General features: G+C 39.5%; 2 protein-coding genes across 7 annotated transcripts in view; one reads left to right on the top strand and one right to left on the bottom strand.

Moving 5' to 3' along the window:
- The first annotated feature begins 31,353 nt into the window (after positions 1-31,353).
- Positions 31,354-111,596, top strand: DCLK2 (doublecortin like kinase 2). Of its 4 annotated transcripts, XR_009277546.1 has the most exons (18): positions 31,354-32,250; positions 44,494-44,828; positions 75,386-75,488; positions 77,789-77,887; positions 79,173-79,220; positions 82,789-82,883; positions 89,509-89,581; positions 90,560-90,668; positions 94,233-94,290; positions 97,397-97,516; positions 99,250-99,396; positions 101,604-101,737; positions 103,027-103,104; positions 104,190-104,286; positions 105,774-105,854; positions 106,628-106,744; positions 107,493-107,575; positions 110,228-110,366. XR_009277546.1 is itself a non-coding variant. In XM_058837634.1 (17 exons), exons 1-17 carry the CDS (start codon positions 31,836-31,838, stop codon positions 110,438-110,440), a joined length of 2,322 nt encoding a protein of 773 aa, XP_058693617.1. In that variant the 5' UTR covers positions 31,354-31,835; the 3' UTR covers positions 110,441-111,596. The 4 variants fall into 4 exon arrangements, 2 of the variants coding, with proteins under 2 accessions (XP_058693617.1, XP_058693618.1); XR_009277547.1 differs by lacking the exon at positions 79,173-79,220; XM_058837634.1 differs by lacking the exon at positions 107,493-107,575 and having other exon boundaries at positions 110,228-111,596.
- Positions 111,597-116,900: 5,304 nt separating this feature from the next.
- Positions 116,901-144,179, bottom strand: part of LRBA (LPS responsive beige-like anchor protein) — a 367,953-nt gene continuing 340,674 nt past the window's right edge. For all 3 annotated transcript variants that reach the window (XM_058837408.1, XM_058837411.1, XM_058837409.1), the window contains exons 54-57: positions 128,635-128,736; positions 127,175-127,389; positions 120,443-120,594; positions 116,901-118,430 (exon numbers count right to left, since the gene is read on the bottom strand). In XM_058837408.1, coding sequence (XP_058693391.1) covers positions 118,340-118,430; positions 120,443-120,594; positions 127,175-127,389; positions 128,635-128,736 — 560 coding nt within the window. In that variant the 3' untranslated portion in view covers positions 116,901-118,339. The remainder of the gene's footprint in view (positions 118,431-120,442; positions 120,595-127,174; positions 127,390-128,634; positions 128,737-144,179) is intronic.

The raw sequence follows: 144,179 nt of genomic DNA, 5'->3' as shown, positions 1-144,179 counted from the left end.
TGTTTTGTGTATCCTTGCGTGCTGTCATTGGGGTGGCAAAAACCAAGTGCCATGTTCATATTAGTGCCACAGAAAATGCTAAGGCTTTGTTCTCTCTCAGCGTCAGCCAAAGCGACCTGGAGAGGCACTGGATGCCACTCCAGCTCAGAAACGGAGCAGGCTGCTGCCCTCCAGAGCTGGCGGAGCTTTGCAACCAGAGCAAAGAGAGCCTGGTAAGAACAGAAACTGCTTCTGGAGGGTTGGAGTTCATTTGAATGTGTGCTTTTGCCACTTCCTAGGCCCCTTCCTGGGGAGGAAGGGAACCTTGGGCTTGAGGAAGCACCTGGTATGGCATCCCTAAACAACCAGCCCACTGACAGCTGTTTGGGTTTGTTACTGGACTCTGTCCATTGGCCTCTAGTGGCAGAGGAGCTGTGTAGCAAAGGCCCCAAGTGCTGCTCAAACACCTGGCTGTGGGCTCTGACGAGCTGGCAGTGACTGCAGCTGCCACAGTGGAGGTGGCAGGCTGAGTTTGGCATCTCCCAAGTTGCACAAAGATGTAGAAAAGTTACTCATTAGCTGGGGCCCATTCTTCAGGGGAGCATGCACAGCATGGGACTGTAAAATTAGCATCCCCTCTAGATTTGGTTGGTTTTTTCTCCTCTGTGCTAAACATTCCCCCATGGGAGAGGAATGATCTGTTGGTGTACACCTCCCATTTTAGCTGTTGTCATCCAACAGAACTTGTGAGGAGCTCAGGTACTTCTTTCCCTTGTTTTGCCCCTTCAGGGCACAGGGCAATGCTCACCAGGACACATGAGGCAATGCACAGAGAACAATGCTCCCTCTGGACTGCTGAGGGCAAAGCTTGAGTGAAATGTTGGACACATTCCTGAATAAAAGACACCTTGGGCACAGGGAATCCAAGCACAGTCTGTTCCACAGTGGCAGCCCATTTCATTCCTCTGCAATCTCTGACCTCACTTCTAACCTTCTCTTTTTCAACTGCTGAAGAAGTCATAGATCTCACAGGAGATTCTCCGCAGCCTGAAGTCATCACCATCAGCGATGACGAATCTCCTGTGGTAAGTAGTGACTGGCACACTCCTCTCCATGTTGCATCCATAGGAATTTTCTTGCCCTCTGCAATCTCACTAAGTCCTCTGCCCTCAAAAGTTGAAAGATGGCTCTGATTTACCACTTTAGACACAGTTCCCAGTCAACCCCAAACACACTCACAAACACATCAGCATGAATCTGAATCTTGAAACATTTTACAGGGTACTTCTAGAAAGGATTTCAACAGTTTGTTGTCACACTATTTTAGGAACGGCGAGGCAGTATGACACAGACTCTCTCATGGGTTGTCCAAGAGAGCAAGTTTTATTATTCCAGTTCTTTTATAGACAGGGCCGAGAGTTAAATCTCTAATTGGTCATTAAAGCAACACATCACCGTCATTGGCCAATTGGAATATCACCACTTGGTTTTTCCTGCAAGTAAACAACAAGGATCCTAAATAGCACCTGCAGAAGGTTGTTGTCCTTCTCCAAGGACTGTCTGGATTCCTCCTTATGCTTTCTCAGGCCAGAGTGAGAACCTTGAGTGACTTAATTTCACACACACACTGTGCTCCCTGCTTGCTTCTTGCATTTAGCATCCACACTTTGAAACAAATGCACAGGAGTAGAAACCTTTGAAAATTTTATGTAACTTGATGTTCTGGAATACTGAAGGTTTTGAATCTCTGTGGCTGTTCACAGCAATAGTTCAGAAATGCTTACAGTGTGAGCAGCAGCCAGCTAGAACTGGGAACTGGTCTCCTCATTTTCAAGCCATTGGGAGAGGCTCTGTCTTGGTGAAGCAGCTTGTTGGAGTTCAGGAGGGTTGTCTTTGCTCTGAGGAGATGCAATTAGGTGGGAATGGCCCATATCACCATATTCCATGCATATTCCAGCCTTTGCAGGAGTATTTTGTGTATCCCTGTGTGCTGTCATCGCGGTGGCAAAAAACCAAGTGCCACGTTCATATTAGTGCCACAGAAAATGCTAAGGCTTTGTTCTCTCTCAGCGTCAGCCAAAGCGACCTGGAGAGGCACTGGATGCCACTCCAGCTCAGAAACGGAGCAGGCTGCTGCCCTCCAGAGCTGCTAGAACCTTGCAGAAAGAGCCAATAGAGCCTGGTAAGAACAGAAACTGCTTCTGGAGGGTTGGAGTTCATTTGAATCTGTGCTTTTGCCACTTCCTAGGCCCTTTCCTGGGGAGGAAGGGAACCTTGGGCTTGAGGAAGCACCTGGTATGGCATCCCTAAACAACCAGCCCACTGGCAGCTGTTTTGGTTTGTTACTGGACTCTGTCCATTGGCCTCTAGTGGGAGGGGAGCTGTGTAGCAAAGGCCCCAAGTGCTGCTCAAACACCTGGCTGTGGGCTCTGACGAGCTGGCAGTGACTGCAGCTGCCACAGTGGAGGTGGCAGGCTGAGTTTGGCATCTCCCAAGCTGCACAAAGATGAAGAAAAGTTACTCATTAGCTGGGGCCCATTCTTCAGGGGAGCATGCACAGCATGGGACTGTAAAATTAGCATCCCCTCTAGATTTGGTTGGTTTTTTCTCCTCTGTGCTAAACATTCCCCCATGGGAGAGGAATGATCTGTTGGTGTACACCTCCCATTTTAGCTGTTGTCATCCAACAGAACTTGTGAGGAGCTCGGGTACCTCTTCCTCTTGTTTTGCCCCATTCAGGGCACGGGGCAATGCTCACCAGGACACTTGAGGCAATGCACAGAGAACAATGCTCCCTCTGAACTGTTGAGGGCAAAGCTTGAGTGAAATGTTGGACACATTCCTGAATAAAAGACACCTTGGGCACAGGGAATCCAAGCACAGTCTGTTCCACAGTGGCAGCCCATTTCATTCCTCTGCAATCTCTGACCTCACTTCCAACCTTCTCTTTTTCAACTGCTGAAGAAGTCATAGATCTCACAGGAGATTCTCCGCAGCCTGAAGTCATCACCATCAGCGATGACGAATCTCCTGTGGTAAGCAGTGACTGGCACACTCCTCTCCATGTTGCATCCATAGGAATTTTCTTGCCCTCTGCAATCTTACTAAGTCCCCTGGCCTCAAAAGTTGAAAGATGGCTCTGATTTACTACTTTAGATACAGTTCACAGTCAACCCCAAACACACTCACAAACACATCAGCATGCCTGAGAATCAGTTGCAGAGAGTGGATGAACAACTTAAAAGAGGTTGTTGCTTCAGTGATTCAAAAGAGAGCACAGGAAGTCTTTGATTTGAAGAAGTGTCTTAGCTGCAGCATTAGTTTAAGTCCCCCTGTCACTGAGATATAAAAAGCAATTGCAGCTGACTGGGGTACACACTAATTCACTTTCTTATTCCTCTAAGTCTTTCAAAGGGGCACATTTGGGATTTTTGCTTTTCCCCTTACTATTTTGAAAGAATATGCTTTCATCCAGCTCTCAGAGCAGTGTGTCTGCTCAAATTTGGCATGCCTCTACTGCTGTGCAAAGCAGACACATGCAGCACACATTGCATGCCTGTTATATCCTGACAGGGCGGTTCCTGAACCTGTGCAAAGAAAAGGCCTCCAATTGCACAACAGACTTTGCATGACCCACCTCCACTTACTCCAAACACAAGAGCATGTTTGGGTAGAGGGTTTTTTTTCTCGTCAGTAGCAGTTCCTATAAAAAGTAGTGCTCAGGCTATCACAGGTGAACTTGCCAGTTTGAGGGAAAAAAAGGCAAAGAAACAGCTCTGGCCCAAATCCAATTAGGGAACTGAAATGGGAGAGCAGGAAGTACCACGTTCCGCTGCTTCCTAAGTGTGTCCATCTCTACCCTGTTCTACCCCTGCAGCAGAGCCAGCAGCAGCCACATCTTTTCAGGGCCTCAGACAATTCAGCTGAGCCACTGGCAAGGAATGATGGAGACGAGCCAGGAGAAGATGATGGGTATGTGAGAGAGAAAGTGTCTATTAAAACTCTGAGTTCATATATGTGGTAGAAAAAGGTTTCTGCCAAGCTGTAGGGTTCTGCAGAACTCTGTGCAAATACTTCAGACCTGGAATATAGTGGTCTGCCTGGAGGAGAATTAAAATAAACCCAGCAAAATCCAGCAGAAACCTTCCTTCCCTGTTTGTGAAGCCACAATTGAATTTAAGAGAACTGCTTGACATGCTGATATGCTTGCAGTACATAAAAATTCTTGCAATGATGGTGTTTCTGGGCGAAAATGTTTCCTATTCAGAACAGGGGATGTTTTGAGTAGCAACATTTTCTTTGTTGGTAACCCTTGGTGGTTGGTGAAAGAAATGGCCGTGCATTTAAATGGCTGTATGTCCTTTTGCTTCTCCTCTCTCTAGTGATTGGCTGCTATTTGAATTTGATCCTCCATATTGGTCAGATGAGGACTCCCAGGTGAGGATCCACATGTTCTTGTCCTGCTTTGTGGGAGGGAAAGGGGCAGAGGGGGAGCTGCACAACTCACTTGTCTTAGGTGGGTGCCATGGGCAGCTGGCTGGAAGCACAGCCCTTGCTGGGAAGCTCCAAGTTGCCCATTCCTGCAAGTCCCTCCTTGCTGCTGTCCATAGAGGGAGCAGCCCTTGCCAGGATAGAACTGGCAGATCCATGTGTTCCTTGGAATTCTATATATTGGCTGATAGAGTTCTTTATTGCCAATGCCTGTTGTGGTTTCCTTTCTTCAGCAGCTCTTTCATCAAGCATGAAGTGTCTAGGGTTAAAATAGAGGAATTTCCCAGTTTTGGGGAGAACAAGAGAAAGAAACAACTCCAGGCCAAATTGAATTAGGGAACAGGAACAGGGGAGGAAGGGAGGATGGTTTTCAGGTGGTTCCTAAGCTGCCTCTGTTTGTACCCTGTTGCATCAATGAGAGCAGAATCAGCAGCAGCCACTTGGTTGTTTTCAGGGCAGCAGCTGTTTGTGCTCCTGCTTTGAATGTTCTGAAGCCAACCTGGAGGGTGATAGCCTAGCCTTCCTCACTCCTCTGCTACAACTGCTTTCTCAGCTGAGGTTTGCATGCAGCACAGGGGGCTCACCCAATCTAATTGTATCTTCTTTTCTTTCCCTTCTCATGTGCATCAATGGAAGCTTCCTGAAGGTGAGTTGATGTTTTACACTTGGTAATGGACTTTCATCTAGAATGTAATCATGACTTTTGTTCTTTTCCAAGAACCTCGAGCAGCAGGGCTTGAAAGTGCTTTTAGTAAAAGGCAGGGGACAGGCTCAAGATGCTAGCCAGTGTCTTAGAGGAATGGATCCAATGTGTGTGTGGTGGCCTCTATCAGTCACAGTGGAAAATCTCTGCCAGAACAGTTGAGGCTGACTACTTATGCAGAAGGAACTGGAATTTGGTGATGCTTCCTACACTTTTAATTGATGAGTGATTGATTCCTGCAGAAGTCATTGATGCCTGCATTTTTGGAGAGTTAAAAAGCAAACAGCATTTCTTCACTCTCTGGCTGTTACAGACCAGGCCATTTCAAATTGATCTCTCTTGAACTTGCTCAAGATGTTGCCCACAAAAACTGGATTGGTTACTGGGTTTGGTGCAACAGGTCAATAGCTCTACTCTTGGGAGAGACATCGATTGTTTCTTTCAGCGTTGCACATTCAGTCTGGGTGCTCAGTGCTATTTCACCTATCAGACACGCTCACTAGCAAAACTTCTACTATTTACAAATTTGAACAAAGAAAGAAATTAGTATTGATTGGTTACAAGTGACACCGTCATCTTCCTAATTAGTCTTCTGTCTTCTTTTGGTTCCCAATTGTCTCACTTCTCCCTAGAATTAGTCCAATCAGTCCATTGCTCAGTCTCTCTCTTCTTTTGGGCTGAGCAGTTTCTTGAGCTGCTGTTCCTTTGGTCAGTGGTCACAGTCTCCCCCTGCAGGAATTACTTTTTACCAGTCAAAGATGATTTCAGGAGAGTTGGGTTTCTTACTTGCTTCCTTATCTTGGGACTTGGGTTGGATGTCCTTTTGGCCCCTCACTTCTGCATTCTTTGTGTCCACTCTCAGTGGGCATCCTTCTCCTGAAGCTTTCTTAACCTTTCCCTGGCTCTGAGCTCCTTGAAGCATGGCAAGGCCTGAAGCTTAACAAGGCAATTCTACCAAAGAAATATTTGTTTTTCTAACCCATGGGCATCACTTAGAGTGTGTTTGTTAGTTGCTGTCTGTTTCATGGATTAAATCTCCCTTCTGGTTGCTTTGGCTTGAAAATATTCAAGGATGAAATATATCAATACAAAGAACATCCTTTCTTAAGAAATCTTTCACATGTTCTACATTTTGCGTCCCATAGAACTCCATTTTCAAATTACCTTAACTCAGGAGGGACATGATGACAATTTTTAAGGGGACACTGCTCCAAGTAATTTTGTAGTTTCCAGGGACTGTCCTTGAGAATCACCTTCTTAGCTGTGTGTAGAGTGAACAAAGCAAAGGTTTTGTGTTGCTCCATAGCAGAGCAGTTGTCATAGTGTATTAGGAACAAACAGAAGTACGATATGACTCTCCTAGTAGCTTTGTCCAAGAGAGCAAAGTTTAGTATTCCACATCTTCTTTTTTAGAGGTGTTCCAGAAGGTCTGAGAGGTAAAACTCTCACTGGGCCTTAAACTTACACATCAATATCATTGCTTAATTGGAACAGCACCCCTCGACTGCTTCTTGCAAGGAAACAACAAGGATTCTAAACAACACCTGCAAAGATTGCTGCCCTTTACCAAGCACTGCTTGGGTTTTTCATTATGCTTTCTCAGGCCAGAGTGAGAAGCTTGTGTCACTTAGTTTCACACAGACTGCGTGTTCCTGCTTGCTTTTTGCATTTAGCATCCACAAGTAGTCCCAATGTCTGGAAAGGTTCAGCCTTCCTCTTTGGGAAAGTAGTTTGTTTAAGAATTTTTTTTAACTCAGATGAACAGAGTCCATTTAAAATAGGAACCATTACTGAATATTTCTAGAACGCATTTGAAGGGTAGCTCCAGGAAGAGAGAGAATAATAGATCTAACTTCTGAAAATTCAATTACAGTGCATGGAGAAGAAAGGAGGAATGTGGCACTGAACAGCCAGGAACAGGTGGATGGCTCTGCAGATGGCACAGGAGCTAATGACACACCTGTGGCTGATGCAGCCCCTGCAGAACACGGGCCAGAGGAGGATACTGCAAGTTCAGCGTACGTATGGCTCATGCCCTACCAAACATGGAACTTTGTGCTTTTGTTTCTTTTCTCTGTAGGAATAAGTTCTACTGCTATGCCTGCTGTATCTTTGAAGCCTTCCCTACTCTACTCATTTCCATACTTCTCCTGTGTTGCATGATGATCAAATTTGCATTTAGGGAGAAAAAGGCAGCCCAAGGCAGACGCCACAGAACCTTAGAGATGAGAGTGGGGCTATGGTATGGAAGGGCATTGGTCACAGCCCATAGCTCAGGATTGCATTTGCTTTTTCTGAAAAGTTCCAGTAGCCATCTTAGATATGGAAATACTTCCATGGCTAGCAACGAGGCTTGGCATCATGGGGCCAGCAGGCAGCAGCTGGGCAAATTCCAGCAGAAATTCCCTGCTGGAATGCTGCCAGCTGCCTCCCTTTCTCCTGCAGCTGGAGCCATTCTTCCCAAGGTACACTTGCACACAGGCAGCTGTGCAGGTCATGCTTTTATGGCCAGTGCTGCATGTCACAAGCCCTGATTTCTTTGCTTCTGGCAGGGAGATCTTGCAGTTCAAGTTGGCTGCCTGCACAGTAAGATCACCGTTCTGCAGAGAAACAGCAAAGTCCTGCTCTAGGAGCGCTCCAGCAGAATAAGAAAGATGCAGTGCATTAGGCTGATTAAATTAAACCAGGTGTCTGTGGCACTAGGGAGGACAAAGCACATGAGAATTATGATGGAAGGTTTTCTAAAGTGGTTTTTTGGGGTGAAAGGGAAAGGCATGGGTTTCAATAAAGCTGGTGTGCTTTGAGCCTTTGGGAAAGGTAAGGCAGGAGAGAAATGGAGTATAGAACTTTTAGGTGTCAGGTCTTTAATATGCCACCTGAAGGGCTTTCACTATTCTTAAGCATAATGCCTCTTGCCAATGAATTTGGACACGTTTAAGTCTTGGTTGTTCCCTCTGTAGGTGAACAAATCCCACCACTTGCTTCATATAGAAAAGGAATACATTGTCCCTTCAGTTCCCTGTTCCAGAATGGAACTGCTCTGAAAGAACTCAGTGCTGCAGCATTCAACATTGACCAAAGGCTCCTTCCTGGGGCTGGATCTTGCCAGAGCCATGTTACTCTGTAGCGTTAGAACTGGCTCCTGGAACGAATATTCCGGGCTGAATGGTTCCCAGAGGACAGCTGGATGCTGTAGTTCCAAAGCTGTTTCTGATCACCCGCTGCAAGTCCAAGTTTCCAAACACCAACTGGCCAGTGCTAAAGACTGCTCTTACTTCAAATCCCAGAGCAGGGTGACTGACTGCACCTTTCTCCTAGTGAAAACCAGGATGCTCTTTCCCTCGAGGCAGGGAGAGCCCAAACCCTCATTAAATGCAGGAAAGAGAGAGTTAAAGATAGCAGGCTTCTTCAAAGGAAATGGGCCAGGGGTAGTGATTTTATGTATCAATAACCACTGAAGTGGGATGATATTAACAGCTGCACGTTCTTTCTGCTTCTGTTCCCTCTAGTGCAGAGCCAGGAGTTGTTATTAGCTGTCCAATTTGCATGGACTATTACTCAGAGGTAAGGATGCACCTCTTGTCATCCTTTGTGCTTTGTGGGAGGAGGAAGAAGCCAAAAGGGGAGTTGCACAAGTCAGCTGGCTGATGTGGGCAGCTGGCTGGAAGCACAGCCCTTGCTGGGAAGCTCCACAAGTCCCTTCTTGCTGGTGAATGTAGAGGGAGAAGCCCTTGCCAGGATGGCACTGGCAGATCTGTGGGTCCCTCCTGGGCTCTAACTCATTGCAGATGCTCTCAAGTCTCATTTGCCTGCTGCCAATAGAGCAGCAAACTCCAATTCTTTCCTCCCAATACATGTGGTTATTGTTTTCTTTCTTCCAGATTATGCAAAGTGGACGACAGCTTTACACAACTGTGTGTGGCCACGTGTTCTGCAGCGTGTGCCTCCCTGCTGCCCTGGAGAATACCGGCACGTGCCCAACCTGCAGAGAGGAGCACGATCCAGAATTGTATTTTCCAGTTTATTTATGAGTGCTTCTGCTTCTCCGGGCACTCTCGGGTGGATCTGGGAGAATAGGTGGTGTAGACGCTTGCTTCTTTATGTATATAGTTCTTTCTATACCTAGTTTCATTTTTTCTGCGTTCACTTGTACATAAAGTTTTGATTGATTTAAATATAGTCCGTCTGCTCTTCTGTGTTGGACTGTGCTGATAGACAGAGATGCTGTTTAACAGGTGGAAATAAGGCTCTTGGTTTGAGCAGTCAGAAGCTCGTTCTCATCACACCGTAGTCACTGATTTGGGGGAAATGTGCTAAAGCCAAGGGCTTTGTAGTTCTTGTGGCCAACAAATAATAATTGAATAATAATTGAATAATAATTGTGGCAAATAAAGTGGGTGTTGTACAGGGAGAAGAAACAGGTGCCGCTTGGGATGCAAGACCTTGTACTTCTCAGGCCACAATCTGGTGGATGTTTAGGTGCAAATGTCATTGATAGGTTTTAAAATCATGGAAAATTTGGGGACAAACCAAGTCAGGTCAGATTTGGGTATGTGTACCCCTGACACCCAGAGCTCTTCAATAAAGCACCTTGTTATAATCATTCTGTGATTATGTGTGATCGTGAACGCTAACATTTTGGCGACCCCAGATGGGACCTCGTGAGTGCTGCTGAGCGAGCTCGCGACCCGATCACGCTCCAGTTGGCACCGAGGGATTCTCGGGGAGCCCATCGGCCGTGACTGTCTCTGCTGCTCACAACGTCCCCAGGAGAGAAAGTTAAGGTGCTTCCATTTGGTTTGCTACCTGCCAGTAAGATGTAGCGAAAGCTGCACTTGGTTGGGCTAAAGGAATTCCTGTTGGTATTGCCCAGGCGCTGTCCATCAGACGACTGCAAAAGCGTCACAGGTTCAGCATTTGTGGTATATTGTAGTTTTAATATGGAGAAGCTTAAAGGGGTTTTGTGCAGCAATGCTCCCTTACTGGATACTTCTCCTTTGGGGTGCTTATTAGCACACTGGAAACAAGGTAACTTTGGGGAAGAATTACATAAAACGAAGTTAATTTCTGTGAGATCTCCCCACAGAAAAAGACCCCAGTGACCCCGTCTCGGCTGTTGGTAGCTATAACCCCCTCTTCTCTCTTTCTTTACTTTGTTTTCCTTATCTCTCTCTCTCTCTCCCTCTCCTCTATCGCGTAACCCTTGTTGTTTGCACTAAAATAAAGGTGCATTTTTGTTGTTATGATTTAAACTGAAATCCGTTTGTATCCATTTTACACTCTGAGATCAAACAAACTTCTCCTGACTCCCACTCACGTTAACCAATTGTGACATTTAAACTGGAGTCACAGACAGGATTTCTGACAGACAGAAGGGGTGAAGGTTTGTTGTGCAGTCTGTATTAGGGGAAAGACGTTTTGCTCCAGCCGCACCTAGCCCAACACTCCCAAAAGAGTGAGCGGGGTCTAGAAAGCAAGGGGGGGGCGACTCGAATTTCCCACAAACTGCACACGCCGAGGTGAAAAGCACCCCACACTCACTTGAGGGCTCTGTCTGCAGAATTTTGCAGAAGATCTCTTAGTGCAAAAAGGAGCGGGGGGGACTGTTGATTTTTGTTGTTGTGTGTTTGAATTTTGACTGCTTGGTGTAGCAAAGAGACAACCAGAATTTTAAACTGAAGGAGTGACTCCCAAGCAGATTTGGTCTTCTCATCCATCCAGGGAAGCGAAAAGCTGTGTGTGTGCGTATCATTTAAGTTTATACCTTCCTGTAATGGTTTTCCCTTTGAAAAAATGACTGAAATCAGCAGTGCAGAAGTTAAAGCTGCATTTTATGCTGTCTTAGCAAAACATAATGCCAGACCTTCTCCAGGAGGGGAAGAATGGGTGCTTAACAATTGGTTTAATTTGGAAAATGTGATTGATGGAGCATGTTCGTTACAACATGAAACAAAATTTAAAGTGGGCAAAACCAAAACTATACTCCGCTCAGTTTTGGGAGCTTGTTTTACAGCAGCTATAGAGACTCGCTTTAAGTGAAGAAATGAGGAAAGAACTATAATAGACTCCCTCCAAAACCTAGTTAAAATTTTGCAAAAACAATTAGATGAAGAAAGAAGTAAGACCAATCTGTTGCAAGCAGCCCTCCATGACAAAAAACCAAAAAATGCTGACTCACTAAAAGAAACAGAAGAGAGGGAAACCCCTCTCATTAATCAAATCTACCCTCAAAAGGAGCTAACTTGGATTAAATTGTGGGGAACACTGGTGCCCTAGTTTGAAACCTCTAATTAAAACAGAATATAATTATATCAGTGATGAAGATCTTGATCCACATATAACCACTAAAAATAAACAACTCCCATACACTGCTACCAAATTGGCTAACTTAAAAAAATTTAAAAAAAGAGTATGCGCGTCTCCCTCATGAGTCAGAGACAGAATACGTATTCCCAGTGTCTCTCACTGGAGATGATCAAATTCGATTGAGAGAATGGGAATCCAGTGGGTATTGGGGACATGAAGTCTTCTTAACCACAGGAGACAGACATAACCCATGGTCCCTAACTCAGCAAGCAGCTTACTGGGCAGAGGGGCTTAACCCCTTCGGAAGGGGGGACTCCATTGCTACATTGACCATCTACTGGGAAACATTCACAATGCTGCCTGCTTGCAAATGATACACAAAAGAAAATTCATTGCTGGTTATGAATCACCAATGTTGTTACCTGTGAAAACTGAAATTATCACCCCTTTAATTCAAGGCCTTCCCAAATCACTTCAACCTACAGCAATTTTCCTCAAAAAAAACCACAGCAGCTATAACCTCTGTGGACAGACTAGATAGATTTCTTGAGAACTCGACCCATCGATCTGGTTCCACTGATCCTGGGTTTACTCCCTTCACCACCCCCTCTCAGCCGACACCTTCACAATTGCGTTCTTCTGCTAGGAACCATAAAATTTGGACATGGAGCAAAGTTGCAAAAGAGCTAATTAATGACAGTAGAAATTATGGACCTGTAAAAATGCCAGAAGAAAAATCAGAGAAAGCAGAGGGTGTTAGATACATTTGTTATAGGAGATCTTTTCATTGAACTTGGGAGGTTAATTAAAGTTGTTATTGTTGGAGAGTTGATATTATGATAAAAGTTAACTATGTTTAATTATGTTGTTAAGTTGTTGTTAAGATGGTTGTTAAGGATTTTGGAGTGTTTGGGGTTGATACTGGATTGGGGTTGGGTGGATGGAATGGGGGATTGTTAAGAAATATAAGGGGGCTTAGGGGGCCTGGAATAGAACATTCAAGAACATGAAGGAATGAAGATACCATCAGCACCACGAGTAATGATTGGAAGAAACATCCACCAATCATTCAACACCTTGGGAAAATGATTGGACCAGGATGAACGTGGCTATGGACTAATCAGAGCCCAAGAAAGCAACTAATCCCAGAAAGGATCCAAAACAGACCAATCCAGGTCTAAGGGAGGGTATAAAACAGGCTGTTAAGTGCTAGCAGTGGCTTTTCTGTTCGGGAGTTTGTTTGGATATGTTGTTGCTGTCCTGGTTTGTAGCGTGGAGCCCACAGGACTAGCCTGCATTCTCCTTTGGCTGCAGCTCAGTATTAATAAACAGGCCAGGCTTTAATTACATCAAAAAGTCTCGAGCCTCATTTATAACAGTTTAATGGGGGTTTGTCTGGGATATAGCCATGACCCTAGAGTGGTCCCACAGTAGGACAGGACCGGAGTTATGTGTCCAGCCTCGTTTTTGGCTTCCCGAACTTGGACTACATCACGATCATTGACGGGCTTGCTGGCTGTACCTGAGGCTGCAGACGAAACTATGACCGGGAGTTTAAGGGTACTCCGAGAGGGAGCGAGGCTTCCAATGTGTGGGTGAGTGTCGGGAGTGGGGTTTAAGGCAAAAGGGGGGTGCGGAGTACCCTAGGGACCCCCGGGAGTAGGGGAGATGGGGAGTACCTCTCCTTCAGCCGCCCTTACTCGCTTAGGCTCCCGCTCCTCCCAGGAAGGGAGGCTCCAAGGGGTGGATTTGGCCTAATCCCTGAGTTAGAAACCCAAGAGACTCATAGGGAGCTTTTCCTGAACTAGGAGTCTAAAGGGGTTTGTAGGGAGGGCTGAATTCCACCTGGAGGGCATTTCCCCAGAAACAGACTTAGGGCAAGTTCGCTGTCTGGGGAGCTAGGACTCCAGAGTAAGGGAGAAAGGCACTTACCTGGGCACCGCCACGAAAGGGAGCCCCCGGATAGGTGAGTGCCCATCCTTTTGACAGGGGGAGGGGAGGGGACCCACTCTGGAAGAAAGCTAGGGGCTCCCCAAGTTAGAAATCCAAGGGGGGCTCATAAGGGGGGGTTAGTCCTTCCCTGAACTAGGAACCCAAGGGATTTGTAGGGGAGGCAGAAACCCTGCAGCAAGGTGACTCCGAAGGCCCGAATTAGAAACCCAAAGTGGGTTTGTAGGGGGAGACTCACTTCCCCGAGCTAGGAACCCAGAGAGGGGTTTATAGGGAGGGGTCACCGGCTGTGGGAGGATCTCCCTAGTCACTAGGATTGGGAAGAACAGGTTAGAACCTGTCAAGTCAGGAAATTTTTTTTTTACAACTGAGTTGTTTGTTATTAATTAAAGGCGTATTTTGATTAATGGACTGCTAATTGTTTAAGGGCAGTTGAATTGTCATTTAGAAATTATCTTTTGGTCTGCAATATATATATATATATATATATATATATTGAGTTTTGCTTATTACCTAAGGATTGAGTTTGCTTTGGTTTAATTAGTTATAAGTTAAGTTTGGTTGCCTTTTAATGGAGGATTTGGTTATTGAGTGTTTCTAAAGGATTGCTTACTGTTATTACTGAAGATCAGTTATTCTTGTTATATTTGGTTGATTTTAGTTTCGGAGTCACGGGTGGCTGGGGAGTAAGGTTCTGGGGTGAGGGCTAGCCAAGAGTCCCCAGACCACTCCTCAGGGGAGGGGCGGAGGAGGAGTCCGCCATTTTAGGAGCTTTTTGTGGCAAGGTAGCGGCCATTTTGTAAGAGGCTGAGACCTCTCAGGGAGGGGGGAAGCCTCTTCTATTGCTAGATTCTGTTAGAACTTGATTTTGTCAGTGCCTTTCTATATCTACAAATAGAATATTTAGAATTTTAGGGACTACAAATCTGTTTCTCAAATATTATTTGTATTTCAAGTTACTGGTTTTGTACATTTTGAGTTTTCATGTTAGGAATTCTTTTGATATTTAATAAGTACCACCATCTTATTTTGCCAGAACTTCTCTTTGGTCATTTCCGTTTTCCCACACTATTCTGCCATTTTATTTATATTTTCCCACATATATTTTCAGTCATCCTTGTTTTTGCCATGCTATTCCTTATTATCAAGCCACTTTTGTTGGCACCATTTCTGCTTTTCCCACGCTTTCTTACCCTTATTTTGCTAATTTATTTACAACATTGTTTTGTTTTTCCCGCATTCCTTTCTAGCTATTTTTCTGATTTTATAAATTTTAACTAGTTTTCTGTTAAAACTAAATTTCCCCTTTGTATTGTGACCTGAATAGTGGAACTATGGGCCAGTGTGTTAGCAAACAGGTAAGAAAGTCAAAGAAGGGGAAAACTCTGCTAAGAGATATTCCTCTGAATAGCCCTCTGGGGGAGATGCTGGATAGGTGGGATAAGGAGACCATGTTAAATGGTCGAGATAAAGTAAAAATTATTGAATATTGTATGGAGATCTGGCCGCAAGAGAGTATCGCAGAGAGCCCAGTATATTTGCCATGGTATGGGTCCAAGGAAGAATGGATGTGTCTGGCATTAAATAAGCACATTAATGTAAAAAGGAATCAAAGTGAAGAGGAGATAAAATATGCAGCATGCTGGTTAGAAAACATAAAAATGGAAAAACAGGTTAAGTTGTTTAAGGTGTCACAAGGACAGGATGATTGTAAAGAAAGATCTAAGGAAAAATGTGATCCTCTAGATCATCTTGCTCCACCACCACCTCCAGCTATTCCTATAGTACCCCCTCCTCTCCCACCACTGGCACCTCAACCCCAACTTGCACCTTTGCCCACCTACCCTGATCCATCTCAAGACATGCCTAAGCCCCAGTACTTACCTGTACCCCACACCTTAGAAACAAACTCTACACCACTACCCATCGGGTCTATCCCTCCTGTCTCCTGTATGGAAGGTATTTCATCCCCAATTCCTTTAAATTCCTTTAAATTCCTCCTCCTCCTCCTCAGAACCTACCCCAGAACTTCAGTTTTCTCTGGTCACCCCCACACCATCTTCAGCCACTCTGGTAGCCGTATCTAGTTCCTCCAAATTACATCCCATCTCTCAACGCATATTACATCCCATCTCGCAACCCAAATATTGCTCAGAGTGGTCCTTCTTATTTTTCACCAACATCCCAAACCCCAAGTGGTACTCTAGAAGCACAGAGTGGAAAAGAGAGTAGATTAAAAGAGCTGGGGTCAAGTTGTGGTTGCAAAACCCCAGAAGCAGGGGGCCAAGAAAAGCAGGATGGGAATTTAGAAGGTCATCACTACAATACAAGACTCCAGGCCAGAAAGAACCAGATGAAAGGGAGAAAGTTGAGAGGTTGTTGCCACTGAGGGAGATACCCATGGGAGGAGCTTGGGGAGGAATAGGTTTTGTGAATGTCCCACTCACAGCTTCCAAAGTGCGCAATTTTAAGAAGAAAATAAAAACGTTATTGGAGGATCCAATTGGCATTTCCAACCAGTTAGATCAATTCCTGGGCCTGAGTATTTACACATGGAAGGAACTAAATTCTATTTTGGGAATATTTTTCTCTCCTGAAGAAAACCAATTGATCCGAGCAGCTGGCATCCGGATCTGGGAGCGGGAGAACCGAGGTGGTCCAAGGAGTGAAGAGAAAATGCCCCATAATCAACCTGATTGGGACCCGAATGAAGAAGGGCAGAGAGAGATGAGGGATTATAGATCACTGATCATTAGGGGAATAAAGGAAGCTGTTCCCAGAGCTACCAATGCAAAACTAGCCTTTGACAGTCAGCAGGAAAAGGACGAAACCCCGACTGCCTGGCTAGAAAGGCTGAAAATAAATTTTCAATTCTATTCTAGTGTGGACCCAGAGAGCCCTAAAGGGCAGGTATTAGTAAAAGTCCAGTTTGTCACCAGAGCTTGGATTGATATAAGGAGAAAACTGGAGACATTAGATGACTGGCAGGAGAGAGGTTTGAATGAGCTATTGAGGGACACGCAGAAAGTATATTTGAGGAGAGAAGAAGAAAAGACAAAAACAAAAGCAAAGATTATGGTGGTGGTCGCAAGAGAGAGTATGAGAATGGGAAAAGAGGAAGGAACTGAGGAGTTGGCAAAGGAGAGGAAAAGAGGACCGATGGGAGGTGACAGGGGAGATCAAAGGAGAGGAACTAAGGAGAAAGAAGAGGTCAGGAAAGAAGAGAGGTCACCATGGATGAATATAACCTGCTATTACTGTAATGAAAAAGGACACACAGTGGTTTCGTAGGAAGCGGAGGATGGATGAGGGGATAGCGAAGGAACAGGATGCTTTGGAGAAAATACTGAGGGGCGACGATTAGGGGTGTCAGGGGTTCTATGCTCTGAGGGAAGAACTGGAACACCAAAAATAGCCCCTGGTAAACTTGGAAATAGGCCCTCAGAGCAAAGAATATATATTTTTAGTGGATACTGGGGCAGATAGATCAAGTGTAACAGAAACTCCTGAAATAAGCAATCGTAAATGTACTGTTAAGGGTGCTGAAAACAATCCTTTCAAAACCTCTATAATAGAAAGAGACCAAGTGAGAGGAAATTTTTGGGAAGGTTGTGTTGATCTTTTATATATGCCAGATTTAGGAATTAATTTGTTAGGTCGGGACTTGCAAGTGCAATTGGGAATAGGGGTAATACCTGAAGGAGGATGCATGGTGGTTAAAATGATGGTATTAAGGGAAGAAGATGAGAAAGGAATAAATCCAGTGGTATGGGCAGAAAAAGGCAACCATGGATTGTTGAATATAGCTCCTCTGAAGGTCAAAATGAAACCTGATACAATGCCAATAAGGGTCAAACAAGAAAGTCGACAGGGATTAACACCAGTGATTAAGGAATTGATAAAAGAGGGGATTTTGGAACCATGCATGTCCCCACACAACACCCTGATATTGGCAGTCAAAAAGCCTGACAGCACATATAGACTGGTTCAGGACTTGAGGGAAGTGCATAAACAGTCACCTGGTACCCTATGGTGGCGGATCCATACACCTTGTTAAATAAGATCCCATCTGAACATGAGTGCTTCAGTGTAATAGACTTAAAAGATGCCTTTTGCTCCTGCCCTTTGGCAGAGAACAGTCGAGAGTGGTTTGCCTTTGAGTGGTGAAATGAGGAGACCAGAAGGAAACAACAGTTACAATGGACAAGGCTGCCCCAGGGATTTACAGAATCACCAAATTTGTTTGAGCAAGCCTTAGAGAAATTGATGGGAGGGTTTACCCCAGAAGGAAACATGCAAGTTTTGCAATATGTAGACGCCCTGTTGATCTCAGGGAAATCGAAAAACAAAGTCCAGGAGACCACCATTAAATTATTGAATTTTCTGGCTGAGGAGGGTTTAAAGGTATCCAAAAAGAAATTGCAGTTTGTAGAATCAGAGGTGAGGTATTTAGGACATATAATTGAGAAGGGATATAAAAAACTTGACTCAAATTGAATACGGGGAATAATATCACTACCAGCTCCCAAAACTAAGATATAAGAAAACTATGAGGATTGATTGGGTACTGTAAATTATGGATAGAAGACCATACCAAGTTGGTAAAATTTTTGTATGACTAATTAGCAGGGGGAGAGCCAGTAACGTGTAATGAGGAGGATGAAAACAGATTAAAGAAGTTAAAAGAAAAATTAGTAACTACCGCAGTACTCAGCTTACCTGACCTGAATTGATTGTTTGAATTATTTGTGAATGTAGAAGAAGGAATTGCACATGGAGTTTTGGTTCAAGAATGGTGTGGAATCAGAAAACCAGTGGCATATGTTTCTAAGTTATTGGATCTAGTGGTAAGAGGTTGGCCTACTTGTTTGCAAGCTGTAGTGGCTACTGTAGCCCTAGTGGATGACAGCTACAAACTGACATTTAGAAACAAAATTAGAGTATGTACCCCGCATGATTTAAAATCAATACTGAGTAAAAAGGCCAGTCACTGGATTTCGGACAACAGACTGTTAAAGTATGAATTAATTTTGAATAACAGTGAAAATTTGGAATTAGCCACCACGAGAGTCCAAAACCCCTCACAGTTTTCATATGGGGAACCTAAGGGTGAACTGGAACACTGGTGCTTAGAAACCATTGAAATTCAAACAAAGGTTAGAGAAGACCTTTATGAATACCCCTTACCAGAAGGGGAAATAGTCTTCATCGATTGTTCATCGAGAGTACTGAAGGGAAAAAGGTTGTCAGGATATTCAGTGATAGATGGACTAAGTATGACAGTAATTGAAAAAGAAAAACTACCCTCTACTTGGTCAGCACAATGCTGTGACCTGTGTGCTTTGCTAAAGCGACTGAAATGACTCAACAAAAAGACTGGAACAATCTATACAGACTCCAGGTATGCCAATGGAGTAGTGTGGATGCTAACTGTGAAACAGAGAGCACGGTGCCTGTGGAAATTGCAGGCCACATAGCTTTCTCAGTCTTGCCTGGGAAATCATGGGGAGGAATTAAAATAATCCTCAGAGACAGAAAACAGCCTTGCAGGTGCTGTTTGTCTGTTCCTTGTTTTCTTGCAAGAGAAGGTCGAGGGGTGGTGTACCCCACTGACCAATGATGGTGATGTGTTAGTTTACTAACCAATAAGAGTTTCTTTTCTGTACTTTTCATGTATCGGTCTATAAAAAAGACCTGAGGTAATAAGAGAGAAATTCTCCTGATCGACTCCCAAGTGAGTCTGTGTCATTCTTCTTGCCATTCCTAATAGAGTGACAGAGTAGTGCATACATTTGGGAAAATTTGGGCCAAGAGAGAATTTATAAACTGAAAAGGGAAGACTTGAATCCATGTGGGACTGATAAAGGCGGTGTTGGGAGCTCTGCAAGGCCCTTCAGAAATTGCAGTCGTGCATATGAGAGGACACCAAAAGGGAAATTCAAGGGAAGCAAGAGGAAAAGAGCTGGCCGACAGGATCGCCAAAGAGGTGGCTGTGGATGATGCTGAAAAAGTATTTCATATAGCAGAAATAAAAAAAGGGAGTAGTGAAGATGGAAACCAGCATGATGGGGAGGGCTTAGGAGTTCCAGTGTTCATGGAAAAAGAGCAGGAAGGACTACAGAAGCATGGTGCTATTAAGAATGAGAGGGGGGAATGGAGGCTGCCTGATGGGAGACAGGTGTTAAATAAGACTCTAGCAAGGAAAGTATTGGAGAATTTACATGCCTCAACCCATTGGGGAACTCAAGCCTTATGTGATCATTTGTTAAGGACATATGTTCGTATTGGTGCCTTTGAAATGGCGAAGATTATAACTCGGGACTGTACAATATGCCAAAGAGTTAATAAGAAAGTAATGAGAAAGTTACCACAAGGACGAAGGAGTTGTGGCCAGGAGACCTTTCCAGAGTATACAAATAGACTTTACTGAGCTACCTCGGATTCAAAGGTTCAAATATCTGCTAGTGACAGTAGATCATTTGACTCATTGGGTGGAGGCATACCCTACCACCAAAGCGACAGCTGAGATTGTAAGATCTTACTGGAACAAATTATACCAAGATATGGAATTGTTAACACCATAGATCCAGATCGGGGTCCCCATTTTACAGCAAAAATATTACATCAAACAATCAATGCATTACAGATAACATGGAAACTCCATACTCCACGGGCCGGGTGGAAAGGGTGAATCAAGCGTTAAAGGTCGCTCTCACAAAATTAACGGAAGAAACAAGAATGAATTGGTTAAAATGCCTCCCAATGGCACTGATGTGGATAAGAACAAAACCTAGAGCAGATTTGGGAATCTCCCCATATGAAATGATGTTTGGATTGCCCTTTTTGACTGCTCCAAATAATATAGGAACCTATGAAGAAGGTGAACATCATGTAAAGAAATACGTACAAACCATAGCTACCATGATGGAAGAGTTAAGACAAAAGGGATATCTTCCTCAGACAACACCAATAGACTTTAAGATTCATAAATTTCTGCCTTGAGATTGGGTATTAATTAGAACATGGAAAGAACAACCATTGACTCCAAAGTGGGAGGGTCCTTTCCAGGTCCTTCTGACAACGAAAACAGCAATTAATACCCAAGAGAAAGGATGGACTCACGTGTCAAGAGTAAAAGGGCCTGTTTCTGCCCCAGTTGAGTTCCTTACCCCAGGTGACTGACCTGAAAGGGACAGGTAAAAAGATGGAATTTACAACGATAGTGTTGGGAAAAAGTTATTTAAAGACTGTGACCTTTAATGGAAGCTAAATATTCAGTTAAAGTTTGTGAGTTGTAATGGATATTGAATACTTAGTTAAATTGTGTATCTTGGTAAAAGCTGAACTTCTAATGTTTCTTTTGCAGATTCTGAGTACAAGAAATAGATCATTCTCCCTGGTGCTTACCAAATTCGACCCCAAAAGAGAAACAGGAGAGGAAACCAATTGACACAGAGGGAATCTCGAAACCCTGCAACCAGGTAGCTGGTAAGAACACCAATCCAGGGCAAGGAGAAAGGGAGGCAAGACCGGGTAGGGAAACACTTTTTGAGTAAGAGACATGAGTTCTCTGAGTAAGAATGACAGAGTGCCCTATACCAGACTCCCATGGATTCTAGCCCTCCTGATGATGAGCACTGTGATGGGAGAGGCTGTCCCTTGTGATAGGTGCTGCTACCCATTATATGCAGGGGATGCTCGATCAGCCGTCCTCAGAGTGCATGCAAACCCGAGCCCCTCCTGTGTCAACACTTCACAGTCAATAAGTTGTACAGAGAACGGGAAAACCTATTGGCAACTTGAAAATATAGGAAATTTTGAACAGAAACTACTGGGAGAATGCCCTACGAAAGAAAAATGGAAATGTACAGAGAAAAACCTGGCAAACCTGGGAGGGAATAAACAAATTTATGAGCCTGATCTAATTAAAGAGGAAGAAATATAAGGGGCGGTTAAGAGGACTCCTGACATCCAATTAGTGGGAGGTAAGAATTTGTTTCTGGATTTGGTTGAGAAAATCAGTTGAGAATATAATGTAACAAATTGTTTGATTTGTGGTGATACAAGGATGGCAGAAATATGGCCGTGGGAACGAATACCTTTAAACCCGCAGGAAATTTTAAAGCTGTTAGACAAAGAAGAGCCAGGACCAGATAATAGACCAGAGGAAGAAACCTGGAGTTTGAGATCCAAGGTGACTGGGGAAGAATGCTTGTGGTGAAGAGGTCCCGGGTATACAGTATATGTGGGAGAGCTTCATTGTAAAAGGTATCTGGTAACAAATTATACCAATCAATGGTGGATTCCAAAAGCACCACACTTACATTGGGCAAGGAAGCACAAAACAGGTTGTGTGCTGGTAAAGAGGGAAAAATTATATGAATGTATTACTAAAGAAGAAAATCCCTTTCTAGATGAGCCACGAATCTCCAAGATTTGGAATAAAAGCGGTATAACTTCAGTAAAAACAGATAAATATTGGAAAGCCCCAAAGAGTCTATTCTGGTTATGTGGAAAGTCAGCTTATGTAATGCTTCCTAAGAATTGGGTGGGAAGTTGCATCCTGGAGATCATTAAACCTTCCTTTTTCTTACTCCCCAGAATTGAAAAGAAACATCTAGGGATCCCACTCTATGATGAGTTAAGGAGGAAAAGGAGAGAGATTTTAACTGGGGTTACTCAAAGGTGGGGAGAAGATGAATGGCCTCTTGGCCACGATTGGTTTGAATTATTTCAAACCAATCGTCCTTAGCCATCAATTTACTCTCAGCCCAGTCTTGGCAAATGAGAACAATGATCTATCAGAACAGGTTAGCACTGGATTATCTGTTAGCCAAAGAGGGTGGTGTGTGGGGCAAATTTAATTCATCTGAGTGCTGCATTGAAATTGATGACCATAGTGAAATAATTACCAACATCACTACTAACATAAGAAAATTAGCCCATGTACCAGCTCAAAAATAGACACCCTTGATAAAAATGAATTGGTGGGACAATTTGTTAAATGGGGAGTGGTGGAAGAAATAGTTGGTAATTGCTGGTGGTGCACTAATAAGTATTGTTTTCCTTCCATATCTAATTCCTTGCATGATCCGGACTGTAACAAATGCCGTCCAAACCTCCCTTGAACTGAGCTTACAAAAGAAGTTGACTGATGAAAGAACTGAAGATCTCCGGGTGATGAAAACTGAGAACCCAGAAGAAGACCAAGGCTCAGAAGAAGTGAAAGAAATATATGAAAACTACCAGAAGCTGCAAAAATTTTACCAGATAATAGATAAGGAGACTATGTAATAGACTATTGATGCGAGCTAACAGCCCAATCAAATTATTAGAGGGGGGAATTGTTACAAGGGATCTTTTCATTGAACTTGGGAGGTTAATTAAAGTTGTTATTGTTGGAGAGTTGATATTATGATAAAAGTTAACTATGTTTAATTATGTTGTTAAGTTGTTGTTAAGATGGTTGTTAAGGATTTTGGAGTGTTTGGGGTTGATACTGGATTGAGGTCGGGTGGATGGAATGGGGGATTGTTAAGAAATATAAGGGGGCTTAGGGGGCCTGGAATAGAACATTCAAGAACATGAAGGAATGAAGATACCATCAGCACCACAAGTGATGATGGGAAGAAACATCCACCAATCATTCAACACCTTGGGAAAATGATTAGACCAGGATGAACGTGGCTATGGACCAATCAGAGCCCAAGAAAGCAACTAATCCCAGAAAGGATCCAAAACAGACCAATCCAGGTCTAAGGGAGGGTATAAAACAGGCTGTTAAGTGCTAGCAGGGGCTTTTCTGTTTGGGAATTTGTCTTGATATGTTGTTGCTGTCCTGGTTTGTAGAGTGGAGCCCACAGGACTGGCCTGCATTCTCCTTTGGCTGCAGCTCAGTATTAATAAACAGGCCAGGCTTTAATTACATCAAAAAGTCTTGAGCCTCATTTATAACACATTGGTTCTCTTAATAAAAATCCAGAAAAGGGAAAACAAACCTCCAACCGCCAGTATGGGTGGTCACTAGAGATAAAGAAGGGGGTCCCCAGAAATGTAATTCTCTGATTTATCACTTTAGACACAGTTCCCAGTCAACCACAAACACATCAGCATGAATCTGAATCTTGAAACATTTTACAGGGTACTTCTAGAAAGGATTTCAACAGTTTGTTGTCACACTATTTGAGGAACGCCGAGGCAGTATGACACAGACTCTCTCATGGGTTGTCCAAGAGAGCAAGTTTTATTATTATACCCAGTTCTTCTTTTATAGACAGGGCCGAGAGTTAAATCTCTAATTGGTCATTAAAGCAACACATCACTGTCATTGGACAATTGGAATATCACCACTTGGTTTTTCTTGCAAGTAAACAACAAGGATCCTAAATAGCACCTGCAGAAGGTTGTTGTCCTTCTCCAAGGACTGTCTGGATTCCTCCTTATGCTTTCTCAGGCCAGAGTGAGAACCTTGTGTGACTTAGTTTCACACACACACTGTGCTCCCTGCTTGCTTCTTGCATTTAGCATCCACACTTTGAAACAAATGCACAGGAGTGGAAACCTTTAAAAATTTTATGTAACTTGATGTTCTGGAATACTGAAGGTTTTGAATCTCTGTGGCTGTTCACAGCAATAGTTCAGAAATGCTTACAGTGTGAGCAGCAGCCTGCTAGAATTGGAACTGGTCTCCTCATTTTCAAGCTATTGGGAGAGGCTCTGTCTTGGTGAAGCAGCTTGTTGGAGTTCAGGGGTGATGTCTTTGCTCTGAGGAGATGCACTTAGGTGGGAATGGCCCATAGCACCATATTCCATGCATATTCCAGCCTCTGCAGGAGTGTTTTGTGTATCCCTGTGTGCTGTCATTGGGGTGGCAAAAACCAAGTGCCATGTTCATATTAGTGCCACGGAAAATGCTAAGGCTTTGTTCTCTCTCAGGGTCAGCGAAAGCGCCCTGGAGAGGCGCTGGATTCCACCCCAGCTCAGAAACGGAGCAGGCTGCTGCCCTCCAGAGCTGCTAGAACCTTGCAGAAAGAGCCAATAGAGCCTGGTAAGAACAGAAACTGCTCCTTGAGGGTTGCAGTTCATTGGAACGTGTGCTTTTGCCACTTCCTAGGCCCTTTCCTGGGGAGGAAGGGAACCTTGGGCTTGAGGAAGCACCTGGTATGGCATCCCTAAACAACCAGCCCACTGACAGCTGCTTGGGTTTGTTACTGGACTCTGTCCATTGGCCTCTAGTGGCAGAGGAGCTGTGTAGCAAAGGCCCCAAGTGCTGCTCAAACACCTGGCTGTGGGCTCTGACGAGCTGGCAGTGACTGCAGCTGCCACAGTGGAGGTGGCAGGCTGAGTTTGGAAACTTTCCTTTTTAATCACACCTGAATCACACCTGGAGAATTTAAGGAGGAAGAAACCTGGAGACCTTTATGTAATCCACAAATATGGGCACATGGAGTTAGGGATTTATTTACTTCATAAAAACTCATATTTGATTTATTTAATGTAGCCATCTCTAATCCAGCTTGAGTGGGTGAGGATCATTACCTCATGTCTCTGAAAAACCAGTAATAAAATAACCAGGAGCTGAATTTTACTGGAGTGCAAAAGGGCTGAGATCTCCGTTGACTTCAGAAAGAACCTTTTGGGAGGGTATCCTAGGGTATCCTAGCTCTTTGAAGATGTTTACTACAGCATAAAAACTAGGTTTGCATGATGTATTTACTTATTTTGAGAATATTTTATCACTTCATTCATGCTGCTCTGGGTGGTGGTATTATCCCACTCCTCTCATTCATTCTTACACCAGGGACAGGAAAATGGGACAGAATGTCTCTGTTGAATATCAGCAAAGTACTAGAGATCTTCCGCAGAAAGATGCTAATCTGGAAGAAAAAAAAAAAATACTGGGTATGAAGGCAAAAACACTCATCTGAGTGTTATATTTGGCTGATATGAAATCCCAGCCATGAGGAGGCTTTAGGGTCCTTTCCCAGGACCTTGCTAGTAAGGGTTTTCATACATTTGAGTCTTCTTTGGTACAGCAAATTGAAATAGAACATAATGTGAGGATCTTTTCTTCCCTACATTTTTGTGTTTTGTGTTTGGTTTTATATGGCTTTTATTAAATTTTTTTTTTACTGCTTTCAAAAATCTTATATAGGTGTTCAGTAATAATCTTTAAGACAAATTTAGAGACAAGGTTATCCTTTGGGAAGTGTACAAAGTCATTTAGAAAGTAACTGAACTTCTGTATGGCATTTTCATCTAATCTATCAAAACTGGTGAATAACCCTGAGGCCTTCTGAATAACACACAGACTCATCACAGATCCTGGACTCAGACATTTCCCTATGATACATTAAGTTGTATAGAGATAATTCAATATTCAACACTCAATATTCAATTGTGAATTCAATATTCACCATTCATCAAGAAGTGTTAATGTAAGAACAGCTTCATAATGAGATTATGAAATCATGGAATTGTTTAGATTGGAAACAAGCCTTAAGATCATTCTGTCCAATTGCTAACCCAGCACTCCCAAGTCCATCATTAAACCATGTCCTCAGGTATGGATGCTAAATCTGAACCAGAGTGCCTGTAGTTATTACAGGCCACAGAGCTCAGTCCTGCCTGAGAGCTAGCCTGAGAAATTCATGGGAGGATTTGAAAACAATCCTCAGAGACAGAAAACAGCCGTGCCAGGTGCTGTTTGTCTGTCTCTTGTTTTCTTGGCAAGATAAAGTCAGAGGGTGTTGTACACCACTGCCCAATGATGGTGATGTAGTGATTTGATGACCAATGAGAGTTTCCTCTCTGTACAAACCACGAACCAGTCTATAAAACAAGGCTGAAGCAATAAACTAAGGAATTCTCCTGTTCTGACTCCATGAGAGTCTGTGTCGTCTCTTCTCAGACGTTCCTTAATAGAGCGACACTCAGATGCCACATTTACACATCTTGTAAGTACCTCCAGGCATGGCGATTCCATCATTTCCCTGGGCAGCCTCTTCCAAAACTTGACTACCCTTTCAGTGAACATTTTTTTCCGAATATCCAGTCTAAATCTTTCCTGGTGCAACTTGAGGTCATTTCCTGCTGTCCTATCCCTGGCTGCTTGGGAGGAGGGACTTGGCTATAACACCCTTTCAGTGGGTAGAGAGGTCTCCCCTGAGCCTCCTTTTCTCCAGGCTGAACACCCCCAGCTCCCTCAGTTGCTCCTCACAGGACCTGTGCTCCAGACCCTTCCTCAGCTCCTCTGCCTTTCTCTGGACATATTCCAGCACCCTAATGTCTTTTTTGTAATGAGGAGCCCAGAACTGAACACAGGATTTGGGGTGCAGCCTTAGCAGTGCTGAGTACAGGGGGATGGTCACTGCCCTGGTTCTGCTGGCCACACTATTGCTGATCCAGGCCAGGAAGCCATTGGCCTTCTTGGCCACCTGGGCACAGCTGGCTCACTAAGGACTGAAGATCTTCCTGCTTCCACCTACACTGAAATATTTCTCTGCTACTTGGTCAAGTTGCTTAAACTTTTGGGTTCCCATTTTATGCATCTACAAAGTAGGGCACAGAATCTCACAGGGATGCTGAGAAATTTTATTGTATGAATATTTTAAAAGCATTTCAAGATTCTTGGGTTGAAAACAAATCATTGCAAATAATCATCTAATTGCTTAAATACTCAAATTTGGTATCCTTGATGTGGCAAGTAAACATTTTTCTATTGAATTATTCAAATATTTTCTGTAAATAAAATCTTCAGTCAACAGACCCCAAGTTTATGATGGTTTTTTTTATTCTTTAGCAACATTATGTATTATTATTTACCAGGTGAAATCAATGGGCTAAAGGTAAAGGCCAGATACATTATTTTTTTTCTAAAGCCACCCACTGTAAACTCTAATTCTGAACTGAATCTCACCTATCAATCCTATTAAATGCTCTAAGTAACTTGAATGTCACTGATTACAGACAGGAAGGTAAAGAGTTCAGGTAACAGAAGGAAAAAACACATTGCATGTGATGGCATATTTTTCTTAGTTTCCTTTTAGAAATTTTTCACAGGGCTTGCTTGTTTTAAAACAACCAACCAAGCAACAAAACCACATAAGAGCTCCTCTAGATGCAGGAAGAGATTTCAACCAAGAATTCATTATGCCTACAATAAAAAAGAAAGTAAAAAACAAAGCAAAGTCAGGTGAGAGAACTGATTAATTAGGTGGACGTGAAAACTGCAAGCTCTGTTCTATTCAAACAAGAAATGTATATTTACAGAATAAGAATATCACAAGAATGAATGATAATCACATTTTGATGGTGTCTGGAGATTTAGGTTAATAAGCAAGGTATCATTTATACAAGTAACCTTGCTTGCTGTAAAGTGAACTGCTAATTTGTCAACTCTATTTTGGAAGAAGACAATGGGAATGCATAGGTCAGTTCCACACAGGACTGCATATTAATCACATTAATTTTCTAAAGTGTAACAACAAATGTTCTTCAGTGGCATATGGGGTTGTTTTGTGGTTATATTCCTCATCTTGGAAAGTCTTTTAAAACATCTGTTTGACTACAGATAACTCTGTAGGGGAAACAAGGTGGCAAGGAAAAGGCAAAGCATACACACCAATAAAAGCACTGCAAACCATTTTGAACAGTGGTTTGCGCAGCTCATTTAAAATACACATAACATCTGAGGAGAACCAAAAAAAAAAGAGAAGAGCACAGGTTGTAGGACGATGCTTGAGGTGTCACCAGGAATTTCCTTGGCAGTTTCACATGCAGATCTAATCCCAACCTCTCTGTAAATAGCCTCTTAATATAGAAATAGTATGATTTTACAGACCAGAAGTCAGTTTCATGCTCATGTACTCTATAAAGTTGGCTCTACAGACTGAAAATTCTCTGTAGCTGGAATTCCATTTGAGGAGGAGAGAGAATTTTCCTGGTCAAAGCTGGAGAATGCCCTTTTAGCTTTACTTTACCAGAGGTTGTATAAAATTCCTTTCCCTCCATCCCATCTCTAGCTAGAGATTTCAGAAGTCAGAGCAAGTCCTGCACATGACATATCCTACAACCCAACAAAACAACTTGAAACTGGCAAAATGACAACCCTGGCATCAGATTCTCCAACCTATATTCAGTCACAGACACAGCCAATACATTAAATTCAAATTTACCTATATATATATTTACATATTAGTCTGCATGAATCCTCTGCACACACTTGAGCACTGTCCTGTGGCAATAGTTAGCAGCTCAGAGAGACAAAAGGTGTGTACGAGGGGGAGATTAAACTTCTCTGGGCCTTTGGGACCTGCTTCTGAGGAAATGGGAAAAGGTTAATCCAAATAACCTCCAGCTGAGGTCTGAACTAAGAAATGTGGCTTGTTCTGCAAAGGCCAGACATGCCCATGCAGTGCGGTACTATTTAGAAAGAATTATAACTTTGCAGCTGAGACCCATCCACTTTGGAGCAAAGTTGCACACTGTTGGGGGTTAGGTGTCCTTTTTTGTTGTTGTTCTGGCTTGCCCGTGGAATTTTACCCATTAGTTGTGGGGACAACCTAACTGTGGGTACTTAGTGGGTGCTTGACAAAGGACAAAGAGTGGCGGGGCCCAGGGCGGGAAGGGGGCAGGAAAGGAGGGTGGGGACAGTTTTTGGCTGGCTTTCTTTGGCTTCGGGGAAAGACATTCTTTTTTTGGGGGCGCGGAGCTGCTGCGGTAGAGAGAAGGGAATTTCGCCATCACCCAGACGGAGCTGCTGCTTCTTCTGCTTCCCTCTTTGTTAGTGGCCTCGCACCCCCTGTCCTGCCGGGATGTGCCAGTGCCAGCCACCGCTGCGGAGCTGCTGATCCACCTCATCCACCAGCCCAGGATCTCTGCTCCTTCGTCTGCTGATCTACCTCATCCACCAGCCCGGGATCTCTGCTCATTCCTCTGCTGATCCACCTCAGCCACCGGCCCAGGATCTCTGCTCATTCCTCTGCTGATCCACCTCATCCACCAGCCCAGGATCTCAGCTCGTCCCTGCTGTCCCAGCTGACTGTTTCCTCGGAGCCCTGCAGGAGCACCGGGACTGACTGCCCGAGAGGTTTGTGAAAACAAAGCCTCTCCTCCATCCCGTCTCAGCCGAGAAAGCTGTCACGGGGTCCCTGGTTCTGTTTTCTTGTTATTGCTGTAGTTATTGTTTGTTTGTTTACCTGGTTATACTAGTAAAGAACTGTTATTCCTATCCCCAGATCTCTGCCTAAAAGCCCCTTGATTTCAAAATTATAATAATCCGGAGGGAGGGGGTCTACATTCTTTCATCCCAAGGGAGGCTCCTGCCCTCCCTAGCAGACACCTGTCTTCTAGAACCGAGACACACACATGAATTTGACTTTTGTCTGTGTAACTTTGACTGTGATCAGGACTAGAAACTACGTATCAAAAGCAGTCTAAAAAGTAGATCCATACTGTTTTGTGGCTTCTAGGTCCTGGTTCCAAGGCAAGACCTGTGTGTCTAATCTAAGCAAGTGTGTTCTTGCCCTGACTGTAACAAAATTCCCTCTTGTTCAGTTCCTTTTGTTGATTTTACCACCAGAGGAGATAATCCAGCTCCATAGTTTATCACTTCTTTTTGCTTGTGGAGGTTTTCAGACATCACATATGCTGTCACTTCAATAAAGAGCGAGTTTCACTGATGGTTTCTAGGTATCATCTTTAGAATGTTGCAGCTAGATGTTTAATCTACTTTGTAAGAAACCTGGTAATAATGGTGAGAAAGTGCTCAAATTTATCGGTATTTCAAAATAAAAAGAGAAAAATGTTAAATCCATCAAAAGTGTGGCAAAGAATATTGGACAGAAGAGCACAAACTGTGGTCACCTGTAATGACACAACACAATTGCAATTTCCCAATGCAAGAGACCTAAAAAAATAAAAACATGTACGTAGTTGTAAAAGCTTTTGCAGTTTTTTACATTCTCATTGTGCCAAAAGAAGAAGATATGTTCTGTAATGGTTGAAAATAAGTTGGAAAAAAGTTGAAATTGCATCCATTTCAGTGCATTTGTTGGCCATTTCTATGAAAAGTGAATTTGACTTGAGCAGCCTCAGGAGCACTGAGAAAATGCCTGGGGAAACCATGAAACGTGGGCCGCAGCACATCTAGGAGGTTTAGGCTGTGTGAATAGGTTCATTTGAGTCACCAGGGAGAGGCGGTGGCAAATGCAATAGGAAAATCGTAGAATCACAGAATGGTTTGGGTTGGAAGGGACCTCGAAGATGATCTAGTTCCAACCCCTCTGCCACGAGAAGGGATGACTTTCACTGGACCAGCTTGTTCAAAGCCCCGTTCAACCAGGTCTAGAACACTTCCAGGGATAGGACAGCCACAGCTTCTCCGGGCAACCTGTGCCTGTGCCTCACCACCCTCACAGGGAAGAATTTCGTCCCTCTACCCAATCTACACCTACTCTCACTTTGAACCCGTTACCCCTTGTCCTATCGCTACATACCCTTTAAAGCAGTTCCTCCGACAAATGACAGGGATGCGTAGCTTTCTGCCCCGAGGGATGTATTTTAGGCTGAGGACCGTAGAGAAGGAGCATCTTTAGCGTTTTAATGCAGTGACTGAACCACGTAAAGCCCCGGCTTTAGAGGGCTGGCGGGCAGCTCCGCGGATGCACCTGAGGGGCGGGGGACCCTTGGACGACCATCAAAAGGGCAGCACTACCGCTACGGGAAAACCGAGCCTGCAAATTCTCCCTTCCTAGAAGAACCTCTCTCCCCCTCCCGCTCCCGCTCCTCCAAGCAGCCCCTCCCACCCTTCCCACGGCCGCTCCGGACGCGATCCCAGCTGGCGCCGCCCCCGCTCGGCCCGGCCCGGCCCGGCCCGGCAGGAGCCCCGCCCGCTCCCGCTCCCGCTCCGCCGCGCTCCACGGCCGGGCCGCCGGCGCCGCTCTCGCCGGATTCGCGGCGGCTGCTTCCCCCGCCGGGAGCCGGGAGGCCGAGCGGTGCTGCCGCCGCCCCTGCTGCAGGACCAGAGCCGGAGCTGCCGGAACAGGCGCTCCGGCCCCACGGCCGCTGCCCGCCGGAGCCAGCAGGGAAGGGGCTGAGCAGGGCACCCGCGCATTGTGCGAGCCCGCATGGGCACGGCGGGGGCGCGGCCGCGGGGCTCCTGCCAGCCTCTCTCTCGGCCCCCGGCATCGCCCGTAGCCGGGGGGCGCCGCGCTCGGCCGTGAGGGATGCTTTTGTGCGCGGCCGCGGGCGCAGCAGCGGGTAGCGGCGGCTCCGGCGGGGCCGGGGCTGCTCTGGCGGGGCAGGTCGGGCGCGATGCTCTGTTAGGCGGCCCGAGCCCTTGCGAGCGCGGCGGGCAGGCGTAGCAGCCCGTAGCGGAGCTGGGAGGGCGGGCAGGCGGCTCCCCATGGCGAGCAGCCGGAGCATCGAGCTGGAGCACTTCGAGGAGCGGGACAAGCGGCAGCAGCGGTCCGGGCCGCGGCGCGGAGGCTCCGGGTCCGGCGGCGGAGCGGGGCCGCGGGGCAATGGGCTGGTGCCCAGCCCGGCCCACAGCGCGCACTGCAGCCTCTACCGCACCCGCACCCTGCAGGCGCTCAGCTCCGAGAAGAAGGCGCGCAAAGCCCGCTTCTACCGCAACGGGGACAGGTACTTCAAGGGCTTGGTGTACGCCATCTCCCCCGACCGCTTCCGATCCTTCGACGCCCTCCTGGTGGAGCTCACCCGCTCCCTGTCGGACAACGTGAACCTGCCCCAGGGGGTCCGCACCATCTACACCATCGATGGCAGCAAGAAGATCACCAGCCTGGACGAGCTGGTGGAAGGTGAGGGGGGTGTCGAAGGGCTGGAGGTGGCCGTGGGACCTGCAGGTGGGTTGCGGGCGCTCCCTGGGCTGAGCTCCGCAGTCGCTGCCCGGATCAAAGCGGAGAGGTGAAAACTGGCGGCCGCAGAGCCCATGAGGGCAAGTGGCCGGGCCTTCCCGCTGCTGTGAGGGGCGGTAGGGCCTCGTTTTCCCAGTGTGGACCATCCACTTCTCCTGTCACTCCGAGCGCTGCCATCTGCATGCGCTGGGCTTGACTCCAATGCTAGTTAAGCAGCAGGTGCTCTTTTCATCTGCAAAGAACTGTAAAGTTCTTGGTTACCTTCCATTTGTAAGAGAGGGAAATGCTGTAATTTGGTTCTCTAAGTGTCATTGTTGACTCGCAGTAGCTTCAGCCTTCAGAGAGGAAGCCCCAGTGCTGTGAAAAAAGGGTATCTATATCCTACCACTTATTAAAACTAAAAGGTGTAAAGTCCTAGTTTCAAATGTGATCAGAGTCCGTATTAACAGAGGGAATTATTTACCTTGCCTAACTTTCAAAAGCATGTTACAGAACCAGATGTATTTCAGAGTTCTTCCTAAGCAGCTTTTCATAATGGAACTTAGCTGCTAAGGTTATGTAGACCTTGCAAATCTGAACAGAGCAGCACTTGATTGTCTCAAAATGGGGCCAGAAGTATTGTTTTGTGAATGACATATATGCCCCTTGTTTGTGGGGAGCGATAATTATTGGAATGAGGAGCAGAATTCCCCAGTCTTTTCACATGATGTCTTAAAATACAGTTTAAGCTCAGCATTGCCTGCTTCCCAAATGCACAGGTTGTGTTGTGCACACTGAGAGGTTCATAATGAATTTGCACTTGATGGTTGTTCTCCGGTATTTAATACAGCAGGCATCACAGTCTTCCATCCTGTGCCTCTGTGTGCCAAGTGTAGCTTGCATTAATGAAGAAGTAGGATTTTTGTGTAGGCATTCCAATGCTTCCTAGGCTTTCAGCTGCCTGTCTTTTGAGTTTTGGTTTGGAAGCTTTCCTTTTCGAAGCAGTGCTGAATCACACCAGGAGAATTGGATGGGAAAGGGAACCTGAAAACTTTTGTCTAATCTACCAGTAAGGGCACTGGGAGTTAGGGACCTGCTGCTTCACAACATGGAAGAGAAAGGGGTGGGGGTGGGGGGGCTACAGAATTTGCTGTGCCAAATGCATGTCCTTCAAAAAAGATGTGCACAGAAGGGCACTTCCTGATAGTACCATCGTGCTGAGGACTTATGTGATCTACTATTAGGCTGTTTTACAGTGACAGCTGAGAAAATATTAAGTGGTTGTAGGGTGAAATGCTGACCCTGTGGTGATAAAAGAAATTAAGGCAGTAAAAAAATATTTCAATGATTTGTTGGTTAGTTTAGAGATACCTTAAAAAAATATCATATGCTGAAGTGGTGACAGAAGGGAAAGGAGATGAAACTAGCAATAACATGGGGAGACTTTTGAAATGTTGACTCAGGAATGATATTAAGCTTTTATGACTTAAAGACAGAGTTACTTGCTGAACAGCAATATATACTCTTACAACTATAAACTAATAACTGAAAACAAAATTTACTCTTTGTCTCTTCAAATACTCATTGAAAGCATAACCTTTGTTGTGGCTCTTCACTGGAAGAATAAAGCAAAATAAATGTCACAGTCAAAATGCCACTTCCATGCTTTTTCAATGACATAAAAAGGGGGGAAAAAGAATCCCAAGTACTTAGTCATCTATCCATGACCAATACAACTTTCAGGAATATTAAGAAAAACATACAGCATCATAATTGGATTAGTATGTTCTCCAGTTAATATGTTGAAAACTTCACCAGTGTAAGAATAATCACCACACAGAGAAAGAAAAGTATATATAGGAAGGAAAGGACAGCAAACAAGTAGAGAATCTATCATTCCTTGAAATTATTTGAGTTTTTTGCCAGCTGTTTTGTTCTTGAGGTGCAGGAAGAGATTTGATTTGGGTTAGTTTTCTTTACTTCTTGTGGTTACAACGTAGCAAGTTTGAATTTCTGCTCTCAAGGAAATTCTCCAGCATTGGTGTTGACCTAAAGCTTGAACTGCAGAAGCACCAGAAGTAGTTTTGCATGGTGTTTTGCCGTATTGCTTTTAATATTTTTCAGAAAGGAAAATAAAATTGAATGATAATAATAAAACTGAAGTGCTGTAGTGTGTGCCAGCCACAGGCTGAGCACCAGACTGCCCATGGCTGTGTGATGCAATACCTAGCTCACTGGTCTCTTGGCACTTTCCCAGTGCTCCTGAACTGGGACATGGAATCACAGCAGTTCAGGTTCAGTAGTGGCAGATCTCTGCAGTGAGCAGAAGGAGAGTGCTCAGCAAACCTTGCCAAGCCAGCAAGATCTGCATTAAACCTCCCTCAGCTCCAGCCTGTGTATGAGGCTCTTGGACAGTGACGTGTCCCAGTGCAGGGCAAGCTCCTTAAGGTTTATTTGCTGTTTATCAGGGTAGTATCTATCTGGCATATAAAAGCTGGCGACATCTAATTCTGTATCATAATGAACTGAGTTGAGTCACTGATAAATGTTTTTTTTGAGTTTGGATGTATTTGACAATCTGTTTTACTGTTTGTCATTTTAAGAGAAAAAGAGCTAGTGCATAGACATACTGGGGGTATGAAATATTGCTGTTATGGGTTGAGCCAGTTAAAAATTGGACCAGATCATGTTTATTAGTAAAAAATAGAAGCTAGATTTTAAGCATATTGCTTTTCTTAACTGGATATGACAGGCAAAAAAGCATGCTCTGCTGGACCAGCCTGAGGCAAATATAATTTATATTCTCAGCTCCTGTAGATTAGAAAACATTATGGCTCATGAGTCTGACAGTTTTCATTGTTTTCTTAGAACAGGAGGAGAGAAGAACGTCATTGTCTGCTCCTCATCTGTTTGAGCAGGCAGATCCAGAGAGGAGGTGGGAGCTGGGACTCTTATGACTTCTGTACAGTTTCCTTTCTTCTAGCTTTACTCTCAGACATAACACTATTTCTTACTTTAGAATACAATATTCCATGTGCAATTTTATACTTGCCCTTCTGTATCAAATATTGAATAGTAGATTAATTTTCATTTTCTACCAGAGTTAGCTATTTAAGTACTTGTCTATTTCCTTCAGTTTCCCTTGAAAAGGTAGGCTTCCTAAAACATGACACCATGGTAATAGAAATGTGCAGCTCTTAGTCCTGAGCTATGTGTTTTATGTGGATGTTGGTCATACTCTGTCTTTTAGCTTTCATTGTCTTGTTACTGAAGGATGTGGAGAACCCTGATTGTAAAGGTCTGCTGCAAAGTTGGGAGTTGTTGCTGGATTTTGAGAGATGAAAGCAAGTGTAGACTTCATTCCTGGAAAGAGAAGTTATGTTGATTTTGCATCTAATGGGAATCCTTCTAGTTCTGTAAAAAATGGCTGAAAGTCTTTGTTCTTTCAACAACAATGCTTAATTAATACAGTCCTTTATAAAATGTCTGTAGTTTTGTCTGCATGGTTGTGCACACAATCAGGGAAGTCTTTGGGAAGGCTGTGGGCAGGGCAGTCCTTATGCATGGCCAGGACACATAACACAAGGCAATATCTGATTTACAGGAATGAGCTTTGCCTCATTAATACTGAGTAAGAGAATGTGTTTTGAAATTAAGTGTCGAACAATCCAAGTTTTTTCTGCCTTAGACTGTTGTTGTTACTGCATATTATATTAAATCCTGCATAAAGTACCTGTGATTTTAGTTGATGTGCACTATTGTATGAGGTCAAGAGTATCTTTTCTCTTGTCAGGGCAAGCAGATGGTAATACCAAGTAAGCAGTTTGTATTTTTGCTTGTTCCAAAAGGTATGATTGCCTGCCTGTGCTAAAACCAGAAGCTGTACTGCTTTAAAAAAAAAAAAAAAAAAAGGCAAATGTAGCAAACTGAACAATAGGTTAAAAAGGAGGATGAAAGAAAAGGATTTAAAAACACTGAAAACATATTCTTCCAAATATGTATTCAAATCACTGTAATGACACAGTCCTGGAGCAATTCATGGGGTGTGGGTGTGAAATGTGGATGTAATTCTTAGTTAACTTCCCATCCAAGTAAAATAAATTAGTTCCACCACCATCCATCTCCTAGTTTCAGGGATGGGGGAATTGTTGTTTACCTGAAAGGGGTTATTTACTTCCTGTAGGGAAGGCTAATGGTGTCAGGTGTGTTTGATACCAGGTGGCTTTGACTGTCTTCTGAGAGCTTTTACCCTGCCTGAGCAGGGGTTGAACTTCCAGAGGTCTCTTCCAACCTCAGCTATTCTGTGAAAGCTTGTAGGAAGCTGTAATCTGCACGTCTTCATGTCTAAATAAAATCACAAGAGAACTAGTAGCAGTTAGTCATCTGCTAAAATCCTGGTTGTCATCCCAGGTTTTAAAAAGTACATGGGGAACTCTGAGTGCTGTAGATGAGGAAAGATCGTGACTTATACAGGGTTATTAAAGGTGATATGAAAGTGAATTGTAAGAAAATGATGAGGAGGGAAGTTAGTCAAAGTAAGGAAGGAAAGAGAAATTGAAATAACCTAATCCTTCATAAAAGGGGTTGTTTTATTTTTAGATCAGTCATATATGCTGTAAACAGGCTGTTCCGGAAATCTGCTTGGCTTTTTGTTACAGAACACAGAAAGGGTACTCTGCTGTTTCCTAAAGTTAGAAAGAAGGTCAGTAGCTATACTGATATATAACTAACCAAATAACTACCTTGCTGTACTAAATGAGCAGCTTTTGGTACCTTTGAAGCTAAAGAGTTGCACCCAAAAGAAGCTGAGGAACATAAGGTGAGTAGATGAAATCTATCTAGATACCTTCCCTGTCCTATGGGATTCACAGGGGAACACATGCCTAAAAAGTATGGAAATTGTTTTCCTTCTCTAGGGATGTTTTTACCTGACACCTGTATCATTCCCTGTTATGCAGAGTGCCATTTAAAAAGTGATCCTTTATGTGACTTTCAGGAGATAGTGCTTATTAACCTTGCAAAAAAACAAGCCAGAAAACCTTATTCAGATACTTTTGTTTCAAATATCCCTAGTGAGAATTTTTGAGTGTCACACGCTTAATTAATTCCTTTTCTTGCTCACTATGTGGCATACCCACAGTTTGTTTCTAACTTAATGCTAGGGGGAAGTAAATATTTGTAGTATTTCTTCAGTAGTTTCTATTTTTTAAGGACAAAAAGTCTGAATATTTCTAGGCTATTTGTTAAATGCTTAGCAGTGAGGTTTGGCTCACAAAATTTGTGCTGTGAAAAACTCCAAATGGTCAGGCAGCTGTGTTCCCTCAAAACTGCACTTGTGATGCAAAAGGGCAGGATGCATTCTACTTTTTTAATAGTACCTAATATTGCATGGTTGAATTTAGAACAGTTCGTATAGAGGAATAAAATAATCAGGGTTGAAAGAGACCTTTGAGATCATCCAGTCCAATCATTCACCCAGCACTGCCGTTGTAACCCCTAAACCACATCATCTAGTGCCAGATCCAAATGCCTCTTAAACACCTGCACAGTGGTGATTCCTTGAAAAATATTTTCTAATGTCTCATCTGAATTTCCACTGTCTCAGCCTAAGGCCATTTCCTCTATTCCTCTTACTGCAGGCACGGCAGAAGAGACTGACCCCACCTTCCTTCTCCAACCTCCTTTCAGGATGTTACAGACAGCCATGAGGTCCCCCCTGAGAGCATAGTCTTGTCCTGACTAAACAAACTCAGCTCTTTCAGCCATTCCTCATAAGACATGTTTTCTAGACACTTCATGAGCTTTGTTTCCCTTCTCTGAACACACTGCAGCTCCTCAATGTCCTTTTTAAAGTGAGGGGCCTGGAACTGGACACTGCACTGGAGGTGTGACCTCACCAGTTCCCAGTACAGAGGAACAACCACTTCCTTGTCCTGCTGGCTGATCCAGGCCAGGATGCCATTGGCCTTCTTGGCCACATCAGCACACTCTGGCTTAGGTTCAGCTGCTGTCAGCCAGCACCCCAGACGTCCCTTTCTGTCCCAAGCCCTTCCTCACCCAGCCTGTATCACTGCATGGCTCAGTGATACACTTCACCCTCTTGAGCCTCCTGCAGTTGTGTCCTCAGCCCACTGATGGAGTCTGTCTAGGTCTCCAGCAGAGCCTTCCATCCCTGGAGCACATCAACACTTCCACTCAAATCATTATTTTCTGCACAATTACTGAGGGTGCACTTGATCCCCGTGTCCAGATCATCCATAAAGACATTAAAAGGACCAGCCCAAAGCACAGCCATGGGGAATGCCACTAGTGACCAGCTGCCAGCTGGATTTATCTCCATTCACCACAGCCCTCTGGGCCCAGCCATCCAGACAGATTTTTACCCACTGAAGAGTCCACCCACCCAAGCTGCCAACAGCCGGTTTTTCTAGGAGGATGCTGTGGCAGATGGTGTCAAACACTTTACAGAAGTCTAGATAGACCCTGGATAGATAAATCCACAACCTTTCCCTCATCTACTAACTGTACGCCCTATTCTCCCTAATACATGCATTTTTATCTGGAAAGGTGAGCTAGGCACATTTCCTGAAGATTGGTGTTGAAGAAATAGATGGCAAATGAAAAACTTTGTGGATGAATTTCTAAGAAAGCAAACCAGTATTTAGGCAGCTGATGACCTATGGCTATTTGTCAGTCAGATTGACCAGTGTAGTCTTGTTTTATCTTTTTCCATTCTCTGTGTTCATCACCTGCATTTTCCTGTTCTGAGGGAATGGCAAGTGCTGTGTTTAGTCTGTTGGCTGTCTGAAACTGGAATCCGTTTACATTGCTCTTAAACCATTTACACAGCAGCTTGTTTTCATGGATACTGCATCTGGTTATTATTTCAGTGCAGCTAAATTATTTAGAGGTAGGTAATGTTTCCTTGTCAATAGGCAATGTTCCATGTCTTCTAGATGATCTTCCACTGTTAATAAGACTTGGAAAATCAGAAATAGACTTAACACCATTTGCTGATTATATTGTGACCCAAAATATCAGCAGATGTTTCTCCTTTTAAGCAAGCATATGCCCAATTTGAGGAGTGTTTTGGTCGTAGCAGGATTTCTTCATGGAAGAGCTGGCACTTTTAGTTTGCTCTGGGTAATGTCATTACTCATGGAATGGATGGTACATAAGCTCTGTTGAAATTATGCTGTGAACTTATAAGGAGGTTTCAGACTTCTGCCAAAACTCCTCTGCAGCTTGGTTGAGCTTTCTGCTGTGGAATAGTGTGGCTGGGCTCAAGAGTCCCAGATGTCACCTACATCTGGAATTGTTGCATTTTTTTTTCTGCACTTAAATGAAAAGAAGAAAGCAATGCTTAATTGATCTTCCTGCTTCATTAGCCTATAGTATGCTTCTTTACCTGCAAATATTAGTGTAATATTACAGACTAAACTCATGCTCTGGTCTGAAACCTGGGGAGCTGACTCATGTTAATGCCAATGCTGTAAGCTGAAGACATGGTATTTACAAGACATTTACATTTACATACATGAAGACATGGTATTTTACATATTTACAGTGTAACTGCTGAGACTCTGTGCTAGTTAAAGCTAGTATGCATTAGCTTTAAAATATTTCAAGATTATAAGTGGAAAGTGGGTCTTCAAACCATAAAATTGACCATATTGAAGTCAGCAGTGTAAATATTTGAATTGTTGTTTATGCCTGTTTTTGGAGATGTGTCAACTTTCTAGGGCTGGTAGATGTAAAAATGCAAAAAGAAAAAGAAAGCTACAGCCTGATCAAAATGCCACTAAACTCTCAGAAAATATTTCCTTTGTATTTGGGATGATATGCATTGAGGTTATTCATTTGAAAAATCTCATTTGAGACAGTGAAATTTATTTATGTTTGTGTTTTTTAACTATAAAGGTATCTGTTAGTTTCAACAACATTTGACATTAATTTGATCAGTTCAACCCTTCTAGATCCCCTCAAAAATCACATATTATGTGTTATATTTTACAAATATTCATTTTCTGGAAGATTGTGGTGATTATCAGAAGTGTGTACTTATACATGAATTAATCCCAAGCAGATTTAAAATCAGGTCATATATGAAAGCTGTGAGCAAATATGGCATATATTTGGTGTATATATATTTTCAGGTTCTTATTTACAAAAAATTAATGTGAAAAAGAGATAATACTTCTACAAATGACATGAGATTTCTTCCAAACCAACATACATAAGTGCATTTTCTACTTTGTAGGATAGCTAAAATAATTTAAACAGTAGAACACCTTTATTAATGCTTCCTTATCGAGGGATGGTGTTTTTGTAGGCATGCTTTTTAAATACACTGTTCTGAAGGAAAGTTTCCTGGACTTAACTTTATAGGTGTGATTTAAGTTACCCCTGCCATTTTTTTCCTTATGTATTTTTATCTGGTAAGTAGTGACTTGTATACCCCTGTCAAACAAATATTTAACTCATTCCCAGAAAACCATTCTTCACCCAGAGAGAAGCAATTGGATTCCTAATTGTCTTTTGTCTTTAAGTCACGAAACAAGCAAAACACTCCGTGAATGTGTTTTCTTACTTACAGCCCTTGCTCTAGTCTTGACATATGTGCCTGTTTTGCAGGTGAAGTAGTAAAATCTGTTTTCCATGTGAAAATTGTATTACTTGACTTTATTTTTATGTCTGGTATATGAAAGCAGGCATGGACTGTAAAACACTTACTAAAAATCTGTAAAATACTACATTCACAAACAATCTGTAATATACTACTTTCTCAAGTAATTAGACTTTCCTGTATGTGCCAACTATAGGAAATTTTCAATTCATTTTGGCAGATTTTATATATTTTTTTGTAAGCTAGAATAGTTTGTGCTTCAACTTAAGGCTTGGCTAAATGCAGCTGAAGCAAATAATTTAAAATTCTTTCTTTTAAATTATTACATTGTATTATCTTGAAAACATTTCCTGATTTTTGTTACTATGGCTTCTGCTTAAAGGAAAAGAAGTAACAAGAAGAAATGTGCATCACAACTTTGAGATAATAAAGAAATTATTTTATTCATGCATCGAGCAAGGGAAGCAGTAAAGTTTTGCACTGCTGTTTTAAAGAAAAATAGATCCTTTTGGATTAATATTGACTGAAAATTTTATAAAAGTACAATTTCTGCTGTCCTATAGGGTGCTGTAGTACAACTGTGGCAGATAACAGGTCACATTCCTAGCACAAAGAAGATGCTCTATTTATGATTATGAGTCTGTAAAAGACAAAGCTAGCATGCCTGTCGAAACTCCTCTAGGATAAATCCTTGAGCAAGGAGACCCTTTGTCCTTCACCTTTACTTTATGTAAAGCAATTAACGTACTTCAAGTTTGAGACTCTCCTTCTGTGTAACTTAGACTGTCAGACTGTCCTAAGAGTTTGGGCTGGTTTTGGTTGGAATAGAGTTCATTTTCTTCATGGTAGCTACTCTGGGCTTTGTTTTATATTTGTTTTTAAAACAGTGTTGATAACAGGGTGATGTTTTTGTTACTGCTGAGCAGGGCTCTCCCTGAGCCAAGACCTTTTTGGCTTCTCACACCATCCCACGAGTGAGTGGGCTGGGGGAAGATGAAACTGGGAGGTGACACAGCTGGGATAGCTGACCCCAACTGGCCCAACTGATGTTCCAGACCATATGACATCATGCTCAGCTTATAAACCTGGGGGAAGAAGAAGGAAGAGGGGGAAAGTTCAGAGTTACAGTGTGTGGCTTCCCAAGCCACCATTACCATGATGAAGCCCAGCTGTCCTGGAGGTGTCTGAACATCTGCCTGTCCTTGGGAAGTGGTGAACAAATTCCTTGTTTGGCTGTACTTGCCCCTGTGGCTTTTGCTTTCGCTATTAAACTGTCTCTATCTCAATCCATGAGTTTTATTTTACCCTTCTGATTTTGCCTCCTCTGTCCCACTAAGTGGAGTGAGCAGGCAGCTCTGTGGTGCTTAGTCTGGAGTTGCACTATGCTGGGGTTCTGTGTCATGCAGGAAGGTAGCTGGAGAGGGGAGAATAACACAATGATCAGCAGGTGGAATTAGTAAGCCTGTTGGTATGAGTTAGAACTACCAGCTTCTTGAGGTGCCTCTCATTTGGCAGCACTGAGTTTGGGGACAGACTTACCGGCAATTGTTCAGAAAACAAGCATAGTCCTTTGAGTCTAGTGTTAGAGGATGTACAGGGGAAGCCTTTGCTTTCTATTGTAGCTGAGCTGCTGCTGCAAAACTTGAATATCTTACGCTGTTTTGCAATAACAGGATAGATGACGAAAACACACGGTGAAAGAGAACTATGCGCATCTTTAAAATCACAGGATACCTTAGTTTGAAAGGGACTTTCTGAAGTCATCTCACCCAATATCTTGTTCAGGTTTGATAAAATCAGATTTCTTTAGTGTGTAATTCTGGGGCAGCATAAGCTTCTAGACACCACAGTCCTTCCAAAGGTGTGTGGAGTCTGGGGTTCTTTTTCTCCTCCCTGTAAATTGGTGCTAGTGTGCAGCATGTAGGTCTTTGTCAAGGAGTCTGTGTGCTGAAAAAACCTCCTTTCTCTTAGCTAATTTTCTGGGGGAGAGAGGGAGTCTAGTTTTGTCTGTATCACTTTGTTTTGTGCACCACTTATCTATGAATAGGAGGAGGAATGATGGGGGTGGGTGAAGAGAAAGAGTACAGGCAAGGGAGTGGCATACACTCACCTCACCCAAGTTTCCTAGTGCCTGAGTGGAATACAGTCCCAGCAATGTTTGTGGGGGCTGAACTGGCTGCCAGAATTTCCCAAACAAAGTCATTGTTAACTTGGCTTAATTATAATCTGTGGTCTTTCAAATACAGCAAGTAGACTTTCAAGAAGGTCTAAATACAAGATAAATTACAAAGCAGTGTAATTGGTATTGGAAAAGAAACAAGAAAGTCTTTCAGCTCACACTAATTCTTCAGGGCTTTGAAAGTAGTTAAGTACCTTGCTTTTAGAATAAGCTCTGCAACTTCTAAGATAAATCAGCTCTCCAAACTAGAGTTCAGAAAGTAAAAGAGTTGTTTAACAAGGTTTTCTAGTATGTATCTAAATGTAGGCATACATTTTGTAACTCTTACAGTTCTGTCCCCTAGATGTATGTTTACTCTTTCTTCATCTTGCTGTGCATGTGAGAAGAGAGTTTGGTTTGATCCACCAGTGGCTTCAATTGAGTCGCTTTAATCTTAGAACAGGTTAAGCTTTTTAAGATGCAGGTGTTTCTTCTGCCTGGTGTGTTCTCTCAGTTTGGAATGCTTGCTTTTCATCCTTCTGGCAATACTCTGCCCTTTCAAGAATGTCTTGGAATGCCTTTTTTTGACAACCCAAGGATGTGCGTTACACAAATAACCCAGAGTTAAAGATGTCCTTTGGCATGGTTTACATCTTGCATATTGCTGTCTGATGTCAAAAGAGTTGTCATAACCTGCAAGCAGTCCTTCTCTTTTTCATCTTTTTTTTTTTTAAAAAAAGCAAAAAACCAAACAAAAAAAAAAAGGCCAAGAAAAACCAAAAAACCCCTGGAAACCAGCTTTGAATTCGAAAAGAAATTAAAAATTGGGAAGTGTAGATGTCCTATTATGTTCCCATATTCTCAAAGACTAATTTGTGGGCTCAACAGGTGTTCATGTCTAAAAAATATCAAAGTGGATGCATTTCAAATGTGTGTCCTTGGTAGAAAGGCAGTAACTTCTGGTAGATTATTGTTCTTTTCAGGGCAAAGGTCTTGAGTTGCTTAAATTTATTATGTTAAAACTTGCTGTTGTAAAATAAACACAGACAGGAATGTACCTATCTTGAAATATGTGTTTGAGGGACATATAGGGGAGGACCTGGATATTTGCTGGAGGAGAATGCTCTTAGTATCATGTGTTGAGCTCAAGTAATTTTAAGCACTTGCAAAATGACTCAATTCAAAAGACATGAAATATATTGAACCTCCTTATTACCCCCTACTATTTTTTATACAAGAGGTCTTTTGAAACATGTTGAAAGCACTCTGTGAGAGTGTTGTTTGGGTAGAAAGCTCTGATAAGTCCTCCCTGTTGAAATACAGGAAAATTCTAAATATTTGTCTTTTTTGTTTTATTCATTTTTTAAATTGACAAAGTAGCTGCCAACCCCCTAAAACTGTGAACATGTCCTCTTCTTTTCAGGTGAAAGCTATGTGTGTGCATCCAATGAACCATACCGCAAAGTTGATTACACCAAGAATGTCAACCCCAACTGGTGTGTGAACATAAGGACTGGGTCCAGCCGGTCCTTGACGTCTTTGACATCCACGAGGAGTGAAGTGAAGGAGAGTAAAGATTTCATTAAACCTAAATTGGTGACTGTTATTAGGAGTGGGGTAAAGCCACGGAAAGCTGTGAGAATTCTGCTGAACAAGAAGACTGCTCACTCCTTCGATCAGGTCTTGAATGACATCACCGAAGCCATTAAGTTAGACTCGGGTGTAGTCAAGAGACTTTGTACACTGGATGGGAAGCAGGTAGGAGAATAAACTGCTGTGGCCATCTAATAACATCTAAGATGTTCAGTTTTTATAAATTCAATTCTCATTACTGTGTATGCTTTAATCTGCTTCTGAATAATGACAGTTTAAAAAAATCAACTTTTAAAAGCTTTATTAAAATATTAATAAATTAAAATATTAATAAGTTTAACAATTAGAATTGTATATAGTGTAAAATAAGTGGATCTTTACATTCAAGTAAGACAAATTATTTTTTATGCCAGCCTTTTTGTATTGCCCAAAAAAGTGACTGTTGATTAAGTAATACAGTTTATTTGAAACACTTGACCTTGTTAAGATATCTGTGTTTTCAGAAGCAGGGTCCTGCTTTCAGACTGCCACATAGTGACTGAGTAGTATAAAAAAAATATTGGTGTCTCCTTCCATTGCACTTGCACGGATTGTTATTTCCAGAGCAAGTAACTGACATGAGCTTGAGGTCAATAATTGTATCTGAAATTAATCGTTCTGGGAGGGTGGTCACATCTTTGCAACTTGCTTTTTTTTGCTTTTAGTTTTACCTCTGTGAAAACATAGCCAGGGTTAATGATGTGGTAGGTGTGTGTTCTTGCACAGAGATACAAAGGAGTGGCCCGCAGGATGTTCTGCTGCACCAGTTTGAAGTCTCAGGAACGCACTCGCTGTTGATCAGTCACAGTACAGCCCTTCATAGAACAGGACTTTGATACCTGATACTTTTATTTGACACTGCTGTGGTTCTCTGACAGGCTTGTGACATTAGTAATAGAGCAACACAGGCTGCGGAGTAGATCACATTGGTATCAGGTACCTGGACTCTTGTACTGTTGGCTAAACAATAATATCCTTGCTCATTCAACAGGTATTTATATACACATGCATACCTATACATCTGCATGAAGTAATCTTAAAAGTTTCAGTTGTGTTCAGAGATGTGGGCGTTTTTATTTTAAAGATTTTTATAATGTCTAATGCTTAAAATTCACTTTTTTGTGGTGCAAGCTTTTAGCAAATATATCACAGAGGAAGTGCACTTAAATTGCCTCAATATGATAAACTCTCTGGTTATGTTCTGTGTGCTTGGATACACTTCTTGTAGGGAAATATGTGAGAAGAGCAACTTCTGTGTTTTGATGAAAATACAGCGAGGCAAAGGCATCACTGAAACTCTTGATTTTCAGTGTTTGGTGGCAGCACGATGATGGGCTCTGTAGCTCTTCTAATGGGTTTGATATTAAATGAGATTTGTTAATGCTACTTCTTAACAGAGAATCCTTCCTAGGAACATCTGAAAAGGGTTTGTCATGTTTAATTTAACTCATAATAAAATAGCTTTGAGGATATTTATTGTGCAGTAATTAGTCTCTTCTGCCCATGAAGTGTTCTGTCACTGTCTCAGATGATTTTAGTCTTCTCAACCAAGTACAGAGTCAGTAAGGGAAATTGCAAAAGCTAGGATTGTTAGTTCAATTCACCTCTTGCATTGTTGAAACAACAGATACCCACTGATCTGCATTGGTATGGAAGATGCAGTAGTGCATCAGGGATCAATAAAAGTAGTTAAATTTAAATATTGCATAAATTTCTTGCATGTTGCCATCACCCACAGTGGCTGATGACTGTCTTCAGCCCATGATGAGAATGACCAATCATTGGTAATGCTCCAAAACACAATTTTTATTTGCTGAAGTACCTCCTTCTCCCCTTCTGTGGTAAAGGCTGTCATCAAACTTGGACTTCAGCTGTAGGAGTGTTCTCAGGCAGGACTGAGAAATCCCTTTGAATGGTCTGCAGAGAGCTGCTCCATGCAGCTGCCTCTCTGTGTAAACTGTTCCAGCAGTAGCAGTGTGTAAATGTGGAGACCTTCCTTCCATGGGGAAGACAGGCCTTGTGCTTTTCCACAGACTTTGGGAAGGAGCCTTTGTTGCACAACCACCGTGTAACTGTGTTTTAAGAGCTTGTGAGATGGAGTGCCCCAAAGAGAACACCTATCACTTCAAACATCCTGACAAAAATAAAAGCCTTCTATTACTTACCTAGGAGGATGCAGAGTACTTGTTTTGTTTTATTTCTTGTTTATTTCTCTTTCCCCAAAGTGAAGGGCTGACCCGTGTTTAAGTAGTGTTTTTTTAAATTTGTTTGTTCACTGCTGGCATATGTAGAGGTTGGTGCTGAAGGGCTTTTTGGGGTTTGGCACATAAAGAGTTGCTTTGCTGCCAACTACCAATTGGTGGAAATTTCTGAGCCTATTTTCTCTAATGTAGTAATTGCTTATTCTTCTAAATCTGCTAGGGAGGCAGATCTTTTATGTTCATTGTAGTGTTGGCACAGCTTGAAAGGCAACCATTTAAAAAAGGCATTTTGTAAATGGCTATGTTCCTATTAAAATGTAGCCCTTGTGTTTCTCATGGTTCTAATTTTTTTCCTTGCCCCTTCATATTTTTATCTCTGTGGAAATATTTACTTTTTTTTTCCTGAGTGAATAGGCTTAGGTTGTATTTTCAGTTTAATATGAAAATGGGACTGAAATTCAGACAATTAAAACATGTTTGTATAAAATTTGTATCCATTGCTTAAGGAATGCATTGTTCTGTCAACTTGTGGTGTGGTTTTTTTATTCCAGTAGAAACATTCAGTGTGTATGAGGTAATGGCGATAAAACCAGTGATCTTTCTGACCAATAGAACAGAAAGGATGTTCTCAAAAGAGTTTTTATTTACTTTCCTGACTTCATTGATCTTGACTGTCACATCTTGATGATAATAGTAATACAGAGAATAACGCCTGAGCTGGATATTTTCCTTGATTAATCTGTGTGAAAACAGACAAGTATCTGATTTTTAGTTGTAAGATTTTATAACGTTTGCGAGGTTTCCTTTTATCTTACGTTTCAATATGAATGTTGTCACTTAACATATTAGTGCTTTGTAGCCTGAAGTACAGATGTATTTTTGAACGATGTTTATGCTGGACTTAATTCTAAATTTTAAGCTATTGAGCAACCAACTTTTTTTTACCTGCCAAGATTGTTGACGTGGTTTTTAAGTGAGAAAAATATTTCTGTGAAAGTTACTAGGCTTTAACTTGCAGTGCAGGCTTCTGCTGTTCCAATCTTTGTGCCTCTGACATTGAGGTTTGCCTAATGTATTTGCTTGACCAAAGGGTTTCCTTACTTGGCTGCATTTTCCTGGAATCTGTCACTATCCTACTGTGAAGCAAGGACAGTCAGACTGGAACTTCTCCAGCTGGGAACTTAACTCTTTGTTATCTCTGAAGAGAATGTTTCTTTCTTGCTAAACAAGCTTCCAGCTTCAGTCATTGTGCAGTGTGGGTTAGCAAGTGTGTGGTAAGTTGTGGGGAGAGATTTCCTGTGAGAAGCCCACAAAAAAACATACAGAACTCTGAAGCTTGTGTTACTTGACACACAAAAGAAAATTAAATCTTCACACTTTTTAAGCCTGCAGTGTGTCGCAGTTTTGTAGATTAATGTCCATAGCAGGACTGAAAAGGTGGATGAGACACCTCATCCATTGCCAAAATAAAGAAAATGCACCAAAAATGAGCCTTATTTTGAAGGTCCTTTTTGATGGGTCACAGGTACATTGGAGGATATCTCTGAAACCAGTTCTCCAATTTTCTGTAAATGAAGTTTTTCATTAAGTGCTCATTAAAAGTAAGTTGATGACTGAAGAAAACAGTTACTACATGTGGATGTATTATCACTCCTGCTCTCCTATCAGTGATTTTTTTTTTTTTTATTCTCTAGAGATAAAATTGAAAACTCTTAGTAGTGAAAGATAGCCTTTGAAAACTGAATTTTATATTTGCTTTGATGGCAACATACCCATCAGAGGCCAGAAACCAAAATAAGGGATGAGCAGGAGAGATTTTATTAGTGTAACAGATATTCCCTATATTCTTGATCAGTTTTTATAATTCATATCTCAAAAGTTTCCATTAATACAGTATTTTTGCTACAATCTTAATCTCAGTAGAGATCTTACTGTTTAGCGCAGAGAGAACTTTTAGAACATAAGAATTTCATTTTTCTCAGTTTTTCTGTTTTGTTGGCAAAGTCCTACTTGATTGAGATGATTTTTTAAAAGAATAATTTTATTTCAATTTATTGGCAAATTTATTGGCAAATATTTCCCCTTAGTTTAATTTTCTCTCCTACTAAAATGAAGGATGTTGCTTAAGGAACCAGGCTCTAGATGTGTACTTTTTGTGTGTGTGTGAGATTTAATTGTGCTGTTACCTCACTGATAACTCATTGCAGGCTAATTGTTCTTCCATAACAACTGTAATAGAAACTTGCTTCAGTGTTAGCAGGCATGATTTCTAGCTGAAAGCTACCAAAGTAAATCAAGTTCTTATCTTGCATCTCAGACTCTAACCTAATACAGGCACTGTACAAATGTATTGGAAATGGCACAGGTTTGAATTTCTGCCACAAGCAATCTTGCAAGAACAGAAATATCCAGGGTTTTTGGGTTTTTTTTTTCAGTTTTAGTTCTGCTGAAATTTAAAATACCATTTTAAGCTGAAATGTTGCATCAATCTGCAAGTAGGAAGGGAAGAAATCCTTAAGCCCTTACATAGCTCACAACTCTTTAAAAGGCTTATATATTGTTATAGAGGAATGTCAGTGGCAGCTGCAGAGAGAGTGATTCTCTGCACTGCAGATCCCACAGAAGGTATTTCTGGGCAAGGAGTCTTTCCTCAGCTAACTTCAAGGTTTTGAATATTATCTTATTTTATATATATATATATGTAACATGTATTATCTTATTCTATTATTATTATTATTTTCATAATGAATATCATTATGATAGTCTCTGAGTTCATCCTAAAGGCTGAGGGTCATAAGAGGTAGAGTCAGCTTTCAGAAAGCGGTTTACCATTTGCCAAGCTGCAGCAGAGTGATTGGGGATTTGATACTGTGGATATGATTGCCAGTAGAACTATGGAGAAGGCAGATATGTTGGATAGAAAGGCTTTTCAGAATTCATGGTTTATATCTACATGAAAAAGCATACGAATCTCCCTATTTTGTGGGAAGTTACACAAGTGGTAGTTACATATATTGTGGGACAGAGGACATACAGTTTTTACATTGGTTTATGAAAGTTCAGTAGGGTGTGTGCAGCATCACTTGAGAGAATGGGAACAGGAGCAGCAGAGTCCTCTTGATTCAGGCGTGGGATAGCACTGCAGTGTAAGAGTAAAATAGCAGCTAGAAAGAGGCATTTATATTGTTTGTTTGTAGTTTTTGTAGCTGACAGGAGTCCGCAAATTATTAGTGTGTGAGAAATAGTAAAACATTTTGTGGAGATGAACCCAGAAGGTATATTTAGATTGTCTTTAAAGAAAGAGAATGGAACTTCCAAAAGCAAGATCTTCCAGGCGAGTAGGAATTAAGTGGCCTGTGAATTTTCGTCAGAAAATATATACACAGTACAGAGGAGGAAAACTCATACTAGCTGTCAAGATCATTCTTCTCATTCACTGGATCAGCCTGAGACAAAACCAATGTGGAAGATCTAAAGATTACTTTCCAGGGATAAGGAAACCCTGAAAAACTGTATAGAGGAGTCCTGCATGAGTCTAATAATCTTACAGCTGATGTTCATTAGATGAGATGGGGGTCCCTAAGGTTGAGCTAAATAAAGTTAACTCTCAGACGGGGCAAAAAATTGATAGAGCAGTACTGTGAATCACTTTCTGGTGGTTGGCTGGATTATTTCCCTTTGAGTAAATACGTAGCACTGGAATACCTGTACCTCCTGGAAGCTGAAAAATTTCACATTTGGTGCAGTCACTTTTGTGTGTGTTACAGACCAGAAGGGCACTGACATAGCACCTGTCTGTTCAGGGAGCATGCTGGTTTGGGTTGAGCTCTGAACACAGGATGCTTCAACTGAGTGCATGAGGTGGGATTTTTTGGGAAGGTTAGCAGGCTTTTTTTGTTGTTGTTTTTGTTTTGTTTTAACAATACATAATTATGAATCAACGACTTGACAGGGGAGAGAGACAAGGGGAAGAAAACAATAGTGGCTACTTCTTTGTATCTGAAGTAAGGTTTTTTTTATGCTGTCATTGCTTATCAGTCAGCTAGGGAAGCATGGCCCAGAAAAAATGCACTACTTCTACTGAAAGCACAGTTGGAATATTGTTGTTCTGAGTGGTTATTGATGACTCACTGCAAAACCGGAATTTCATATTGAGTAGGGGTCAATGAATGTGTGCCTGTACGAGTCTCTGGAAATGACTTGGAAGATGGAATGGAGGATATGCTTAATAAATACAGATGAGCTAAAGGAAACCTGAACAACAGAAGATTGGAATCTTGACAAACTGCAGAAACAGCTTAGGACAAAGCAGGTTGAGTAATCTTGCACTCACTGGTTATTAACAATGCAGATAGAAAATGAGAAGTAGTCCTGGCTGAAGTGGTAAAGGATCACAGCTGAAGATGTGAAGATGGTTGTGCACAGGAGGGGAAAGTCAACATCCATGTGGAAGTTACAGTCAATCATCTTGTTTCTGATGTATGTATCAGGTGTCCACTTTGCTCTGTCTTATTCAATGCAATGATGCCAGCTAGAGAGAGTTTTATTATGGAAACCCAGAAAGGAGTAAAAAGATGTAAGGAAACAGTTCTGTGAAGAAAGATTGAAGGAAATGGGATAGCTGAGACTATAGAAAGATAATCAACACTTTTTTTGGGGAATGAACAAAAAAACCAAAAACCCCAGCAGCAAAAGAAAATTACTTGTGTCTTCCCTATGTATAGAAAAAGAAATAATAGGCTTACAGTCAAGATCAGATCCTGTGGAACTCGATGGTAGATAGTGTAAAAATAAGAATAATGAAGAGGTGATTTTTTAATTACTATTTTCAGCAGATAACTGGAGTCCAGCAGTCTCTAATGTTTCTGAAAACTGATTGGGTTTGAGTGTTTTTGGTAACTAAAGGTGATCTACCACTTTGGAAGAGCTGGAGATAAAATAAAAATTAGAATGCCTGTTAATATTAAAGTGTGCATGTGTACACACCTGCAACTCACAGAATTCAAACAGCAGGGGTTACAGTTAAAGTAAGTTTTAGCCTACTGCTAGCAAAACTCTGCTAATGTTTGATGTGCAGCATGATTTAAGGATAGCTGGGCTTGTCCTGGAGGCTGGAATTGTTTCAGAGAGCGGCTCTGGACAGATGCCTGTGTCTAGTCACTGTAGGATACAAACCTTGCAAGTCTTGCTGAAAACAAAAGAATTAAAGTGGCTTTAATCTTCAGGAAGTCTGTATGGCAGGAAATGAATTCATCCATGGACACTGCTACATGGTATTTTTGGTCAGACTTCCAATTGGTGTGCTCCGAGCTGGGAGCCAGGTTTATTTATTGCTAGAAGGAAGGAGGAAATAGCAGAGGAGATAATTTTGGCCTCTGCTTATGGACACAGAAATATTCCCATCTATTGTTATATATGGAAGGAAGTGTTTGTCTGAAATTAAAAACCTGAAAACCTGCTCTGTCATAGTTGCAGCAATCTGAAAAATACTCTAAATATGAAAATACAGAAATATTTTCTGTACATATTTGTCATGGAACACTTTCCAAAGCACTTTCATTACATGCAGTGGTGCAAAGTACACAGACAGGTAATGTGGGGTTTATGATTTAGCCTGGAAAGTATTTACAATTTTATCACAGTTGCTAGACGATCATATTACCAGTCCAGTTATGAAACAAAAAAAAAAAGGAAAATGGTAAAGATTTTGTTTCAAAGCAGCAAAATTGTGATGCTGAAGGTGCTGCAGAAAAGGGATTAAAAAAGAAACAGAGCCTTGAACATCTAGGGAGTCATCTCAGAAGAATGTGTTATACTTGAAGTGAACAATAATGCTGAGGAAGCTCTTCAGCTTTCTTGCATATGCAAAAAATAAAGGTCATGCCATGTGAAACAGCCTCAGTCTAGCACTGGAAAACCTGGCTCTCTGGAACAAAGGGCTTTAGAATTTGTCACAGTGGGGGGAACCCCTCTGTCCTATTCTTGCTTTCTGGAGATCAATAACTCAGAATACAGTACAGATAGAATAAAGACTATATCTCTTCCCTTCCCACAGGGATGCATAATTCTGGCTGTGGGGCTGTGGTGTAACATTACTGGGAATGTGATGGCTGCTGTCCACTGGAGGTGAATTTAATCTTCTTCAGGGAGGTACAGTTTAGAGAAGTGATCAGTAATACCCATAATAGCAGGTTGGTGATGTGTGATATTAAAATAATTGATTATTTCTAAAAATGAACATAAAATCAGAACCTGGTGTGAAGTCAGCACTTTAAAATTACAGCATGACAACTGAAAAAACCTGCAGATATTTTAGCTAACAGCAAGCATGTGTGTCCTGTTAAAAGTGACATCCAACTTGCTGAAGTCTTTGTGGATCTATACAGAAGATAAAACCTGCTGGGATTTCAGTTTTTGTCTGCACACACCAAGAGCTGACAGCACTCAATAAAAATGACATGCTGCACAGTGTGGGAAACAATCACTGCAGAAGCAGTGGTGTCACCAGTGGTAGCATTGTATCTGTGTTGACGATGTATGATTACAATAATTTTAGTGATGGGTTACAGAAGTGGTGTGTGTAGCTCTTGGAATAAAAGAGTGGTATGCAGTCATTGTCTGCCATCTGCCATGCTGAAGATTGGGTCACATGGCTTGGAAACTAAACCTTGGGAATTTGTTCTGTCCCGCTGAGCCAGCCCATTAACAGATAATTAGTCCGGTAAAAATCTTTTGAATTTATTCTGCAGCTGTCATATGCCAGATTAGGGTTTGTGCCACAGGTTCCTCATTACTTTGAGATCTTTGAAATTTTTTTCCTGTAATTAAATTACCCTGTGTTCCTTCAGTTCTTACGTTATAATACTTTAACGTGCAAATTTTCTTTAAGAATCCTGCAACATCGTACAGTGTAAAGCTATTTACCAACCATGTATGAAAGGGTTTCAAAGTTGAATTTTCTCCATTCCTGTTCATAATGGAGTCTGTAAGCAGACTTTCTAGTTTTAGGATTTGGCCTTCAGGTTGTCAGGTTGATGAATCTTTATTAGCTGCTGCTTGGATGGCTGTAATCAACTATTGTTTCTTAAGTTTACTGAAGCACAACTCAAATCTTAAAAGATGAACTTTTATATTTGTACCAATTGCTAAGAAAAATAATGTTCTGTTCCATACTGAATTAATGGCAGGAAACATGAAAGAGTTTGTCGGAGAAAGGAATATTTGTTTAAAATATTGCTAGCTGATTAATTTGCAGTGCATCTTTAAAGTGAGAAACCTGAAGACTCAGAAGAAAAAGCAATATTGAAGTAAAAGAAACACAAGCCAGCTCTTAAAAGCAAAGAGCTTCCCAGCACTTAAAAGGAACAGTGACCCTGTTTATGGCTTGCAGATTGAAAGCTTTGCATAGGAGGGAGTGATAACTCAGTGTTTACAGTGTAGGCAGTAAAAGTCAGTGTTCCTGTAGCACTTTTTCACTGAGCCAACAATCTTTTTTTTTTTTTTCTGGTGGGCAAATATGCAACCTATGCCTTGTTCTTAAATACTTTTTTTATTTCTATTTATTTGGTATTTTATTTACTGATACATGGCACAGGGTATCTGTATTTATGATAGGCTTCTTGAAGAAACCAAAATATTTTAAAAGAAAGCAAAAAAGGCTAGAATATAACATGTAAGCTAAATCGGAAGTTGGATTTTTGGCTAGTAGATTTGGCTTTTCTTGGCTTTGCCCATCTTAACTTTCAACTCAAGTAGTACTTAGGGAGTTATGGATAAAATAGAAAATAGGCCCATTACCTAAAAAAAAAAAAAAAAAAAATACGGTTATACCACAAAGAATACCAAAAGAGCCAGAATCCTCTTTGTAAGTGACTTCTGAAGGTGCAGTTTCCTTGCATGTAGATACTTGCTGTTCTGCTTTTAATAAAATTGAAAGTCTGGTTGATTTAACCAGGATAAAATTGTGCAAGAGAGAAAAAAGTATGAGAACGAGACATAAGCATTCCTTATTCTCCCTGCATTTTGCGAGGGACCCAGTAATGCAGACATTTAGAGTATGCCCAAGTGGCTGTATGGGCAGACATCTGGAGAAGTCTTGGAAATTGGTTTAATTTGCAAAGAGAACATGCTGGTGTACTGAACATCTCTGCAAACAACTTTTCTGGCCAGTTCTCTTTGTGGCTGATCTTTTTGCCTCAAAGGGAAATGCATTCTTTCCACTTCCCTGGACCTGGGGAGATTAAGCAAGGAAATCTGTCTTCTGCAGATACCTATTCAAGATCTGTTGCATATTTTTTTCACATTAATCTGTTGTATTAGAGAATTTAATACTTGTTTAATATATGTGTACAAATTTTAGAATATATTACTTTATATTTTTACTTAAAGCAAAAATGCAGTAAAATTGATATCCTAAGCTTGTGAAATCTATGAGAACAATGAACAAATCATGAAATCTCGTTTGCAAAGTTCTGTATTTTGTCCTCCTTCACTTTCATATACAAACAATACAATTCCCTGGAGTTTTAGTATCAGAATGGTGTTATTACCTGCAGTCCTTGCAGTCTGTCACCTCCTTAAGAGCACGCTCCTAGTTCAAGCACAAATCTTCCTTTACCTGGCAGGGATTTGCTCCTACTTTTGGACTGATGTAGGTAATTGGATGTGTGAAAACCTCATCATTGTCTTCTGTCACAAATTATCAGGAAGCCCAGGAGAGAAGTTTCAGTCCAAGGTGCAAAGGATTTCTGACACATTTTTTAGGGTCTGAGAGGCCTTTGAATACTATTGGAAGTAGTAATTATTTTACAGATTTTTCTTGGGTTTTGCACATGAATACATTTTTATTTCTTACAGCGCGCTTTACCCTTTACACATTTTTTTTCCCGATCTTCTGCTTCTCAAACATTTAACTTTAAAACAATGTATTTGTGATACTTATCTCAGTAACTTCTTTTTCTTCCTATCTGTATGTCACTGAATATTCAAATTTTAGAACAGTACTAAAGTTAGTGGGGGAATGAAGATGTTTGATATTACTTCTTATGGACAGACATTTGTCTGCAATTTCCGAAGTAATTCTTATGGCTTGCTCACATATTTTGGAAATAATTAGGTATAGATGAAAGTTTCTATTGCTTGAGCTTCTATTCTGAAACTTCACTTTTTCATCTTCATTTAAGGCCTACACAGCAAAGTATGAATGACACCATACCTACCATAATGGAAATGAAAAGGACTTGCCAGATATTTTGTTTCAGTACAAATCAAAACACATAAACAGAAAATTATCAGTAGTGAGAGACTATGTACCTCTAAAAATGACTGGGAGTTTAGCACCTTTTATTAGTTTTATGTGAGGCTTTCTGAAGCCTCTGTCGCAGTCCTTTATAAGACATAAGATTTATAGGGATTTATATTTTGGATATAAACACCTAGCAAAAGTTATTAATTATGGGGGAAGGGTATGCCTGAAAACTCAGCCTGATTGATGTTTAAGCAAAAAGCACATCTAGTTTTAAAGCTATTAAAATATGATTAGTCAAATGGAGTTTATAAGGCCAGATCACAACATTTAACCCTCCTTTCTTCATATCTTGGGAGGCAGATGCAAGACCAGGAGTTTCTAAATACCTATCTGAAATTGAAAACTTCAGTTTATCCATGTTGCTTGAATAAGGATTTTTAACTAAGCAATAAAAGCAGCTTTCATTGCATTAGCCCTGTCTGCAGGGTCTTCACTTAGTGGCTGGCAGTGGGAGGGCATTATTTCTTTACCAAGAGCCTCCCTGAGGAGAGGAAATGGAACAGTTCCTGGTACTGTGTATGGGGAGTGCTGCTGTCATGTAGAAAACAGTTTGTACATACTCTTCTGGTTATACAAGGTAAGTTATAAAAAGTCAAATGGTAAACAAAGGAAAATGAGACGTATACCTGCTGTTATCCAGTGCTTGGACACAAATGCTCCGTGCACACTGAGGTATGTTCTTCTGGACAATGGAAAAGCTGTCAGAATCTGTATTTCTTCAGAATATGAATCCCCAGTGTTTCACCCTTCTCAAGTTTGCAGTCTCTACCTGAAACTACTTCCAAATCTTTTCATATGGTTTTTGGTTTGATTTTTCTTCTTCATCTGAAGAAGATTTCATTGGTGAAATTCTCTTGGAATCACATGTGTGTCAGAGGCAAAATGCTCCCATCTTCTGGTTTGTTTGGCTGATAGTTGCAAATGGAGCTGTATTTTACATGGAATCTTTTCCTTTTTCCAAAGTTTTTCAAAAATTGTAGTGCCTGTGTTTCTTCCTTCTCTTCAAAGCCAATGAAAATTTATAAAGATTCCTGGCAATGTATTGTGAAAACTACTGCTCTGAACAAAAATTCTTTGCTGCTGTAAATGTTGTAGAAGGATTGAGGGAAAAGCTGGGATTTCACATGGAGACCCCACTGTGAATCCATGTTAGTATAGTGAAAGAATTACAACACTTTCTCATTTGTATGATAGAAAAAAAGGATTAAATGAAGTTCAAAACTGTCTGGGGAGCGAACTAAAAAAAAACTTTACAGATGTGACATGAGGAATGAATATTAATGCCTCTTTTGTAAATTGACTTTGTTAGGGACGAGTCTGAAGTTAGAGACTCTTTTTGAACTCATGTATTTCTCAGTGCTTTATATATTCATATATAATTAGTCTCAAAATGTTTTAGATGATTCATGTTCCTTCATACCATGACTCATTTTCAGTCTAACTATCACACTCAAAAAATTTTATTTTTAGCTAGGGGTTAGGTAGTTTGTATAACTTTCTAATTTTATGTAGAATGTTTGTGTAAACTGGCCCCAGATGACAGGGAACAAGTTATAACTTTCTTATTCTAAAGAGTTACTTTTTAAAATTATCATTTGCCATAACAGAAAGTGCAAGCTTCCTGTGAGATGGAATAGTAGCAAAAGAACTCTCATTCTAATAGTGTACCACCAGGTTTTAGTGAGAAAAGTAGCATTCTTTACTGTATATACATATATGTACATATACCTATGTACATGCTTGAGGGTTTGTATCTTGTTAAATACATAAATAAAATTGTTTTCAGAATTTGTATCCCCAAAACAACAAAACTCTTTTAAAATAAAAGATCTATTTTAAACATTGTTCACTCCTAATATTATGCTAGACTGGATTCTTTGGTTAAATCTGGCTGACAGTTCTTAGAATTTGATGTATTAGGTTATACTTCAGATTTGTGAACTTATGAACATTTACAACTATTTTTAAAATTAAATTCTCAGGTCAGAGTTAGAGTTCTGAGAAATTAATTTTCAAAAAATAACTTCGTGTTTTCACTAGTGCATGGATATACTTGTAGCACTTGACAAGCTCTTCATTTGCAAAGCAGTGATAATAAAATTTCTGGTTGCAAATTACTTCCTGTGCACCACCTCTTTTGCAGAAACTTGATATCTGCTTTCCTCTAATTTACAGTGATCCTTCTCCATCACCTCTCTGATGGGATTTGATTTGCATTTGTCTTGCTTGCTTTGCAAGCATTTTTATTCCACTATTATTTTAGATTTACTTTTATAAATATATTTATTATATTTTATTATTATATTTTATTTCACTATTATTCATTCCACTATTAAATACCATTTTTATTCCACTATTGCAGCATTATTATTTCATTGCTATAGTATTATACATATATATGTATATATATATGTATATATAGTATAGCCTTGGAGATCCAAGTGATTTCAGTCTGAGTATGGCAGGCTTTTTTATACCCCCTTCCTCCCTTTTTCTGCTGCTATCTGTACTGCAGATGTGTGCTAGGCAAGGTATTTAAATGGATGGATGTCTGGGCAAGGTGTTAGTTGTGCATATCGGTTGAGGGATAAACTTAACCTGCTTCAACACTCACTCCCTTTGCCATCTTTCCAACTTAAAAGGATTGAGTGTCCACTTTTTTGTATATTTGGTGTAGGTGCCTTTTTGTTTTCCTGCTGATAATGTACAGTTTCTACTGAAAGGTAAGTGTAACATTTCACAAATTCTAATATTGCATCAATGTACCCATAACTGCAAGTTATCTATGGTATAAGTGTGTTGTGACTTTATTCCGAGTATGAGCTCTGAAGATAGCATGAGCTTTTTATAAATAATTTTCACTGAGAATTTTCACTTGCATTTTCTGCTCCTTCTCTTGTAAGCTTTCCTCCAATGTGGAATGAACTGCAGTAAGAACTGGATTTTGTAAGCTAGTGGTATCAATACATTGTTGGGGGTTTCTTTTGTCATTGCAGCAAAGTACAGAGTCATTATAAAATGTTTTAATGGCAAATCTGTTGGAAAGCTACTGGGAACTTTGGGCTGTAGCTGTAATAGAAGTTATTTAAAACATTGTACTGGAAGAATTAGTAATCCTGCAACTTGGTGAGAAATATTTCTTGGGTTTTAGTTGAGGAAATATTGATGTTTCAGACCACTCACATTAGGTAATTATAATCTCACTATGCAGAAAGGTAATTCTGTCAAATGAATGCTTTTTTAATTGAACTCAGTTTTATTGAACTCAGTGGGTTAAAAAAAAAGTTTTATTTTCCTTTGGGTCAATTTGTCCCAAGCTTGCTGGTAAGTAAGGGATGAGCAATTGTACTTCCCAGGAATGGTGGAGATTGGAGGGTCCATCCAGGAGTAAATGAAATGTAGCTTTGCAGTGTTTCTTTAAAAGAATGTCACCAGACAGTTTTAGAAAAAGCTGATGCAGCATCTGCCACTTCATGGTGTTAGACAATAAATCCCCATAGAGGATTTCTGCACTCATTTGGATAAAAAAAGTTTACAATGACACACAAAAAATATGGTTTTTATTTCAGGCTACTTAACTGAAGTAAAAATCTTAGTTTTAAAATATTTTCTTTTTAAAATATCAATAAAATTTGCCAATTTTGACAAAATAAGTCACTATTTACTGGGAAATCTGAGTGGGTGGATGATGGCAATAACTTCTAAAGTGCATGACCAGGAGGGTGGCACAGTTACAGACTGAGGGTAGATACACTTGCATATAGCCTATGAGGCATATCAAAATTAATATGGTTTACTTTTTGAACTTCTATACTTGCTAAAAAGCATAGAATACCATCTCATTATAAAAATGTTTTAAACTTGCGCTCCTGCCATCTTTAATATGAGCTTGGAAGGAGATGAAACCTGTATGTTTGAAATAGGGCTGTTTTGTTAACTTACACTCTTAAATTTTGCTGCTTTTCTATTCTTGTTGAGTCTTACTGCTTTTTGCTTCCTTGTGTAGACTCATCACAGTAGTAACTTGCTGAGGCACAGGGCAATACTTGAAGATTGCTGGGGGCTGTGTGTAAATTTAAATTTGAGTTGACAGCGCTTAATTAAACATGAAGCATATGATGAGTAACTGTGTGTAGGGGGAGATTGCACTTCTGTTGTGGGTTGTTTTGGAAGTGGTTTTCATTTTTAAGCCTGCTGGTTTTAGAGTTAGCCTAAGTATTACAAATAAGTCAACCAAGTCAGAGAAAATAATCTTCCCAGGAGGACTGAGAACTTTGAATGAACTTGATTTTTGTACTACAGGCACTTCATGCTCTATCTTTTACAGCATTCTCCAGATGCTCTCAGGAATATCCATACTGATAAATACTGAGTCGAGAAAATTCAGCACAAGTCCGCACAATCTATTGCCCCCTTACAGCTCTGAGCTGTTGTGTTTGGTGTGATCTAGGTCTTAAATGCAATAAAGGAATTATAAAAATGAGTTTTAGACTTTAATACAGCTCTGTGGAAAGCTGCCTTCAGTCCTTCCATGATGCTTGAGTTCCTCTGTGTTTATTAACAGTCCTTCCTCTTTTTAAAGCACCATTATCTGACTGCCATCTATTGAATGTAAACACTTGTGGGAAAATTAAAAAAGCTTTTGTGGTTTTTTTGGACTAGTAAACTAAGAGTTTTGTAACCAAAAATACTGTTACAGCCTTCTTTCCACAAAAGAAAAGCCTGTTGGGGAAACATCTATGGAACACTTAGATGAAGGATGAACCATAGGTTCCTGGAGCTGCAGTTAACTTTTCCATATGGTATTCTAAGCAGCAGTTTCAACATGGAGTTCACAGAAAACAGATGGTTTCCAAAAACTAATTAGGAATAGAAAAGTAATCGCTGATAATTTAAAATTCCCTTCTTGGGGGATCTGTATCTAGAAATATGTTTTTGGGGAGACTCGGGGAAAGGAGGAAAAATATTCCATTGATGTGCTTTCTGGAAAACCTTTTAGCATTATGCCTGAATTTTGGGAATAAATGAGCCACATTGCTTGTTATGCCTCAGAGTTTCCACTTGCAACTGGATTGAAAAAGACTGTTGTTAATATCAAATAGATGATTTGTAGCAACAGAAATGATTTCTCTAAGCATTTTTCTTTTTTTTTCTTTTTTTAAGGCAGCTACTAAGACAGGTTGTTGTTTGGGGAAGGCTTTGCAAGTCAGGCAGGTGTCTGCCAGCACACCTTAATGCACTGCACAGAGTGCTCTGTAATGCCAGTCCTTTTTAAGAAACCACTGGAGAAAATGTCACAGAAAAATAAAATCAAGTAACTATGGTTGGATGTGCTGAACACAGACCAAAAATCAAGACTCTCTCACAGAGTGTATCTGCTAAAAGTAGCTGGGCTTGGGTTCTGATTTGGAGCAGTGAATCAGTGGATCGCTGACAGGGCCCCAAGGAGGTCTGCTTGGCACACACAGTGAAACTCTACCCAGAGCTAGTAAAAACAACATATGTTCACAGAAGCTGCTTAGGAAGCTCTTTAAGCACTGGGGAATATCTGCAAAAGCCTTAGACCTTGAGGGTAGAAATAAGGACACCAATAACCTCAATAATGAAGGAGTAGTCACCACAACTATTACCCCTGCTTTAGCAATAGTGGCTAAACGGATCACGGCTAATACTGCTGTAAACAAGTGTAGAAGTGGTTAAATTCTAAACAGGCTTCCAGTATGGACAGGAATTCTCCTGATTGGAAACATTTGTAAGAGCAGGCTGTATGAAGGGAATCCTTTCATATAATTGGTTCAAAGATGATACTCTGACACCTTTAACAAGCCGCTTTAGCCTTTTATGGTCCCTATTATCTCAAGGCTGGTGACTGGAAGAGAATTTCAGAAATCACGCCTAAGGCAGCATTTTCTGCTCTTGGGGAATATGATTCTTGTGGTCTAAGGGGAAATAGAGTGACAAGAATTCAGGTGTTTCTGACACAAGGTGCCTACAAAATCCTAGTAAAATGTTTGTATTTTTTTTAATCAGCTTCTATAGGATCAAACAACTAACTTTGGATTAAGCCATATGTGTAATGGAAGTTAGCAGGAAGAAAAAAAAGAGACAAATCCCTATATGTGCTTAAATTATGATGCTTCTCCAGATATTGTGTACTTTATACAGCTAAAATCAATGAATCTTGATCTGACTGCAGAGAACAGGAGTTTCGTTTGGTGCCATGGTGCTCTGTTGTATTTGTGGTCAGAAGTGTGTGACAAGGACAACCTGTGCAGTGTTAGCTTCAAAGCCTGTGCAGCTGTGAGCAGATTCAGTACCTGCTGCTGATGTGCCACTGAACAGTGGCTGCTGCTGCTGGCTGCATGGAGCTGTGTTCTTGAGATATCGAGAGGCTGCCCATATTCCTTTTATTCCTTTTATTCTTTTGTGTCACAAGCAGACTCTGGTGCACAGTGTGCCTTTCTCTGTCATTGGAAACCCAGGTGCAGGCTGTGGAAGGGGCTGTGCTACGGACCTCCCTTCTGCATGGAGTATTCTTATTACAGAATAAATTTAAAAACCATTTAAATACCCCTTTAGGCTCTTTACGTCATGATCTTATGTGTGCTTAGTCTTGGTGAGGACATAGCTTTTTAGGAAAATGAGGAGGGAATCTGGAAAATTTTTTTGTGTTTTACAAATTAATCCTGATGATGGTAATGAAAAAACCCCGTAATCCAAACATACACTTGCATAAGGTATTTCCATCAGCTGCAACCATGGGTGCATTTTGATCCAGATTGAAGATCTTTATACCATTCTCTTGAAAGTGCAGTATGAAGCAAAAGCATCAGTGCTGCAGCTTGGATTTGGCCACACTGAGCTGGACCTTGATTAATTCCACTTGTTGAGAGCTCTGATGGAAACAGAATTAAAGCTACCAGAGAGATATTGCAGCTACAGTAGCTTCTAATTCTGTGCAAAAGAACAATGCTGTTCACTTGCTGAGGCTGCATTTGCTGTTCTTAAGTGCCACAGACCAGCTTAGGATCAGGAACACAAGGAGCATTGAAGATGATCTGTCACTGGCTGTGTAGTAGTACAGCCCTTGTCTGTTCCCAGTTTTGCTGTAAACTGAAACAGTTTGCATTTTTATCTACATTTGTGGTTTAAGTAATGTTTCTGAAAATCCTCTTTCATCAAAATTGAGAATGGATTTGGTAGATATGTAAAGATGCTAAAGAGAAGTAGATAAACAGAAAAAAACACAGAATGGTGAAGTATGGCACAAAACTATTTCATAACTGTTCTTGCTGATACAGCAATATAATTTTTTTTCTTATTAATCACCTGTATAACTTTTGCTTTACTTCATAGCCTGGTCTTAGTTTTTGTCTTGAAGCAGATGAGGTTTTGCTTGTTGTTTGTGTTTATTTAACCAGAAATCACTGATTCCTAGACTAGCTTGCTTTGTACATGATATGACTTGGAATGTGAAGAGAACTCAGTGCTGCATTTGATGTTTTTGTCTGTGAAAAATGTATAATCAAGGCAGTGAAAATAATGAGGTTTAATACACAGGTTGTTTAGCGTCCTGCAGACAAAGTACAATGAAACGCTTCATGAGCTGCTGATTTAACAAGAAAGAAACCCTGAAATCAACAAAAGTACCCCAATTCACATTTCTTACTGTACTTAAATGCTTTTCAGTAATGTATTAATGCTTCCAAAGTGCTTTTTAGATAGAGGAGAAAGGGTTAATTGAAAAAGCAGCCCTCAAATAAAAAATACATTTAGTGAACTCTGACTTTATTATTGGAAAAGCTGAAACTTGGGAGACTGTCAGTTTAGCAGTAGTTATCTTGAATAGAATTTTGGAAAAAAATAGATTTGTGCCAAACCACTGAAAAGGTTTGGTCAGCCAGAATCTCAATATTGTACAAATCCACATTTTGCATTTGGCCTCTCATTATGTAAACTGGCTTTATGAGTCAAAAGAGGTTTATATTACAAGGAATAAATGTATAATTCTGTGTAAATACAAGGAATATTTGCTCTTCAATGAGCGGTAGGAGTTTGGAAGAATGTATGGATTCAAGTACTGCCAGATAGAAGTGGAAGAAAGTGAAAAAAATTTTAAGGGTGCCAGCATTACTTTCTGAGCAGAGCCTTCAGTGCTTGAGTTTCACTGTTATTGGTGTTACAATTTTATTATTGTGTTTGTTCCAATCTATGCTTCATAGTTCAGTGTCTTACAGAAGAAGGAAGCCTGGAATATATTTTTAAAGTTTCTTATTTAAAAAAAAAAAAAAAAAGAAAAAAAAATGTTTTGAAATGGATCTTCAGTAACAATCTATGATGATTTGTTCCTGGTCTCTGAAAATTTATTTCCAGATAGAATTAATGATTTTTGAGCTAATCATTTCAAAACGGGATGAACTTTGTAATGCATTTCAAGAGCACCTCTGATGTGATTGGTACGAGGTCCATAAAACATGGTGATGCTACCCAGATGCTTCCAGTGTTCAGCAGCATTTCTCATGTTCTGGCTCAGCAGAAACAGTCATCCAGACTACTTTAGAGGCCTTTAATATTTAGCAGCCTGTTGCTGAATTGATGCCCTCCAAGCATCTTTACCTTCTGATCTACTCACTCTTCAACTAAAGAAAAACCCACACTGAGTCAGCATTTAACTCAAAAAAGAAAAAGTACTGAGACACCTAAATCCTCTGCCTAACTCACCAAAGCTGAGTTCCAATCTGCTAAGAGCAGTATAGCAATGGAAGTATTGTGGTGTGATTTTAAAACAAACCTCAGCAGATGCCACAAAAGTCAACTGACTGGTAAGTGGAGTTTAGCACCTCTTTTCTGTGCTCTTAAATTATATGGGGAATTGGGCAGGGGGGTTAGTTCTGTGTTTCTGGGGTGGGGGGGCATCCATTTTGCTTTTCTTCCTGAAATTTTGGATGTTATTTCAAAGGAAGGACTGAAATTTCCAGATATTTAGAAGAAGCATGTGTGGCATTTTGTTGGGTTTTGTTTTAAGGAGAAATTAATGGAGACACCTTTTCTTCTGACCTGACTGTAGTGATACATCTGTTCTTTTGTCAGTACCTAAAGTGTAATTGTAATACATTTGCTGTCTGAACATGAAACCCAACATGTTTTTATGTCTTCAAATGTGTTTAGCATCTGTTTGTCAGCTTATTAAAACAATTCAGAAGCAGTAGCAGTGGACTTGGAAGTAATACTGGTTGACGCTGGGAGCTAATGAGATTCAATTGGAACTTTGAAAGCCAGATAGTTTTGAGCTTCTCATCCTTCTATCAGTTATATCCTCATTTTTCTTATAGCTGTTCCAGTTTTGCATCCAAGTTGCAAGTACAACAGACCTCAGTAATTTATGACAAGCAAAGCAGAGTAAGCATGGAAGTTAATTTGCTGAGCACAAAATACCTCCACGCTTTATATGGATGTATTTTTACACAGAATTTCTGTCCTTTCATCTGTGAAATGTCATTGTTTGAAATGGTGCATACAGAGAACATCGATTAGCTGAATTTTCTTCTTGCATTTCCAGTCTGAAGTTAAGTGAGGAGGATACTTCCAGAATCAAGTATCATTCAAAGCTGTTTAGCTGTATGGCAAGTTGTTAGCATTGCAAGTTAATATTATAAAAACAGAACTGTAAATTTAGTTAGATATGCTGAAACAAATAGAACACTAAGGAAATGAAGTGTCTTAAGGGCTAAAAAAATGTTAAATGACGAAAACTTAAAATACATGTGGCAAAGCATCCTTCTAATCTGTGAGGAGCTCTGTGGGTTTTATCAAGACTTGTTATGTGAAGTAGTATCTATGAAGGAACAGAACTGAGGGAGAGAAACCTGAATTTATAGGGTACCTAAAGTTTTTTCCCCTCCTATTGCAGTGCTATGAAAAACAGCTTTGAATGACTGCAGAATTGAAACCCTTGACACAGGAACTCAGAGAACAATAGAATTTTATATCTCTACATTAACAATATTAAATTTGTGAGTCATGCATTTCAGCTAGTATTTTGTGCCTTAGAATTACTTAATTTGATTTTTTTAATAGAATTTTAGCAGGAAACTGAATTTAGCAGCTCCTGCATGAACAATTCAAGCCATAGGAAAAACACAGAATCACAGAATTATCAATTCAATGGCCCTTTAAAGGTCATCTAATCCAACCCCTCTGCAATAAGCAGGGACCTAGATCAGGTTGCTCAAAGTCCCATCCGACTTGACCTTAATTTTTTTTACAGGGATAGGACAGCCACAATCTCACTGGACAACCCATTACAGTGTAAACTATTAATCTCTCATTTAAAGGTTTAAGATTAATGAAAAATTATTTGTACCTGTCATCAAAGGACATCTCCAGATTTATACCTTCTCTTTTATTCTTTCTGCACTGGCCACGCACTGAGTTTGAACTTCTTACTTGTCTGTGGAAAAATAGTTCTCATTTAAAGAGCTGCAGCTTTTGTAATGTCCCCTGGAAATTGTCTGCCCGTAAACACTGGAACCTTAGGATTGCAATAGGTTATTGATTAATGCTACAGAAACTCTTCTGATACAAAGAACAGGAAAAAAACCTAGAAGTATACAGAATATTTTCCCATATAGGTTTTGGAGTTTTTAAGTTCTCCATAGTATGTGGATGCCATGTTTTTCAAGTAGGTTGGTTAGCCAAAGGCATGATTTCTGTAATAGTGCAGAATAGGTGATTTTATGGGAGAAAAAAAAGGGTATACCTTAAATTTTAACTGCATTTGTATTGTGGAGCAGGGTGTCATTAAATCAGTAAGATTTGATTGAATTGGATGAACCAGATATGTGTCCTTATATATGCCCTTTTCCTTTTAATGTTCTTTCATAATACAAGTAGCTTTTATTTTTAGCTTAGCTGCTTGGTGCTGAGATGGAAGGTTAGCTGTGTGAAGTCAGGTGCTATTTTTGGCTCTGTATTAGGCTTCCCAGTTAGGCCACTTAAGGAGAGAATCTGTTATGCTGACTGGTGAGCTGGTGTGATTAATGCGTCTATGGGCAAAGATATCCTTGTCTTGTCGCTGGAAATACTCTTGTTTGTTTTTCTCTTCAGACAAACTGGATTATGTTCACAATCACAAGCTGCAGTTGCTAATTTTCTATTTCTAATTTCCACTTAGTGCATCTTTAGTAAGGCTGATGTTTCTTTGTGTAACTCATGAAATTGAGAAGCATGGCATTAAATTTCACTGTTTAATATACCGAAATTATCAACCCTTGCTGAAGTAGTAGATAAGGCTGACGGAAAGGTTGTTCAGGGATGTTTTGTGTTATAGAGACAGATGGGTTGTACAGAGTGATTCAAAATGATCCAAGATTTCCAGAATTTTAGTTCTTTCCCTATTATCTTCTGATGTCTAAATAGCTGCACATAATCAGTGCAATATTTGAAATGCCATTTTGCAGACAGATCAGTTTTGCCCTTTGGAAAAATTGGGGAACTGACCTTGCCAGAAAGTCCTACTCCACTGGAAGTCTTTAAGAAATAGATTCATTGAGGAAGCAATTTTAACTTATGCATATTCCTACAGCTTATTTTTCTTTCTGTCATTTCCATTGCAGTGAGGATGATGTGTTTGAATCACACCCAAATGCAATCTTCCATTTCCATGTGTGCTCATTTTCAGAACTAAATTTTTGAGATGTTAAAAAAATACATGCAAAAATATTTTTGAAATTGAGATTAAAAACAAAAATGTGAGATGTGCTCTATTCTGTCCTCCGTTCCAACAGCTGTGGGGCTGTGTGAGTTTTGGTGACCTGACTAGTCTGTTTATTCAGTATTTCTGCATTGTCATACTGTAAAAGGCGTTTCCTGGGCTTTCTGCCAGACTTTTTCTGTTTACCAGGCAGTAGGCAAAGATTTAACATTTCTGCTTCCTTTCTTACTCCTTAGATTCCCTGGGGGATGGAAGGGCTTGTCTTCTCCTTTTTTCACTGCTGCTCCTTGTCATGGAGTATCAGTGGAAATTCATTTTCTAATGGTGACTGTAATTATGTGACACAACCACTGATTAAATAGTCATTTAAGAAGCTGGCCTAGAAGAATTGCTCTCATTATGGTCTTTGTTTCAATTTTTTTCCCTCTTTTTCCTGTTTTCCTAAATAGGTTAACGAGCTCCCTTTATCTGAGGCAGACAAATTTAATATTTACAAATTATTAGAAACAGAAAACTTAATTTTTCTGTCACTGGCTGCTGAATTTGTTAAACTTGAAGGATTAAACAAAAGGATGCAAGATGCCCGACCTGAAATGGTAAATTGGACAATGTCATGTGGAAGTTCTGACCTAGAAATCTTATTTATTTCATAGTTTATTGCAGTGTCCAGCAGAGCTGAGGAGGCCCTCAGACCTTTCCCAAGCTGCGGTTGTGCATGGCTTCATGAATGTGAATAATTTCACTGACAGCAGTGGCACTGCTGTGAAGTTTAAAATTAACCAACAGCATGGGTTTAAAAGGGACTTTTAGAGTAAGAGTAGACCAAAAAACCAAGTTAATTACTTAAATTAACTATAGTAAAAAAGGACCTTCAACATGCTCTAATATCTGAGGTAATTTTGCTGGTCGAGATGCGGTCATATAACAGAAGATCAAGTAACGAATTTTAAATTTTTCAACAGAGTTGATACTTTTGCATTCTTTCTGCATGATCTGATCTGTTACCATATTTCACATTTCCCTTGCAGACAAAATAGTTGTGCATTTGAGCCTCAGAAATTAAGAGGCATTTGACCTAATTCCAATTATTTCCAGAGAACAAAGGAGGGATTTTTGTCCCTTCATGTCTGCTAATGACCTCATGGAAATTGACTGTTGGGGAAGTTATTGTGATGCCTCTCATAGTCCTCATAGCTGCAGCCAGTAGGAAAGGTGTGGGTGTCTAGAGTCTTACCAAGCTCAGAGTTTTATGTCCTCACATTTAAGGGCTCTCCTCAGCCTACCCCTAAAGCTGTTTTGGGCAGATTTGCCCAGTCTCTGTAGCACTTGGGTTCTGTCAAGTAGTAAGTCAGAGGTTAGCAGCTTGCTTACCCTACCCCTGGGGCTGAGTAATTTTGTGCACATTGGGAATTCCCAGAGAGATTCTGTACTAGAGCTGTCACAGAGGACACACATAAGCTGGTGAGGAACAGAAGCTTTTGCAAGTGTCAAGTGCTTCTTCATTACACCAGTTTGACCTGATTTTCCAGGTTTACTACAGATCTGATGTAGCAGTGGGTTTTGTTGCAGTTCTTGTAGGCTTCTGGCCCTTGAACAGTTTCTTTATTTTGCCTGCTTCCAAATTGCTTAGCATACTTGCCTTTGACATTTTGTCATTTCTGTGAAGTGAGTAGGCTGTTAATTAAAACAAAAAGAATACTGGCAATTATGGTATTTTTTTAAAGGGCACATCATGGTCTCATTGGTTTGACTTTTCTCAGTATTTCTTCTTCCTGGGTGTATTCTAGAATGCTACCCATCTGGCTGTTCCCTCACTGAAGACATGTCAGGAAACATGACTCAGGATAACTAGGCAAGTAGCTGCCATAATTTAGTACTGAACTTCTTGTGTGCCTCTTGGTTAGTCATGAAGGTCATTGGTGTCTTGGTAAGTAGTTGAGAATATTGGTCAAGCACACTCCCCTTTCCCTTGGTCCAGTTATTCTGAGGAAGAGCAGAAAGGAAGGGGAATTTCCAAGGGAAAATATCCTGTGTGAAAATCACGGTACTCAGTAGGGAAGGGTGGGAATGCCCTTTTCACCTTCCTTTCTGGGTTCCTGAGGCTGCCCAGAGGAAACTTGCTTTTGAAAGTTAAGCATGCTCCTGTTGATGATGGAGCTGAAATGGCAGACAGACAACTGACCTGTTTCTGCCAGGAGTGCTTTCCTTGCATTTTCGACCACAGGACATGCACAAACCCTGGGAATGTAAGACTGGCAGCTTCAGGAGACACTTGAAGAATTTTAATAAGGCTGAATGATAGTGAAGAGGAAGTGGAAGTGCTAAAAGTATTTCAAAAGGGGAAACAAAAATGGTGATTGCAAATATGGCCTGACTGGTAAAATAGACAAGTATTTAACTTTTGCTTACTCAGAAAAAAAGTTGATGCAAGGGGCAAAGGGCAGAACTGCGAGGGCAGCATGGTTATAATTTGTCCCAGTCAGAGGAACAGCATTTTCCACAAGAAATGTGGAGACCACTCACACTTAAAGCAGGAGCAGGGAGGTTGTATCTATATTTGTCATGCTGATGTTTAAAAAATGGTTCACTTTTTTTTTTTTTGTCAGCAATTCATAGGGAAAAAACCCACTGTAGTCTTTGAAGAATTTCAGCCTCATGTGCCTGTCTCAGCTGCTGAGCTGAAAATGCATTCACAAATCCAGCTGTTACTGTGCATGCCAGTTTTTCTATTTCTCCTTTTGCCTTGAAATTCTGTACTTCCTTTTAAAAATATTTATACCATATCCTGTTTTCTTGAAGTCAGTAGATGCAAATATTTCTTCCATTGTTAAAACAAATACAAATAATTTCTTGGGTCTTTTCCAGTTTTGATGTTTTAGATCCACTTTCAACTTCTGCAGAGAATCTGTCATCCAGAGCTTTCCCCAGACAGAGGGTGTGGCTCTTCAGACTTAAACTGTGCAGTCCTGTAGTTGATTACTTAAATGGAATCAGACATACTAAATTAAGCCAAACTATTTGTCTTTATAGCCCTTCCTTCTATGATTGGAATGAAGCACATTTGCAGAGCTGGAATAAATACAGTTTACCCAGCAAGCTCCTGGCTGGGGATTGTTGATATATGATCACAGAGCTCTGTTTAGTGCTAAAGATTTCAGGGAATTTGAATTTCCAGGAATTTTTCAAGTGTTTATAAAACCTTGACTCCAGTCTCTCTCTCTTTTTCTTTTTCTTTTTTTTTTTAAGTATTTTTCTTCTGGAGATTGAAGGAAAAATATTTTCTGGGTAACATTTATCTACTTATTTCAGTCTATGTATTTTCAATTGTCCATTGTATCTTCATCATGAAGAACAATAAATATATGACAAATTCTATTTACAAATGATTGATCATTATTCATGTTTTTTCTGGAGGGGAATGTATTTTCTATTTGTTAGATGAGGTGGGAGTAGGGATTGATGTAAATCACATTTTAAGGCATGTGTGGTGGTAAGGAGAAAGGGATTTCCATAGGGATGAAAATTTGTATATTCTAATCCAGCAGCTCAGTCTGACTGAAGAAGTATTTCTTTGGAAAGAGCAAACATCTTCAGTTTTAAATATCTGTGTGAGAAACATAAGCCTATTTTGGAGGGTAAATATGATGGGTATATGTGACATTAAAGCACTGCACTAGTAGACAGCGGTGGCTCAGGAATTTGATTTTTCTAAGAGATGGGTTTTTCTCCCTTCTTTCTCAACATCCCATATTTGTGGGGTTTTTTTCTGCATGTAAACCACATTTTTTGTGGGTTTTTTTGCTGTGTGATTTTGCAGTGCTTTGACCAGTAATTGTCTTGCAGGCTAGTCATGACACTCCTATAACATAGTGTGGTTCTTGTCATATGTATCTTTCTAAGAGAGGTCTTTGTGTTTGTCAAAAACTTCATCCAGTGTCTCAAGATTTCATTCCCTCAGTCTTTTTTGAGCCCATCAGGGACGCCCTGAGTGGTTTGCACATGGCCTCAGAAATCTGGAGATTTTTTTTTTTGGAGAGAATGTAAGTGAAAGGATTCTGAGGAGGGGACTGAGTACAAATCCAATCCAGTCTTACACATTCTCCACTCTGCTATTTGAAGAAAAGCAGGTGCAGCAAGACAACCTGAGAGCAGCCTTGAGTTGTCAGAGGAGCACCAATGAATCATATCTTGTTTTAAAGAAAGGGATAGCAGCGGAGTTACCAGGTCACAGGCAATGTTTGTCTGGGAAAGGGTGTTGTATTTAGAAATAAACAGGGTTTAACACATTTTAAACACGTTAATTGAAACAAGCAAAGTCAACAGGAAAGTGTTTTTAGCACCAAGTGTAACAAAACAAAGGGTGTGTGAGACTTTGGATGGACAGTGGAAAGAGAAGCAGCATTGTTATATAAACCAAATTTTGGTCCCTAACTTTCTGGAATACCTGACATCCTATTCATATGCACAGATTACACTGCTAATGAAACTTTGAAAAGAAGGTTTTTGAAATTTTTAGCTTATAAATTTCTAAACTGATTGCATCCTGATTAAAGTAATAAAACCCCCCCTCCTATGACCTAAGTTCAAATATTCTTTGGAGTGGAATTATGTGATTTGCAAGCTAGACCATGGTAGATTTGCAGTATTCAGAATCACATGCAAACAAGTTAATAATTTCAACATAATAATTTTTTGAACACTAAGCAAAAAGCTTTTATCATTAATTGCTGTGTATACATTAATTCTGTAGAAGATGTAGACTTCATTTTAACATCAGTTTTCACCTTGAGAGATTTTCGCTTGACTTTATTACAATAAAAGCCTAGAGAAATAACTATTAAATCATACTTTTAGAAAAATGTATTTCCAGAATTTAGTTTTAAAAATGCTTTCCTCACCTCATAATGTGGAGTGATTTGGAAAATTCTGTCAGGTCTTTATTCTTCATTGCATACACTTGTGCAGTATTTTTTTCATTCTTGTGTATTTTATGTGTAGCCAGTCTGGATTATTTGTGGGTAAAAAGGGAACCCTGCTGGAATACAGCGAGCACCTGAGTAAAGCTTTCTTATAGCTGTGTTTATCTGGCTTTCAGTTCTTGTTATATTTAATACCTTTTACAATGAGGTGAATACTTTTTACAGGAATCTGTCTTGGTGTGTGACTGACAGGTGGGAGTCACACAGGTCAGGCGCACCGTGTGTGAGCAGGCAGAGGCTGGCATCAGCCTGAACTCCAGGATAAAGGTGCTGTGTCTCCACCTCCAGCAGCTTATCCCATCACTGGGACTCAGGATTGCTCCTGTGTGTTTTTTGCCTGGGGAAGCTCTATGTGCATGAACATGTGAGGAAGGATACATGGGAATTATGCATTTCCTAAAATTCTTTATTCGTTCCCATTTCTAGTAGCCATTTTCAGCAGATTTTCTGGAGCATTTCTAAGGGTGCTCCTGTCATCTTTTGTGCACAGATCTGAGCCTTACTTTGTAGAATTGCTCTGCAGGCAACAAAGGGATGCTGCTGCTTGCAGTTATACCTCTGTGTATTTCCCAGACTCTGACGTAAAATCTGTCATTCCTTCCTCCCTTACTCTCACTTCCAATGTTAGACTGGACGGGTTAAGGGGTGAGGTAAGGTGAGGCTTTCAGTCAGAACAGAAGGATTAATTTTAGGCACTGCTAAACCACAGCATTTAACTCCAACCTGCTCGAAACAGCCCTGCAAGGGCATCAGGAGCAGAGGTGGGCAGGCAGAGCTTGTGGAAATGGCTTCCAGGTTTAGGGGCTTCGAGTGTGAGCTTGCACCTCAGAGAGCATCTCTGCCCATGTCCTGCCTGTGCTGCTGTGTTCTGCATGTGTGTGATGTGTTCTGGAAGCTTTCTCACAGCTTTGCCCGTTGGCTTGGTTGCTGTATTCCAGAAATCTGTGGAAATGATGATGAGTCCTTGGTCATTGAGCAGAGAGGAAGAAATCCCAAGTTAGCAAAACTTCTCTTGAATTTGTGCAGCCTTTTGAATCCAATTTTTGGTGCCTGTTTGGGTAACTAAAAGCAGCAGTTTTAGAGCAGAAAATGTCTCTCATCAATGAGAGCGAACTGTTACTGCATCAGTAAGGTGACAATAAAAGGATTTCGGTGCTGGCTGTGGCCCTTTGGCTGCACAACACAGTGTTATAACACAAATCCATAAAACACAACACAAATGCTGGATGCTGTGAGCGGGCTGTGCCGAGGGTCTGGCTGCTCTCCTGGGGGAGCTGCCATGACAACTGCACTGCGCCGCAGTTCCTGCAGAGAGCTCGGGGTCACTGGCATTCCGGGTGGCTCTGGAATATTGCAGGCACCACAGACCCCTTCCTGTACTTCTGCCAATGTTTACCATTATCCCAGTGGGTGAAAGATGCAAATGGCCCAGGTATTTGACAGACATCTGGGAAGGAAAAAAGCTGGCTTCTCTAAAAGCAGATTTTTGTATTACTTCTTTGGTTTCATGGCTTTACCAAATGATTCTAACTTTTTACTTCTAAATTTCATGTGGGCATGCAATGTTAAAAAAAAGTGAAACAACTATACATTAAAATTTTAATCCATTTACATCTAAAAAAATAGCTTGTTACCTGCAGACACTTGTTTCCCTCACGAGGGAATTAGAATGACCTCAGTGGATTTTCTTGTTGTGATTTTTTGATTTTAACTGTTTTTAAAGCAGACACTTGCTCTTCCACAAGCGGATTTCTATTGACTTTTGAGGACGGAAATTTTTTCAAGGTCTTTGGTTTTGTGTTTTTAAAGAATGTCTAATCCATCTTTTTTTTCTGATATCCTGATCTTCCTTGATATACATTAGTTGGGTAACATCATTATCCAGGTAGCATCATTACTTGGATAATTAAAAACAGACAACTGCAAAGAGCATGGAAGGGAGTCTATTTCTTTATTTTCCTGAATATGAAATACCTTTTAATGAAAAGGGGAATTGTTTCATAATTTTTTAGCAGGACATTAAAACATGGAAATCAAATGCCGCAGAACATAAGAAAAAAAAAACAATTTGCAGATGCAATCACTTTAACTCAACAGATCTTCCCACAAGCAATTAATGTATTCTTAATACAAAAAGCTTTGATATTTGAATAGTGTTTTCAGATGTTCCTGTCAAAGTAATGTGTGTGTAGTTATAGGCAAAAGTCATCAGCATGCTTATGTAACTATAAGCAAAATTACAGGTGCTAAATGTAAGAGTTTTTGGAGGTAATGGGCAGTCATATTTTACATTCTTGGCCCCTGATGTTTCCTGCACTGCTAGAGAGCTCGAGTACTGAGGAACCGGAGTGCTCGTGTCCCTACAAATGGACATTATGGTATTACTGTGAGAAGATAAAGACAAACTTATTGATTGTTGCTGCCTAACTCAAAGGTTTAGTTTAGAAAGTGTGCAAACTGCATGTGTGTGTTTTGCTGTCCAGGTAACGTGCTTGCAGGACTTCTTTGGAGATGACGACGTCTTCATCGCGTGTGGGCCGGAGAAGTACCGGTATGCTCAGGATGACTTCGTGTTGGATCACAGTGGTAAGGCTGCACATCCTGAACTCAGCTGAAATAGGGAATTCTCTATCTCATTCCCCTGTTCCACCCTCAAGAATGGTGTGATTTAGGAAAATATACATGGGAGGATGTTTTCCTATAGGTAAGAGTTTTTTCAAACCATCTTCTGGATTCTGTAAGCCTGTTAAAATGCACCAACAAACTTGATCCAAATTCCTACAAAGCAAACACTGTCCCTGAAGTTAAATGGAAAGCATAATTTAATTGTAAAACTTTCAGTCATGGATCTAATGGATTTAAAATCTGTTAAAGATGTTCACTTTTGGCATCTGTCACTCTATGATAATTTCCATATTGCTTTCTTCATGAGATTTTTGAAAAATCTCATATGTAGCCGTGCTCGTTTCCAGTCTTAAATTACCCTGTCAGACAATTCACACACTCCAATCTTGTCTGCTACAGACCAAGTGCTGGCCTTGTATGTATTTTGAGATTATAGGAAGGAGGTTAGACAAACTGGGACTTTGTGCCCCTGCTGTCTGCCTTGGGTAGATCATGAATTGAACTTGTTTATGAAAGTTGTTTTTCTGTAAAGAAAAACTCTGTAAGTTCAAGGAAAAAGCAATCCTCTACCAGAGGGTTTTGGAATTGTCTTGGAATATCAAATCATAAATATGTTGAGGTTTTTTTCCTGCATCTTCATGGAACTGTAGAATGGGTAGGGTTTGAAAGGACCTTTAAAGGGACCATCTAGTCCAACCCCTGGCAATGAGCAGGGACATCTCAAAAAGAAAAAATAAATTCAGGTAGCTCCATTGAACCTGACCTTGAATATTTCCTGGGGTGAGACATCTACCACCTCTCTGGGCACCCTATTCTAGTGTTTCGTTACTTGCACAATAAAAGTGAATTCCTTATATTTAGTCTGAATTGACAATTTTTTTTTAGTTTAAAATCATTCCTCTTGTTCTATCACTACAGTTCTTACTAGACATGGGTTTTTTTCTGCCTGTATTGTTCGAACTGTAGAAGCACCCTGTTTTTCTTTTATGGAAAAAAATTAACCTCTGGTAAATAAAACTTTCCCTGGGGATAGTTAGATTATCCCAGAGGAGTTTTGTGTTGTGAATGAAGAATTTTAATCTTTTTTAAAATAAAAGCAACAGCACCTGCTGTTCCTGCAGTTTTTACACACACCATTTTTTCATTACAAAATGCTCAGTTGCAGCAGGAAGTACAGATGTATATCTACCCACTGCCCTGTACATTTGGATGGATAGAGGATTCAGCTGCCTCCCATTCTGCTGTTCCTGCTAGGGTGCTGCTTTTCCAGAACTGCTCCATTATGTTGAGTCAGTTAGTGTGGGGGTGACCAAAAGGGTGTTTTTTAACATAGTTAACAGCTAAAAAAATTACTTTATTCTTATGAGGGAATGAAAGCATGGTTGTGTTGACTCACAATGCAAATCCCAGTCTGGGCATGATTCTAATTTCTCTAGCAGGTTTTAAGGCTGTAAATCTGCTTTCCCCATTTCACAAGGCACAGGCTCATTTTCTTGCCTTCATCTCTTTCCTTTATCTCTTCAGCTTTGGTGGTCCCTGCTTCCTCTAATAGCTCTGGGGGTCGTACTGGATAAAAGCAGGTTATGTACATGACTGGCAGCACATGCAGCTCAATTTACTTTTTTTATCATGATATAGCATCCTAAGGATGATACTGGCATCAGGGACAAAATAAGGAGAGAAATTCATGATCCCCTTTGGAGTGATTTGCTAAAGATGCTAACCACAGGAATTAAAATGTTTCCAAAATGTCAATGCATGTGTGCTCATTGATTCCTTTCCCGTTGATGTTGTTATTTAATGATATGTAGCTGATGGTAAATGACAGTAATCTATTGTTTTGGCCTTCTGGAAACAATAGGCATTTTTCACCTGTTCAAAAATTGGTCACAGCATCAGTTTCTTGAAAAAGAAGGGAAATAATGCTGGCTGTGCAGTTGCCCTGTTTGGAAGTGCCATTACAGCAAGAGCCTTGGCATCAGCATTTGTACAAACTTGAACTGTGGTAATAATCCAGCCTCAAAACATGAAGAAATACTGTCTGCATAATGTCACATACAGTATTGAGTAGCTCAAACAGGTTTTTATAGTGAGTAGGTTAGAGTTGTGAGATGCTCTTACAAATCTGACTCAGCTGGGCAAAGATGTTTGAAAAGTGCTGCTCATTTTCTGGATAACAGAGCCACGGTGGTGTGTGGAGGGAGCCTGTGCACCGACTGACCTGTTGTCAAAACCTGTGACAGAGTTTGCTTGCTTTGTAGAATGTCGTGTTATGAAGTCTTACTCCCGCTCCTCTGCCGTGAGACACGCTGCATCCAAAAGTCCAGGACCTTCACGTCGGAGCAAATCCCCTGCCTCAGGTACTACTGCTAGGAAAGAGCTGAACACATCAAAAACACGAAAATTCTTTTTTTTTTAATGAGATGAAAGAACCTGTTGGCTCTGTCTGTAATACAAGTGTTCCCATAGGGGAAAAAAAAAACCCTTTTTTCACTTTATCTCAGAGATTTAATATTAATCTAAAATAAATTTGTAATTTTTCTTTTTTTAAATCCTAGGAAGAAGCATGGTTTCTACTTTTTAATTACAGGCACAAAAGGTTTCAGTTTATGAACATTGGAGTAGTTTGTGCTAATTGTGCACTTGGGATATGTTTTCAGCATGGCACTTGATTTTCCTGAAAACTATTAACTGCAGGGTTATATATGTAGTTAAATTCATGGTCATTGAACTAGAGTATATCCTTAAATTTTGAATTACAAAAGTTTCTCCTATATAAGCCAAATATTGTCAGAAACACAGGCCTTTGATGGTTCAAGTAATTTTAGGAGATGTACTGTACTGTGATTGCCCATTAACAGAGAATTTTTCTTCCTGTGCTTCTCATAATTTCAAAGAAAGATGTTCACACTATGATTTTGCCACCAGTTTGGCTGAATACCATATGTTTAAACCACGGTGTCTTTTATGTACATAAAGTAGGAAGTTGGTTTTTTCAAAAATTTTTAACCTCTTAATTTAATTTCTAAATACTTCTTTTTACCCTGAAATCAAACTATTAAATATGTAAATATAGGATGCTCTTTTTCTAATGTAACTATAAATGTAAGTTTCTGTGTATATTCCAAACTGTGACATATTCCATATTCTCATCTCCACATTTGTTTTGCCTAATTGATGTTGGTTAAAGTAATTTTATCTTTGGATTCTTTCAAAGTGTGCAGTATCATTAATCTGTTAGTAAAGGTTGAATGTTTAACTGGAAAGCTTCGAAGAAGGATTGCAGAAAAATATATCATGAAGAGCAAGTTTTGCAACTGATCTACATTTCATGCAATTCTCTTACCTCCAATGAGCTCATGTAGAATATCTATCAGCAGGGAATTTTATGCAAAGTATTTATATGGCAGTGCTGTCAGTTCCATACTTATTTCTGCTTAGACCCTCTTAGGTTTGGTTAATTTGAAAAATGTATGCAAAGTGTCTGGTATTTATCCTTCTATTTACTTACCTTTTTTTTTTTTTTTTAACATGAAGTCTTTACTTATCTTTTATTTACCCTTCTTCCTTCCGTGCATGTTCAGAGCTGTTTAATAACTTCTTTCCTTAATGTCTTTTTCCTTTGTGTCAAATATATGAGTACAGTAAAGAGGAGTGGCCACTCCAGTGCTCATTCTTCAGCAAAATCCCCAGGTGAGCCATATGGCTGTGTATCACTAGTGTGTCTCCTCCCTCTCCATTTAGCTGTATTTTTGGTGCTGTGTTTGTGAATATTTTCAGTCTTGAAACACGTTTTGCATTGGATGAAGCAAAGACATAATGGGTGTTGGGTTTTTTTTTTTGTTGAGGTAGATCATTTCAGTGAAATAATGCTTTTCAGCTGTTGGACATCTGTTAATGGTGTCAAAATTAAATTTTTAAAGGTGTAATTTGACTACAAGTAGAGGAGCATTCTGAGGAGCAATACATTTGTATGCTTATTCTAAAGCATATAATAATAGAAAATTTCAGTCAGCAAAAAGACAGGTGTGACAGTTACTGAAAAAAAGCAATGCTAAACCATCTCATATGTTTCAATTTTATGTGCAATTTCTTCTTTTTCTTTGTTTTGTTGTATTATTTCAGCCTGAATTCTAAAATAACCTGTGGACTCACTGAACTTTCAGTTCAAAGTCAAAGCATTTGTGAAACAAGTAACATACAAATAGATGAGCACATCAGTTGAGTCCTTTGGATCACACTAGAAGTTAACAATTTATAAGTTATTCATACATTTTTAAGTTTTAAACATTTCAGTGTGCCAAACATATGTACCCTAACATGTACTATTTCGGAATGACAGAGAAGTTTTGGGCTTTTTTTCTGAATATTCAGACTGGTATGCATGTGGAAAGAAACCTCAAAAGAACTTGTGCTTAGAGAAAATAGATTAAAAAAGTAAGTTTGGCATACACAGGGAATAACCAGCGAATCAGCAGACAGATTTGTGCCAGTACAGATTACTGAGTTATTGAGTGAGAGCAAAAAAAGATTGCTGCTGTCCAAAATAGCAGTGTCATGCTTCAACCCCAGCCAGCAACTAAGCACCACACAGGCACTTCCTGACTTTACTGCTGCAGCAGGATGAAAGAAGTGAATTGGGAGGGTAAAGGTGAGAAAATTAATGGGTTGAGGTATCAGTGGTTTAGTAACTGAAGCAAAAAGAGTTATAGCAACAATGATGCTGCAATGACAAGAAAGAAAGAGAGAGAAATAAAACCCGAGACAAGCGAGTGATGTGAATGAGCAGCTGACTGATGCCATCTCGTCCCTGAGCAGCATTGCCTCTGCCAACATTCCCTCATTTTACTGCTGAGCATGATGCTGTATGGTCTGCAGTATTTTTTGGATCAGCTGGGGTCAGCTGTTCCACCTGTGTCCCCTCCCAGCTCATGAGGAGCAGAAAAGGCCTCGATGCTGTGCAGGCTCCGCTCAGCGGTAACAGAAACATCCCTGCAGCACTTCCCAGCACAAATCCAAAACATATCCCTGTGCTAGCTGCTGTGAAGAAAATTAATTGCACTCCAGTCAGAACCAACACAAGCAGCTGGCTGACTCGCTATCGATGCAAAATCTTTACATCTGGACAGGGCCAGTTCCAGCTTTCGCTCTTGTTGCAGTTGCTGAGCAGCTCACATGCAGCGCATCTCCCGAGGCACTGTCAGGGAGGAATCTGCAGACAGTCCTTTCCAGCAGGATCCTCAGCAGAATGAACTGTGTCTTCTATAATTACAGAGGGACAAAATTTGGAAGGGACTTCTGGGTGTCATCTAGTCACGCCCCTGGCTTAGAACACCACCCTTCTCCACCAAGAATAGCGGAGATTTAGCAAAGAGCTACAGTACTGTCAGTATAGGCTGGGCTCTTCTTCCTTAGACAGTTTTGGGAGAGAACAACAACATTATGTTAACCAGGCAGTTTCACTGGAACAATTTAGTGGTTCTGTCAATGCTTAAAGAGGATGGTAGTGACTTAGATAAGGGTGCCTTACAGTGGTCATGTTCAGGAAGTAGTGACTTTTCTGTGAGCTGTATAAAACAATCCTTAACCAAAATAAAAAAATTTCCTCCTGTAGTAATAGTTTGTCATTTGGAAGCAAACTCTTCTACTGAAGTATCTCATTTTTGGTCATGCAAGAAGCAGAAAACAGTAAGACAGCAGTCACTAGCCCTTGCCATTCTCACAGTTGCAAATTCTGTCTAAAACAAGGATGCATTGATATGCCAGGTTATCCAAAACAAATGGTTGAAGTCTGCAGGAGGGTAGTGCACTCTTAAATGTTTTCAGTTTCTGAAGAAAAAAAAGAACCCTTAAAATTGCCTATTTTTCTTACAGGCAAGTATTTTTAAAATCAATATGGAAATATCCTAAATACACTGAATACTTTTAAAATAAAGTACTATGGTCTTGGTCCTTTAACAGAACTGGGAATATAAATCCAAGTTATCAGGCTTCAAGACAGACTTACTGTGAAGCTAAAGCCAGTTAGTTGTATCTTAACATCTTACATCAGAGAAGGAGATTTTCTGTGAAAAACAGGGATTTGTGTTAGGTGCGGTGCAGTCAGCCTGGCCCAGTGGCAGATGCGCTGCCCAGGATGTAGCAAGAGGCCTTGAAAGGCACCTTCCATACTGAGATAATGTTAGTGTGCTGGGTCAGTGGACACTGGTAAAATAAATCCAGTAGTTTAAGAAGTGAGACATAACCCATGACAGACCTCAGTAGCTAAAGGAATTGTGCAGGTGTATCTCTTATTTAATTTGAAGCTCAGTTTCTGTTTACCGGGGATGTTTTTTCTTTCTAGAAAAAGTAAGTCATCACCATGCTATGAAGCATTTTTAGCTCTTAAATTTCTGCCTAGTATTGTACTTTTTCTCCCCCCAAAAAATGAGGATCAGCTAAAAAGAAATGATGTCTCATCATATAACTTTGCATCATATTTGTGTCTGATGGACAGTGTGCTATTCTCTCTGCATGATGAAATCCTTCAGTTTGTTCTTTTCAGAAAAATACAAGGACTGACCTAAGTTAAATTCAATACACCAGAGATAACAGATGTTGTATGAGGCCTATCTGAAAATCTAGATTTAAAATAAATGAAGTCTTTAAGTCAGGAGGGAGGGTGTTGTATGTTTTCAAAGACACTTGTACATATTGGAAGCTCAAAAACAACCTACTAGCTTTTCTCTTGTTGAGGTTTTTTTTCCCCTAAATCAGTATTTTCTGAACTACTGCTGAAGTTTTCTGTCATGCAAACAGTTAAATCTTATTGTTTGTTTTTCTTAGGGAAAACAAACAACCTCGTGTTCTGTGAAACATTCTGACTAGAAAGTAAGGCCTTGATCCAAACTGAAGAGGAGGGTCAAATATCCTTAGAAACATTTTCTTTCTATAAATTCTGTGTGATACCACAATTTATTATGCAATTTTTAAAGGCTGTGAGGCTTTTTTCTTTTTTTTTTTTTATTTTTTTCCTTGTTTGTTTCCGTGCCCAAAACTCTTGCCCTAGCGAAGAACAGAATGGCAATGCAGTATTTCTGTGTCATCTTGATCCCATATCCAGCCACCTGAATTTTCAGGGTGCAGCTTTGTCTCATGCGAATGGTGTAATTTATTCCTAAATGCTGAGGACTCTGTTTTTCTTTGTTTGCAGACTTCGGTGGCAACTTTTGATTTTTATTCATGTTTTCTTTCATTTTTTCACTTTTATTGTTTTGGCCAGTTAATGGAACCCCAAGCAGTCAGTTATCCACTCCAAAATCTACAAAGTCCTCCAGTTCTTCACCAACAAGTCCAGGCAGCTTTCGTGGACTCAAGGTAAGTGCAAGAATCATCAAATCCCCTAAATTTCCTTATTCATTGATTGTATGACACTTTTGCTGAAAGAAAAATAAAAAGCTATAATTTTGGAGGGTAGCCTTACACGAATGATGTTTGCTCATATGGAGAATAGATCTGAAGTGTTTTTCTGAATAGATTTTTTGTGTTTTGTCTGGGTTGAACACTCAGCTTAGGAAAGGCAGAGTGTGATGCTGGCTTGAACATGCCACTTTGTCCTCCAAATTTTCCATTGTTCTGTGGACTGCAGAAATCCTCCAAGCAATTTGTTATCCCTTCAGCCTATATAAATGTAGTGTTGTCTTTTCAATACCTTATAGTCTGTAGCATTGCCCAAGTTTCATCTAAAGCAGAATTATTTCTCCCTGGCACCAATTTCACCCCTCAGTCCAGTCTCCTGCCTGAAAGTGCTTCCTTTGGGAGCAGACTGATGTCTGGCAGATTTTTCTGTGTGGCACCGAGAGGTTTGTCTTCCTCTCCCGCTTCAGAGCTGGCTGCATTTGCAGCTCTTGGAGGCTGCTCTGTGCCTTTGGCTCAGTGAAAGAAAAGGAGCAGTCTGGACTACAGTAGAGCATCTCATTGCTGCATTTGTGCAGCTGTCCTTTCAAGGGGAAATTTCCTATGGAATTGTCAATTGCAGCCTTTCTGGAAGCAGACTGGATGGTCTGCACTGATTATTGTGATCAAGTAATAGCTCCTATTGGTTAACAGAGTGTCTGTGAAGAAGCTGCATAATTCTGTGGAGAACTGTTTTCTCCATTAGGAGACCGACTAAAGAACGTGATTTGAATAGTGCTTGGATTTGGGGCTTGACATGCTAATTATTACCAGGTCTTGTTTTTCAAGGAGTATGGCACTGGTTTCTGCCAGACTGCTATGATAATTCTGACAAAGGATTTTGATTCATTTAATTTATTTGCCTAAGTTTTAAAATAAATTTTAATTTATCTGTAATCATTTGGCTAAATAATTTTGAAGAGCAGTAATATCTCTGACATGAAAAATCAGAACTCAGTGTCTTAAAATCTGTCTGGACAGCTCCTCTGTGGAGCTTACAGTAGAAGACACCAGAATCACTGGGCTTGAGTCTCCCATCTGGTCTGCACTATCTTTAAGGAATGCTCTTTGGACATTTGATGGAGTCCCAGGCCAGCCCAGCACCACCACGGCTCTGCACCGAGAGTGGGACACACCCCAGCAGCAGGGTGACCTGGAGAGCAGCTTAGAGCCAATGCTCCACGGCACCTGATAGCTGTCAGTGCTGGGTGTGGAGACAAGGGCTGAAGAGGAGGCTCTTTGTATGGGCTCCAGAAACTTCTACACTGCCCAAAAGAATCACGGACAAAGAGCAAAGATGATAGGGCTGTGGGGGTTTATATATAGGGGCGGTTCAGGGGGAGGTTACAAATTCTTGCCCAATAGGGAAAACTCAGGGGAGGCTCAGAGGGCGGGACTCACAGGGTTCCAACAAATGGGGAAACACAGGGAGGGGACACAAAGTGACAAGCAGGGAAACAATCCACTGGGGTCTCCTGCTTTAGGGGAATTCCAAAGGGGAGGTCCAAGCCGGGGGTTGGTACAAGGGAGGATTGACAGGAACTCACTGGAACAGGGGCAGGATCAGGGTGGGTTGGTACTCAAGGGGGAAAGCAGAGGATTGACAGCCCAGGGGGAGGGACAGAGAACATTCTGGGTGAGGAGGCAGGGCTGTGACAGGGATTGGCAGGGGAGTGGGGAGGTACAACTTGGGGCAGAAGAACTGAGCTGGGGGGTGACAGAGCATACCCACAGAACATAATATTTACAGCACAGAGATGTGCCACAACAGTCTCTTTTCAATGAAATTACAAGTTTAGAAACGAGATCATTTGCCTTGGTTTTTTCCACTGCTTCCCTGTCTGCTTTTAACTGATTAAAGCTCCATTAAGGCAGAGGTAATTCTGATAGCAGCAAGCAAGTCTCACCAAAGTGGGCATGTCCCCTTTCCCATTCACTTTCACTCAATTAGGCTGCTGTACTTTTTCCATTTGGAATTTAATTGGTGCCGGGTACTAATGAATTTTCATGTCAAATAACAATAATAACCAAAAAAGGAGCAAAGCCAAATTAAGCATCTCAGACCTGATGTGTTGCTGAGGTAGTGAGTTCCTCTTGTTTCATCCTTTAGGATGCATCTGTTTAGCAGGAGTGTCCCAGCTGTGCTCTTGAGGCTAAAGATAGGGAAAGTTATTTGGTGAATCCCAGGGAGAATTCCGAAAGGATCAAGTGTGCTGTTCAGACACACTTGATTCTCAATTATGTTGTAGTAGTAAGGGCTGTTTTGGGGGAGTATAAAACCAGTAAAAGGGAGGCATAGTTTTATGCAAAACCAGATTATTTTAAGAAATCCATACACCTTTTTGTGAAATTGGGGTTTTCTTGGTTACTCTGATGAGAAAAAAAAGGGGGAAGCAGTGAACAGCTTTATTATTTGGAGAGATTATTGCTTTTCCCTATTGTTCAGTAGTTCCTTGTTGCCAAGACTGCATTGCTGCACAGACAAGCAGTATGGCTTCCTGCACTTGTATAAATAGGGTGTCATGACAACAGCTGAATGAAAATTTAGATATAAATACTATGTCAGAGACAAAATAAGGTGTATTTTAAGAGTTTTCTGTCTTTGGGAGCTCAATATTTTGAGTGATTTTTTGTGTACAAATCTTATGTTTATTTTTGTAGAGGGTGGAACAGTAGAACTGAGTAATGGTTTTGTATAAGCTTGAGACAACACAAAAAAAGCAAAAGAAATCAGGCTTGATGTTTCTGTTTCCTGTAAAGAGCAGAGCATCAGAGCAGGTGCACTTGAACTGCACTTTAAAAACTGTTTTATTTGAATAGCCAGAGCAAAGTAAAATATTTTACTATAGATTAGAACCTTGCTAAGCTTTTTGTAGTTTGACAATCAATGTAGAGCATAAGTGATAGTGCTAGTCCTCAAGGCAGACAACTTGCAAAAATGCTGATTGCAGCATCAATTTCTTCTCAGTCTCAGGCACTGAATCTTATATCATATTCTCTGAATGCCTCTATTCCTTTAAAGAGAAGTCTCTTCAGTCCCCAAGGATTCCTTCTGCTTCACAACTCTTGTTAGGAGCGGTATGTTAAGGCACAGAAAATTCATCACAGGAAAGACTCCTTGTGAACAGTTTATCTTCAGAGGGAAGGGCCTTCTTCCTGTCCTTTTTAGCTCTTCCAACCAGAGTGCCCTTGTGCTATTAATTGTTCAATACATACTGTAAGTCCGGCATCCCAGGCTTGCAGAAGCGTTTTAAATAGTGGACTCCGAGGTTATAGTGAAGTCAGGAATTAAAGGTATGTCTTAATAACAGTAAATACGACATAATTTCCCCACAAACCCAAATAAAAGCCCTTATTCCAGTAAGTGACAAATATATAAAATACCCTAGATATTCTTATTCAGGCTGTTTATTTTTAACATTGCAGTATTACTCTGTAACTCAGCATTTCACTTAGCAGAGGCTTTGTTTCAAGGTGAAGATTTAGATATAAAAGTTTAAAAGTATGGGCATGAAGTAGATGACTACTCTATAAAGTGTTTTCTCTTTTGATCAAATGTGCTGAATTTCTTATTTTTCTGTTGAATTCCCATGGAGATGGGATCTGGTGCCTGGGTTAATAATAAAGGTAATGGTGCATTTGGTGTCACGGGACAGCTGATCAAGAGGAGTCCTTTTTACAGATTTGTAGGCAGGGGAAAGGTTTAACATTTTGCTTCAGTTCTAAGTGTACATTTCTATGCAATGCTGTTAGGGGTGATTTGACTCTTAGCTCTTCCAGTACATCTGTTATTCTGCACACATTGTACCATAAAAATCATCCAGAGACTAAGTTAAATTTGGAAATCGGTGTAACTTTGGAAAGTGGTATCATAACTTCCTTATGCTTACTTGGATTGCTTTGTTGTCCCCGCCTAAAATTAAAGACCACGAAGTCTTGTGATCTCTTTAAAAATAAAATAAAATTATAAAAATAAAGAGACTGGAAGCCTTTCTTAGATTGACAATTATGCTAAATAGCTTTGTGTTTGAATTTGTCTGGGTATTACTTTTGCAATTGGTGGACCAAATGACCAAAGTGAAAGGGCATTAGAACCTGATCCAACAAATAACTTAAGTATTTGCTTAACTTTCCTTTTACTTCAATGAGGACGTTAATGTACTTAAAGTTAAACATGTGCTTAAGTGATTTGGAGGATTAGTGCCTATCTTCATCAAGGTTTTTAATCTCTTCAGTGTTGCACACATGTGCTTTGTGTGTAGTTATATGTAAGGATTCTCTACATGTGTTTATGTGACAGAGGCCACAGCAGTGGGGATTCTTTACGTGATGCATTTGGTGAATTTACAATGAATTTACAATTTACAATGAATTTACAATTTATGTTTAAGGATCACTTAAAAAAACACTAAGTTTCTGCCTTACACATTATGTTACTATTAACCATTATAATAATTAATACTTCAATATCTCTATGAAACACTGGTTATATAAATAATGTTTTATTTATGTTCAGAATGTCTTTTAGTCCCTTAATACAGCTGTTCAGGATGAATTACAATGACATAACCAAAGTGTCCCCAGATTTCAGAGAATACTTCTGCAAAGTTAATTCACAGTTTCACTAAAATACTCCACAGTTAGATGTGCCAGCATCCCATGTAGCTGCCAAGGAGTTAGGTATTTCTTTCAACATGAAAACAATCCCCAAATGTTTCCACAGACATTTGTGCCATGGGCAGTCTAACCCTGAGTGCAGAGGTTTGCCAACCAAGGTACCATTCCACTGTAAAAGAAAATGGGTTTGTATCCGTGGATCCTTCCTCACACTGACAAAAAAATCCCACTAGCTGTGGAGTTCTGGCAGAGCTAGGGTTAAACCTGCCATTTCAGATTCTGATCTAACACCTCAGCCACAATGGCAGCATTAATTTCATTTTATTTTTGTACTAATTTTAGTGGTTTTTTTCCTGGTAGTGTTTGCTTCCTTCTTGTGGCAAGAAGGAATGTGCCCAGTCATACTCTGCCCCGATTACAAGACTGAAGGAAGTTGGAAATGTGGGCTAGATGTTCCCATGTATTGTCACTCACTGAAAACCCAAAATAGATTACTAATAATTTAGGCTGATGACTAATACTTGGCCATGGACTGTTGTGTTATTTCTGCTTCAGGTTTGAAGAAAATGTGACTGACTGGTTAAGAAACTGACTCATGATTTTGTACAAATCTCATTTAACCCAAATGTCCTTGTTCCTAATCCCTGTTAAATAGACAGGTAACTCAGAAAGACAGCAGCATTAACGTAGCCTGGGTTTAAGTTATTAGCAAGGAGCAGAGTAGTAGCTGCCTGCTTGCTGTTTGATGCTACTTCTGTGCCAAATGCTGGTAAACTTCAATGTTCCAGGGGCTCTGCAAAATTAAGTTGTACAGCTTCTAGTTACTGTAGCTTTAGCTGATTTGGCAGCTCAGCTGCCACTAGAAACTTAAGCATTCATTAGCATTTCATGAGCCTTTAGACAATATCCCTATCTGTCAGTTCAGTTCTTTCCCTGACAATAGTGTTAATGATTTAAAATATTCAGCAGTGTAACCAGACAATGTCAGCTAAAAGGCAAAATGCTGCATTTGCATTCCCGGTGTCTCGAAAAGCCATTTCAACAGACACTGAGCTTAAGGCAGAGAAGCATTTTAATCCTTCCTGTGGTGAGTTCTGAAAACTACCATAATAGCCCATGAAGAAAACAAGATCTGGAACTTCACAGAACAGCAAGAAATGTTACGTAGAGGATGGGGAACGATCTAAACTTAATTTTAATTTCACGCAGCATCCTTATATGTAACTGTAATAGGAGAGCTTATAAAAGTGGTGCATGAAACACATCCAGTATATTTTACTATTTATGGCATTCATTCCTATGCCTCCACCCCTTTTCAAAATTTAAACTTACTGTTCTTTACATCCCTGGGCAGTATGACAGGATGACTTTAAGCAGAATCATGAAGATTCTGATCCAGTACCAATTAAGTCATTAGTGCAGGAAAATCAGTTTTCTTCAGCTGTCATGCTTAAATATCATTTAGATATTTGTTTATTTACAGTCTCACAGTTACTAAAACTGGATCTGTGTCTGGATACATATCAGACATCTAATTTGAAATGCTTGTAGGTGTCAAATCTTCACATCTATAATAACCTAAAATAAAGCCTGATAGATGGCTAAATAAATCTGATTATCATAGATGTACTTGGCTACCTAGGCCAAAATTGTAGGTGCAGCTGAAAGGACTTTGCTCTTTACTGAAATCTGTTCAACTGCTTATCTAAATAGAAATGTTGTGGCTGGATCTTAAATTAGTACAAATTACAATGATGATGAACTTTGAGAAAGCAAGAATGAAAATAAGATGGGTGTAGAAAAGTAAACTGACTCTGTGCAAGTGATTTTAGTGTTTAGTGGGGTTTTTTTTTTCAAATTTGCTGCTTTTTTGTATGGCTCTTTCTTGTGATTACCATCAGAAATTAGAAGTTGTTGTGTACTTCCACAGATCTCCCCACATGGTGGATCTTCTTCCAACGTGAATGGTGTACCTGAATCACTCCCTTGCCAGAGTCCCGAAGGTAGGACACCAATAATTGCTGCCAATCCTTGCCAGAATTTTGCTGTAGATGACACTTGTAACAAGACTTTAGAGTGGTTTCTGATGACTCCAAGTCATTTTCTGTTTGGAGTTGTTTCTTACCTTGTTGATTCACCTTGGAAAAAAAATTTAGCACAATTTGTACATCAAAGCAGTAAAGTTAGGAAATAAATTCTGTTAATTTTTTTTTTTTTGGTCCAGTGGTAACATATTACTGGGCCTTGCTTTTCAATAGTCACTATTAGGAATTTTTTGAGCATGACCTGCATTATCATCTGACACATGATTGTGGCTGGACTGAAAGATGAGCCCTCCTCAAAAGAGCTCATTGTGCTTCAGGTAGAACCACTGGCCAAACAACTGACTTTAGCTAAACTTAACCCTTCATGCCTCATCTCTTCAAAGCAATGTCAGTTGTTTTAAAATATTTTTAAATTTCATGTTGGAGTAATGTTTTTTATTTTAAAAATACTGAAATAAGCATCTATCAGAATTACTTGCATTTTGGATGTTTTAGGAGCACCTATAAGAACTTGAAGGAATTCTGCAGATAAAACTTCTTGGGTTTTTTATATGCATTGTAGCTGAATCTTATTTGCATTTTTGCTTTGAGTTTGCAAAAAAAAAAAAGTCAAAAAAGTAATTCGAGGTCAGAAAGTTTTAGATGAAGAACTTCTAACTGTATTCATTACTTTTAGAATATGCCTGTACGAAAACATAGCAAGAGACTTCTTTGTGTGTTCAAAGGTCAAATTACTTTGGGTTCATCTTGTTCTTCTTTACATTTGAGATAAAACCCCTTCTCCACTGCAAGGGGATTGCAGTGGAGAAAACAGCTTACTTTTAAGTTTTGTTTTGCATTTGTGACTGTTTTGTATCTGTGGAGCCCCTTGGGGATATATTGCATCTTGCTGACACTTCTCTTCAGCTTGCATTATTGACTTCTATTTTTTTGCAGGCTTGAATGGAAACAAGTTCTCAGGGTCATCTACCATTCTTGAGAAGTATAAAGTGGGGAAGGTGATTGGTGACGGCAATTTCGCTGTTGTAAAGGAGTGCGTGGAACGGTGAGCAAGGAACCTGTTCAGTCCTGCTGTGTGTTGTACTGGATAAAGCCCCGTGCAGTAACTTAATTTCCTAGACAAATGTAATGAGATGAAAGCAAGGAACAGTTGCAAAAATATGCACGCACTTCAGGAGAAACAGGCGTAGCAAAACACGCAGAGCTTCCTATGTTTTCTTCCAGCAAAGGGATACGAGAGCAGCAGAGAACCATGGTTTTTTATCCCACAAACTAAAGGAGGCATCACCTTCTCATGGTGCCTCCTTAGGAAACCCCACAGCTCTTCAAGAAATCTCTCGCACTACAGATGGTTGTGGATGACAGGAAATTCTATGTGGCATCTAAACAGAGTTTGAGAGACCCCCCCCCCCCCACTTCTGCCTCAGCAGTTCTGCTGTTGTGGTGTCCCCACTGCCTGCTGCTGACGTGATTTTTCACAGCTTTAAGCATTCTGTGGGTTGAGTACTCTTAAAGACATGCAGTTGTTGGCTATCAGCCTGTGCTGGTGGCTCTCTTGGGCTTGCTGCTTGTGTTTCGTGGCGTGGAGGAGCCAGACACTTCAAATGAACCCTCCAACATGCCTGAAATATCCTTGTGCTTGATTCCCTGTGGCATAGGCAGGATACCTTTGCAGACCTGTGCAGCTCTGCTGCTCTTCCTCTGCAAGCTTTGTGTCTCACACTTTGCTGCCAGTGCAAACATAACAGATGATTTGACTCTCACTTTCTCAGTGTACTTCTTTTTTAGAACCACCTTCTGCTATCTTTATCAACCTGAGCGTTATGTCAGTTTCTTAAATATTATGAGGAATCTCCAACTTGTACGCAAGTACTGGGAAAACTCAGCACATGACTGTGAAAAACATAACTGTTAGTGAAACTTTCTATTATTTGATCCTCATCTGCTGGTTTTAGCTAAATTGAAAGAAAAATAATTCTGAATGGAAAGATCTCATTCCAGAACTGAGGTTAGAGTAATAGATCTGTAATTCCTTGGGTCTTCCATCACGCCCTTGGAAATTCAGTGTCAGCAAATGGAAGGTCACTGTGTGGTCCTCTGGCTCAGGAGACTGGGCAGCCCAACTTCTATCAGTGGCACTAAAGACTGAGGCAAACAAAAAAAGCATTCCATGCCTTTGCTTTATCTTCATGTCTGTTAGTCAGGCGACAGTCTTTGGCAAGCACCAGTGTTTTCTTTCAAGCTCCCTTTGCTATTGACACACTTAAGAAACCCTTGTTGTCTGACTCAACACTGGCCAGTTTCAGCTCTAATGGGGCTTTGGCCTTTCCTCTCCTCTCCCTGCATGCACCAACCACAGCTCTGTAATCTTGCTGTGAAGCCCCACTTTGCTTCCAAAGATCCTCCTTAGCACCACAAGTTGTTCCCTGCTCAGTCGAGCTGCTTCTCTGCCACTTAATGTCTGGGAAAATTGAAATCTCCCACGAGGGCAAGGGCTACCAATCCAGGAATTTCTCATTGCTACCCACAGAGTAATTCATCAGTGCTTACATCCCAGCCAGGTGATCCCAGACACTCCCTACACCATCTCCTTTGTTTTCCACTGCCCTTACCCTCACCCAGAGGCTTTCCTGAAAGATAGCAGGTTAAAAGCACAAGATAACCTATTTATTATCAGAAATATAAGCTGTGCATTTTGGAAATCACTTAAATCCCACTGGAAATGGGACAAGGGCTGCTAGTTCACTGAGTGTCATCTCTGCTTTTTGGAATGAGGAAACTGAACCAGAAAAACAGCCCTCCAATTACAAAAAAATTTAAAAGGCACAATTACACTTCACTATCTAGTTTTGTATGTGTTCAAAGCTTTAGTGCAACATTATTAAATAAATGTTATGTAAAATAAGTATACAAAAACAGTTGCTAATAATGATGATGGAGGAAATGCCAACCATAAATGCTTCTCTTTTAATTCCTATTAATTATACTTAATTTCTAATAGTGTTGTGCTAAGAAGCCTAAGCTGTGGAGCCAGGATCCTATTACACAGCTACCAGCTGGGATGTTCTACAAAAAGAAGGAGAAAAGATTAAGGTGGTCTCTTTTGTGCCTGTGTGTCTGTATATAAAGACATGAGTCAACAGATGGGCACTGACAGCTCGAGAAGAATCCCAGAAACCTGTCAGACAATGCTGGTGTACGATGTGCAGTGATATTAATGCACACAAATTCCGGGGGTTATATCCGCCTTTTTTCCTTGGATGCTGTGGTAGAGGTCATTTGTAAGAGGGATTTGAAGTCGCTGGATGAATTGGCTTTGTGAATGTTAACTCCTCTGGCTCACAGCACGAGTGCTGAAGGTTTGTTAAGTGGATGTTGCCGATCAGTTGTTTGCCGGCTTTCGGATGTACAGCGGTGTAAAGTACAAATTGTGATTTTGATTCCCACGCTGTTACTCGTAGCAGATCTTACATTGGGTCTGTAACATGAGAGGGTGGCATTTCACTGATACCATTTAGATAAGGGCTTCTATCTGAAGACCAGATCGGGTTGTAACTATGACAACCTCGCAGATGCAGCAGCACTTCCAGGGCAGGGATTCTCGCCTGCAGTTTTTTGATAATGCATAAATGGAATATTACATGTTAATTCAGTTCCTTTTTCTGCAAGGTGCTGATTTTGACCAGTTGTATCTAATGCCAAAAGCACGGTGAAAATCACCCTGGAAGTTTGAAAACATGCCTGATTTGGCTCTTGTATCTACCTCCTGTTTTCGAGCGGTGTTCTGATGCACACTGGAGTCTGTAGGCACTGGCACAGTACAAAATAGCAGCAACTTGGTCTTATGGCAATTTCATATGGTTTTTAATTTATAAATAATATAAGTCATAATTTCTTCTTTGTTTAAAAAAAATAATTGTGTTGCTTTTTATTCTGCTCATTTTTCCCCTTTCCAGAGAAATGGAGATTTTTATTGCTTTAAGGGATGAAAGACAAACAAGAACTCCTTTCTGTGAAGAGTATTTGCTGAAAACAGTAATCCTTTTTTACTTTGTATATGACCCACCCTGTTAAATGTCATGGGACTTTAGATGACAGCCGTAGAATTCCACAAAATTCTTTTTTTAAAAAAAAATACAATACAAAAGCTCAAAATCCGTGCCTGACAAATTCTACAGGATTTTAGTCTATCTGCAACGGACTATGGGATTTTAGCTCTGTTGAATTCTACTGAATTTTTTTACTAGGGTATCAATCTTCACACACACACACATATGATTTAATCTTCAAAGCTCACCAGTTGAGCAAAGCTAAGCGGAAAGCTGAAGGCAAATTTTGCATGTTTCCTTAAAGGAGTGACAGTCTTGTGCCAGGTCACAAAGAAGAAATTGCAGCTGGATACTGGGATTAATACACCAAGGGAGCTGAGTTGTGGTAGTCAGGGAAACAGCAGGCACAAATGCTGCTGAGGAAACAAAAAGCAAACCCAGGTCTGCTCTGAATTTTCTGTCAGCAACCTCCATGGGCCACAGCACGTTGTTATGATGGTGTATTTACAGAAAATGCCCCAATTTTTGTAATTAATGGCTCTTGTGTTTTTCTTGCTTAGATCCACAGGAAAGGAGTTTGCCCTGAAGATCATAGACAAGGGCAAGTGCTGTGGGAAGGTAGTGTACAACCATTTGCATGTGTACAGAAGCAGCACTAGCAGCTGCTCATTAGTCATAAATGGTGGGTGTGTTTGGGTTTTCTGACTGTTTTCAGAGTGTCTCTTTAACAAGATGATAATGTATCCAAGAAGCAAATAATAAAACCAGTGTGTGTTAGTCTACTAAATAATAGAGAAAAATTAATTATTGCTGATTTTATTTGGCTGCCAAAAAAAAAAGTTAATAGGCACTCAAAATTTATTGGACAATTTTGATGTGTAAAATCTGGGAGAGGAAATTTGCAGCTATATGTTTATTTATGTAATTCCCATCCCACTCTGTCTTTTATTTTTCTCTCTGTATGGCTCAACATGCTCCTTTTATAAGCAGAACATGAATATGAAAAGAAATTTTCACAACCATTTCTTTCTATTTATGTAGTGTCACCTTCCTGTATTAACAAAGTTCTTTTGTGTTATGAAAACTTAATTCAAACTTTAAACAGAAAAATCTAAAATTGTCTCTTCAGGAGAATAGCATCTCATATAATCCAAGCAAATATCTGAGAGTGTTAGACCTTTTCTTTCCCTTCATACTTCTTGAGTATGGATATTTTTAAAAAGGAAAAAAAATCTGCCTCCCCTCTTTGTGTGGTAAGGAGCTGTGTGATGCTGTGATGGCTTCCCATTAGGAGAGGTTCTCAAACAAACATTTTGTCTGTGCAGATTTTAAACCGCGTGCTAGGTGCTAGGAGATGAGGGTTTCATTTTGCCTCATATTCTCTGGATTTATTTAGAAAACTTAGAAAGGAATCATAAAAATGTGCAGCCACAAGAAAAAGTGCTAGGATTGCATTTCTGAGATTAAAATGTTGCAATTTATTCAGCTGTGGAAAGGGTGACTCTGCATTCCACTGTAAACCAAATTTTTGGATGATGTGTACAGCTTGCAACTTTAGATGGTTTTTATTACTTGTCTGAGTCAGCTGCTTATGTATCATAAATTGGAATGGTCTGGAGATAGATAATCTTACACAGTAGAGTTTAGAGGAGTTTTCTATGTATCATTCTCCTTGATTTAAAACATATTTAAAAAAAAAATCAACCCCATGCCCATTGCTCATTTTTAAAGGACATGTATCTTTATAGCTAGAGATTGTTGGAAGATGTTTACACCTCTTAGGGTTGTGGCAGAATCATCCTGGAAGAATTCCAACAAAGGAAATAATTAAATTTTGGTACAGCTTATTCCTTTCTCACTTAGTTCCACAGTCCTGCCTTAAAAACACCCATCCAGCCCAAATTTGATTTAAGTGTTGCTCATTGCTCCTTGATCTTGGATGTTCAAAAATTTGAATCGAATTGACTGTTTTCCACAAGTGGCTTAAATGCTCATTACACAATAACATCTCTGTAAATAAATCATATTAATTTAGACTGAAACATATATTGCACTGTCCAGGAGAACACCATAATGAGTTTTGGAATTATTATTTTTTTTACAGAGCAAAACATAGCAAGTCAGTGGGGTGGTTGAAAATAACTAGCTACATATTAGTCAGCATTTTTTGAGCACAGATCTTTAAACACTAGCTCAACAACATTCTGGAGCCTTTAAAAAAATTACTGTTTATTTTAAGTATTAATTATGCCTGAGCAGTTTAGTCACAGATAAAACCACTGTGCCTTAGATGTAATTAATGGGTGTAATAAATTTAATATGTTCCCTGTTCTTTAGGTTGAGAAAGCTGTAATAATATTCTAGTTTTTGCTTGGACTCTTAATGTTAGTTTTGAATTTCCAGGCTTCCATCCCTAAGGCTTAGTATGCTGTGGCTGTTCACATCTGTCTGGTGATGAGATTCAGCATTGTGTTTAACAGAATTGCTTCCTGTTTGTCTGTTTTGTTTTCTCTCCAGAGCACTTTGCTTGGAGCAGGTATATGTTTGTTCAGAGTGACAATTGCTGCTCTTTCAAAGTGAATTTCAAAGGTGTGATGTTTAACCTGTGTGTGCCGCACCGTTCTCTCACCAAACGAGACGCACACGTGGCATGTGGTTTCTGAGCTATGTAGGCACAGAAAGCTTTGGCAAAAGCACAATGCATCCATAAATAACCCCGGAAAAAGAAGGTGAAGTGCTATGAGATCTCCAGTCACTGCCTATGCACAGTGGATCACATCTCCTCCTAGTGCTCTGCTCACAAATGCATGAAGTGCATGCTCCTTATCGGTGCATTCAACATGGATAAGTTCCCAGTCCAGTGACATGATTTGTTCCCTGCCAGGGTGGAAGGAGACTCATGTCTGATGCAAGCTTTGTTTCTTATTTTGCAGATAACCCAAATACAATATCCATATTCCAGCATTTATATAGGAAAACTAAAATAGTTCTTCACATGGAAGGGACACACAATTTTTTTTTTGCTCTCCAGTGTTAGAATGCTCTAGAAAACAAGGCATTTGAAACTAATTTGTTCTTGAAAGCCATTAGTTCCTCAGAAGCACAGGGAAGGGGAGATTGAACTCAGTCTGTGTGCTGTTAAGCTGTTGGACTCACAACAATTTAACTGAGCTGTTAAACATTGTACAGATTGTAAGTCTGAACAGATATATAAAATGACCCAAACTCCATAACCAAAGCACTCAGAATATATTTTTCTTTAATATATTCCATGAGTTTTTTTAAAAATAAAATCATTAGGTATAAATCCTAGGTAATCTGTCCTTGAGTAACCTACACTAAATGAGAGGTGAAGGATGGAGAGGATCAAAAGCATGTTAGCTATTGATGAGGGGTGACAGGTTCTAATGATCCATCTTGGGGGCAGAAAGGTTCTGAACTTAATTTCACCTCATAATACCCACATAAGAATATAACCTGCACTTCCTGAGTTGCTGTCATGTTCTGGGGTCTTTTTTTGAAATGCCCCAGTCGTTATGTGTGTGAAATATATTTTAAATTAAATGTGGTCCGTGGTGAAATACAAGATCCAGCAACTGAAAATAATCTTCTATATAAATTAATCAGCAAAAAGAGTGCTCCCTGATCAAGTGATTGGCTGATCAAAGGAAAAGTGAATTGGCAAATTCATGTTTCAGAGAAACTTCCATCCTCTTCTGAACAGGAGCACCTGATTGAAAACGAAGTGTCTATTCTGCGCCGAGTGAAGCACCCAAACATCATCATGCTCATAGAGGAGATGGACACCCCCACAGAGCTCTACCTGGTGATGGAGCTGGTCAAGGTAAGGCTCAGGGGGCTTCATTTGTCTTGTTTGAATTCTCTGTGTTGGTGTGAAATCTGAGCACTATCCAGGAATGTTAAGATCTTAGGAGATATAATCAAATAAGGTTTCAGTGGCAACCTTCATTTTTTAATCATGAAAGTACACCTGTCAAGCAATTATATTAATGGGATTTCTCTCCAGTTTTAATTTGACTATTAACACAGATTTGAGGTAATTTTGCAGTGTGCACAGTCTAGAGAGAAGTGGATAGTGAGTTTTATGTCATGCCTACAATGTGCAGGGATGATAGTGATATGCATATGAACACTTGAATTTATTTCACTGTTCTCATTGTTTAATGATTTGATTTAAAGAAATGAATTCTCTGTAATGAATTTATCTTAATAGGCAAGACAAATAGATTAAACTCAAGTGATTTTCATCCTGGAAAACCAAAACTCACAAGATGTCACCCATTTTGGTAATATCAAACAGTTCACCAGAGAATGGATGCTGCTTTCATACACGTACAGAGAAAACACAAATATTCATTTTGCTGTCACCTTGTGAGCCAAATACATCAGGTTCTAGTTGTGCATTCTCTTGTCTGAGTTCTGTACATGCATAGCAACACTGCACATCAGCTTGATTAGCATGTCAGCTACAAATAACATACAGCAAAAGCAGCACTGCTCATTTTTGGAGCAGCACTTCTTATTTCTGACTGAAGCACTGTTACATTCAGGAGTCCCCTCTAGAATGGCTGCCAGACTGGGAAACCTCTAAAGAAAGCGTATAGCTGTTGAATACATAATTTCTGTAGCCCACTTATCCTTCTTCCTTTCTGGAAGTTATTTTTATACCCTATAGGCTTTTTAGGGTTTCAAGACTGTATTTTTTTATGTTTTAATTCACCACCATCTTGGCCTGTATTTCCTGAATTGCTGCTTCTCTTTGGTGTGCATAGAAATTCTTGGAATGCCACCCACAGCTCAGACAGATCACTCCTACACATGTATCCAGGGAAACCATCATGGAGACACCCACATGAAATTTGTTGCAATGACTGAAAATGCCGCATCAGTAACTCACTCAGACATTGCTGTGTATTCCCAGAGGAACAGAGCATCCATAAACAGAGCTTGACACATTCAGAAATCACCTGGAGGTTCTGCACTTTGATGTATCTCAATCAGTGTATTCATTTATGTTGGAATGTGTTTATCTTTTTTGTCTCCTTCAGCTATATTTATTTGGTATTTCTTGCAATATCTGCAGAAATTTGAATTTGCTGCATATTTGTTAGTTATGAGGGGGTTCTTTTATTTTTGGGCTAATTTATTTTAGGCTTTACTCAAAATCAGGGCTGTTTTTCAATATGCTGAAGGTATTATACTGATAAGATGAAGAAAAGTGATGCTGTATGCCTGTACCTGTAGGTAATATAAGTGAGTGATCAAAGGTAGGAAGAGCAGTAGGAAAAAATCTGTGATTTGTCCAAGCTCAGACACCAGAAGCCTGGAGTACAGTTAGGAATTTAATGTAGATGACCAAAGTCGCAGTCTAGTATCTTGGTGACAAGATCATCTTTCTGCAAAGTAATTTTTTTCTTTTTTTTTTGCTGTTTAACTGTAATTTGAGCATGTCTTTTGTGAAGGAAGATTGTACATGTTTGTTTAGGGTTTGTTTTTTCTTTTAACAACCTTAATTATTTTTTAAAAAGTGATTTTTTTTTCCTTTCCATTACATAGGGAGGAGACTTATTTGATGCCATCACTTCATCTACAAAATACACAGAGAGAGATGGGAGTGCCATGGTCTACAATTTAGCCAGTGCTCTCAAATACCTGCATGGTCTCAACATTGTGCACAGAGACATCAAACCAGAAAATCTTCTGGTACGTCCCATCTATTTTCCAGTATTTTATTTTGTTCTCATTAATGCAAATGCTTGTGTATAAGGAGCACAGCAGAGAATAGCAGGCATATTAATTTAGAATAAGTATGTATAAAGTAAATCTTCTGCTGTGAGATAACAATCACCGTAATGCAGGAGAGCTGTGCTCAAACCTGTCCTTAGACCTATCTTTATTTACATTTTGATTGGCTGCCTTTTGGATAAGCAGGAGTAGTGTCTCACAAAACAATGAATTTTAAAGTTATGTCAATGAATTATTTATCAGGTTGCAAGTGGGAGAAAGGTGGGCTGAGAGCCATTTCTTCCATTTCTTTGAACAATCCTATGGTTACCATCTGAAGCCAGTGGTTTTTTCCTTTCACTGTAATTGTAGGATCATCTTTCTGATGGTTTACCAGTATTCTGGCTGGGAATTAACCCTTTATATAGGTTTATTCTTTTCCTAGGCAACTGGCTACTTTTGTTTTCAGCAGAGACATAAAACAGCTGTGTTGACAAGAATTACCATGGAGTCTGCTTTGGGAACTGTTTATGCCCTGCTCCACAGAGGGCATCATTCCCATTCTGTCCACAGAATGGGATCAGTGTGTGCTGTCCTGCTTATATGCAAAGGGTACACTTGTGCATTACATGTTGGATATTAAGTGTCATGCACTGAACAAACAGGGCCATAATCTCCCCTGCTTGAGGCTTTTCTTAAAATCTTCTGTGGTGTTTGTCAGTCTTGTGTAGTGAGTTTGCATTGAGAGTAGGAGTCACAGTTTATCCCAGACTGGATTTTGAACTATCACAAGGACAGGGCTAGAAGCTAAAAATATTTCCTAATTAATAGTCAATTCTTTCCCCAGTAATCCCACTGACAGTGTTTAGCAATTTAAATAAACCCTCAAATAAATTAGATTGTTTAGCAAAAAGCAGCGGGGTGGGGGGCAAGGGGGGGAGGCTTCTGGAAAATGTAGTCACAGCAATATGGCACTTGAGAGAGAAAATGAAGGTGGAAGTCTCACATACTATTATTGCATCTCCAAACACAGACAGTCTAAAGAAATTTTAAGCTCTCATTAGTGATTGAATCAGTTATAAATAGGCACAAATGCCCTTTCTGCCTAGAAAGCCTAAAGAGATTACTCAACAGATGCAAATCTTACTGTGATTGACAGCAGCAGAATGTTGAGATAACATCCTGGTATTGAATGTAAATGCAAATAATTCCCATCAACTGCTACCTGTAATTGCACATAGTTAGGTTTTTTTGCACGGGGTCATCCAGGCTGTCTGGATGGGAATTACATTCCCTTTGCTAGTCATGCATTTAAAAAATGCAAACCCTGAGAGTAATAGCTGATATGAAGGTGTTGTATAAAGGAGAACAAGTGTTTCCATTTCTGATATGAATTACACAGGGGAATGAAGAAAGGTATTGGAGTGCTCAGTTGTTTGATGAAGGCAAATAAATTCAGCCATTCTGGAGATTATGGGGTCCCCCATTCTAGATGCCTTTGAAATCATGTTAATATGAACATTTCACTTTAAGAGAAAAACTGAGATGAATGTATTAGGGGGATGTTTCCTTTGTGTTGGTCTGGTTTATCCTTGCCAACAGTTATCAGTGTTGTATAGCACTTTTCTATCAAAATTCAGCTCCTTTCATCAATGAAATGACTCTGTGCTAGATTGTTTACGGGCCATTTGGTAAGGTGCAGTTGGGTCTGCACAGAAACCCAAACTTCATTTGCCTAGACCAAGCACAGGGAAGACATTTGCTGATGAAATTGCCCAGTATGCTGAGTAGATTTATGCTAAGTTAACAAGATGTTAAACAAATCTGATTGTAGCTGCCAGTCCCATTTTAAACTCTAGGTCCCAGTCAAATGAAAGTAGAGTATTATATTTTACTGAATATATTTAAAACTTCTCAGTATTCAAGGACTGGGTTTTCTTTTCCACCTCCAGTTGCTTGAGGTTCTGTCATGGTCTGACCTACATAGCTGGTAGACAGCTCCATTGAACAATTGCTCCAGCTGCAATCAATGGGAATATAATTTTCTCTCTTTCCCTACAGGGCTGCGGAAATTACCTCTTTTTCCCATCTTCTTGGTGTGGTAATGATGATTTCCCATATAAATTAGAGGATATAAAAATGAAGATGTTCTTTTCCTCATTCTGTATTAATTTTTCTGATTCCAGGTGTGTGAATATTCAGATGGAACCAAGTCTTTGAAGCTTGGAGACTTTGGACTGGCGACGGTGGTCGAAGGCCCTTTGTACACTGTCTGTGGGACACCCACCTATGTGGCTCCAGAAATCATTGCAGAGACAGGGTGAGCATGACTGCCTACAACACAGACCTGGAAACAACTATTTTTTGCAGGTTGTAAGATCTAAATGCTCCAACAGGCTGGCCCTCCATTGTTTTGTGACTAAACCACTCATGGGCACCATTTCCAGTTCCTCCAAGAGGCCAATATCCTTGCTTTGCCTGCTCCTAGAATTCACTTTTGCCTCCTATCCCACCTCCCCAGGACCAGCTCTGGTGCAGTGGAGTCCATTTGTTTGTACTCCCTGCCTCACTTCAGCATCCAGAACCCATTGTACCGCCTGTGACATCTGCCTGGGGAAGAACAGACAGGCAAAACACAGTGTTTGCATTAGAAATGGAATCATTTATGTTGGAAGAGGCTCCAGAAGTCACCTAGTCTAAACCTGTTCTCAGGACAGTTCTAATTAGATTATGTTGATTCAAGTGACCCTTTTGGGTGACACATCCTGTTTGATAACAGTTGAACAACCCCATTACTCTGTATTTAACAGGTCATTGCGTAAATACAGAAAAAAATTTGTAAAATGGTGAATTTTCATCAATGGCAGATTTTCACAAGTCCTCTCTCCTTTTAGACCTATGAGAACTCCATTCCATGCTCTGGCTGACTCTTGCCATAGCTGTGACCACTGAATTTCCTGATGGAGAGAGGTTTTGTTGTGTTTCACTCCTTGTTCAGTGCATTTGTTGCACTGAGAAACATTTCACAGCTGCAGTGATCTTCTATGTCAGAGGACATCTCATCTGCATGGTAGAGGTTTTGACAAACTGAATCCACTGAACAGGGGAAAAGGCCTCTTTTTGACCCCCAGTGTTTTAATTTTTGTGCTTTAAAAGAAAAATGAAGCTCCTCTTCTCTGTGTTACTCACTGGAGAGGCTGGAGAATTGGTGTGTCTTGTTGCTTAGCAACACATGATAACCTTAGAGAGAGTTATTTCACTGTAGGGACTGAGAAGGCACATCCTTGTCTTTAATCATTAGTGGCTCTGGATTGGGAAGCCTGGATACTGACTTGGGTTTGAGTATATTCAGAAGACCTTGGAGAGCCTTGAGGCTTATGGTAGAGAAAAAAAAATAAAAAAAAAAAGAAGGAAACCATAGAATCATGGTTTCTTAAAGACTGTAAAGGTGTGAAGAAAGATGCTCAGGTACAAAATACAATCACCACATCACCAACAAGTAACTTAGCACAGATTCTCGCACAATCCTGTCAGTGTCATTTACTTTTGATTGGAATGACTTTTTTTTGTTGTTAATTCAACACAAGTAACACAGCCTTGTTTTCTCAGGTATGGCTTAAAGGTGGATATTTGGGCTGCAGGTGTGATCACGTACATCCTGTTGTGTGGATTCCCACCTTTTCGCAGGTGAGTGTCAAAGGGAAAACAGCAAAAATAATCAAGTTCTTTCAGAGCAAGTCTGACCTTGCTCCCTGAAGGAGGCATCCTGAGGGTGAGGAATAGAGGTGGATTAGATTGATGTGTTTTCCCTACGTTTTTAAGTGGTTTTCATTTGTTCCCCATTTTAGGTTTTTGGATCAGTTTTATTCATTTGTTTTCCTACGGGGGCAGGTGTTTTAGTGCTGTGTGGGGGCTGTGAGGGCAGAGCCACTTTTCCTTTTGTCTCCATGCGGATCCCAGCTCCGCCATCCACGGACACGCGCTGCCCTCTGCCGCTGGCGCTGGGCCGCGGCAGCTGCCGGAGAGCGGCACTGGTAAACCAGGAGAGGGGAAAAATGTGCTTATCCTGCCTTTTCAACCTTCTTCGTCCTCTTGGGAAGTGTCAAGCCGAGCGATGAGGTTTGCAGACATCATCTTTGGTACTCAGAGTCAGGCTATGTATGGCTTCTACTGAAAATCAAATGGTTTTGTTTTTCTTTTTTGCCAGAGAATGAGAAGGAATTAGCAGACTTTAATAGGGAATTCTGCTCTTAACATATAAATTACTGTTACTACAGGGCCTTTAAGTTCATTTTTGCAGCAAAATCCTTAACAAAATACTTAGGTTTTAACTAAATCACCACACTGAACGAAAATATTTTGCAAACAATACAATTATTTTTGATGGGAAAATACTAGTTCAGGTGTTTGGGTTTTTCATATTGTTTGTTCATGTTTAAAGCTGAAAATGTGTTTTGAAAGATACATTGTGCAAGCAAATGTATTCTTTGGTTAGAGTTTTGGGGTAGGGCACAGAATATCCATATCATGCTAGTAAGAACCGGGTCATGAGTGAGATTAATAAATGTGTGTTAATAATGCAGTCCCTATTCCAGTGGAAGAGTTACCTCAATGTATTGGCTCAGAAGAGCTATCACTGTATAAACTTGCAAACTATGCATGTCTAGTAGTTATTAACATAATTTCTGTTCCATCCCCAAATCAAGTTAAAATTCCCCATGAAAAAATGGCTATTCATCTCATAACGTTTTTTTGTTACTGCTGTTTTACAGTGAAAACAACCTTCAGGAAGACCTCTTTGATCAGATACTTGTGGGGAAGCTGGAATTTCCCTCTCCCTACTGGGATAACATCACTGATTCAGCAAAGGTACTGATATTTTTTCCCACTGGAAAACAGCATTTCTGATAAGCCCCTGTGCAGCCTGTGCTCAGTTGGGAATGCAGCCTGAAGGATCCAGAGCAGCCTCTTCCCCGGTGTCCCCAGCTGCTCTGCCTTTTTAGTTGGCACTTAACAGTGCCTAATGAAAGCTCAGGTGTTTCAGGCTGTCATGTTCTGCCTGAGCAAGGGCAGCAGAATGCCAGCTGCATTCAGGGAACATCACATGATACCCAGTTCCCTTCATGATGCACTTAACAGCAGGTTCAGTGCTTCAGCTGTAAAATAAAGGTGTCTCTGAATTTTTCCCTCCTATTACTCTTCAAAAAAGAAAAATTATTGCTTTGTTTGCAATTCACAAACATTGGATTGGAGGCAGCTGGCATTTATTCCTGCTTTTCTTGTGGCATTTATTAGAGCTTCTCAAGATGTGTGGCCATTGCTAATTGTCACTGCCAGCAGTTCTTCTGTGATCATTGCAGTTTTGTTTAAAAATCATTGTTTCTGTAGGACAGAGATCCAAATGGTAAGCCCCACTTCTCAGGTTAATTCACTGAAGTGCTCTGAACAGTATCTGAGGATATGCTAGCAAGTGGATCTGCTTGGCTATCCAGCCAATGAGAAGTTGAACTTTTTTCTGCATTTTTCTGCATTTCCCCATGGGTGTTTATCCATTTACCATTTCCCAAGTCCCAGTCATCTCACACATTTCCAGACATGCATTCTGAACAAACAAGGTCCTCAATCTTGGTATTCAAAGTGATGTCTCACTTCAGACTTCCAAAGACTAAATAACTTGGCTGGTTGGGAAAGCTCTCAGTTAGGTGTTTTGTTATCATCTGCTTGAAGAAACCATTTCCCAAAACTGAAGCAATGGACAGTCCCCTTGAAATAATCTTGATAGCTATGAAGACTGATAATTTGGAGGCTATAAAAGGTTTTCTGAGGGGGGTGCTTGCTCAATGTCTTTTGTTCTTCTGCAGCAACACAGAAGGAGAAGTGTTTTCAAATAATTTCATCAGTTTCTTGACTTTCAGATGCAGATTCTTGTCTCTGATTTGTGTTTTTTATGTAATGTTACTAATTGCATGTGCACTGCTCAGAGAGGATCTCATCTCTCCCACATTTGTTCTTGTTCTGGTATGTGCATGAATACATAGAGAACAAAGTAGAACATTAAAGCCGATTTTTTAACATTTCTTTTTCATTTGTTTTCAATAGACTCAGTGAAACATAAGTACAGTGAGTAAGTTGATATCAAACACACTTCCTGGCAGACCCTTAATCCTAAAGGGCAAATCTAAGTTCCACTTAAGTCACACTGGTATCATTGTGTCTGGTATAAGCTGGGGTTGGTTTTTTCCCATCCAGATATCAAGGAGATTCCACTGAGAAGAAATGGGTGCAACAGTATTTTCAGTTTTAATATCCTTTCCCACTCTCTTCAAACCCCTCATTTTTTTTCTTTTTCAATGAAGGAGCTAATCAGCCTGATGCTACATGTGAATGCTGAAGCCCGGTACACAGCAGCACAGATCCTAAGCCATCCCTGGGTGTCAGTGAGTAAATCACATTTCACTCGTGTCTAACTTGACATTAAACCTGTAACTCTAACCATTAACATGTAGTGTTCAGAAGCAGCAATACAATTAGCAAATATAACACCTAATTTACCATAGACAGTAAGCTGATGCCTTCCAGGTCCTTCATCTTCTCAGGCAGCCGGAAAGGGAACACCAAAGCGTGTTGCTTATTGATTTAAAATCAATTAATTATTAAAAAGTACTGGGTTTACATGGACACAGTCAATGCTTATTTTAGACCAGACATGGTCTAAAATAAGGACTGAATATGATCTGTGGAGTTCCCTGACAGAAGAGAAGACAACTATTAACAAGTGTATCAATGGATAACAGCTTCTCTCAAACATATTTATGATACTTTATAGCACCTCCAGACTTAGGACAGTGATGGGCCATTTAAAGGGGTGATTTGAAAGAAATACAAGTGAGAAATATGCTTTTCATTTTTAAGATTATTTCAAGCATGTTATTTTTTAACTTGCTGGAATCAAACCTGCAGCTTGTAATTGTGGGACAAATCATTGCACTGGAAGTGGCACATGTCATTTTAAGAAATAGACGTTCATTCACAAAACAGTGAGTGATTGCTCTGTTCCTTTCCTCTGGAACGGTCTCTCATGTAGCAGAGTGTGTTCACCTTTGGACTGCCTATCTGAATATTTACTATGCACTAAAAAGCAGAAAGTACCTGATGATAAAAAACTTTCTCATTTTTTCCTGAGTTGAATATTGTGTTCCTTCTTACACAGGATGATGCTTCCCAGGAGAATAATATGCAAGCTGAAGTAACAGGTAAACTGAAGCAGCACTTTAATAACACCCTACCCAAGCAAAATAACACATCTGCTGGGGTTTCTGTCATCATGGTAAGAAAAATTAACATTGTTATACATTGATAGTATACTCTGCATATTTTCCTAACAGTGATCTATAAGCATGTGTGGTGCAAGAATAGCAAACCCAAAATTAGAACAGTCTCTAATTCTAGTCTTTATTGATGTATAATGTGGATTGTCTCATCATTGCTTGGGTGCTACCCAAGAGATAAAAAGGAGCTTTCAAGCAGAAACATGTGAACACTAAGTAGGTGTATGTTAAGATGAAGTTTATTAACAATTTGAAATATTTCATTATAAAAACTGTGGTGTTTTTTTATCATACTGCCCAGCTAGTTAAGTAGGGTCTTCCTCTGTGCCTGACCAAGTATTACTTCATCTTGAGCATAGTGTTGTTCAACACTACCTGTGCCAGGAAATGAGGCTCCATTCCAGAAACTTCCTTTCTTTCTGATCTTACTGGGGCCCATCCTTGTCTGATGCAAGGACGGACACTGCACACAAAATGTATCTTCAGTAACTTAAAGTAAAACCATCCATGGTAACATTACAGGGACTTCCACCCTCACCCTCCCATTAGTATTACTCTCAAAGTCCAGCCCACATATATTAACACAGAATTGTTTTAATCATCTAATCATTTAAATAAAATGTTCTTGCAAATACATTTGCATGAGTTAAATAAGCAAACAAGTTAAATGTAGGAAAAGTGATAACATAAAAATGAGTCAGGAAATAGATTTCAGGTTCATGCTCTTGTTTACATTTCATTTGACAGTTTGACTTGACAGTTTGAGAGGGACTTCAGAGCTTCATTCTTTATACTGTTGAGACTATGGATAAGCCTGAAGCTGAAAACTGGTATAAAATGCACTATATGTAATAAGAGCAATTTTAATTCTAACTCTCAGCCCCTCTCCAACTTGCATGCCACTTCAGCCTGTCTCAGATCTCTGACACAGCGTAGCTTCTGGCTTCTTATTGGTGTGGGTTTTTTCTGTTAGCTACTGACACTCCTTCAGCCAGGAAAGTTCACCTCATTTTACCTTTTCCTGCTTTATTTCCTTCTAACAGGTATGGAAGGATGTAAATGCATAATTATTAATTGCTGAATGCAGCTCCCAGTTAATGCTGAAAGGAAAAGTAAAACCTTGTTCAAAACACTGTGATCTAATGAGGGTTAAGCCCCCAATTTGTTATTCTTGCCCTGGTTCACCTCAAGCTTTACCTTTGTGTTCAGAAATTCTTCACTTGCTCCAGCACTCATTGCTTATCAACATTCAGCTTCAGACAAGCACACTGTGCAACTCTTGTGTATTGCAGTGCATTGCTCTCTCTCAGTCCACCAGCACATTCACTGGAGCCCCTTTAGCACCACCTCATTCCAACACTGTCACCTGGCCCATGCAGATAATACCATCCTGTGGCAGATAAGTAAAACTGCACATCCTGAGTTCAGTGTCCTTGCACAGGAGGCTCCTGCTGCCCCCAAAAGCATGTTGCTCTTAATTCATTACTGATTTTTTTTCTTTTTTGTCAATTAAAAAATGTTCTGTAAATCTAAATTTGTTGCAATTGTCTTAGTTCTGCTTAAAGTAAGTCTAGTTTCTGTCCCTTGCTTCCTTCCTTTTTTCCTCCTTTCCCAATGCCTGCATTGCTTTCCTCTGAGTAGGTCCAAGGCAATGGTACGTACTAACGGCGATGCTTTGTTCTGCTGCACAAAAAGTACATGGTCTCCATTTGTAACAAGAAAGGAGAAATAACTAAGCCAGTCTGAAGTGGAAAAAGCTGTACAGCCACACCAAACCAGCAAAGGCATACCTTTTAAACATTTAGGAAAAAAGCATTCTGTCTTAAGTGATGCATATCGGAAACAGGCTAAGCAAAAGCTAATAAAACCATTTTTTACTTCCTCAGACACCTCTTGGTCTATTCTCCTGGCAGTCATTTTGTGCACATCTATAGCTCACTGTATCTCAAAACTAGAAAAAGATGAGAACCCTTTGAAGAGAGAAGGAAAGAACTAAAGTACTGAACTGAACATTGTTTCTATTTAAAGTAAACATTTCAATTGACACTACCTTTAGAGCTTGACAGAAGATAATCAGTCCTAAATAAATAAAAACATTCTATCTTAGCAACAGTAAAATTAGAAAAATTGCATTACATACAAAAGTATTGCTGCTATGAGGACAGCACAGGAGAAAATCACTGTCAGCATGAACTGAAAGCATGTCCTTCCCCTTTTAAGTAACTCTACTTGCCACTGAAATAGCAGAAACCCCTATTTACAACTTTTTCCAGCAAGAAAAAAGGCAATGCAATGGTGTCTTGATAATGATAAAACTAGTGATGATAGACCATCACTAATCTCAAAAGCCCAGACCCAGTTCAATTGCTCCTCTCCTTGCATGCTCCCTTTGCAGTGCCGATTGTCAGTAGTAGAAAACTTAGTTGTGGACTATGGAATTTTCTCCTTGTACCTCTATGCAGGGAGGCTAGTGATGTCACTTGAGTTTAAAAAAAAAAAACAACAAAAAAAAAAAAAAAAAAAAAAAAAAGAAAGGGGAAATACCTTGTATCTGCTGTCCTTGATGACTTTGATACAATAAACACATCTGAAAAAAAATGAACCATGATAAATTTGACTCGTGTCAGAAAATTATTTTAGTATTAAATACTTCAGTGAACTGTGTATTAGTCAAACCCAATTAAAAACACACAGAAATCCTCACATTCGCAAAGCAAGTCCTATTAAAATAATAAATTGCTGAGGAAAAGGGAGAGTACCTCTCCTTTAAAATTAGCACGTATCCTTTAGAGGACATGGAAATTGTTGTCTTCAGTAGATGTACCACATACTCCAGACAATCCACCTATTCAATATGGAATTCTCAGTTTTCATTCCAGCCTGTTACTCCCTTCTCCTGTAAACTCAGTTTTGAGTACAGAATTCAGAAATTACACATTTTTGCCACCATGAGAGGTCATTTGCCTCAGGACTAAGCAGAAAAGCAGGTCTTTTTCCTGAAAAAAAAAAAATAAAAAAATGTTTAGGTTTCTGTCATCTTCCCCAGGGCTCCCTTTATGGGACTGTGTGGTTTGTTGCAGGAATTGTAGCACTGATTCTCAGTAAGCATCACCTGATTCCTTGTGTCTGCAAAAACACAGGTACATAAATTTTGCTAATAGTTATTATGACAAGTTCCTTCTCTATCACAACCACTCGTGCCATCTTTCTTTCCACATCAGACTTGCAAGACAAAAATTTTAAACCTGCAATGCCGTGGCAAGCATGCATCTGCGGGAGAAATTTTCCTTACATTTCCTAAAGTCAGCATCACAAAAATGATACCATTCATTATATAAAAGATTTCTCATGTTATTTCTCCTTTTTTACCCTGGCTGTATTGCATGCAGTTTATGTCTTGTAGATTGTTTTAACCCTTAAGACAGGGCTGTATTTAAGTGCTGTTTCATGTTTTGCCTTGGGTTTGTTTTGTTTGTTTGTAGAACACAGCTCTAGATAAAGAGAGTCAGATTTTCTGCAGCAAGCGCTGTCAGGACTCTGGTAGAGCTGGAATGGAGAAAATTTCTGCAATTGCTGCTGCAGCTGCTGATCCTCGTGTGGCTGGGTCCGAGCCCCTCCTCCCTGCTGCTCCTGAGCCACTCCGGTCCCCCACGCTGCCTTCTCCTGAGCTTGCTGGGGATCAGCCTGGTGCCTAGGACTGGGGAAGACAAATCCAACTGAAGCTCCCCACACTCTGGCCACAGTTTTCTTCATTTCCTGTGACTGTTTTCAGTTTGTGTGCACCTCTCATGGCAAGCCCCAGCCGGGTCTGATCCTCTCTCAACACAGTGGGTGAACGAACCACATCTTGGGAACAGCAGTAAGGGAAAGACTCTGGCAATGTTAGGTGGTTTTTTAAGTTCTCTGTGTTAATTATTAATTCCATTTCACACAGTCTTGGGCTCTAAATAGACTAACTTATGGTGTAGCTAACCATATTTTTATATGAGCAGTGAGGTGGGGAACAGCTACCTGGCCTCGCTTCCACCAGCAGGCCCTGTTCTGTTCTTCTGATGGGAATTCTCAGAGAAGTGGGAGAGGCAGACAAAGGAAGCAAACTTCTATTTGCCTTCAATTCCAATGCCTCTATTTTTAGCCAAGTTTCTACTAAACTTGAAGAGGCAAATTATCACGATTTTTTTAGTGGAATAACTGTAAAATACAATGAGACAAACATTTGGAGATAGAGATGGAAGGATGGTTGTTTTCCATCAAGTTTGTTATCTGATTTGCAGGCAGGGTAGTGTTTAGATAATATGAATTTAAATAAAGTAACTTGGGATGTAAACATGAGCAGTGGACATTTATTTGTTACGAAAACTGGAGTGAAGGAAACCTTTTTGCTTTAGCCATTTTCTATCCTAACCACAAGTGTCCCATCCACACCTTTCTCCAGGGTCAGACTACCTGTTAGATAAAATAAAATAAAATTACTTTGGGCCTGTGAAGGGAAAGCCTGCTGCATGTTATCCAAGCTATGATGAACTGAGCAGCTCCTAATTCTAGGACAAGATGATAGAGGAGCTGCCATCAATAGCCATCAGAGGTTTGTCAGTGCTATCCCCCTATTCACCTGGTGCAGGCACTGGAAACCAGGATTGGGAGGCAGCTCTCCTTAATCTGCAGTCACAAAATAGACAAGGTTTTCTCTTTACCGTAATGCTTAGTTCAATAGAGTATGTATTCGGCTTAATCCTTTTCCTTTGCTCGTTCTTATTCATTGGTCATAGTTCATTTTCTCTTAGCTATACTTTCTACTAGAATTGTAAGAGAAAGGCCTGCAATAAACTTTCTTCATTAAAAAAAACAAAACCAAACCACAAAAAGTCATTAATTTCTTTGAGAACTCAGTTATTTTGTCAGTGACACTGTTGTCTTATTCCCCCTGGAGAGACTGAACAATTAGATGCCTATCAAAACAACTTAATAGAATTAATTTGAGGGATTCCATAAACTTCATTGTTTTGAGGTTCATTGCTTCCTATGAAAGCTGTGATTAAACATGGTTGTTGTACCTTTTGAAGAGATTTAAAGATCAGAAAGTGCCAACTGATAACTTAAGGCCATGGTGGCTGAAAGATGTACAACATCTTGGCAAAAAAAATGGTTTTAAAGGTAGCAAAACATGGCATGTCTTAAACTATAATAAAAAGGTTGGGCTACAACCAATCCTTGTTAATTAACTTTGTTATGGGTTCCCTAGAGTAAGTTCAGTATACTTGAAAAGTATGGGAATAGCCTTTCTGTAAAATAATTTGCTTTTTGGTACAGTGCAAAAAGATGAAGCCATCACTCCAACCTTAATCAGAAGGGAAATTGGTGAGAGTCTGTAGCTGGCTGCCTGTGTGGTTGGTGATTTCTGCAACACATCTCAGAATCAGCCAAAGAAAGGATGTGGAATTTCAGGTGGAGCAAGCTAACCAGCCCCCACAGCAAAGAGCTGTGCTTTTCTCTCCAAAAGAGCTGAACTGAGAGATCAGCAGAGAGGGAGCATCAAGCAAATAATGAATGCTGGGTGAAGTTCTGTTTTTCCTAAGAGGATGGATTCACCTATGAAGAAAAAAAACTGCCATGGATTGGCAAGGATATCCAACAAGTTGTGTTGCACAAATAATTATGCATCTATAAGAGAAAGGATCATCATTAGCCTGGTCAACAGCTGCCAGTTCTGAACTATTGCCTTGTCTCATGGAAGAAGAAAGTTAAGAGGAAATACCCTGAATTCATGTTCCTAAGTTCATGACTGATCAACATCTGAACAGTCTTAGACAAGTGTTTTGCTTTACAGAGCAGAGGCAGGTTCCAAAATGCCTATTTAAAAATAGTGATGACAGCTGGAAATGATAATCATATGGCCAACAATTAGATTAAAACATAGGATAGCTGGGAAATTCCCCAACTCTTTGTGTGACCTTAGGAAAATTACAGCACTACTCCATGCCTTAAAATAATTCCACATAAGTTCAGTCTGTTAATAGGTGCAGGAGATATCACACTTTAACATAAAAATAAAATAAAGATGTGTTGGTTAACACTAAAACACTTAATGCAGGTCCCTAAGTATCAGATTTGGTTTCTTACCTGCTGCACTTTCATTTAGTCCTTCTCTTGTAGAACTACAATTGCTGCTGGAGGAAGATGGTTCACAGTTGTTTTTTTACTGTTACATAGGGAAAGAAACTATTATAGAAATTGAAAACAAATTACTTATTTTGCAGAAAGGACTGTTACAAATGCTCCACAGTGACAGCTCTACTGCTTCCATGCCCACATTTTAAGAAATTAATTATTAAAAAAATCTTTTAAAATATCCTAATCTTTCTAGGTCCTTTGTTCACAAAAGTCCAATGAGCCATTCCTGCAGTTCTAGATTTAAAGTCCCAAGACTGAATCTTCTGCCATAAATCAGCACAACACTGCATCCACTGATTGATTCCTATCAATATTTACCCTTGTAGACAATTACCCCCATTCTGGAACATCAAAAATTATTTAAAATAATTCTCAAAGTATATTAATGAAGATGCTGTTTCATGGTGTTACTTTCATCAAGTATTGACTCATTCTTAGCAACTAATTGTCAAGAATATTTACACTGGTCAGCAAATCCCATTTAACCCTGGTTTTCACATCTTCCTTCCAGTAGTCACTGGTCTAATTATTATAGCTTGATATTATAAATCTACTGATTCCTTCACTTTTACATAAATATATGTATTTATCTATCAATCGTCTTTGGTTTTATCAGTTTTTAAATGGGAAATTATATTTTGCATTTACTCTTTTTTTTCTTTCAAGCTACATCCAAACAGCAATTGGAAAGAAGCAGAAATGCACAAAACTAGCAACCTACCCAAAATGCTAATTAAGTAAATTTGATGGTTTTAAGATGACAAAAAAGACAAGCAAATCAAACTCTCCTACTTGCAGTCAGCTTCAATGTCTAAAGCACAGAAATAGGTATTTAGTTGAGCTTTTCTGTCAGGGGATCACTCTAGCAGGATTTTTGTTATAAAATAAAAATAATAGGGCAGGGACTAGTAGCTGCAAGCAACAATCCACTAGGAAGCTGTTGCTTCTGTTCTTGATTATATTTTTGTTTTCAAAGAGAATTTGAATTTTAAGTGCCTTTATTTCCTTTGGAAATAGAAAGCCAAGAGTGCAAGGTGCAGCTTTCAAAGAAGTATCAAAAACTGTTCCCTCCTCCCCAGAATAATAGGTGAGATAATTATCTATTTATGGGAAATACTGAAGTGTACAGCATTAAACTGCTGAATGTTTAAACACTGCTTAAATTACACTACTTGTGTTGTTTCAAATGGTCAGATTATGGTTTTTGCAGCTACAGAGGCTTGAAAAAAGTATCCCTTGCACACAGGATAAGCAAGGCAAAAAAGCAAAATGGGAGAACAAGCTACAAAGTCATTTCTGTTCCTGGACATTGCTGTTGCTGATTGCACAGAAGTCTCACCACTAGACTGAGCTGTGCCTACAATATTTTTCAGCTCAGAGCTCACACAGTAGCAAGAAAAATACTAGGACAACTTGAAGATAGAAATAAAAGAATAAATTATCACTTCTCAAACATCCATTTATCAAACAGCAAGTATCACATTTTGGAAACCCCTTTTTGTCTATTTCCACACAATGCAGCATCATTTCCAAAGCACACACCAAAATGTCTTTATTTAGCTGACTATATGATGCAGTCCTGGGGCAGTTGTGTGCAATTTCAGATTTTACTAAATACACACATCTCTTTGTTTTTAAGACTACGTTTTCCACTGTTATCTCAATTAATTAAAAAAAAAAAAAAAGTAGTTTTATTTCCTACAATATATAAATAGTTGTGAAATATTTTACATTCCTTTTCTAACAATATGCTTCTTGATAATGTCTCAAAGTAAGCTGTTTACAAGTACAAGTTAGAGTTTATTCTTTTAAAGTGTGTATGTTTTAATCTTTTTTCACCTCATGACAATGGTTGTATTTGAATTGAGGAGCTTTAGGATAAACATAGTTGAAATTTCAGTATGCCTAAGCAAAATCTAAAACCATTTCTTAGGTTTGTTTTTTTGTCCAGAGCTTTTAAAGAGCAGCTTTAAATTACGATGCATCATTAACTGCATTAGTTTACTGAAGAACTCAGGTTGGTTCTGCATAAAAGTAAACTGTTTTGGATTTCATATGTTTTAATGGTAAATCCATGCAAGTGACTCATTTCAAGTGTTACACAAGCATCCTAACTCTGTATGGGAGAGGCCTCACTGGTTTGGAGCAGCACTCTCAGAATGGTCCATTTCTGGTTCTATTTAATGAGGATAAACCCAGTTTCTTAAGAACAATATAGTGAACTCTTACTCCCCTTGAACTACTTCTAGGAGGAAGAAAAAAAAATCCATTCCATAAGCACACTGAAATCTCTATGAATATGAAATTTAGGACATAAAGCAGAAAAACTACAATCTAGTCACATTACCTAAGCCATTCTTGTTCTACACAACTAACAACAATCATGTCCTGAGCAAAGCTGCAATAAAATTCACTTCCCGTTACCTTGGTATCAGATCAGCTCTTTGGGATATTTATCAGGAGCAAAGAGCTACAGATAGGTGAAGGACTACCAAGAGGATGTCAGGGCCAGAAATAATAAGAGATACACACAGCTTGCCTTCAGGTGTAGAGACAGACAGCACAACACTGCCAAGAACTGTAGAAATATTCTCAAGTCTCAGAGCATTCATTTACCTCTGCCTGCAGTAGCACCACAACATAAACTTCCTTCAGAGAAACCCCCATTTTTACCACCCCATCTTCCCTTGCCAGATCCTACAGCATTTCTATACAAGGGATTTCAAGTGACATTTGCCAAGTACTGCACAACCCAACCAAGCAGCACTGCTGCAGAGCACTTTCCATAACCAGAGCTGGCAGTAGCTCTGTTTGAACTCACCAGGGCAGAAGAAAGGCCAGACTGTCACATAAAAAAATGTTCTTCATAAATGCTCCCTCTGCACAAATGCATTTGAGGAGAGGGGTCTGTCCCTTTCTTCAGGAATATTCTGCCAATACCAGCCAAATGAGGCCCAGCTACAGGTTAATGCCTGGCACCTGCTGATAAATAGATTTCAGGTGATCCATGTGACACAGTGCTGCCCTGAGTAGCTGGAAATTTAACCCTGCCTTCCATCTCAGCACCTCAGCATGAGGTGGACTACTTCAGCCAAAACTGAGATCCAAGTGCATGCCTGGGCTCCAGGGTGGTGCCCAAGGTATTTGGGTTCATCTGTGGAAGGAGGGGGATGTCCTACTCACCAGAGCAGTCCAGAACAGGTGAGTCTTCGCAGGCTTGCTCATGGAGGAGAAGGTGAAGATGTCCTTTCCCACAGAAGGGCTGCAGCACTCCAAAGGCAAAACACCACTGCTGCAGCAAGTGGAAGAAGCAGCTGCTGCATCCCAAGGAGGGTTAGATGCAACTCAGGCCAGCACACACAGGTATACTTGTGCTTCCAGTTTGGGAAAGAAGCTCCTGATCCAATGGAGCCCTTTCGAAAACAAGCAACCTACCAAATCAACTCCCTGGGAAATATTCTGGCTCTGAGATCAGAAGCTATTATTTCTATCAATAATGAAGTGTTTCCTTATAAAGAGAAGATTTTCAGGATTTCCATTTGGCAAAATACATCTTCTTCTTGTTTGTTTTCCCTCCACCCAGTCTAGGAAACCCACCCATGGCTTGAGGCAAATGCAAATTTAAGTTCAAGATAATTCCAATTTCCCCTCAAACTCTGCTAGTACAAGGCCGTGAATGTTGTTGAACTTCAGGAAATGTGAAATACAAGTTTTGCATAACAAATGTTCAGTGTACAGAGCCCAGTACAGCAGGCACTTCCCACAGACACGACCCACTACAGCCTTTGCTTAATCCCATCATCCTTGTGCTATATAAAACATGAAAATGCAACTACTGATACACCACAACCACCTCAGTATGAAAATGCAGAAAGCACAGAAAACACCATTTCATGCACACCAAAAGTACATTAAATACATCAGCCATGGCAACTTTTCCTCTGTTAGGAATTTACCCCGAATCACAAGAATCCAGTACTCTGCTGAAGGTCTCAATTACAAATGTAATTTTATTTAATTTATTCACTCAAACTGAATTTTCTCATTCCAAATCTTTACTGAAAGAGAGAGTAGTTAAATGCTTAGAAAAGCCAGGAACTGCTCTAGTAGGCAGCTAGAGAAATTTATGTATCAATACAGATATGGAATGTAAATTTCAACTCAGAGATCACAACATACAAAGAAGATTTTTATGCAATACAGACTTACAAAACAATAACAGTTCTTTTCACAAATATTTTCACAGAGTTCTGCACAGCAATTTTGTAGAAAAGTAGATTTGTGCAACACCAAAATAACTTATTGTTCCATAGTATAAATTATTTTTCATTTCCTAAAAGAAAGAGGTAATTTAATATGATTGGGCAGGATCCAACTGCATTTGGTGGTAGCAAAATACAAAAGACATTGTTGCTATAGGCAGAAAAGGAATATGGCATGTGCTACAGTATTGCAGGGGCATGTTCTGATGAAAAAAGAAAGAAAAAAGTGGCCTGCTGCTGCATAGGGGCTGTGCACCAGCAAACACCTGCTGCCTCCCTGCTTTCACAGTCAACCAGCAGAAATGTGCTTTGGAACTTGCCCCTGCTAAAAAACACCTGCCTCTGTGGGCTTCTGGTTTGAAGCCTTCAAAATGAGCTTTCTGATTTGGAGGAACAATCCACATTTTGGTGTGCTTTGAAGGAGATGCCAAGTAGAAACTAAAAAGGATTCACACTTGATGTAACAAAAGCTCCGTTCCCGATTTCTCTCGTAACTGCACAAAACATACAACTAAAAAAGAACTAATTGTCTAGGCCTAGAAACATGCTTAAAGAGTAACATTGATGGAAATGATTTGCAACGTTTAAATTACCTTAACCATAATTTAAATATTACCCCTCGATTCCCAGAAACTTCAGTGCTGAAGTAGTACAGTCATTTGGAAAAGTACAAGACAAAGTGTGGTATGGATAGCACAGATTAAAATTCCCCCAATACCATAATTAATTTCCATTATGTTAAAATCATATATTCCTCAAAGTTATAGATAAAGCTTCAGATGGAACATCTGTTTCTTCATAATATAGGTAGAATGTGAGTTTTAACCATCTTTACTTTAGGTTTTGTTTACATACAGGGATCAAAATAGATTTCTCATTGTCACTAAAAATATAGATTTTTTTTTTTTAACTACAGAACCCAGCAGCTGGTTTTCTGCTTCTTTGCCCTTCCCCCAAAAAAGTCAAGCGAGGTCTACAAAAATAGCAATTAGCTTTAAAAAATAGGTTGCTTCTTCAAGCAAATTTAAGTTACATTCAGATGTAATAGAAGTATTTATAAGGAGCCGTGTAGTGGCTCGACCCCGAGGGAGGCAGTGCTGTGTGCAGCTCCCTCCTGGCCACAGCTGCTCCTGTCAGTGCTTGTCCCGGCCTCTGGGAAGGTCAGTACCTGTTTTGGTACTCATGGTGCCAGCGGTTGAAATCATTGTAAAAAACCACGATGCTCCCGGACGCCATTCCAGTCATTATGCACCTGAGGGAAGCAGATGTACCCGTCAGAAAACACGCAAAGCACCGCAAAACACTTTGTGAGGTTGGCCTGAAGCTACACCTGAGAGCTGGACAACAGAATTGTTCACCAGCATCCCTGTCCTGCAAGGCCACTTGGGATTCCCCAGGATTATTTCTTGGCTGGTTTTTGGGAGGTATTGGAGTGCGTATGAAGCCCTGGGGTAGCAGCAAAGGGAAGGAAGGCCAGGAGAAGTGTTCATTTCGGTTTCAACTCCACCAGTTAAGCACATCTACATGAAGGAACTGGGTGTGGGCACAAGCCTTCAGTTGGAAGTACTAAAACTGAAGGCTTTGATTGTTTTGGAAGCTCCTGAAAGCAATCCCTGAGCTGTACCACAGAGACATTCTTTCTTCCGAATTCCTTACCCTTGGCCTGCTACTGGAGATCGTTTAGATGTGTTTGGAAAGCCATGAGCCTTACACAGAACACAATAACAGGAGTTTCAGGATCATCTTTTCTACAGTCTCATTATAGTATTACAAAAATCAGAACTATAAGGATGTATAAAATCCTGTCATTTGGGGGGAAGAAAGCCTTAGAATTAAAAAATTCAGAGTAAAAGGCTGCAAATCTTTTCTTCAAAACAAAGATTAACTATGAGATCATCAAAATATTGCATTTTGATAGGATCACCTATTTCATGTTAACTATACCATTTTGATTGTTTTTCTGTTACGTTAAAATGTCTTTTTGCACACTCTCAAACACATTATATTCATGCATACCAAATAAACAGCTAAGTAATTACCTGTTTTACTCAGAGTAAAACACTCTGAGTCTTCCTTGTCTTCCAACCCAAAGTGAATATGATGTAAATAGGTTTTTAACTTGACTCCATGGATAAATTTCTCTATGTCCATATTAAATTTTAGTTCATTAACATGTCATTAATTACAGTTTAAAGATTCTCTAAATGCAACATTTCCAAGTCAAAAATTCAACAGCCGTAAGTCCAGTTTTTAAAATACATTTAACAGCAAGGGCTTTTTTTAATGGAAAAGGATTTAATCCAAAATGCCAATAATCTCTAATTATGCTTACCAAGAAGCTGTTCAGTGTTTCATTGAAGTCCACAGGTTTTACTGGTTTAGATATTTTAAAATTTCATTTTATGTAATATAATTTTATGTATAGACAAAAATTTTAAAAACATTCAGTATGGACTTCAGTAAGTGGAAGGCTAAGAGCCTCAACAACATGTTTTACTGCACAATGTAGACATCCCTAAGGGATTTAGGAGACAAATCTGCTTGAAAAGTACACAGAAACATGATTTAGTAAATACACCACAGGAAATAAAATCCTAGCCTGAAAGCTAAAGGTGTTGAGATGAAATGGGAAACATCCATCTTATAAACAATATTTCTGTGATAAAAGCACTGAAGCATTGTCAAGTACAGATACACTGGAAAGTGTGATGTGAAACTGCAGTAAAAATTTTAACTGGTCACCTTCAGCAGGAGTGGTGTTCAAAAAGGCTCATGCTGTATGTGGATAAAATAACTTTCCTAGCAATGAGAATGACTGCTGTAGCAAATATACGGGTGTGTGGAGGGAATCTTCTTGTGCAGCTATTCCAACTGTTCTATTTTAAACATAAAAGTCTGGAATTAGGAATGTGATTCGTCTTGTAAGTGAAAGAAGAGAGATGAAAGCACACATGTAACCTTCCACCTCCATGTGACCCACACTGTACGTTTGTGCAGACCAATAACTCAGCCTATCTTGAAAGTCTGCCAAAGTAAGATTTCTTGGATCTCTCTTCATTCCCCAAAGAGCTGAAATCCTGAAAAAGATTATCTGCCTTGAATATAACATGTTAGAAAAAAATCTTTTGCCAACACTGAATTCTCAAGATAATCACCAGGATCTGTGACCCACAGAAAACCACAATCAGAACAACAACAAAAACGCAATTTAACTGTAAATATATATTCCCCAACACTCTTGTTCAGACCAGACTTTGGTCTCACCTTTGGTCATAGGACAGGGCCATGGAACGGATTCCAGCATCGCACCCTGGGTAAGCAAAGAGCCGTTTGAGGTCCCACACCTGCCAGACCATGACAACCCCATTGTCTCCACCTGTGAGCAGATACTGTCCATCCCGACTCAGCTGAATGGCCTGGGGGCAAAGCAAAGAGAGATTTGTCAGGTAAATGTGTGTGTTGCTCTTACTTCCCCACTTTTCCTTTCAATAAAAGGTTTCCTATTGATAGCTGAATGCCCAGGGAGAATTTGATATCAACACAAGCTTTTGGGAAGCAACATTATTGTTATTTTACCCAGCAAGAGAATTAATGCTGTTATGCACGACTCTCCAATACATTAGATGTCACTAGTTAAGTCTCACCTGACCTGTGATTTATTCCATGTTCCAAAGATCCAATATGAGGTCAGCTAAAGAAATTTACTCTTCTAATTAGCTAGATTTACAGGATGCAGCAGCGCTGGCATTAAAATATAGCACCTGACATTCCCCCAAGGGTCTTTAATACCAACATTCAGCTTCTGCTAGGCTGACAGGAACTGAACTGTTATATGAATCACTAAAATTAATTTAGACCAGCACTATTAGATTACTGCACTGGATTAATAAAATAATGATGCACCTTTCTTAACAGACTGTGTTTCCTTTCATCATCCACCCTGAAACTGCCTGTGAAAAATTCTATGGCATACACACTGTTTTGTATGCATCATGGGGACTGATGGCAAATCTGTATTTGAAATCTTTATTTGGGAACTAGATCATGAAGAAAGACTGGATATCATTGGTTTTCAGAGTCAAGACTTCTTCAAACAGTAATCTTCAATCTATTTTAGTATTGCTTGTATGCTATTGGGAAAAAAAAAAATCAAGATACATACTGAATACCCTGAAGAATAATTTTCCTTCTTTACCTGATGACTATACCAGATGATACTGTCAGATCATATGGACATGAGTCTATATGATGAGATGATGATATTCCAGGACTATGAATGGACAGGATTCAGGAGAAATCTTTCTTAAAATAGGTATTTTCCCAGTGTAAATACGCCAAAATGAGTCTTAAGACAACTGAACTTGAAATTTTATTAGAGCAAGTGCTAATTTATGGGGTGAGAGAGACCATGACCCATCTAGCCCAGAGGTCTTATTCCCAACAAAGGCAGCAGGAGATGCTGCCAGCCTGGTCAACACGGCTCTCTCTCCCCCTGTGCACCACAGCACCCCAAATCACTGGAGTAGGAAGATCAGAAAGTTCCTGTTCCCTTTAGTATCTGTTTATGGAAATGCTGCCCATGAATTTTCTTAATCTTTTTTTTAGAGCCTGCTAATGCCTTCTGAAGGGCGCAAGAAATTGGCAGAAGTTTACCACAGGTTTATTCTGTTTTGAGGTGATCCTACCAGTTTCAGTGTGTACCCCAAAGGTCTCATATTATGGAGTTTCCTGAATAAGAGTTCTCAATTAATCTCAGGTATTGCCTTTATCACTCTGTAAACTTTCAGCATTCTCCATCTCAAAAAGCACTGAATGAAGCTGCTTCCCAAAACCAACCTTTGAAGAGCCCATGACTTGACTTTTCTCACAGCATGTGAGTGTTTTTCCCATGTGAGTCTCAGTAATGACTACTACAGAAACCCTGAGGAGAATAAAAACTTCATCTGAAAGGAGGCTCCTGCCCTGCTTCTGGACAGAAAAGAACTGTAAGCAGTAGAGAATACCAGGCCCTGATTTTATATAGCATCATCCTCCAACTGTTCAGGAAAACTGAAAGGTCTGCAGCATTTTCCAAAGAAAGAAAACCAAAAAGCTGGCTGGATTCTGTCATGTGGAATAACATCAGCATGAGCCACCAGCAAGATCAAGACCCTTGAAACTACATTTTGGACCATGATTAATAATTCCAGTAAACCCAAACCTTTTTCTATGCTCTGTTTCCAGGTGCCTCTTCTCAACTCTCTCTCTGACTTTTGCTCCCCAGTCTGACTTCTGTTTTTCCATTTCTGCTCTCTGCTTTTAGATTTGTCCACGATACTCAGGACAGGAGCAGCCTGTCCTTGGTTCTGCTCTTTTTTCTCCTCTGCTTCCTTATCAGTTCTTCCCTTTTCTTGTCCAGGGTCACAACCATCACATTTCTTGCCATGGACCTTTCGTGCACCTCTTTTTGAGGGATGATTGGTTGCAAGGAAAAACTGCACCCATGGCCTACAGATGTTCAGTACAGAATATGAATACTAAGGATTATCTACAAATGTATTCAACCTAAGGTTCGTGAATCAGCTAAATTTGGGCAGCCTTTCAATACACACCCTTCACATCAGCATTAATTTTTGATAAATTTCAGGTGGCCCAGCTTCTCAATAGAATGATGTAAGAATGGAGGATGTTAAGAGCAGTGGCTTTTAAATTCCATAAACACTCTCTACAAACAAACTGATTATTTTTGACAAAATATTGTCACTGGAAGGCATTATTACCATGAGACGATCGTCTACAAGCAAAATTGCATCTCAGAGATTTAAATTTGGGTAATAGTAAAAAGAACTGCAGATGGGATTTTGCAAACACCTCTCTGCTGAAGTCCGTAATTATTTTGGCACCTGCAGTCTGCTTATACAGGTCTGCAAATATGCAAAACTTTTTATATGCCTCAGGAAAAGAAAGTTTGGGGCTTTTCTTAACATAGAGAATTTATAGCACACGCAGACTACAAAAAGTCACAGAAACTAAAACACAAAGATGTTACGTTCATGCAACACTGAAGTATTTATACAGACTGCTGACAAGCCTAGAAACCAAAATATACAGTGTGTGTAAGATACTGCTTTGTGAGCAGCAGTAACTGAAATCAGACATATTGCACATCTGTATTTTTTTGTATTGCTTCACTCTATTACTGTGATGCCAAATACATCCTGTAAGAATTATACGATGTGTGACATTTAAGATTAAGATAGAGCTTCTATATTATGTTGTAAATTTTGAGTGTTTACTGCAACAGCTCCCAAGGAGTCAGAATGGATCACATTGCTGGGATTTTATTTCGTACAATAACTTTAAAAGGAGTATAATTGAAACACAAACATATACTATAAACAAAATGTTACATTGAAGAAAAAAGAAAAAAAGATGATAGACCTATTCCAGCCATATTTTGAACTAAGATGACAAGGTATACATGTAAATTTAGACACAATAAAGCAGAACTCGTAGAGTTTTTCCAACCACATCTGAGTATGGAAAACAGAATATTAACAAAGATTAGAATTGAGTATTCTAAATTGAAGCTTCTCCCCTCAAAAATGAATGTTCCAACCATTAATTGCTTCTGTAATTGTTACTATCAGAAACATGTTAAGCACCTCTAAAGCACAGACACAAGGAGCTTGAAAACTCTAATTTAGAGGCTGTCTTAGAAGAGTAGAGTAAGAAAGGGGCAGAAAACAAACTGATAAGACTGAAAATTATCTACAACTAGCATGCACTGAATGGATGATCACGAGATCTAACTAACCACACAAGTATTAAAGAGATTATTCATTAAAAGCAAGAATCAATATGGGGTAGTTTTCTTCTCTATACCAATAGCAACCTCCTAAGGGTATTTCCAAATTGCAGTGAAGACCGTGACAAATAATTATTTGCTACACTTATAAAATTCAGCTGATGAAAATCCATTAACCTTACGGTCATGGTTCACTTGAATTTTATACTTGAGGCTTTTACTGAAGAAATGCTATATTAAAAGGCAAATTAAAGTCATTAATCTTTAACTCTTCCACTACCTGCAACATGCAGTAGGTTTTGTGATCTTTTGATTAAATAAAGTACAGGCTTTGAACCCTTACTAATACCTATGCAATTTTACTAAGTCACTGGCTTGTCATGAAGACAAGATGTTGATTTATTTAATGTTTATTGTTTATAAATAAATTTCTCAGCACTTGCCTGTATATATATATATATATATATTTATATATATATATGAAGGGATGAAGGAATGAATGAAGGGATGGAGGAATGAATGGAAGGAAAAGGTGACTGTCAACATTTCAGTTTCATGATACGTCCTTCAAGATTTAACAAACAAAAGGATGCTTTTACTCACAAGTACTCCAGCTGGTGTAGAGGACAACATGAATCAATTTTACTATTGTGCTTTTCCCCAGAGTAGTTTATCTGCAATTCTGCTAGGTATGAAACTGAAACAACCCTGCAACTAATCTTTCTCACAACAGAGCTTCAGGCTCTCAAATAATCCCCAAAGCACACCATTTCATCACCGTTCTAAAATCTGCATTTCTGATTTGTATTTCCTTGGAAAGTCTCAAAACTTTGCACAAATCCCTTTTAACGTTTCAGGTTTTTGAAAGGCAGTGCTTTGTAAAAAGGCAGAGCTGACACTGTGACAGACATGGCTTACAGCAGCAGGAGTCTTGTGGGTACTTCCACATTTCAAAACGGACTCAGGAAAGGAAAATAAATTGGTTCCTCTGGGTGAAACAGCACACAGTCTTTGTTTAGGGTAAAATAACTTTACCTCTCAGAACAAGCAGACTATTTAAAGTTAAAGGTATTCATTAAGATATCTAAACACTACATGCTAGATGTACTGCGATATGCCTAAGCTCCACTGAGCAATACAGTATTTAAAACAAAAACAGGTGGAAGGCATTGATTAGACCCTGAATTTCCCCAGAGGGTCTGATTTTTTTCTGGCAGCTTTCTAGCACAAGAATACAAGAAAGAAAATCAGAATGTTGATCCCAACGTCACTATTGAAAACTACAACTTTTCAACTACAACAACGTCCTGAAATACCGGTCCTTAATGATACAGGAAAACCAAAGCTGTTACATTACGAATTCCACACTTAAGACCTTTTTCCTTCCCTCTTCTACCCTTCCCGAGTAAAAGCCAATGAGGAGAGTTTGTCAGCACAGCCCATGGGTAGATGATATTCATTTTAAATGCCCCACTTTAATCATGCAGTTGCCACTCTCCTTCAGCGATGATGTAGTGCAGAAGCACTGGCAGAGACGCTGTAGGTTGCTTAAGCGTAAAGCTCAGCTGGGACCACTGGGAGATAAAGAAAACAAAACAAAACAAAATAAACCCCAAACCCCTCTACAAACATAATTCTGGCCCACAGAGAGTAGAACTTCCATTGCCTCCAGCAACATTCCTAAAGCTGTGGGTACTGACTGAAACACTACAGAAATTGTTTTAGCCGGCAAGGGATTTCTAGATATTTTACAGATTTGCTGGCCTAGCTGACAACATAATCACAACTGAAAGTGACAGATTATCAACATTATTAATGTAAAAAGAGAAAACACTGTGATATGGTCTTGCTTTATGGAAAAAACTCTGAGATGAAGGGTAGGCTGAAAATCTCAGAAGTATTTGTACAAGGACAGCCAAAGGAACAATTTCAGGGAATTTATGCAAAAATCTACATTAATTTGGAAAAATGTCTGGGGACAGAAATATACACTACTTCACTTCCCCAGCCTCAAACCTACACTTGTGGCTGCCACAGAACACAGAAATCAAATGCCCCCTAACCCTTTCAGACTGCGCTCTCACTATGGAAAAGGGACCTACAGAGAGTGCTATTTCTGCATATTCCACCACCAACATAGCTGACATTTTAGTGGATGATATAGGGATAGTGGATTAGTAGAGCATAGTACATGATAGGAGTTTTAGAATGTTTTAAGTAGAATATAATGAACTGTACCAGAAACTTCAGTGCTAATGAAGCATTCCCTACAAATTATAAAGTACAAAAATGAAGATCAAAATTCTTTAAAATACATTGACACATTCTTCCATCTTTAGTATGGAAAGAAGTGCTCACAACTTTGCTCAACAGCTGAAAGAATGCCAATAATTCTGTAAAACAAACATGATGGCAGAGAGGGATTTCCTTCCTGACATGTGTAATCCAAATAAAGGAAAAACTCCTCAGAATTTTCTACTTAAAAGCAGATTGGAAATCCCAGCAGCTGAGTTACTGGGATCTTCCATCAGATTACAAAAATCATCTTGGAGGTGTGGTACTGCAGTACAGCTGGCAGCTCCTGTTCTGTTTCATAGGTACTATTACACAGGAACTGTCAAGAGACCTTCATTTTGTATTATAAAACAATTTTCAGAAAGCCATAAGCTTAAAATGCCTCCTGCATAATTTTGGACTTGCTCCATGTCTCTTGCAGCTAAAGACGTGGAACTTTGCTGCCTGCTTAACAAATGCCAAAGGGCTAAAAGAGTTGAGTATAGATATATCCCTGTAAACTTTCTGGAGCTCAGCACAACACATGCAGGAATGCAGTAAGAGATGCCAAAAGAAAGGGAAAACTAACATTTAAAATAGCATGTCCACTGATCTCCTGCCTTCAGACTCAAAAGTAAAGATGCAGCACAGCCTCTCCTGGTCAGCAATTAGTAATATTTGTATTCTTCAGCTCAAGGAAATGCCTACACAGTATTCCTTACGTTATGAACAGAGTAATTTTACAGTTAAAACTGTAAAAATCTCCTCCTAATTTTATTGAGAGTACATAGTCCCCTTGAATTTTTTCAGAATGCTGCTATGCTATGGTCTTGTACCACGTATTTATGGTCCTGCTATAGAAAGAGTCTCCACACGACTCCAGCATTGACAGCTTTTCCCCATGGAGCTGACAGCACACATTTGAGGACACTCACCCTTATCTTGTCATCTGTTTCCATAGTGGCCTGCAGTCTCCCATTCACACTGAACACACAGAAGAGGCCGTTTTCATAATATATGACACAGTGGCCTTCTCTGGAAGCTTGAATAAGTTTTGGTCTCAGGCAGCTTTCGGGACCTTGTAATCTTTCACGACCTTCTAACGTCCTCAGTAGATCTCCATTCATAGAATGTATAAGACATGGTCCTTCTAGTGAGACAGAACAGGATCTCAGGTTATTGATTTATACACTCAATTATAGACATCATTTTTCAAATAATAAGTCATGACTTCTACTTAAATAATCACTATTATACTACTTTAAAATGGTTGTTACCATGTTTAGGTGAATTGCCTATGACTTCAAGGGTGTCAGACACTAAGATAAATGGCTTATCCCTTAAAAGCTTTGCATTAAGGTATTTTAGAGCATGTAGATTGCCTTCTGTGGATTTTCTTTTAAAGCAGATAGTAGTTAATTTTGAGATTATTTAATTTTGAGTAATTAAGCATACTGAGCCTTGAAAGGAGATTTTTAAAACAGACACACAGAGCTAAGAGTAATGAATTTACATGTGTAGGTATTCTACAAGTAAATGTTCTCATATTATGATTTTAAGCCATACATGACCCACTAAATATTTTCTTTTTTAACATATTTTGACAAATACCCGATTTGCACATCAGCCACACAAGTTCACATGCATAACACAGGTACAGGCCATGAGTACACCCAAATCTGAAGAGGTGTCTCTGAGTAACTACTTTAGAAACACTAAAGTAGAAAGATAATGAGATCTTAATAAGATACTAAAATAAATAAATATTTATATAAAAATATAAATACTAATAAGATACTAATTCAAATAAATTTACAGTTTAAAAATAAATGTGGACAATTAAGCTAATAAGAAAATTATAATGAATGTCCACAGAATGAACACCATTCTTTATAATTTTCCTGCTAAAAGCAAATCTTTGTGAACACAAATGGAGCATATTAGAGGCTTTGCAACCAAGCTGAAAGAGTCTGAACAGAATTACCAGTACTTTATACACACCCTTCATCAAACAAACAGTCCAGCACATTCTCTTTCTCCCAAAACTAATTTTTGCTTCCCTTTTTGAGAAGTTATCCATAACAGCCACTCTTAACCATCCTGGCCCTCAAAGGCTGTATCCAACTATGCTATATGCAATTACACACTGGATAAACAAACAGAAATAGCAAGCAGGAGGGAAACTGATGTGGTTGCCTCCTTTTATGAATGTCTGAACAATACTCCATTTTAACATGTTTAAAAAGAGGTTTAAAATTCCATAGCAACTAAAAAAAAGGTTAGAAATAAAACCACCATAAAGTTTATAAATTCTGCCACTTGAGACTATATTCCTCTTGGATCCTATTAGGATTATAGCTTCATGAACAGAAAGAAATGACAAGAGCTACCTTACCTTTTGAACCACTTATTACCAGGCCAAGCTCAGCACAAATGGCAGCACAGGTGATCTCATAGTCATGTCCTGTCAGAACAGCTCGAGGAGTTGCAAAATCACCTTCAGTGAAAAAACAATAAAAGCAATCCTTGGTTACAATCTATTCCCAAAATCACTGCTTTCCATCACTGAAGCACCTTCTGTTTCCTTGCTCTTTTGAGTCCATGTTGCTTACAAATCACTTCAATGCTCCTGTTTGCATACAGGACTGTTGCACTCCTACCTGTGCAGCACAGCAGCAGCACTGTGTCTGCAGATTTACTAACATGCAGTAATAGGAAAGTCAGGTGTGCAGTAAAACCAACCAAAGTTGGTTTCCCCTCCTTCTGTCTCCCCCTCTAATTTATATTTTGTGGAGAGGGAGATTTAAGTCAATTACTACCCTTTCCTACAACAGGCACTGGTAAATGCAAGCATCACTACAGTAGCTCTCAAGAGAAGACACCTGAAGTACCCAAAGACAAAGGAAAACTTCCAGAGACCGATTTTATTTTAACCTAATAACAGTGCTGAAACCTCAGCCTGAAGTCTAGTTCTTTGCAAGATGTGGAGCTTGGACCACAGTGAGTATGATGAATTGGCAAAAAAGTCCCACTCAAACTCAATATTAATGCTCCTATTAGACATTTCCCTGCTACAGTAACTGTATTTTTTTTTTTTGTAATTCTCTCTATAATCAAACATATATGGATACAATAAAAAAGAATTGTACAACTGGCACATTTAAAGGAAAAAACATTATTCTCCAGGTCAAGGCAGCAAAAGGGTAAGCAAATGCTATAAAGCTCTTTAAATAGTTTTATAACATTGCTCACAGGTTATTCACTGCCTTTTTCAAGAGTGTTGGCATTTCAAAAAATCACGAAGTTATTTTTGTATTACCATATAATTATCTCATTCACAGCATTCTACAAAGCATTTAAACACCAACAAGGCAGTAAAGCAGTGGTAAAATCAACCTTTTTTTTCACTTGGAAAAGAGGAGATGATTTTACAAAGACACAGAGTAAGAGTGGGACCAATTGACCCCATTAGTTACTAAGTTAGCATCAATCAAATTACATTTGAGGTTGTAACTTTTTAAAAGATAAATGGCATTAATCTGTCCATGTAGAGCAGCACCAGCACTACCGGTACTGACTGTTATTATAAATCATGGAGCTATGTTTAAAGGGATAGTTTCTCAGAACCTACATGTGTACACTGAGAGACTTCTCTGCAAAAGAAGTGTAAGATCTGGGCTTGCATGAATATTTTTACTCAGACCATTTACACCACCTCCCAAAACATCTGTGCAGCTGCCACATTCCAATGGCTTTTAAGTAAAGGTCATAATCTCTGACAAAGTCTCAAATCAAGAATTTTGACCTTTCAAAATTTGATTTGTTCTGCAGTTACTATTACAAATTGTATCAACAATACAAAACCTTGAAAAGTAAATAAACCTATTTTTTCTTAGATACAGCCACAGACATCATATGTGTGTGCATACATGTACACACCCAGGCATGTATGTTGCTAGCATTTTAAATCTAAACGTGCTTTGGAGCAACTTGCTGAACTGTCCTAATCTCTTAAGAAACAGTCATTAGAAGCTGTCACTTTTGTTTCATGTAATGTTTGAAAAAACTGACTCAAGCCCAGGAAGTATGGCAGACAGTTCAGGAGCAAAGGAAAAAAACTCCCAACAAATTGGAAGCATAAGGGTGGATTTCATGACCTCTAGGTACTTCTCAGGTGGCTGATCCTGTGAATTTTGCTCACAAACCTTTCAGAGCAAAGCTGCTCTGTTGAACTTTGGTCCCCTAAACATGGGCTAAGCACCTCAGAAGATTCATAAATGAACTCTACCTAGCCAAACTACAAACCTGAAGTTTTAGAGGAATATGTAACAGCAACCATAACAGTAACACTGTCATGCAGTAACAATTTAATGTTGCTGACCAAATTAATTCTCCTTGTCATTCCCAAGCCCTAAATTGGGGCAGCTCTGTGCATTTAACGGTTTTGTTAATTTGTTTTCTTTTAAATGAGCTGCCCATATTAGCAGAATTTTAGAATTCTGGTTTTATTGCTTTCTTCTGCTTTCAGAAATTGAATTAACACATACATAGATCAGTAAGGAATTAATTATACACTTCACATTAATAAAACTTTTGAAATCCAGGAAGTTTTAAATATACAACATCGCAGGAGGTAATGAACGTAAGATATTGGAGTTAGAAGCACTTATGAGAAGCAATGCCTGAATTAATTATTAGGACTTGCAGATAAACAAAATCATGAGAGTAAACTTATTGCTTACAGCAACTACTTATTATGGGCTTTATCTGCATAAGGCCGTCAGCAACTACATCCAATAAATGTAGGGGATAAGACTCTTAAATCAAGAAGTAGAAACTGAGTGCATATATATATATATATATATATATATATATATATATACACGTGTGTGTGTGTGTGTGTCACAGTTCACAGAAAATAAAATTGCCTAAGTAACACTCATAGTCTTTTCAGAATTTGGACTTGACTGCAAACATAACAGAGTATAAATCTAGAGGTGAAAGAATCAGTGTTTCACAGATTATATCGACTATTTCCTAAATGATATTTGAAATAAAGAAACACTAAAAAAAAAACCCCACAAAACCAAAAATCCACAAAATCCAGAAAATTCATGAACAAAAAAACCCCACCAAACACCCACCCCAAATGAACAAAAAAAGAAGAAAACTCAGTAGTATCTTTAAAGAACTTAGGATTTGAATAGATACTGTAAAAGAAGAGTCCTGTGAAAAGTCAGGCTGACTCCTTTGATAAGAATGTCAAGTATTTAGGGGTTTCCAAGCCTCTGATTTCCCAAATAATGGGGTCAACTTAAAAGCTGGTCATAGAGCAGAACAGATTTCTTTAAAAGCTTTTAAACTGTTATTGCTTCAAAAGATTGTCATGGTTTTCAATAATGCAAAGAGAAAATTTTATTTTGTTGCTGGTTTAAGGGGCACCACTTCAAACTTTTCTGAATTGTTTTAGGAGAACAGACTCACAGACCCTTTTGAAAAGCTAGGGAAGTGACTTCAAAGGGAAGAGAGTCTTTGTCCGCTAAGCAGGTTTACGACCACTGATGCAAACCCTAAGTAAGGGCTGAAAAGAATACTCAGAGAATCTTTATGGAGATCCTTAAGGAAGATGAACAAGTCAAATGAAATTAAAGATAGTTCAAATCCTAGCACTAATAACCAGGATACAATAGTTTTGCAGATGTGCTTTTCTCAGTGTAGGATACAGGGATATCCTCAGACTACCCCATCACTGGATCACTGCTTGGAGCTGAATGCTGTAACATTCTTAATGACACATTCACGTTGCTGAAAGTGCCATCAATGATTTATTAAGTTACAGATTTATAAAGTTACTTTTCAGTAATGGACAGAATACTTTACCTTTGCAGCAACCATTCAAATTATTTCAAGAGAACTCACCTACATTCCAATAAATAATTTCTGCAACACTGTTTTCCCATAGAATATAAAATAAAATATCACTCTTACTTGAGTAACTAAAGTACATTTTAAATCATAAAAGTCAAGCTTCAGAAGATAAAAGAGCACATGATATCATGTCAGCCTGTGGTGATATATCAGTGAAAAAATGTTAGGCTTTTGGAAACTACATTTAAAAAGGAACAGTGGGATTAAGGCAAAGTAAAAACTTTCTTCCAGTTTAATGACATCCAGAAGAAGAAAAGCCTTACTGGAGAGAACATGAAATTGTTTTCTATTGCTGGGTCTCTCTCTGTCATTTTTTTCAGCTTTGGTGATGTTACAATACAACGCAGGATCATGGCATTTTAAATCCATCAGCAAATTCCTGAAATGGCTGCTTTCTTTATTTTCCACACTAAGCTGTAAAAGCGGAACCAAACACAAGAACTCATTTGAAGAAAATATCTTCCTAAAAGTAAACCTAATCAGAGATTAGCTAAAAAACTGACCTCACAATTAAATACAAGATACTCTTCCTACTATTTATGGGTGAGAGAATATTATGCAACACATTAAAATATAAAATATTTGATTGTGCTCCTTTTTATGTTTTATACTGAGAAGACAATTATTATAAGTCACAGAGACCTAAACAGCCATTTCTAAATTATTCTCTGATTGCAGAGGCTGTGGGACACTTTTAAATGGCAAATTAATTATTTGATTTTATGTCAGTATAAAATCCAAATAAATGAAGCATCAGTTAATTAGTCTTTTTACCATTTTCTTGCAAAAGTGATTGAGTGCTTTCTCGGAATGATACATCAACCAAACCAAATTATACATGTAAGAAATGCCTTCTAAAATTAAATTTTAAAATTTCCCAATTTTGAAGTTGCTTTTTATGGTTAAAAAGTAAAGAAAACAATAAAAGTTTTGAAATAAACATGGGAAGTACAGATGTATGTACAGAATATAGGACATCTGGACAAAAATGCTCTCAGAAAAATGCAGGTAAGTCAAGAAAACTGACTTTTTGCTAAGGTCCTATGTTGATTATATAGTAGGTTTCAGACCTTAATTGCATCAAAGTGATAACTGTCCAACATTATATAAAGTCTGTGTATTAACATTATTTATAGATCATATAATCAGCCAAATTATTAGAACCCCATTTCACTGGCACAGGAAGCTACCTGATTGATCTTACTCAAGAGATACCACACAAAATCACTGAAGTATTCCTAAAGCTTCAGTTTGAAAAATCTTTTCTTTATAAATAAGAACTTTTATATAACAATATAATATTTTCATATTATATAGGAACTTCATAGTTGTCTGCTTCTTCACGTGACACTCCATCAGCATTTTCTCTTAATTCCTTCAAACTGCTTTCCATCTGTTCAGACTTATTTTACCAGAAAAAGTACAACCTTATGCCAAGATGCAAGTTTCAGTTTTGCAAAAAACCACTTCAACCCTGTATTTGCTGGAAAAGGAACAACATCTTCAAACAATGTATCATTCTATCCTGGAGCAAGGTCTAAACATGTAAAGCACAGGAGATGCGATGGTTTGTTCAGTAAGGAAAGAATACATTAGCTTTATCTTGTAGGATTCATTTCAGTAAATATAACCCAGGAGGGCTTACTGTACTTCCCTCAGTGTCACTCAGTGCAACAAGTGACCAACATTTATTCAGTATTAATGAAAGAATTTTCACACATGCTGTGCACAAAAGCTACATTTCCAAAACAAACAGAATAAAAAAGATCCTTCATGAAAGGCCTTCATAAACCGGGTATTACAATTCAGACTTCAAAAGTCAATAATCCCCAGTTTCTTAATTCCTACACCATGTGCAACACAAAACTGTCTGGAACAGGTTCTCCCTTAGTGGGGATTCATCTGCTGCAAGTCCTGGAAGTCATTCAGCAGGACTCCTCCCACTGAACCCAGGGCTTTTTGAAGCCCCCGGAAAGTATCTGCAGGTGAATATTCAGGGTCAGAGTATACTAATATTTTAATATTTGCACCATCCCGACTTCATAAACTGCTACTTAACTGCCATAATACTTATGGCAGCTTTGAAGTTTTAGAATATTGTCATTTTTATCTAATAATGTTCTAAAATGGGTTTATGAAGGGGCTGGTTTTTGTTTATACTAAAAAAAAAATATATATTTTCTTCATATTTCTCTCTTGTGGTTTATAGTACCATTACTTAGTAAGTTCAAGAAAAAAAGACAACAAACCTAAACAGAAAAGAAGAAAAAAAAAATCAAGCAATTATTTCAGTCAGAAATAGCAGCTACTGAGATAAACTAAGATAACTACATCTAGTTAAAACCTATACAGTATTTCATAACTTGGGGAAAATATAATCTGAGATGAGAGGTCTCCTATGATAATTCCACTCAGTTTAGCACATTTTTATGATCTTTTTATTTCCCCCTACTAAAATGCATCAAAATAATTTATTTTGAAGTCTGTGCTTGAGCTGTTTGATTACTTTTATCAAGGTAATTTCAAATCAATAATACCATCAGAAGTATAGTGTAGGAGAGAGATGCTTACCACCTTCACTTACCAATGTAACTGGGAGTGCTGATGGCATATGCCAACTTCAGAGAATACATAAATTAGCTTTATACAAGTAACTCTTTAAACTAGATACTTTGTCAATGAGTCAGGCCGAAACTCCAATATCTCCATGGTAAGAGAGCTACTACTAGAATTTCAACCCAGAAACACTTAAAAAATAATTTCTCACCCAAGTCAGGATTATTGTATTGATCAAATCATTTTTATAACATTTATGCTGTGATCTTATTCTAGGCTATTAATTATTGTATCTTCTGCACTACCTATTCTGTCTTACGTGGTATAGACTTTAAAGTGAACAGTGATTTTTCTCAGCAACCAACCACAGTAAATAAATGTGATGCATTAGTACATCATCCCACAACTCTGTATATAGTGCACATTAGGGTTGTATTCATTTATCATCTGAATATAATTTTACCGCACCAAGTATTAGTTACAAGTCATAAAAACAGCATTGTTTTTCCTGGAACCCAGAGGTCTGTGTTGCTTCATGGAGTACTAAATATGTTTATCCTGCTGGAAATGTCAAGCATCCTATTTTAGTAACACCTGAAGCAGGTGACTGCCAAAAAAAGCAGCATCCTAACTCCTTATTTGTTTCCAGTCTCAAAATACATACATCCTTGGTTGCCTCAAAACCTGCTCTACAATGCTTCTTTGAATTACTGATTGACAAGTCCTGAAACACAATCTCTCAGCCAGCTGAAAACAAGGATGATAGAGATGCTACACTTAGTACTGTAGGACATAATTTTGGCCAAAACAAATATTTTTGGCACACAAACTTACATGCTCATCACTACCAAGCCATTATGGCTATTTAGCTGCTTTCCAAACTATCCGTGAATTCTACTGTAAGTTCTTTTCAATGAAGACTTTGTCCCCATAGGCATCCATGACATAACTTTTGGAATTATATAGATACAAAATTATCTGGCTTGTGTGCCATCATTGCAGATTTCCAGATACACCAGAATCCATCCACCCGTTATTCTTCATCCTTTTTCCAGTTTAAATATGTGGAAGGTAGAACCATCATTTCTATGTGATTTACAGAGTACTTGGAGGCCTCCATACAATGAGGTTCAATGAGGCCTCAAACTCTTTGAGGTATCAATGTGTTACAGCTGAAAGAAGAAAGGACAGGGAGCCTTTGTGGCTGCAGAATTTAAGGCTCTGTTCTAGATTCACAGAGATTGCCCCAGTCCTTGTTACCTGTGGAGCTACAGGTGACTGTGGGATGAGTTACAGCATATGGGACTTTGTCCACTAAGCTTTCATGAGGATTTCAAGGCTAACATTGAAAAATGCAATAAATTTTAGGTAAAAGAATATTTAGTAAAAAATGTTAGGTAAAAGAACACCTTTCAAAAACATGTTATGGATACTTTTTCCAAGTTTTGTGGATCTTCTCTATGATATACTTTGTACTGAATTAGACTTGCAACATAGAAAAATGTAACACTGTGCTTGTTAAAACCTTTTAAAGCAAAAAGAAAAAAGTACTCAATTTCTTTTTGCAGTCCCACTTAACAAAGCACTCCTGATTTATTTCTGTGTCAGTTCCTATGTTGAACTTAAATTTACATTGTATTTTCTCATTAGAAATTCAACAAAAATAATAAAAATTATACTACATATGATTTTTTTCCTCCAAAATGTGAATAGGTATTTTTAATTTTTTACTAGATAGTGCTTAGGATCCAGTCCTGAGAGCAGCTTCAACTTGATGCCAGCAGATGGTGCTGAAGGACTCTGGCTTTACATACAACATTGTGCTGTGCTGCCATTTTTGAGAAACAAAGAATATTTGTTGCATCTGCAGTAAAACAATGTTACAATAATACTGAATTATTTACTGGCTATTTTTTTTTTTAAGAAAGGATCACACAATAACGTATAAAATGCGTGCAGCAGTGAAAAATAAAAGAGCTACTGAGCACCTAAAGGAGCATGTGCAGACTGTCCTAAAACTCGATGCTGGAGCAACACTTTTCCTACCAGTCTGACTTCAGCGGACTATTGCCTTTATAACTGCAGTGATTTCAAACATATTTTAGTATTTGTAGGCTCTGCAAATTTTTAGCTACTCCGGTAGACAGAAAGTAACAGTAATAGGAGAATTTCCATTACTAACTAGCCTGATTAGTGATTTATGGACTTTCTGATACTCCTGCTACTTAGCACGATAAATGAAAAAGGGAACACTAACAGGTAAGCTTTTTACAAATACTTCCCAACTCATTTTTTTAAGAGAAGCTGCTGTTAAGGAAATTACTTTCAATTTTTAAAAAATAATAATTAGAATTCTATATAATTATTTATGCTATAAACATTCTTTGGAAATGTGGATCCTCATCTTCTCTACTACCATTGGTTTTGAAAAAAAATTTGAAAACAGAAGTCCAGATCATGCAGACCTGGGAACCAAGATGTAGGTTAATTCAAGATGAGGATGAGGGAAGAAGGCAAAGAGGGGTTTTTTGGCTACTGAGTTAACAGCAGAGACATGACCTGCTTGAAATCAGTGTGACTGCTCGCTGTGTGCAGAGAGAAGCATCTATGCAAATCCTCACAGAATTCAACTTTACAGGATTAGTGTGACTGAGTACAAAGAAATTATAACCCATGATATTATTCTTCAATCAGCCAGTACAAAGATGCTCCTCAGGTATAATTTCAAATTAAAATTGCTTGCATTGTCCACTAATAATTAATTATGAAGCACTCTCAAGAAGTTTAAATTTTCAAACTGAAAAATGTCTGCAGCAGTTGATGAAATACAGATGTTTTATCTTTTACTATGATTACCTATACAACTAAAAACGAATGATTTCTCTAGTCTCAAGATTATAGCTTTAATGTTAATAATAATTTATAATTATTTTATACTTTTTACTATACATATTTTAGATATATATTTAACAATAATAATGTTAATCGATAAAAGTCTTGCAGGTATTCAAATATTTATTTAGGAATTCTAGCTGAATGAGATTAAAACAAAAATGCAGTTTCTTTTAAAAGTAGCTTGGATAGGAACAAGACTGTTTTTCAGCAAGACAAGGAATGTGATTAAATTTTGAATCCTTTGGGAGATTTTGTATTTTATGAATTGAAAAGATTATACATTTTAAACATTTTCCTCTGAAGGAGATATTCTACACATTTTCAATAGCAAAACTGTTCAGTGAATCTTCCCAATTAAATCTTACTTAAATACAGTAGTTTTATTTTTAAGTAGGAAATCAGGTGCTACACAGCTACACCACAAAAACCATTTCCCACACTCAGAAATACCTGAATATAGTACTCTATAAAAAAATATAAAGGTATGCAATGAAAGCACCCCCATAGTCCTCATGATGCAAATGTGATACATACAGAGAGTAACATTTTCTAGTTTTATGGGCTAACGTAAAAGAGGTAATATAATTTGTTTTATTCACATATGTGTGGAAGATCAGTGCAATAACTCAGAAGAGAGCCCATTAGTATTAGCAGTAGTGATACAGTTATGCACAGACTATACATTTCATAGCACTGAAGATTTTTATCAGTCAAGCCTTAATTTCCTTAGCAAATCAAATTTCTAATTAGGAATATTTTGGTTTTTTTCAAATCATGAAAACTAAAGCCTAATTGTGGACACATTCCTTGAAAGCAACGGAACCATATCTTCATATTCCATTAATAAAGAGAATAGCAGAAAAATACTTTATCTTCCACTGGACTATAGAAATGTCTACCATTTTTTAAGCACAAACCATTTTAGAACCATAAACAATATTAATAAAAATTCACCACCCCAAACCTCCCCTTCAAGAAAGTATATCCAAACAAAATAGCTCCAGTGAAAAACCCAAAACCTTGAAGACACAGATTTATGTTCACTAACATTTATGATTGGCCTTTACCTGGTCCATGTAGTTGAGGGATTATTAAAGAAAACTGGAGAAAATAGTGTATTCCAACTACAAAATCATGTGCTGGTAAAGGAAGATCACAAGTATGTGTGTAGAAAGAGATCTGGTGACAATTTTTAATATGTAACAGCTAGAAATTACCTTCTAGATATGAATATAACCAATACAGCAAAACAAATTTTAAAACACATTGCTGAAAGGAATTTACATGGAAGTGGCAAAGATAAGAGAATGTTCAATACACTTTATAAGGGAGAAATAAAGGACAAGATAATTCCTGAAGTATTTTGGGAAAACAGTTTTCAACAGATACAGAATATCCTGTAAGATCTCATGGGCAGTTAAGACTACAGAAAACAAAGGAAAAGGTAATAAGGATACTACTGAATGCAGCACAGGGATAAGACAGACAAGAGCCCAGCTGGCACAACTCAGAGCTCTCCAGTGACTTTGACACAGTAAAGCCAGGCAGAAAGATCAAAATAAATCAGATATTTCTGAAACAGTGTAAGCAGCAAGGTATGAGTAAAGAATGATATGTAATTAATAAGGACATCAGGAATAACATTCTAAAAACACAAAAATATGCCAAGTTTTCTCAAGAAGTTGGTTTGTTATCAAGAGCAAGCAATAGCAGTAGATGATGCCACAAAAGTACTTCAAGAAAAGGTCAGTTGCAGTCAGACAGTAAACCCAAGTAAAACCAGCAGTGAAAACTGTTGTCTCAACTAGAGAATACCTGAATGAGGTAAATGTTTGGCACTCAACTGGCCTGGTAATAGTGACCTGAGGATACTGTAACAATGAAGCTACATAATCCCAGAGCTACAACAATTGTTTCACAGATACTGGGTGGGGTTCTGCAAAACTAAAACAAGTCTTGTGTTGTTTAAAAAGCAGGAAAAAGAAAATTAGAGAGTAGTCTGCTTAATCCCAACAAACAGAAAAAATACTGGCAGAACACTTACATTTTTATACATACACACTCAATTTCCTACAAGAAAACAAGGAGATGAGTAACAGCTGATTTGGATTTGTTCTGAACAAATCATATCAAAGCTATTTTTTCTTGCAATGTCAAAGTAACAGGATGTGTTCAGGGAGACATCACATATTTTTACTTTAGTAAGAACTCCAGCACTGTTCCACGTGAGCAATTCCTTAAGGAAAACAGGGAAGCACACATTCAGAATATACTATTATACACTGGAAAGCTATATTCAGAAAGCTATTCATTGTCAAAATGGTAAATCCATTGATGGGCATTCCTGAACCATGTACTAGCCCAGCATTTGCTTTAATGACCAATTTAATAGAATAAGACAGCAAAGTATATTTGCAGATACGAGCTGCTGCAAGGCTGCTGGAGGACAGGATGAGAATTCAAAGTTTGACAAATCGGAGAAACAGTCTAAAAAAGAATACACTTCAGGAAGTTTGAAGATGAGATTCCATAGCTATACTACACAGAGAAGGATACAGAAGTGAGTAGATTCTTCAAAAAACACTGAATTTCATACTGGCTCATGCCCTTAAAACAGTGACAGTGTCATGGTGTTTTGAAAGAAACAGATATTCCCTGGGGATATGAAAAGTACTGGTCTGTGAAACAGGTTGTTTTCTACTTATTACTGCAAAGGCTTCAGCTGCATTCCTGGGTCTACTTTGAGGAAGACAGTCCACTGGAGAGAGGAAAACACAAAAATAATCAGAGGTCTGGAAAAACATGACTTATGGCAATAAACAAAGAATTGAGTTATTAAAGTTGCAGGCAAAGAATTGCAGGTCATGACAATCCAAATAACCGGAAGTACCTGCAAGAAGGAAATGATCTGTTCTCTACACAAAGGAATAGATAAAAGATGAGAGAATGCAACTTCTGGAAAAAGAATTGGATACTAGATTGAACACTGGGAAAAGACTGCTAAGGATGGGGCTTCTAAGGCCCAAAAATGTATTTGCTGAACTTTTTAAGAGAAGATTGGACAAACATCAGTGGAGATTGGTTTTGGCAAATTTAAGCCCTCATTGGGAAAAGAGAATAGGTCAGGTGATCAAAGCTCCTGCCCACCCTATTTCCTATGGTTCTGTGATTACAAAGGAAAATCTGATCCCCCAACCTAGGAAATGTCCAAAGGCCAGGAGTTGCCACTTGAGCTTCAAAGCGAAAGTGGGATCTGAAAGTGATGCTCACTATTTGTATGCAAATGAATTCTCTCATCTCTTTTCTCCAGACATCACACAATCCCTCCTTCCACCCCCCACTTCTCACCTCCCCTCCACCTCCATCTCCTTAAGCTGGGCAAGGACAAAACACAGCATATTTCCATAGCCCTCTCCCAGGAATCCCCACATTCTACCACACAAGTCCTGGTGCATAATGTCACATCCCCAAGTGGTGCCTTGGAGCCTCTAAATATGCAGAAGCCAACTTTGTGTGCCACAGATCACACATGGGCTCCAAGGAGTACCGAGGGGAGGGCCACATCCTCTCCCTCCCACCTCCCCCAAGCCAGCCACATGCCAAGGAGAGAAAAGGAAAAGCCCCTTGTACTATGCAAAGTGACTTTACATCTCCACAGTAAATTATGCTAATTAATGTGAAAGCAAAACGGCTCAAGGCTATTCCAAAGGATACAGCTACTTCAGGTCCTTAGCTCTGTTCTAAATTATTCCAAGGCTTGGTCAGAAATTGTCCCCAGAAACATTTTTGTATCAAAAAAGGCCTGTGCTCCAAAGAGAAGCAGTGCCATGCTTTTACATTTTCAAAACCAATTAATTTAGAAAGAGAAAAACTACATTTGATGAAAGAGCATAATGAAATATTTTTTTACATTTCAGGTTCTAATATGAGAAGGAAAAAATTATTTCATCTAAATGTAATCAAGCTGTTTTGTGAAGAATAAAATAGTTTTGAGCAGATGTGTCCCATGTAGAAATTCTATATCTCTGAGACCTCAATTTGTCTGATTTGTTTTACAGTGATCAATACATTTGAGAGGTATTGGGGAGAAACTAAATAAGATAGTGAGACTCCATAGCTGTAATTTCTTTAAAAAGTCAGACTCACAGTTTAAAGCTAAATTATGTAAATAATAAGTCTTTCAGCAACATTTTTCTTCTGTTAAATCAAAACAAGAGAATTTTTCAATACAGTCAAGTCAGCCATAAAATTGTCCTTGATAAAGAATACAAAGCCACTTATTTATCATGTGTGCCACAGCCCACCTGGCTTTTCAGCTTAAGTATCATTCTAAAACATGAATATACAGAGACAGAAATCCAGAGCTCAGTTCTCTGAAAGTAAAGAAATCAGACAAGTAAACGTAAATAAAATATAACTAGTGGAATAATGGGTGCCTAATGGGATATTATTTAGAGTAGATGGATCATACCAGCCTGCCAGCTGATGTACAACTGAGGCAACAGGTACTATGAAAGGAAGAAATAAACACTCCCTGGTTTAAATCACTTTTTCTTGAAACTACTCTGGCACCATGATTTGGCAAAATATCATTAGATGCACACTGCTGTGAAGTCATCTTAAGATGGACATTAGAGATAATTCAACAGAGAAAAAATAGAAAAGAAATATCAACTTTGAGAGTACCTAAGATTCCAGTGAATAGTGCTCATTGAAAGCATGAATAAACTGTATTTTGAGGTAAAAGAATCATGAACTTCAAATACAGAAAGACATTAGACCAGTTAAATACCAACATGCTGCAAATGGATGGAAGTTACAGCTGTAGTAACAGGGCTCAGAACCCAACAGGTCTGCTGGTGCTTTCCATTTCTGACAAAATCAGAACTAAGCAAAACCAGCTCTTTTCATTTGTCTTTTCAAAAAAAGTTTTGACTGAACAGAGAAGCCTACAGACAGCTATTTCTGGGAAAAATTAAACACCCCAGATTACCATCTCTTTGAAGCAGGAACTGTCTATACCCGTGTCTAGAAATACGTATAGTGACATGAGATTCCAATTGATAACAGAGGTTTCCAGGCATGCTGTATCACAAAAAAACCTTACATAAAGGCAGTTGGTAAACACAGGAGCCATTGCAAGTCCCTAGAAGTCCAAGTCTAAAAGAACTACAAGCACAGAGATTTACCAGGTAGCTAGTGTGATTTTAAAGACCATCTAGAACTGCCTGGTGCTACCTCTGGAAACTGCAAAATACTAATATGTTAGAAATCTGCTTTAGAGAAGAGAGTCAATAGACTGTAACAAAATCTACATATTTGAGTCAAATAGTAGGTATGGAACCTCAGCAAATGATCTGTTAGGGTGATCAAGGAGCCTATAGCCTCAAAGTCTCATTCACACAGCAGCAAAGCCTGGCAAATGTGGGACAAGTACAACTTCTCAAGGCATGCTTAAGAATCTGCAAACTCTTTGGAGTTTCCAAGTTTACAAGGTCTGAAAAAATAACACAGAGTTTGTGTTCTCTTTAAATTGATAGACTGCAAAATATGTATGAAGTATTCACAGAGATTTTTTTTTCCTCAAGCAAAGCCATGTTTATTTAAAGATGCTCATAAAACACTGCTAGCCACTTCCCAGAAAAACCACCATCACTTGAACAGGGCTGCTTGGAAGGATAATTGGGATAGTTTTCACACATCCTCTGCCTTAAGATTCTGCAACTGTATGAACTGAGCTGCATCTTGTTCAACTTTTGAATAGCTTTCACAGTCAACATCAAACAATTTGCAAGTTAAATTCAGATATTCATTCTGATATTAATTAGTTGTGCTTCTTCAAAGTTGCTCACAGGATGCAATTTAAGTCAAGCCACCTCTGTGTTTGAAATTCAAATAACTCCAGATGTAAGAGATTGAATATGTAACAAACAACTTTACCGAATTGATTAATTTGGAAGACATCAGGTATTGTTTCAATTATATAAAATTGTGTGCCAGCTATAACTGCAATATATGACAGCTCTAATACCAATTCTTGCTTTCCAGATGTCCATTTTGCCCTCTGCAGAGCAGTGTTTACTACTATTTAAACAGGGTCAGAGAAGACCTTAAATGAATGGAAGAAAACCTAAGAAATAGTATTCATAGGATACAATATCCTCTTCTTACCCTTTCCCTTCAAGGCATTTTATTTTTTGCTGAACAGGACCTCTGTTTGGCTATGATGTGCCCCTAAATTTATGTATATAAGCTCTCAGAAGTTGTCTTGAAAGCCCCTCATTCCCGTAAAATGGCTTACTCTAGGCTTTTTCTCAACTGCCTTTTTCTTTGCTTTGGGGATCAGAAATTAATTTTTTTTTGTGTGGAGTCAAACTAGCATAAACCAATATAATTTTCTGCCTTTCCTGTTACATAATACAGGGTTGTACAGTCATAGCAGTTCACTGTTTTTTTATAGAGCTAAAAGGGAGAATCTTCATAAATAAAAGACAGGATTCAGGAATTCCTGGGAAATGCTGCAAGATGGAATAGAATAAACACTTTGGCAAGTGCAAGGTA

The sequence above is a fragment of the Poecile atricapillus genome, chromosome 4, assembly GCF_030490865.1.
Source record: "Poecile atricapillus isolate bPoeAtr1 chromosome 4, bPoeAtr1.hap1, whole genome shotgun sequence".
Classification (NCBI taxonomy): domain Eukaryota; kingdom Metazoa; phylum Chordata; class Aves; order Passeriformes; family Paridae; genus Poecile; species Poecile atricapillus.
This window is presented reverse-complemented; position numbering and strand designations above follow the sequence as displayed.

Bases quoted from the DNA above. Each gene is read 5' to 3' on its own strand.
- DCLK2 (XM_058837634.1), top strand. From the start codon at position 31,836: ATGGCGAGCAGCCGGAGCATCGAGCTGGAGCACTTCGAGGAGCGGGAC. The intron at 44,829-75,385 runs GTAGGAGAATAA...TTTGCTGTCCAG, and splicing joins GTACACTGGATGGGAAGCAG to GTAACGTGCTTGCAGGACTT. The intron at 105,855-106,627 runs GTGAGTAAATCA...CTTCTTACACAG, and splicing joins TAAGCCATCCCTGGGTGTCA to GATGATGCTTCCCAGGAGAA.